Genomic DNA, 128,541 nt, shown 5'->3' with positions numbered 1-128,541 from the left:
CAGGCAGACAGACAGACAGATCATTTTTAGCTTTATTCTGGATGAATATGGGATACAGTCTGATCTTTGTTTTAAAAAAACAAATTTAACTACAGATATGAGTCAGAAACTTTCACACATTAAATGTATTTCAGAAGATATTTCCTATACACTTTATATATTTAAAAATAAAATTCAACAAAATAAAACATTTAAAAATACACATAAGCACAGATACACAGAATATCTGAAAGTTAAGTTTAGATACACTTGCAGTTGAATTTTAAAAAATGACAAAAACTATATATATATATATATACACACACATCCTGTTTTTTAAATAGAGAACTAAAACTAATATATTTTTAAAGACAAATAAATTAAAATATATAATTATTAGCCAATTACATATACACCAAATCTGTATTTAAAAAAATATTTGTAAATTCTGTACTATGTAATACTATACTATACTATAGTATACTATATTTCCACTATACGTTATAAAGACATTATGAATATGCATTCTTTCTGTATGGGAGAGTTCTACGCTACACATTCAGGAATGAAGCTGTTAGAATTCAGATCTCCTGTCAGTGCGATGGGAAAGGGTTCACTCGTTTGACTCGCTGTGGTCAGAAATCTTAACTGAAGAAATGGTGCACAGCGTCGTAAACAGGGGTGTGGGATGATGGTTCACAGGAGTTACTGTAAGATACGCAGCTGTGTACACACGGGTATTTCAGTGCCTGCATCACGTGATTGTTGTTATGGGTGTTTGTGTTGATTCAACTTCATCTCTTTAAAAATGAACAGCGAATATCTTACATAGCAAAAATGGCAATGTGTGAAAATGGCCTGAAATGTACTTGTTTAAATATATTTATTAAACACAAATCCTAAATTAAAAGCTAAATAGCTGCTTTCTGCCCCTTATAGCTCTGTAATTCTAAGCATTAGCTTTCAGAAAGAAGACATTAAGTCAGCCTTTAGTCGATAAAGTGGTGCTACACTCATGTGAATAAATTAGAACACCCCAAGAAAACTTAAATTAGACTCAGGTGCAGAAGATCAGCTGCAGATGATCAGATCATGGTTGGAGAGGATGATTCTGGAGAAGTGTGGAGTCTGATTTAAACCTCAGACGTTTAGTCTGGTCTGATCTTGATGGTTGAAGTGAGGGGTGAAGATCACCATCATGACCAGATCCAGAGAGCTCTCTGAGGCCTTTAGAAAGAAGGGTGGAGATGCAGAGGAGCCTGTAGATGGAAGGGGTTTCAACAGATCTCAGAACAGTTAGAGACACTGTTCCACCGTCCACTAAATCATCTACAAGAGGAACAGCTGACCAGCATGACCAGATCAGACCATCCCAGCAAGATCAGCCCAACAGCAGAACCTCAAGATGAGTAAAGAAGACCCCAAAATCTCCTCACAGTAGCAGGTAGAGCTCATCACTGCTGATGTTACAGTCCAGCATCTACCATCAGAACGAGACCATGGGATATGAGCAAGGAGGAAACCCTTACAGTGAAAAACACATCAGGGCAAGACTACAGACTAAAGATCATTGTCATGTATCTCCTGATTCTCTTTTCTGGGTTTGAGTTGATGGTTCTGCTCCTCTACCGTAGCTCCCTCCTCTCACTCTGGACCTACAGCGTTTGATTTTACACCAAATGAGAAGATCCAAACCGAGATGAACTGAGACTAACTAAGTCTAACACACTGCAGCTCCTGTGCTGAGAGATGCTGGGTGAACTGGGAAACTCCACTGAAGCCTCTAGATGTTACTCAGACCTTAACGGAGCTGCTGCTTTAATTCTTCAACTGTTGAACCTTTGCTTTTATTGTGGTCTTTTTCACTGAAGTATGTGTGGCTTCACTGGAGGATGGCTTTACGCCACTCTAAACACCTCTGATTATGAGCAATGCAAGAGTCAGTGAAGGAGGAAAGTGGTGAAGGTGATGTTCCTGCTGAGTTGCTTTGATGGTTGTGACCTTCAAAGTGCATGACTTAATCAGAACACCTGAATGAGGATGCATTTCAAATATCAGCATGGTTTATTTTATCTATGGAGGCAAAAACTAAAAATACAGTGTACTTGTATGGTATATCACTGGTCCAGCTATTATGCATATTTTTATTGTTATCAGTATCAAATCAGTATGTTTATGTAAATATACTAGCAGATTTATCTACTTTCACATATTGTGCTTTCATCAAATGCTTTCATCACAATTATAATATATGTATATATATGTGAGCTACATTAATTTAAGTGAATTTAATACACTTATAGACTTATAACACTTTTGTACATTCTTGGAACAGTAACTCACTTAAAGCTCACCTGAAATGTCACCTAAGTATCTTTAGTGCTAATCTTAAGTCCTAAAGGCAGTTTTAACCCAAATAAATTGATAAAATGTGGATAAATCCCACATGTTACTCCAATGTTTTGATTTAGATGTATGTTTGTGATAATTTTGTAGATCTTTGAGTTGAATCAGCTTATAATAATTGAGTTTATTTGTTTGTCTTTAGCTAACAGACAGTGATTGTCCACTGCAAGCTTAAAAATGGCATAAAATCAGAAGCTGCTCTGATGCTGGATTCAATCATTTCACTCATGTTGATGTTTCTCACCAGTCCAGTAACTGAGTCCGCTGTCCACTGTGTTGGTCAGTGATATACAGTGTGTGTGTGGGCGGGGGGGTGTGTGTGGGGGGGGTTATGTGTGGAATAATACCTGTTTGAGTAAAAATCACAACTTTACCATTGGCCCCTCACACCATCTATTTGCAGACTGAGCGTGCCTTTCCCCCTGTACTCACTACCAGTGTGTAGTCATCCCCCCAGGCCACCTTCCCCTTTATGTTCACCTGTAATCTACACAGTGCTGCAGCTGCCCGGCCTCAGCATTGAAGGCTGTAAGAGCAAGTTACCACCTTTTCTGCTGCTGAGTGTGGATGCCCACTCTGCAGCAAGTCTGACTGAGGTCTTTAAATTTGGGCCTTGTAGTCCTTCGTAGGTGCTTCGTAGACGCCATGGGGCCAATCAGTTACATTAACTGATCCCTTAACCTCCAGCGAGAACAGAATCCAGAACTGGAAACTGGATTGAGTGTTTTAATGTAAATATATGTAATATCTATTTTATCATGTTTCTAATGCACTCAGTGGTTAATAGTGATACAGCTGTAATACTTATTAAATGTGTTTTAATTTCACTGTAAGTAAACAGGATGTAAATATGGATTTTAATACATAAACAGTAGTATGTTAACAGTAACAGTAGTAAATAGTAGTATGTAAGTCTATCTTAGCAGATATCTTAGTTTACTTAGCATAGCTCCATTTTAGTACAGTTTAAAACACTTAACACAGTCAAAGTTAGGCTTTTCCTCTATTTTGTACAATTAAAGTTTAATAAGTACAAAAATAGCTGTTTCACTTAAGCCTTTTTAAGTGCACTCTACAAGTACACTTCAATAAAGGTTAATGAAGGCCATAATAAAGGCTGGCATAGGTTTGTGTTACTATAGCACAGCATAACTATGGAAATGTAGGCTTCTAAAATTATTATGTCTAAAAACACCATATTTGTTTATTTGTTTGTTTGTTTGTGTATCCCTGTATTTTTCTCTCATCATTTCTTTTTACTCTTTCAGTTGAATTTCTGCTGTTTGTTGGCTTGTTGTTGTTTTTATTGGTGTGTGATTGTTGCCGACCTCCAGAAGAGTAGCTGCTGAGCTGACAGTGAATTATAAGCTGCAAACAAACTGACCACTAAACAGAACCACAGAGGCTGTCATGGTTACAGTAACTAACACATGGAAAGCACATCTAAACCAGGGTACTGTCACTGACGGTAACAGGACCTCGTATCTTACAGTAACTTTACAGGAGAAGCAAAAACACTCTTAGCCTATAACAGAAATCAGTGTTACCAGAATTATGGCCAAGACATTTTGGTTTGCCAGTTCATCTGAAAATTGGTTTATCTACACTATGTGTCCAAATGTTTGTGGACACCCCTTTTAATGAATGCATTCAGCTACTTTAAGTTGCACCCATTGCTGACACAGATGTGCAAATGCACACACAGCTTGTCTAGTCCCTGTAGAGAAGAAGTACTGCCAATAGAATAGGAGCAGATCTCTGGAGCAGATCAACATGATGACCCTATTGGCTCCATGCTGCCTAATCCCAGGCGTGGGCATATATATATATATATATATATATATATATATATATATATATATATATATATATATATATATATATATATATACAGTCATGCCCGAAAGTATTCATACCCCTGTCAAAGTTTGACTTAAATTTACTTTTATTCAACCAGAAATTATATTTTTGCCTGGAAATGACACAGGCATCTCCCAGGAGATAACACGATGATGTACAAGAGGCATCATTGTGGGAAAAAATATTTCTCAGCTTTTATACACATTTGAACAAAAAGTGGCATGTCCAAAATTATTCATACCCTTCTCAATAATTAATAGAAAAGCCTTTATTGGCTATTACAGCAATCAAACGCTTCCTGTAATTGCTGACCAGCTTTTTGCATGTCTCCACTGGTTTTTTTGCCCATTCATCTTTAGTGATGAGCTCCAACTCTTTGAGGTTCGAGGGTCTCCTTGCCATCACCCTGATCTTTAGCTCCCTCCACAGATTCTCAATTGGATTCAAGTCAGGACTCTGGCTGGGCCACTGCAAAACATTAATGTTTTTGTCTGCTAACCATTTCTTCACCACTTTGGCTGTGTGTTTTGGGTCGTTGTCGTGCTGAAATGTCCACTGGTTCCCAAGGCCAAGTTTCTCTGCAGACTGCCTGATGTTGTTGTTGAGAATCTTGATGTATTGCTCTTTTTTCATGGTGCCATTTACTGCGATCAAGTTCCCTGGTCCATTGGCTGAAAAACACCCCCAAAACATTAGGTTCCCACCACCATGTTTGACAGTGGGGATGGTGTTCTTAGGGTTGAAGGCTTCTCCTTTTTTACGCCAAATAGTGCACACATCATTGTGGCCAAACAATTCAATTTTTGTTTCATCTGACCATAAAACAGAACACCAGAAGTCTTCTTCTTTGTCCAGATGAGCATTTGCAAAGGTCAAGCGGGCTTTTGTGTGCCTTTTCTGGAGAAGTGGTGTCCTCCTTGGCCTGCGTCCGTGGAACCCAGCAGTGTGCAGTGTCCGTTGAACTGTCTGCCTTGAGATGTCGCCACCAGCAGAGTCCAGATTCACCAGGATGGCCTTGGTGGTGATCCTTGGATTTTTCTTCACCTCTCTCACTATTCTCCTGGCCAGCACAGGTGTCACTTTTGGCTTCCGACCACAGATTTTCCACAGTGCGGAACTTCTTGTATTTTTTAATAATACTTTGCACTGTAGCCACTGGAACTTGAAAACATTTTGATATGGCTTTATAGCCCTTTCCTGACTTGTGAGCGGCCACAATGCACAGCCGCAGGTCCTTAGTGAGCTCTTTTGTCTTAGCCATGACTGTCCACAAACCAACTGCAGAGAGCTGCTGTTTTTCTCCTGTTGAGTTGATTAAAACAGCTGTTCCCAATGAATCAGGGTAATTAGGATGCTTTAAAACAGCTTGGACTATTTGGAATGGTATAGAACTTTGGATTTTCCCATATACTGTGACAGTTTTCAAAGGGTATGAATAATTTTGGACATGCCACTTTTTGTTCAAATGTGTATAAAAGCTGAGAAATACTTTTTCCCACAATGATGCCTCTTGTACATCATCGTGTTATCTCCTGGGAGATGCCTGTGTCGTTTCAAAGCAAAAATATAACTTCTGGTTAAATAAAAGTAAATTTAAGTCAAACTTTGCCAGGGGTATGAATACTTTTGGGCATGACTGTATATATATATATATATATACAGTCATGGACATACATTCATTTGGATTGGATTCAAGGATTTGATTTGAAATCACATACACTCGAAATTTCAGCCACACCCTTAACAGATCCCTGTTACAGATGTACAGATAATTACAGATAAAAAGAACCAAGACAACTCAAAGAAAGCTTGCTGAGGCATAGAGCTATTTAGGCATCTGTTGTCCCGACTCTGTATAGATTAGAACCCTTGATGAGCTCTGTTTGCAGACTGAGCGTGCCTTTCCCCCTGTACTCACCACCAGTGTGTAGTCATCTCCCCCAGGCCACCCCCCTCTATGTATTCACCTGTAATCTACACAGTGCTGCAGCTGCCCGGCCTCAGCATTGAAGGCTGTAAGAGCAAGTTACCACCTTCTCTGCTGCTGAGTGTGGCTCCCTGTGGGCTGGATTTGATTTTGATTTTGATCTAGAACTCATAACCAAAGTGGAACCTTTTTTAAGGTAGTTCTTTAAAGAACCATTTGCAATAGGTTTTCCATGTTTATGAAGAACCCTTCAACCAGGTCAAGTCAAGTCAGATTTATTTGTATAGCTTTTTAGAACTGTTGTCATCACAAAGCAACTTTACATAATTATTACTTAATAAAGGACAGAGACAGAGAAGAAAGAAGAAATAACATGAAGGGTCAAAGACCCCCGTGAGCAAGCCAACGGCGACAGTGGCAAGGAAAAACTCCCTCAGAGCTGGAGGAAGAAACCTTGGGAGGAACCAAGGCTCACAAGGGGGACCCATCCTCCTCTGGCCAGACTGTTTTAAACATTAATGATAAAAATTACCAAACCAGGTACAACAGAAAGTTAATAGTGGTGATATTAATAGTGTCAGACAGCCACGAGTCCATCTAGGTTTCAGCACGGCCACCAAACAGGCAGCAGCGGCAGGCGGGAGAGCCATGGGTGGTGGTGGGTGGGGGGCCGGACTGGTAGGTGGCAGCTGGTTAGATGCAGGTAGAGGGGATCTCAGCGGGCAATCTTCCAGCAGGTCGGGCTGGGTGGCCATTTACTCGGAGAAGATAAAAAGAGAAAGAGAAAGTTAGTTCTGAGAGGAATTTTATGGAGGGCGGAGAATGTTGAGCATCAGCATCAGAGTGTGTCTGACGACTCCGGCAGGTCTGATTATCACAGCATAATTAAAAGGAGAGAGAGGTAAAGAGAACCACTTAAATATTAAAGTTTAACTTTAGGTTGCAGCCAATAGTCCTTTGAGTTGTTATGGGTCTATATAGAATCATTGCCCTTAATTTAAAGGACCCTTAAAGAACCCATTTTTTGGTTCTATTAACCACATTCCGTTTGTGATGTGTTTAATTGTTAGAGGTTCTGTCATTCTGCAGGTCTGCTGAATATCTAGTACATTGGAGACATTGTCAATATATAGAATCTGGAAACTATTAATATAGAAATATAAACAATAACATTGCTAATCAATCAATCAATTCATTAATTAATAAAAGTTGTATTTAGTTGTACCAATAACTAATGGTACTACTAAAAAGTTAACAGAACAATGCTCAGCAAAAAAGGTTCTGCATAGCACTAAATAGGGATTTGTTAACTCTTAATGATAGTGGAACCGGTTCTGGTGCTTTATAGAACCATTATAGAACCAATGTTAAATGTTAAATGTTTAGCCATTTAAGCCTTCTTCGGTTATCATGGTTCAATCTAGAACCATTGCTTATAGAGAAGAACCCTAGAACTTAGAGAAGAACCCTAGAACTAAGAACTTTCTTAAAGGTAATGTCAGAAGAGTTTCACTGAAACAGAATTAAAAACAGCTTAACGATTAAAGGCGGTTCTAATGAGCGATGTTTTCCATGTTTGTTTGGGAACGTGAAGCTAGCGCTGAAATTAGCATGCGAGCGAAACCTCGGCGGCCGCAGCGTAACTACAGAGCTGATCCAGCAAATCAGCTGATTCTGCAGACTCATCAATATGACGACACATCCCCTTTAGCTTTTGATCAATACATCAAAGGGAGCATCATCAGAGGAAGTACATCTCCACACAGGTATAAAACACAGAACAGCAGAGTACAACCAGCAAAGGAACTCCACACAGATACACAGATACACAGATACACAGACAGACAGACAGACAGACAGAAAGACAGCTGGGAACCATGAGGTCCGCTCTGAACATCGCTCTGCTGACGGTGAGAAACATCAAACACTTCTTAGGACTTTTTAGTTTCTCTCTCATCTAGATCAGTGTCTGATCTTTCCTTTGATGTTGTTTGTCTGTAGTTATGAGTAAATATGTGTTTTTTTGAAGACAGAGATGATCTGTGTTCCTGTTACTTTAGAACCCAAATTTACTCTTCAGTCTGAAAGTTCTACAAGTCTCATCTAAAATCAAGGAAATTCTTTAATAAGTTTAGAACCTTTAATTGATTCTAGATAGCTCCATCTGTAGTTGGCATACTACATAGGTTCTGTATACACGCTTGGGAATGTTCTAGGAAAACATTTAAACTGGTATAGAATATTTCAATCATTCTAAAAATGGCTGGAAAACATTAGTTTGGAAACTCTATATGGTTCTAGATATGTTCTAGGAAACAAAATTGTAACTGGTATAGAGCTTTGGAGGAGAGAACCCTGCTCTAGAAAAAATGGTATTTAAGCTTTACATTCTCAGGAACCTTTGCAGGAAAAGCTTTATTTGGTGGCATCTGATGGAACCCTTAGGAATGTTCTAGAATTGGTATAGAACATTCACATTGTTCTAGAAGTGTTTTGGAGAACATCCTTTACTTGTGTATAAACTTTACATTGTTCTAGAAATGTTCTAGAAAAAAAAGGTTTACTTGGCATAGAACTTTTACATTGTTCTAACTGTGTTCTAAGAAATAAATACTTAACATGTACGGAGATTGAACAGAGATTGTTCTAGGAATGTTCTAGGAAACGGTTTTACCTAGAACATTTACATTGTTCTAGAAATGTTCTTGAGGGTAAAACCTTAGAATCTTTATGTCATTTTAATTGTTCTAGTTTTTTTTAATTAGTAAAGAACCTTTACATTGTTCTAGAAGACGTTCTAGAAAAGAAACTTTACCTGGTATACAAACTTCACATGGGTCTATAAATGTTCCAGGAAAAACCTCAGAAACCTTTACCTTGTTCTAGACATGTTCTTGGATAAATCCTTTAACTTGTATAAAACCTTTACACCATTTTTTCTTTTCTTAAAAATGTTTTATTGCTATTATTTTATAGACGTTCTAGAAGAGAACCTTTAACTGGAATAGAGCCTGGACATGGTTCTAGAAGTATTCTTGGAAAAATCCGTTAACTTTATGTCATTCTAATTGTTCTAGATTTGTTTTCTCCTAAAAATGTTTAATGGTATAGAACCTTTACATTATTCTACAGACGTTCTAGAAAAGAACCTTTAACTGGTATAGAGCTTCTAGAAGTGTTCTTGGAGAAAGCTATAACAGTCGAAATCTTGGCATCATGTGGAGGTTCTTTCACCTACATAAAAAAGGTTCTTAAGTGTGTATGTGTGTGTGTTTATGCAGGTGGTGTGTGTGATCGGTCTGACCACACTGGGGGTCCAGGGGGCCCCTTCGAAAGTGAAAAACGGCGGTCACCATAAAGAACCTTCACACTGTCTGGTTCTAGATCCGCAGATTAAGGCCTCGTCCACCTCCATCCGACCAATCAACAACGACTCCATCTCTCCATGGGAGTACATGTAAGTGCCACCACCTTCACCACCACCATCATCATCATCATTGTCGTGGTCAGTGTTAAATCACTGCATAGACACGGTCAGAGATCAGTCAGTGTTGGGGAGATCCAGCAAAACCCTATGAAGTCCAGTAGAATGTAGAGTAGAACTCTTCTCATTGGTGGAGAGTGGTGTGCTTGTCCAGCCAGGGAATTGAACCCCAGTCTGCCAGGGAGAATGTGGTGTTGTTAGCCACTACACTGCACTAATAATAACTCATAAAAACACCTAAATAACTTAGTATGAAGCAAAATTCAGGTCTAGCAAGTCCAAATCAGAGCTGCCCATGCAGTAGGAACAAAATCCTGGAGCGGATTTAATCTTTCTAGCCCTGAATTCCATTTTCCACCATTGGACACTGGAAACACCACACAGAGAACACATAGTGACTAGTGGAGATGTGTGTAGAGACGTGTGTGTGTGTGTAGACTTGCAATTTTAACCGGATATCCTGACCAGTGACTGAAACTCCAGCTCTCAGCTGTCTGACCTCTAAAGATAAGGACTGTGAGTCTGTAAATCACAATCGTTCTGCAACCATTCAACAAAACGATGCAGTGAATGAACGACGTTTTAAACATCAACAACAATTTATTTGATGATTTTAGTGGTTTTTAGACTTAAATTTAGATTAAACTCACTTTAGAATGTAGAATTTTTCATTTTCATGTTTATAATTTACTGTTTTTTGGTGAATATGTCACTGAATATTATTAGAATTGATTATAATATTATATTATAATTGACTCACTGTAACAGCGATGTTAATAATTAAATAATAATAATTAAACATAAATACAACCTTAAAAACATGTGTTATGAATGTCATCTTATATAGAACCATGACAACCTCCACAGAAGCTTTTTTTCAGGGCTACATAAAAAATAGGAAACTAATAAATAAATAAATGTAAATCATTAATAAAACAAAAGTAGTACTTATTAGTAGCTAATTACTAATGGCATTTAATAGTATTGCAATTAATAAGTAATAGTACTACTAAAAACAAAGGTTCTAGGTAGTTTCACAAAGGGGTTCTTTGCTTGATAACAATAGTGGAACCATTTATATATATATATATATATATATATATATATATATATATATATATATATATATATATATATATAAATAAACGGCTATATATACGGCTACATGTTTTTTGTTTTTTTTTCATTTAATGAGATAAAGAACCATTTAAGCCATCATGGTTCTACAAAAGAACCCTTGGAGAACCAACTTTTTAATATGAAATTGTACTAAGATGCTGGTTTAAGGCTTTAAGTTTAAACACTTATGTTCAGTAATAATAATAAGAATAATAATAATAATACTAATGTTCATTATTTTTATGCTAATATTAGTAATACTCCCTCTCTCTGCAGACACACTGAGGATCCCGACCTCTACCCCCCCGTCATCACGAGCGCCAGGTGTCTGCTGACCGGCTGTCTGAACATGAACGGAGAGGAGATCCTGGATGTTGAATCCAAACCCATCCTGAAACAGATCCTGGTGCTCAGGAGGGTCAAAGTGGACGAGAAGAACTTCCACTTCAGACTGGAGTATAAGACCATCTCAGTGGGCTGCACTTGCGTCCGGCCGTACGTCCAGAGCGTCTGAGCAGCAGAAGCTGAAGGTCTGCTCAAATCCAGCTGCTTCTACATCTGTAGATCTTCACTAGTGACTCTTCTGTTATTTATTCATCATCATCCAGCGCCGTCTGTAGGAGAGTGTTATTTATTAAGAGTCTGGTTCAGCATGAGTCCGAGACGGGATCAAGGTTTTCTAGATTTCTTAAGATTTTTTTAAAGATGTTATTTATTAAGTTTGATTTTGATTATTTGTAAGTTAATTAATTTAATCTGATAAATTAAAGAACTGTTGGCATATTAAATACGGATCCCTCGTCTGTGTATGAAGCTGACTGATGTGAGTGAAGATGTGGCTCCATGTCACAGAAGAACCGTTTTTGGTTCCCTGATAAACCTTTGAAAGGATGGGTGGTTAAGTGGTTGGTGTGGCGCAACAGATAACACCACTACCTGCCACTGAGCTGCCACACCATGTGGGAGGCTGGGGTTCGATTCCCGGTCTGGGTGACTGTGCTGCGCTACACCAATAAGAGTCCTTGGGCAAGACTCCTAACACTCCATTGGCCCTCCTCTGTAATACCAGTAACCATGTAAGTCGCTCTGGATAAGAGCGTCAGCTAAATGCCATAAATGTAAACGTAATGGGTGTGTCTCCTTCCAAACTCTACAAAACTACCAGTGGTTCCTGACTTGTGGCAGAAAGGGTTCTATAGAGGACTGAAACTCAGGTCTTCTGACTTAGAGCAACAGTGGAACCAGTTTACAAGGTTCTTTAAAGAACCATAGACAAGAGGTTATCTAAGTCTATCAATAAGAAGAACACTTTAACCAGGCAGAGAACCATTTTAGCATTGAAATGGTTGTTTGAGCTCTTATGGTTCTATATAGAACCATTACTCTTGCCAAGGAATCTTCCAATAACTGCATATTAATGATGATGTAATCACAGAACAGGTGTGTGTGAAGAACCATTTAAATGTAAAGAACTCGTAAATGTTTGAGGTTTGAAGTTCTACACCAATGGAAGGTTCAGCCACAGCTGAATGACAAAAGGTTCTATATAATTCTGAAAAAAAGTGGAACCATTTTTAGTGCCATTTTGAAGTCAGTGGAACCATACACTAGGTGTTTCCCCTCTCAATGAAGAACCATTTGAGCATTCAGGTGCCTGTTTAAGTTGTAATCGTTCTTAAAACATTGCCTTAACTAAAGAACCCTTTCAGAACCTATTTTGTTTAAGGAAGAACCATTAACTTTAATAAGGAACACTTTACGAAGCTTTTTAAAGGATGTGGCAACCTTTAACAGAGAACCCTTGAAGAACCCCATTTATAAGGTTGTGTAACATTAGGATGGTGGCACACCTTTAAATACATCCCTTGGAGAACCCCATTTTAAAAGTTGTGTAACATAAGGACATTAGAACCCTTGGGTAACCTTATTTTTAAGGTTGTGTAACATTCGGATGGTGGCACACTTTTAAGTAGATCTAGGCCTCTGAGTGCCTTAGATGGCGTTTGTGATGTCACAGGAAGTGGTGAAAGGCTATCAGATGATGTAGAACAGAGGAAGTGAGGGTTCTGTTGTGTTGGGTTAATGATGGCGAGAACGCCGGTTCCTCTCAGCAGTTCTTTAATGCATCTAAAATAAATTACATTTCTGTCCAGAACTGAGCAGCCAGATCAGAACCCAGCTGATCCCGAAGGCGTCGGACTGGATTACAGCAACAGGAGAGTTCAGTACAATAAACCCGCAACAGCAGTGAGAGTAGCCTGCGCTTATGGGTGACACACACACACACACACACACACACCACGTGAAAAAGTACAAGCTTCACCAAAACACACACACACACACACACACACACACACACACACTCACACACGCTAAGACTGACTGAGAGATCTATAGGCAGATGATCGTACTGATATTGACGACACACGGTTTTATCAGTGCTGGCGAAAAACTGTGGTTACTTTTTGCGTCGGGATTTGAACCTGCAACCTCCCGACACCAGGGCGAGACCATACACAGTTGTCCCGCCTCTGTTTGACTAGGCTATATGACAGAACATACAACACCAACATGGTTAAAATATCATCAGGGTTGCCAACTGTCACTGTGTCGGGAGTGGAGGGGAAGTGAGGAGTAGCTGGAGCATCAGGGTCTCTCTCACTCCGATGCTGCTGACCTTCTGTTGGGCCTGTCCCTCTCTCTGTGACCCACTGGGACTGCATCCCATTCAGTGAGGAGGATGTTCTGGTTCAGGTGTGTTGGCTTAACTGCTTAGAGAACCGCGGGTCTACAGGCCAATCACTAATCCAGTCTCACTCCAGCTATCAGGAACATCTCACTCCAGTGTCACTCCAGCTATCAGGAACATCTCACTCCAGTGTCACTCCAGCTATCAGGAACATCTCACTCCAGTCTTACTCCAGCTATCAGGAACATCTCACTCCAGTCTCACTCCAGCTATCAGGAACATCTCACTCCAGTCTCACTCCAGCTATCAGGAACATCTCACTCCAGTCTCACTCCAGCTGTCAGGAACATCGCACTCCTGGACCAAATACAAGTTAGGTTAGGGTTAGGGTTAGGGTTCGCAGTCTCACTCCAGCTATCAGGAACATCTCACTCCAGTCTCACTCCAGCTATCAGGAACATCTCACTCCAGCCACCTTAAAATCTCACTCCAGCTATCTTAAAATCTCACTCCAGCTATCAGGAACATCTCACTCCAATCTCACTCCAGCTATCAGGAACATCTCACTCCAATCTCACTCCAGCTATCAGGAACATCTCACTCCAGCCACCTTAAAATCTCACTCCAGCCACCTTAAAATCTCACTCCCGTCTCACTCCAGACACCTTAAAATCTCAGTTGGCAACCCTGAAAGCATTACCATGAGAACAATGTTTGGACAAAAATAAGAAAAATAAGACAATATTTATATTATTGAAGTTTATAAACAATATTATTGGTAATCAGCAGATTTTTAGCCCCTAAAATCAGTCTCAGCCACTCTCCATATCGGTCATGACCCTAACACTCACTCACACTCCCTTATACACACTCATACACACTCATACACACTCTTACACACTCAAATACACTCAGATTTGGCACTGTTGGCTCCTCTGATTAAAAGTCAATGATGCTTCAGCAACAGGCTTTTCTGGCTGACCAGTCAGTCCCTTTTTCTCGTCTGGTAAAAATGGCCAGACAACAGCCATTCACAATGATAGCACAACATCACGACGTCGTTTCTGTATCGTAATCTCATGTGTTCGAAGCTAATTAGCTCTCAGCTCTTATAGTCAGTCCTTTGGATGAACGGTCTCCCAAAGGTTCAGCGTGTGTATGGAGAGCACCTCAAGGCACCTGGAACATAAAAAGGCCAGAGACACACGGAGATTAGGACCAGGGGCAGAAAACACACGTCCACACACAGCAAGGATTTCCACACAGTTTATCGATTATAGTTGATCATGCAGACGTTAAAACAAGCTTTTATAATAAACAGCACACTGAAGACCTAATAATAGTAAGAATATGTTAAAGGGACACTCTGTTGCTTTTCAACTCGGCCTCTGTTCGTTAAGCCTGTAGTGTACGATCGGTTACCACTGACTGTTATTTTAATGTACTTCTAATTTATGACAATATTTAGCAAAGAACAGTTGACTTATATAAGAAGTCATTGGGCAGTCGCTGAAATGGTTATGTAAGACATGCATTTTTGTAGAATATTTTAAAACTTGTTTAATCAAAGGTGTGTAAATGAAGTTAAACCTGGGTACATCCGTTCTTTTAGAACTGAGACCCAGAAAGTAACCACACCTGCTTTAATTTCATTAATTAATGTCATTCCAGTGCTGTAAACATCCTAACAGCACTGATGAACAATTATTTCGGATTTTAATTTCACCTCAAATTGTCACGTATTTCAAACATTGACTCGTGGAATTCAGCATCTGCCCATTGACTTCTATTATAAGCAACTTCAGTGCGAGAAAGTTTTCTGCTCTTTTATAAGTTCAGGGAAACGTGTTGAAATTATGTTCTGTGGTAACAAACTCTACACTATAGACATTAGGGATAGAGCCAAAGTTTAAAAAGACTGAAATGTTCCTTTAAGATCACGTCCAGTAAATGTTTTACATTGTCTGAAGCAGCAAAGCGGCGAAAACAAAACAGATACACAATAAAAGCACACAGCACCCATCAGATCAATACACAAACAGGTGTACACGAACATCTAGTCTTCACAAGTCACGAGTACACGCCACATCGAGTCCAGTCCAGCTTCGTTTGCCTCTCCGTCACAAAAACCCACAAAGCAAAAACATGCAAAGCGGCTCGCGGCGGAAAGCTACGAGTGGGGATTAATGAGAGTAACTAACGGCTAAACGGCTACGCTTCAGAAATGTGCTAAACGTAGCGAATAAAAAGGGACTTTTCCTTTTTCCATTAAATTAGTGTCTTTTGGAGCCGAAAAAATGTCAGAGTGAAGCCAAAGAGAGTTTACGTCCGAATCACAAGAGAAGTTCACTATGGAGGGCTGGCCGAAGCGAAGGCCGCAGGGCCGCACTTCCTCTTCCACAGGCACTGTTTGCCATTTTTACATCAGATCAGAGAACCCGGGGGTCTGATTTGGTGGCATGTTCTCCATGTAATTTAACGACAATACAAGCTCTGTCCTGTGCCTCTCTACTGCCAGTCCAGCTCCATCTGCTCCTTATTTTTCCTCACCTCCTCAGCATGCTTGTCCTGCAACACACAGACAGAGAGAAACACAAAATAGATCAGCCCACTTCCTTTATTACACAAACCGCTCCGCCAAATCAATACAAACCAATACATAATCAATACAATCAAATTCACATCACTATTTGACTATTTGAATATTGTTCATAATTAACAGTACGGGCCATTTGAGACTCCTGTCCTGCTAAACATAAACAGCGTGGACCACCAGAATACTCTCACATTATGTTAAAAAGTGAAAAACCTTGACATGTAGATATGATATAAGATATAACGCTGCATGCTAGGGTTCCCACCCGTCCCGTAAAACACAGAATGGTCCTTTATTTGACTCTTCAATGTTGCATACTTGGCTGGACGCAACATGTTGGCTCCTTAACTGGACAGCGTCAGTGGAGATGATTACAAGGCAGGTTGTAAAATGGACCAAGCTTATTTGTTTTAGTAGACTATTGAGGTTTGATTGATTTTTTAGAATGTTGAGTTTTAAAGTGGAATGAATGATCATTTGTTTAATATTCAGTAGTATTAGCCAATATAAATATTATATATGGCCATTTAAAGAACAAATCATACTAATGGAATAAGAGTTATATAATAGATAGAATAATATAAATGATATAATATAATAATAATATAATATATATACATTTCCTATATTCAAAATGTTTGTAGTCGGGCCTGTGGTGGTCATGGCCCAGAAGAGCCGTGGTGGGCATCTCTTATTTTCATTTCGGAAAGGTGGTGACCCCAACCTCACCCTGCTAATAAAGCAGCAGAGACCAGCATGAACTCCAAAGTCAATGTCAATATCAGCATCCACTCCCAGTAGGGTCAGCACCTTTCCGAAATGAAAATAAGAGACGGCTCTTCTGGGCCATGACCACCACAGGCCCGACTACAAACATTTTGAATCTAGAAAATGTATATATATTAAAGAATAAATGTTTTTTCTTAACAAATAAATGTATTTATTAACTATTATTCCATTAGTATGATTTGTTCTTTAAATGGCTATATATAATATTTATATTGGCTAATACTACTGAATATTAAACAAATGATCATTCATTCAACTCAACTAAAAAAATCAATCAAACCTCAATAATCTACTAAAATTTTACAATTTGCCTTGTAATCATCTCCACTGACGCTGTCCAGCCAAGGATGAGCCTCTTCCCTCTCACGTCTGTACTGGAAATATTTATGGAAATATGGAACAAAATTGGTTCAGTATGGGACGCAACACTGAAGAGCCAAATAAAAGACCATTCTGTTTTTTACGGGACGGCAACGGGGGTGGCAACCCTAGGTGAGGTCCTCCAAAACCACTAATGATGCTCAATCTGACTCTAACATCTAACACTGCAGTTTGTACACAGATGAATTTGCTGTTCTTTATGTTAATTGTGAAAAGAATTAGAGGAACTAGGACTCACCTTCTCCTGTAGACGTTCGAGCATGGCGGCGATGTGAGCTTCCCTGTTCTCCTTGTTGATCTCCATCCTCTGCTCCAGCTTCTCTTTGGCCATCTTGATGAAGTTGTTTTGCTCGTCTATGGCTTTCTGAGCCACCTCCCGCTCGTGCTCCCTCTTCTCAGCCAGATGCTTCAGCAGCTCTGCTTCCTGGCCCTGTTCACAGAGCAGAGCAATTAGCTACAGCACACAAACATCTCTGGGGTGTGAGGACTCTGGCTGACTCTTGTTAAGCACCTCCTCCATTCTACCCAGATCTTTCTAATGTGGTTTCTGGTTATATTTGAACATATAAACATGTCTGGCACTGCTGTGAGGATTTAGTGAGATCAGGATGTTGGATGATGATGATCACCACCCCACCTCATCATCCTCAACTACCCAACTCATCCCATCCCTAAAGTACTGGATGGAGCTCCTCCACCATCATTCCAGAGAACACAGTCCCTCCACTGCTCCACAGCTCCTCAATGCTGGGGGGCTTTATTATACCCCTCTAGCCCACGCCTGGCATTATTAGGCAGCATGGAGCCAATAGGGTCATGATGTTGATGATCTGCTCCAGAGAGTCCTATTCTATTGGCAGTACTTCTTCTTCTACAGGGACTAGACAAGCTGTGTGTGCATTTGCACATCTGTGTCAACAATGGGTGTAACCTAAAGTAGCTAAATGCTTTCATTAGCAGGGGTGTCCACAAACATTTGGACACATAAAGTATGTGTGTAATGAAAGACTTTACTGCTAGAGTCTCCTGTCTCACCTTTCTCCGTTCTTCAGCTGCGTCCAGCTTCTTCTGGATCTCCTCCAGCGAGGGGTCCCGGCGAGGGGGAATGGTAGGGTGGAACTCGCGCTGGCCATCAAAAGACGGAGGTCTAAGGATGACCTCGAAGGCCTGGCCGGATGTGCGCTTATTGAGCTCGATCACCTCCATATCTTTAATAATGCACAGGTTCAGGTCCACCACACCTGCACAGATGAGCAGAACACATAATTATAGGTTAATAAAGTTGCACATTTTACAGCATTGTAAGCAGTATAGACTACATGGCCACTTTATCAGAAACCCCTCTCTTTCAGCTCTACCTTGCTGGTGTAGTTAGAGACTGTAGGTCCAGGCAATTTTAATAAAATGGCCAGTGACTGGAAGCACAAGGTATGTGTTTCTAATAAAGTGGCCAGTGACTGGAAGCACAAGGTATGTGTTTCTAATAAAGTGGCCCAGTGGGAGTGGTGGAAATGAACGGTACCTTGTGGTGTGTGTTTGGTGGGTTTCTCTTTGGGCTCTGGTAGGATGCAGGAGCAGAAGAGGGACACCAGGGGGAGCTCTCTCATCTTCTCTCTGTAAGCTGCAGGAGGACAGAAAAAGGCCAGAGCTGTTTTTAGCCGAATGACGCCATGTGCTCTGTTTTCATTAGACATATCTACAAATGACCACACACACACACACACACACACGCATGCACACACATACATACACACACACATACTCACCTGCTAGAGTCATGTTGGTGTGTTGTGTGTTTTCTGGTCTGCAGGGTTAGGTGTGTCAGTCTTCACTGATCCTGAGGGATAAAAGAGAAGATGATGTCATCAGTAACCATGGTGCAGTGATGACCCGGTCAGTGATGTTTTTAACAGGTAAAATCCTTCTAACAGTTAACTTCAGCTTATACAGACACACACACACACACACACACACACACACACACCCACACACACACTGCAGGCCGCAGCAGGTTTACTGTAATACACATAAAGCATCAGTTACAGTATGCATTAACACACACTCATAGACACCTACAGTTACTGAGTGTGAGTCAGATACAGACACATACACACACACACACACACACGCACCAACCACCAAACCTCAGTAAAGTCATTATCAAAGCAAGAATTAAGAGAAATACAATAAATCTGCGCTCTTTGATGTGTAATCATCCACCACATTATCATTACATCACTGACTCACCCTCTCTCTCTCTGTCTCTCTCTCTCTCTCTCTCTCTCTCTCTCTCTCTCTCTGTGCCTCCACTCATTATACCCACATTCACGACTGATCTCACCACACACACAGCACCCCCCCCCCCCACACACACACAGTTAGCAGAAACATTGCAGGTAGGATTTGATTATTTATGCTGTGTGTATGTGTGTGTGTGTGTGTGTGTGTGTGTGTGTGTGTGCAACAGATAGAAATAAATACAGCAATAATAATAATAATAATAATAATAATAATAATATTTCAGCACATCAGTAACAAACACACACTGTTTATCTAAACACACGTTAATGTGCACACAGACACACACACACACACACACACACACACACAGCATATATAATAAACACTGTATTGTTGTTTTATTCTGTTTCCTGCACTTTTATCACCTCTATTACATCACACACTCTCATGCACATACACACATACACACACTAAACCACTCATTTCCCCTCAGACCTGCAGATCTGCTCTGGAAATGCACTGCTTCACTCCTCTCACTCTCAGCACACTAAACACTCCCTCAGTCTAAACTGGGTTTAACTGTTTTTTTCCTCTAAACTGGAAACTCCTGCATGCTCAGGCTGGGTGCACACGCACCTCAAACCCGAGGAGTTTAATGAAGCACAAACTCAGAACTGCAGCAGAAACTCAGCCTGCACCACTCTGTCCACTCTGAGAGGACAGGGGGACGGTTCTGCAGCTCTGTGCGCTGATTTAAGAGTAGAACCAAATCAAACAGAATCAAACAGAACCAGAATAAACAGCTACTTCATGCAGGCAAAAATACAAATATAAATAATAACAGTGCATGCAGGATATTAATGCAGATATCTGTATATAACAGTAATATTATGTATTAAAGTGTATGTTTCTTACCTCCAGCAGGCTGCTGCGGTGTGTGTGTGTGTAAGTGTGTGAGTGTTCCTCTGATGTGTCCTCTCCTCTGCGAGTGCTGCTGTTTGGTGGTGGAGAGCCGCGCAGCATCAGCACCAGCTCTGTTGCTCTACTGCATGACATCACCTTCCTGCGCTCTGATTGGTGGAGAGGGATGTGGGGCTGCTGATGGGTGGGGGCCCTTCAGGGTGCAGATGGGGGTGGAGGGGGAGGAGGGTTAACCCTCTGTTGGCCGAGTGTGCAGAGATCTGTCTGTAAAGCTGAGAGAGACGTATTTACAGAGCAGTGCAGGAACACCAGCTTCACTGGGTTCTTTATTGGGTTCTAATGGTGATTTTAGGGTGTTGGTCTGTGGTGCGATCAGTCAGATAAAGATAAAATAATCAAAGAAAGACCAATGTAAGCACATTTGGAGACAACTACAGACAGTTTGTATTGCAGGCCATAATATACAGTACACACGCACACACACACACACACACACACACACACACACACACACACACACACACTGCGTACACAAAGCTGCACTCTTAATAGACAGTAACTGTTTACTTTACATTTTATTTATGCATTTAACAGCTTTTTCATGTCCTCATGTTCTAAACCTAGAACTGGTCTAAAACCTGCAACTGGTTTAAAACTAGAACTGTTCTACAACCATTCTGAGACTGTTTTAGGGCTAGAACTGGTCTTAAACTAGAAATGTCTCTTAAGTCTAGAACTGCAGCCTGATTCTGAAACTGGAACTGATCTAAGACTAGAACAGTTCTAAAACGGTAACTGCTCTGAAGATTTATAATATAAAACTAATATAGAACTGTATCTGTTCTAAAACCAGAACAGTTAAAACCTGCAACTGGTTTAAAACTAGAGCTGTTCTCCAACTGCAATTATTATGAGGCTAGAACTGTTCCAGGACTAGATCTGGCCTAAAACTGGATATGTTCTAAGGCTAGAACTGTTCCAGGGCTAGAACTGGTCTAAAACTGGATACGTTCTAAGGCTAGAACTGTTCTAAAACAAGCCATGAAGATTTAAAACAAGTTATAACTGTGTAAGCACTAGCACTGTCCGCATGCTAGAACTGTTCTAAGCCTGGAACTGTTGTAAAACGGTGAGAACGGTTAGAACGGTTCTTATATTAGAGCTATTCAGAAGTGTAGAACACTGCTGTGTGCACGCCTCGATGTTTACACAGTAATTAGTACAACAGTAATATATTAGTATAATTGAATAATTTAATCAATAGTTACAATATTACATTACTGAGCTGCACTTCTGCAGCTCCTGTGTTATTAATTATACAGTATTTGGATTCTACAGTCTTTTCCCTTTTATTTCTTGCAAGACCATCTCTATAAATACCTGCAGTGTTGTTATGAGGCAGTAAATAATGCTGAATACAGATACTTTAACTCTTAATGTCAGCTGGTTTGCTCTGTAGTTACTGAATAATAAAAGGCCTGGGGATGTCCTAAGCTGTGGTAGTGCAGTAGTGTAATAGGCAGATCCGAGCAGCGAACCCTGCGCTCGTCTTGTAGTGTTTGAAGAAGACGCTGCACCGCCTCCTCCTCATAACTTCAGTTATCTGAAAAGTTCAGAGCTTTATTTAACGTGATTCATTCACAGAGCTCCGAGCCCAGTCCCCTGCAGAACCGGCTCAGTCCGGCTCAGGCAGCGTCTGAAATGTCAGATCTAAAAATGCTGAAGGAGACGGATGAGAGCGTATCGGCCCGATGAGTGTGTATCACTGCATTTCAACAGACTGTCTGCGGCCCATCTGTTCATGTGGTCACCTGCCAACTCCACGAACGGCCTTCTTCACATTTACATCCCAGAGTGAAAATTCATTTACTGCTCAGAATGCAGGTTCTACTCTGGGCCTCATCTCTGCACTCGCTGCCATGAATGAACAGTCCCAGGCTGCGGCCCAACTCCGGACTAATTACTAATACTAACCAGTGTGCAGCATGTAGCGCAGAGTAAAGAGGCAGAGTAGAGTGTACTCAAATATCCAGATGCAAACTTAGAACAGATCGTTTTGGTGTGTGGTAATAATGGACGCTATTAACCCACAATGCAGTGTGAATCAGAAAAGGAGGAGCTACTTATGTCTAGAAGAAAAATGGCAGATAACGATGAAAATGCAGCAACGACGGCAGCAGGAGAACTTAAAGTAATATATGTTGGCATAGCAACGCTTCATCACTTCCTCATCATACAAAACAAGTTAGTGTGTTAATATTTAGTGAAACCCGCCGTATTAATATTACTGTATAGTGCAAATATTTATTTATTTTTAATATGTATATATACTATATACAGTCTTAGTGCGTAGTACCCAATTGGGACAATAGCTAACGGTGTAATTTTTATGCCAACTGTATCTATGACTTTAACAAGCTACCACTATTCCTATGACACTGTATGGATAACTATATATGTGTGATACCAGCTAGCTTACTGTATATCTACCACAATAACTAGGTAAACAAATATGTCAGTAGTTATACTAATGTTAGTTAACTATACTTCAATGATATTAGCTAGTTAATTATATCTGTGAGTCCAGAAAGCTATCTACATTAAATATGCATGTATGATAATAGCCAGATAACCATTTATTTATGATATTTGGTGGCTAACTAGGTACCTATGGTGCTATCAAAATGACTATGTATTCATGATTTCAGCTAGTTATGTGAGTATGGTGTTAGCTAGCTATGTATATATGTATATCAATTGCAAACAAACTATATTTATATATATATATATATATATATATATATATATATATATATATATATATATAGTGATGAACTTGGTAAATATCTTCAAATCTATGATTGATCCATGATAAATGTCTATCAATAAAATAATATCAATAATCACAAACTATATACATATATATATACTACTGAACTATATTTTACAATAATGAAGCTCATCACTGTACACATGCACATGCAACACATTCTGAGTGCATCTTGTACAGAAAACGTACAGTAGCTTTCATCTGGTAATAATAAGATAAAAAATATTATGAAAGATTAACTAAACATGATTATGTATATGAATATATATTAACACTATGTATTTGTATCAGTGCACATTTTACAAACCCAACAGGTCAATTAAGGTTTATGGATCTAAAAGGGCATTCTAATAATGCTTTCTATGCAGCAAATCTGTCTTCACATATCAGCGGGCCTTTGTCAGTATTCACTGCAGACAGTGTGAGCTCAGCTCGGCCCAGCCCACGGATCTCCCAGGTACATTGGACGAGCTTCCCTGTGGTGCGCTGGGACCAGTGTGAGCTAATCAGGAGAACAGAACAGAGTGTACCTCGCTTCACCAGAGCAACATAACCCCGTCAGAACACACCTGCTGACCGCACATCAAACACAGAGCTGAATTAGCCGTCAGCCATCAGCCGCCACGGAAAAACCCTGTTTCAGATCCACACAGAGACCCAGGTCCAGCCTCTTTCCCAGCTCTTTATAAATAGAGCACTCAGGATGATCTGCATGTGAATAGACACTTCATTAGAGCATCTGCAGCGTGCTGAGCAGCACATCCACACAATGCAGAGCACAGCCGACGCATGGCGAGTTCTTTAAGGGCCTGAATATCTGAATATTTTAAAGGGTGCAGCACTGGATGTGTTTACCAGAGGAGGAGGAGGGAGCAGGGGAGAGCTACACACACACACACACACACTAGTTTTAATACAGTATCAGGACATGATGTCATACATATGCTGCACATGTTTTTGTATATATGTAAGTATGCATATTAAAGTATCTTTATGTAATATTATATTCCATATGTCTTATATACAGTATATACACAGTATACATATCTATATATATCTATATATATAAAATACTAATACATCTGTATTATATGTAACTATATATATGTAAGTACTTATTTTTAATGAGAGAATGCCCGATGTAATACATTTACCATGTCATCAGCATTGTGTCCCCACACAGTGCTAAATACACACAGAGATGTACACACACTGTGTCCTCATCTGCTATTCTCCTCACACTCTGCGGATGATGTCATCCAGCTGTCTGCTAGGTGCAGAGTCGTGCACACACACACTCACACCCACCCACTGAGGCCTCCCACACACACACACACACACACATGCACACTAACACACACACACACACACACACACACACACACACACACACACACACACACATACATGGTGAAGGAGGTGGCCTTGAGCAGCAGGACGAGTCACGACCAACAGATAAAGGGGGAGAGAAGCAGAGGGATGGAGGAGGTTCCAGAGCTGAGAGCGAGGCTGCAGAGAAACACACAGGGCCAGAGGTATGACCTAGTGCAGGAGAGGACGAGTGGGGGAGGAAGAGAGAGAGAGAGAGAGAGGGAAACAAAAGCGGCTGCAAGGAAAGCCTCATCATCACAAGCAACGAGAACCAGTGATGTCACTGCCAGCCAATCAGATGAGCCCGCTGTGATGCAGCGTCTGGAACACCACACCTATCACATCACATCACCCTGCACACATCACACACACCTCCTCCAGCACACCACCCGGCTCCCTGTTTAAAATGCACTTGGTAAAAGCAGTGCAGAGCTGTGGAGCATTACAGGCTACTCAGCCGAGAACAGGGCCTCACTCAGACACGCTAACATGGCTAACAGCGCAGCAGAGCTAGCAGGAACCAGCAGGGATTGTGCCTGCACTCATTATTACCAATATGGAAATCTGATATGTGGCCATATAGACAGAAATACAATGATCATCCATAATATTAGCACCACTGAGAGCTGAAGTGAAAAACAAACGTTGCTTATTTTCATCTACAGTGGCTCCTCTTAGGAGTGCGAGTGAACAGTCAGATCTTGAAGGTCTTGAAGGTGATGAAGGTGATGAAGCTGGAAAAATGGACAAGCGTAAGAATCTGAGACACTTTGACAAGAACCAGACTGTGATGTTCTAGATAATGACTGGGTCAGAACATCTCCAGAACATCAGGCAGGTCTTGTGGGGTGGTTCTGATATGTAGTGGTAGAGGCCCCGCCCACCTCACAACTTACAGGACTTGCAGGATCTGCTGCTAACGTTAGTCTTGGTGCTGGACACCACAGCAGGACACCTTCAGAGGTCTTGTAGAGTCAGTCCATGCCTCAACGCGTCAGCGCTGTTGTGGCAGCACAAGGGGGATCTTCTAATGCCCTGGCGGATCACTGTTTATTGTATACATTTATACAGGGATCAGATATGTGTGTAATATATGGAGCATTTATATTATTAACTGCTCTGTAGATACATGTAAACACATATGTAGTAAACATATACGCATAATTCATCTATTGTAGTACACCTCCATTTCTATTACAGTTTAAGAGAGACACATGTTAGATGTTCATGGCAGGTGTGTAAGACTAAAGTTCTCCCTGGAACACTTAGTGGAGACCAGGACTTCTGGAACAGTGATGAGTCTGTAGTCTTACTCTGGTGTTTTTTTGACAGTAAGGGTTCACCTCCCAAGACCTCCGGTCTCTTTCTGATGGTAGATGCTGTCATTTGACATCAACTGTGATGAGAGCTGTGCCCCATATGTATTGTATTCAATATAATATATAATATAGGTAATATGTAATATAATAATATTATATTACATATAATGACATGTAATATAATATATAATATATGTATTATGTAGTATATGTATAGCCCGGATGTGTGTGTGTGTGTCTCTGTGTAATAATAATATACCCCCATATGTATGATATATGTATTAACAGGATGGTCCATATGTCAAGAAAACCATATTTACCATTAGTGTTGGACACAGATGGAATTTGGTTTCCACCTTTAACCCATCAGTGAACACACATACACACCAGAGGCCGGGTATCAAACCCACAGCCCTGTCATCAATAGCCTGAAGCTCTAATCGCTGAGCCACCACTGTCCCCATTATGTTTTATATATTACAATTAGATACATATCTAATTGTAATAATATGCACCATATGTGTTATATATACAGTGAGTCCAAGAAGTATTTGATCCCTTGCTGATTTTCTTCGTTGGCCCACTAATAAAGACATGATCATTCTATACTTTTAATGGTAGATGTATTCTTACATGGAGAGACAGAATATTAAAAAGAAAATCCAGAAAATAAATCTAAGGAATATATATTAATTGATTTGTATTTCATGGAGTGAAATAAGTATTTGATCCCTTAGTATTCATTAGCAGTTCTGGCTTTTACAGACCAGTTAGACACTCCCAATCAACTTGTTACCTGACCTGAAGCCACCTGTTCTCACTAATCACTTGTGTGAAAAACACCTGTCCACAGAATCAGACAGATCACACAGATTTCAAGTCTCCAACATGGGTAAAACCAAAGAGCTGTCACAGGACCTCAGAGTCAGAATTGTTGACCTTCACAAAGCTGGAATGGGCTACAAAAAGATTAGTAAGGTGTTGGATGTGAAAGTAACAACTATTGGTGCAATTATCAGAAAGTTTAAAGAGTATAACATGACAATCAACAGACCTCGGCCCGGTGCTCCAAAGAAGATTTCGCCTCGTGGGGTGGCAATGATGCTGAGAACAGTCAGAAATCGTCCTGCAACCACTCGGCAGGAGTTAGCAAATGACCTGAAGGCAGCTGGGACCACAGTTTGCAAGGAAACAATTGGCAACACTTTGCGCAACAATGGATTCACATCCTGCAGTGCCCGAAAGGTACCCCTGCTGAAGAGAGCACATGTGGAGGCGCGCCTCAAGTATGCCAATGATCATTTGAAAGATGAACCAAGTTATTGGGAGAAGGTTTTGTGGTCAGACGAGACCAAAATTGAACTTTTTGGCCTCAACTCCACCCGCCATGTGTGGAGGAAGAAAAATGCTGCCTATGACCCCAAGAACACTGTGCCCACCGTCAAGCATGGAGGTGGAAGCATAATGTTTTGGGGGTGTTTCTCTGCCAAGGGTACAGGGCTACTTCACCGCATCACTGGGAAGATGGATGGAGCCATGTACCGCACAATCCTGAGGGACAACCTCCTCCCCTCTGCCAGGGATCTGAAAATGGGCCGTGGTTGGGTCTTCCAACATGATAACGACCCTAAACATACAGCAAAGGCAACAAAGGATTGGCTCAAGAAAAATCACATTAAGGTCATGGAGTGGCCCAGCCAGTCGCCAGACCTCAATCCGATCGAAAATCTATGGAGGGAGCTGAAGGTCAGAGTTGCCAAGCGACAGCCCACCAACCTTCATGATTTAGAGAGGATCTGCAAAGAAGAGTGGGCCAAAATTCCCCCTGGTGTGTGTGCTAAACTTGTGGTTAACTACAACAAACGTCTCACCGCTGTGCTTGCAAACAAAGGCTTTGCCACTAAGTATTGAGTGTGTTTGGCAAGAGGGATCAAATACTTATTTTCCTCATTGAAATACAAATTAATTAAAATATATTCTTTAAAATTATATTCTGGATTTTTGTCTTGATATTCTGTCTCTCCATGTTAGAATATATCTACCATTAAAAGTGCAGAAGGATAGTGTCTTTATTAGTGGGCAAACAAAGAAAATCAGCAAGGGATCAAATACTTCTTGGACTCACTGTATATATCTATATCTATCTATCTATATATATATATATATATATATATATATATCTACATGTAATAATAATATGCCCCATGTGAATATACATATTATACATATACATATATATATATATATATATATATATATATATATATATATACATATACATATATATATATATATATTTAATAATATGTGTGTAAGAATAATATGCATATGTATCTCTATATTACATATAGACAATTACACACTATATATATATATATAGTATGTCTTACAAACAATACATGCAAGAATAATATTATTATTACTAAGTTTAGACAATTACATATATATATGTTACATATATATAAGTTTTTCAGACAGTGAGGTCATGCAGCCAGCAGCACTACGCTGATGTGTTCGGCCAGAACTGGAGCATGAAAACACGAAAAGCATGACATCACTCTCAGCAGCGGCCTGCATGACTCACAGCTCTTAACGGCCCGACCGTCCTCCAACAGCAGATTCAATTACTGAGAACTCTGAGTGCGCTGAGATACACACACAGTTCCAACCAGGCAGCCGATTCTGAGGAGTGAAAGTCGGTGTGATCCGTCGGTCATGTGATACTTTGGGGAAATGACCTCATGAATTTCAGGCTTGTATCTTCATCAGATTCTGAGCTATCGTGGTATTAAAGGAACAGTCCTGCAGAATATCAAAGCATCATGATTGATCTCTCAGATATCCCAGATTCAGTCGATCAGCTCAGACATGTTCGATATCTGACGTGTGCTTCTGTAGTTAACAACAGGAGATGCTAGGCTAACATTGCTAACAAACACTAGAGTTAGACTGTCACCTAGTTCTCTCAGAACTGCAGATCTTAGCTTCGAAGGAGAACGCTAACTGCTAATTCTGCCCATGCCACCCACCCAGAGAGAGAGAGAAGACAGCTCTCTGCTACTACTGGGACACTGACGGATGGCTGTGGCATCACTAGGGATTGTACTCGTGACCTCCTGATGACGGAGTCAACACTTAGACAGCGGTACTGAGGTGTAGTGGTGGCTCATATTGATTACAAGTGTGTGGGTTCAATACCCAAGATGTGCTGTCTTTGTTTTATTTGCATCACAGCTTCAACTCTGGCTCATTAAGATCTACACTATATTGACAAAAGTATTGGGACACCTGCTCATTCATTGTTTCTTCTGAAATCAAGCTTATTAAAAGAGCTGATCCTGCTTCTGTTGGAGTAACTGTCTCTACTGTCCAGAGAAGAAGACTTTCTACTAGATTCTGGAGGAGGAGCATTGCTGTGAGGATGTTCAGGGTAATCTGCTCAAGAGAGTCCTATGCTATTGGCAGTACTTCTTCTCTACAGGGACCAGACAATCTGTGTCAGCAATGGGTGCAGCTTACAGTAGTCCAAACTCATAGTCCTGCACTGGGCTTAATCCTTGTCCAGGAAACTGACCCACAGTGAAGCAATGTGGAATAATTAAATATATAAATGCCAGGCGTGGGCTAGAGGGGTATAAAGCCCCCCGGCATTTAGGAGCTGTGGAGCAGTGGAAGAACTGTGTTCTCTGGAATGATGGTGGAGGAGCTCCATCCAGTACTTTTGAGATGAGGTGGGGTGATGAGGTGGGGTGTTGATCATCATTATCATCCAACATCCTGACCTCACTAACACTGTTGTCGCTGAATGCAATCAAATCCTCACAGCAATGCTCCTCCTCCAGAATCTAGTAGAAAGTCTTCTTCTCTGAACAGTAGAGACAGTTACTACAACAGAAGCAGGATCAGCTCTTTAATAGCCCTGATTTCAGAAGAGACAGTGAATGAGCAGGTGTCCCAATACTTTTGTCCTGACAGTGTGTACTGGATTATACTGGTGGTGTGAGGTGGGGTATCAGTGCAGTAACAGAACCCTGAGTATCCTGAATGAACAGGACTGTGGATCTCTCTGCAGACTCTGTTCTGCTCTCGTCCTCCAGACATGTTAGCAGTGGGCGTTCTGACATTTCCCACAGACTCAATTCAGCTCCAGATCCGCTCCCCGCTTCTGTTCTGATCCGGTGTGTGTGTGTGTGTGTGTGTGTGTGTTCAGAAGTGTACAGGTGGGTGTGTGAGAACAGGGTGCAGATAAATACCAACACTCAGTGATTCACACTCCACCGACAGCTGCCATTGTTAGCCTAGTCGCACGACCTACACACTTCAGAGGAGATGAGTCGCCTACACACACACACACACACACACACACACACACACACACAAAGAAAAGAGACAGAGTGTGAATGAGACTTCAGTTTAATAAAATCTGCTGCAGAGCGAGATGAAATGACTTGTGGTCTCCAATGAGGCGCCTCTGCAGCCACACACACACACACACACACACACACACACACAGTTTCACAAATCAGAAAGGCTTGCAGTCAAACATTACAGTTTACATTTCCCAGCTTAAACAGTAAAAAACACTGATATACTGGTCAACCAGTACACCAGTACAAACCAGTAGAAACCAGTGGTAATTATGTTTTGAACACTAGTTTGCTGGACCACCAGCACATCAACCCCAGACCAGTATAAACTGGCATATGCTGTGTTTTGCACACTGGTATGATGGTCAACCAGTACCACACCAGCACAAGACCAGTACCAAACCAGTACAAACCAGTGTTCAATACATTTTGAACACTGATATGATGGTCAACCAGTCCCACACCAGTACCAGACCAGTAGAAACCAGTGTTCATTATGTTTTGAACACTGAAATACTGGCCAACCAGTGCCACACCGGTACCACACCAGTACCAGACCAGGATCAGACCAGTATAAACCGGCATATGCTGCGTTTTGCACACTGGTATGATGGTCAACCAGTACCACACCAGCACCAGACCAGTACCACACCAGCACCACACCAGTACCAGACCAGTAGAAACCAGTGTTCATTATGTTTTGAACACTGAAATACTGGCCAACCAGTGCCACACCGGTACCACACCAGTACCAGACCAGTATAAACCGGCATATGCTGTGTTTTGCACACTGCTATGATGGCCAACCAGTGCCAACACCAGTACCAGACCAGTACAAACCAGTGTTCAATACGTTTTGAACACTGATATACTGGCCAACCAGTGCCACACCGGTACCACACCAGTACCAGACCAGGACCAGACCAGTATAAACCGGCATATGCTGCGTTTTGAACCCTGATATGCTGGCCAAGCAGTACCACACCAGCACCAGGCCAGTATAAACCAGCTCTGAATGATCTCTCACGAGTGTCAGGGTGCAGGAGAATTTTAAATGGTGTAACAGAAGGATGGAGGGCGGCAGCTCAGGAGTGTTCCCACACACACACATTCCTCCAGCGCTGTTCCATATGGCAGCAGAACGACTGTAGGCCAGTCACGACTCAATCCAGCCTGGAACACACGCACACACACACACACACACACGCACTGATCCATTCATTAACATGCCTCAGCTACATAGAGTGGCCACTTTAATAGAAACATCTACCTTGACACTCATTGGCCATTTTATCAGAAACACCCTGCACTCTGCAGGACTCGGATGATCCTAAATATTAGAGAGAGTGTTGAAGGCGATGCTCGCTTTACCTTTTTACAATGACCTTGGTGCTAAGAGGTCCTGATCAGTGGAAAGAGACCACCACGAGACCACCTCTGACCTGCTATTATGTGGGTGGTGGTCCATTCTTACACACACAGCACAGCTGTGACTGTGAGATGGTAGTGCTGGGCAACATCACAATATGTATTTCAGAGTATACTGAGAAAAGCGTCAGTGTGTAAGGAACGTTAAATAATTGCCCCTAATTACATAACTGGTGTTTTTTCTGTCCAGTCCGGCTTCAATCAAACCTCAGAAAGCCATAACATGATACATTACTGCTGGCGTTGAGTTAAACGCAGTGTGTGTTGGGTATCTCTAGACCAGGGGGTGGGTAAATCTGGTTCTGGAGGGCCGGATTCCTGAAGTTTTGGGCTTTTCCGGTTTCAGCACTCCTGATTCAGCTCACCTGTACATTGCCAGGTGTAGCAGGTCTGTTAGAGCCGGGAGACAGTGCTGGACTCCAGCCCCCAGCGCCCAGCACCGCTCTGGACCTTCATCAGGGGTCAGTTCCTAACCATAGAGCTGCTCTCATCCAGACATTTTTGGATGGTGGACCCACTCAGCCTGGCAGAGACATTGACGTGTAAAAGCCCCCGAAACTACCACTACCACAAACTAACCACACCATATGGACAAAAGTATTCGGACAGCTGCTCATTTACTGCTTCTTCTGTAATCAAGGGTATTAAACAGTTTCTCCTGCTTCTGTTGGAGTAACTGTCTCTACTGTCCAGAGAAGAAGACTCTCTACTAGATTTTGGAGAAGGAGCATTGCTGTGAGGATTTGATTGCATTCAGTGACAACAACATAGATAGGATGTTGGATGATGATGATCACCACCCCACTTCATCCCAAAAGTACTGGATGGAGCTCCTCCACCATCATTCCAGAGAACACAGTTCCTCCACTGCTCCACAGCTCCTCAATGCTGGGGGGCTTTATACCCCTCTAGCCCACGCCTGGTATTAGACAGCATGTTGATCTGCCAATAGAATAGGACTCTCTAGAGCAGTACTTCTCTTCTACAGGGACTAGACAAGCTGTGTGCATTTGCACATCTGTGTCAGCAACAGTGCAACTGAATGTAGCTGAATGCATTCATTAGCAAGAGTGTCCACAAACATTTGAATATTGCTGTGCTGAAAATGATGACCAGCCCAATAATATCTGGACAAGAGCGGCCGTCTGAGGCTTTCAGACAGAAGGCTGTAGATGCAGAGGAGTCTGGGAGTCTGCTCATGTATAAAAAAAATATTTATTTTTTTCACAGAAGAGTCAAAACTGCAATGTCCTCAGAGTCTGGATAAAATTGAAACTTGCAAGTGATGCAGTCAGAAGACAGATGCAAAACACAGAGAACACAAACTTGATAAATACAATAATCTACAGAAACAACATAAAGAATTATTATAAAGAAGGGTTTTCAGTTCTCCATGCCTCAAAGAGGAACTCCACCCAATCCTTCATTCCAAATTAATCAGTTAATATGTGAAGACTTTTTCAGAGTGGGGGGTTTGGTGTAAAGCACTCTGTTCTAGATAAGCTCCCCCAGTCAGAGCTGGTGTTCTACAGTGGAGGTTCTAGATAAGCTCCCCCAGTCAGAGCTGGTGTTCTACAGTGGAGGTTCTAGATAAGCTCCCCCAGTCAGAGCTGTGGTTCTACAGTGGAGGTGAAGGGAAGCAGCCGTCTGAAGCTCTAATAATAAAAGCTCCTCACAGAAAGTTCTTCACCTAATGGTGATGAAGACGCTGCCTGATGCCTGAGACACGGTTCTACCAGAGTTCTGAGAAGAGTTCGGCTCTAGAACCTGCTTTTAGAACCAGATCATTAAAATGGTGGAGGGATACATGCTGCAGGGTGTAGTGCAGCTACAGAAAGTAGTCCCTAAAGAGAACTGCATTAGTTGAGATAAGGTTTGGATAGGAGATAAATTATGGGCTGTATCTGTGTTGTTGTAGTCATGGCAATAGACGCCTGCTTCTATTCACCTCCACTGTAGAGAGATCAGAGTGGGTCAGTTTCTCTACAGTGAAGCTCAGATTCACACCGAACTCGACTCTGGATGAGGTCAGAATTTGGAAAATTGTGGAAAAGTGGAATACCTCTTTAAGCCAAGACAAAAGTAGGGATATTGCTTCTGTTTCTGCTGGAGAGTCTGCACTCAAAACTACCAGGATCACAAAACTAATAATAATAATAATAATAATAATAATAAAACAACAACAAAAAACTCAATGGTGATTCCCCGTTAGCCCAAATATAGCATCAGCCTGAGTCTGGAATACTGTATAAACATGTATATGAGGAAAAACTAAACTTAGGCAAAATAAATCCTGAAGAATCTCCTCATGTGCTGCTTCATAAAGCTCTGAGCATCATGCAGCGCCGGGACAGAGCCGGGAGCTTTTCTTATGCTTCCTTCTGCAACAAAACAGAAATCCTCAAATTCTCCAAAACCCCTGCTCTGATCAGCGGTCGTCATCCTGCGTCTGAAGCTGCGTCGGCTGGCTGGCTATTTGTTCTGACGGCGCTCCAGATCTGCCATCCAAAGCCAAACAGACTCCAGCAGACTAACACTGGAGCCCCTCAGCCCCAGAAAGCTCAGAGTTCAAAGCGAAGGTCAGAGGTGTAGCTTTCTGACCCACATGTCCCGCAGTCGTCACTGCGTCTTCCTGTTTCGCACCTGCACCACCTCTTTCCTCTCCTTCAGGAAGTTCCCAAACGCTGTGACCTCTTTACTCTCCTCCGTAACTGTGGGGGAGAAGAAACAGTGAGCGTTAAAAGGGGTCAAACAGGCTAACGTTGCTAAAGAATGGAAACTAGTAGTCACCAGTTTGACTGAGGTCATCTGAGTATCTGTTGCTCGGTGACCAGTTATTTTTCTTCAATTAACAGCATTAGCATCCCTAATAGATCTCTAACGCTGACCCATGTTATTGTGATCTACACTGAGGAGGCGGAGCTACAGTCTCTCATTAGGGTGAATATTAATAACGCTCTAAATGTAGGTATTGTGATATACACTGAGGAGGCGGAGCTAAAGTCTCTCATTAGGGTGAATAATAATTAATAATGCTCTAAATGTAGGTATTGTGATATACACTGAGGAGGCGGAGCTAAAGTCTCTCGTTAGGGTGAATATTAATAACGCTCTTAATGTAGGTATTGTGATCTACACTGAGGAGGAGGAGCTACAGTCTCATTAGGGTGAATATTAATAACGCTCTAAATGTAGGTATTGTGATATACACTGAGGAGGAGGAGCTACAGTCTCTCATTAGGGTGAATATTAATAAGGCTCTAAATGTAGGTATTGTGATATACACTGAGGAGGAGGAGCTACAGTCTCTCATTAGGGTGAATATTAATAACGCTCTAAATGTAGGTATTGTGATATACACTGAGGAGGCGGAGCTACAGTCTCTCATTAGGGTGAATATTAATAACGCTCTAAATGTAGGTATTGTGATATACACTGAGGAGGCGGAGCTACAGTCTCTCATTAGGGTGAATATTAATAATGCTCTAAATGTAGGTATTGTGATATACACTGAGGAGGCGGAGCTACAGCCTCTCATTAGCGTGAATATTAACGCTCTAAATGTAGGTACTGTGATATACACTGAGGAGGCGGAGCTACAGTCTCTCATTATAGAGATAGCGTTCTATGTGAACTCATTTGTGGAACATTGAAAGATTGAAAGATTTAATTGTCCATGAAATGCAGAAGGCTTGCAGAAATTGGCGTGGGATGTTAATAAATAAATAAATAAATAAATAAATAAATCCACCCACACGAAAACATTTTCATTCACGCGCAGTTCAGCTTTCAGTGCTTCAGAATGTGACTTGTCAGACTATTCGTTCTTTCAGCAGTGGGTTCCACCACCACCTCCAAGAGCCTGCGGCTGCACCAGCCTGCCTCATCCGCCTGCAGCTGGTGCCATATTGCCTCCCACCAACTCCGTGCCCAACAGGGCTGCAGTGATCACAGGAGTGGTAGCAGGCCGGCGTGAAGCCCAGTCTCACTTTTACGATATATAACTTTACTGGGTTTATTTCTCATGAACTTTGTGTATTGTTACAACTCATTTATTTAACGAATATTTTAAACAGGCCCAAAATGGCTGCTAATCAATACTGACTGCTACCTTTGTGATCAATGTCATCAGTATCACTGTCCATTTCCTCCTCGTCCTCTTCGGGGTTCCCTCGGGTGAAGATCAGATCACTGGGACCACTGATGCCTGATGCTTCTGAACAGAAAGACAACAAATAAAAACCCAGATGTTAAAAAGAACTGTTTTCATCAAAGTGATCAAGCTTGTTAGTATCTCGTCCTAGTCCTGTTCATTAACATTACTCATTCAGACGCTCTCAATTCATTATTTTCTCTTAAACTGAGAGTAATTCTCTGGACTGGCTTTAATTAAGGTACAGAGAGTTGAGGGAGTCTATTAACAGAGCAGGACTCTTCATGTTCAGATCATTTATGCTGCAGTAATGAGTCGAATTCGTCCGTCTCCCTGTATCACTGTACCTGGCTCCACAGCTGTTTCCATGGAAACTTCACCCATGTCTTTACGGAGACGCTCCAGCTGTTCCTGCTGTTTCTTAGTTTGCGCTTCAGCCTGGGAGCAGAACAGAACATTAAATCTAAGATAAGATAAACCTTTATTAGTCCCACAGTGATGAAATTCTCAATGGCAACCCATGTGAAATCTCTTCACATGCTCATTCTGACAGACTGTAATACACTACAGGAAGCGTAGGGGGCGCTCTATAATGCTCTATAATGATCATATGATCCACACGCTCATTCTGACAGACTGTAATACACTACAGGAAGCGTAGGGGGCGCTCTATAATGCTCTATAATGCTCATATGATCCACACGCTCATTCTGACAGACTGTAATACACTACAGGAAGCGTAGGGGGCGCTCTATAATGCTCTATAATGCTCATATGATCCACACGCTCACTCTGACAGACTGTAATACACTACAGGAAGCGTAGGGGGTGCTCTATAATGCTCTATAATGTTTATATGATCCACACGCTCACTCTGACAGACTGTAATACACTACAGGAAGCGTAGGGGGCGCTCTATAATGCTCATATGATCCACACGCTCATTCTGACAGACTGTAATACACTACAGGAAGCGTAGGGGGCGCTCTATAATGCTCTATAATGTTTATATGATCCACACGCTCACTCTGACAGACTGTAATACACTACAGGAAGCGTAGGGGGCGCTCTATAATGCTCTATAATGTTTATATGATCCACACGCTCACTCTGACAGACTGTAATACACTACAGGAAGCGTAGGGGGCGCTCTACAATGTTCATATGATCCACACGCTCATTCTGACAGACTGTAATACACTACAGGAAGCGTAGGGGGCGCTCTATAATGCTCTATATGATCCACACGCTCATTCTGACAGACTGTAATACACTACAGGAAGCGTAGGGGGCGCTCTATAACTGTGCTATGGAATCCTGCTCCAAAAATACATTTAGCAAATTTATTTCATGCAGGCGGACGTGGGTTGCCATTTTTGTTGCATATCATCAATAATAATAATAATAATAATAATAATAATAATAATTATTATCATCCACACAGTGTGGGGTTTAAGTGTTTGGTAAAGAAGAAAATAAAGCTAAAAAGGTAAAAATTTATAATCAGCTCTCGACCAGTATGGTTATAAAGCAGCTGTTCTCGAACCCTTAAAGTCCTTACAGACCCAGACACTGCAGATTTTTTTGATCCAAGCCAAATCCCAGCACTTTAGGATATAAGAAACATGTGGGCCAGCTCAGGATCCCGGAGAACCAGGTCGAAAACCACTGCCATCATGGGATATAAACTGGAACTGACTATAGAAATGAATGATGTGTGCACTCCTAACTGTGATTTACTACAGGAAGGACAGAGGTGACATGGCTTCTCTCGTTTAACTGCCTGATATAGGAACAGTTTGTTAGTTAGTGGACAGTCGGCTGGTCATCAGGTTAAACTACTATGATAAATAATCAGAATAAAAGCTGCAGGCCTATTAACAACCATTCATTACTGAAATCATTCATTACTGGCCTCCTCTGAGAGAGACAGGCCGTGATGGACGTTCTTGCCAGCAGCCCACCAGCGCATTACTCACCAGCTCTTTATGCAGCCGCTCATATTCAGGCCGATATTCTCTACAGATCAGAAAAAAGAAATAAGACGATCTTCAAACCCAGCCCACGCAAACCACACTTCACAATCTTCACTTCACTACACTTCATTCAGACGCTCTCCTGCTGCACATAAGAAGCTATATACAGGCTTATGCAGAGGTGTGTGCCGGGCCCTGGTCAAACGACATGTCGCCCTGGTCAAACAAACACTCTGCAGGAAACTTAAATAAGTACATTTTCTGCACATTTTCACACATCATTCCAATTTCTTTATTTAATTTAACCCATTATTTTCATAGCTCCATTCACTGGCCATTTTATAAGAAACACCTTCCTAGCATCACTGTCCAGGTGTGCAATTACAGACTGTTAAACTGAGTAAATGAACAGTGAGGGTGTATTAGACTACAGATGTGAGTTTCTATAGAGGATAGAGCTTAACCAGGGGTGCACAAACATTTGCACCAGCCTGAGTACAGCTATTTAGAAGTCTGCGGTGTGAAAAGGCCTCTGTACGTCTGAGTAAATGCAATACATACGTTTCGTATTCTTTAGCAGCTTCAGCCACCTTAACAAACAGCTCGTCCAGTCCAGAACCTGTTACAGCGGACACCCCGACGACCTACAAAAACACACACACACTTTTTTTATGAGCACAGAACTGCATTATCTATGCACACTTTTTGGACAAAAGTATAGGGACACTTATTATTACTATTAATAGTAAATAACGTTACTATTAAAATGTAAAAAGAAAGTACTTCTCTACAGGGACTAGACAAACTATGAGTGTGCATTTGCACATCTGTCTCAGAAATGTGGGACACTTAAAGTAGCATGCATTAGAAGAGGTGTCCTCAAACATTTGGACACACTGTGTAGCTTCAGCTGTGTTTGTGCATGTTGTTTGCATGTAATACATCAGAGAGTCCATACACTGCTTCCCACAGGCTAAAAGCACTCTCCAAACGATAGCCGAATAGCAGAGAACTCCAATTTCTGAATAGCAAAATTATAATATTTTAAACCACTATTATTAGAGAATTGGTATTTTTGCTCCTGAGCTCCCCCTACAGTTGGGCAATTCACTTTTACTACACTATAGTAAATACAAATTGCAGCTGTACACCTGCATTTCTGGACAGTGTGAGAGCTGCAGAAGCTTGATCTGAAGGTAGAGCAGCATGTGGACTGAGGTGGTAGAGTAACACTACAGGATTTTACACTAATATGACTCTATGGGTTCTGCAGCGTTACACAGCAGTTCTGGAGAGAGGTTCTCATCCTGCAGCTCCACCACCAAACCTCCATAGTGCAGTAGCAGCAGCAGCGGTCCGGCCCGGAGTGGGTATGACGGAGACGCTGATCCTGAAGCTGATCATTTGAGCTACAACAGAATGTTGCTTTAATACACTCCTATACAGCATGATATACCTGATACTACATGATGGTGCGACAAAGGGACCACCCCTTCCTTTCGAGAGATGGTTCCCACCCTTTGTGGAATGTAGAAGTGTGTGGGACAGTGTAAAGGTTGTGAATTTTACCCGCAGGTTTGTGTAGAACTCGTCCAGCACCAGGCTCATGGACCGCGTGAGGTTGCTGACGTACGACGTCTCCTGATTCAAAGCGTCCTGAAATGCCTCAAAGTCCTGCATCCACTCCACCGCAAAACTGTGGTCTATTATATCCGTCTGAGAGTTCAGAGACGGGGAGAGGAGAGAAGAGAAGGAGTATCAACACTGGAGGACTGTAGGACTCAACCTGATGCTGATGGTCAGTACTGTTATTGTGTGGATCTGCAGATGATAAATTGGGACTAAACCCACCTGGATCAGCTGGTTAGAGAAACAGGCCTATAATAGGTGCTCAGATTTCATGCTTCCTTAAACAAACACTGAATATTTATAATTACGTTCATAATCTACTCATGATGACTGATGATGCTTAACTACCTTGTTCATGACGACGATGAAGGGCAGCTTGGTTTTGTAAAGGATGCTGCAGTGAAAAAGAACAGATATCAGTGTTCAACACGTTACTACTGAAGCCCAAAAGCCCCACAAACTCACGTTACTTATTTTCTCTGTTTTTACATGATAAGTTACATGTAAAGTGAAGGTGAGGAAAATCAGGTAATATCACATAAATCAGACTGTAAAACAAGCTCTGCAAACTATTTATACACATGGCATTTTTCCTCCACTGTAAGCTGGCTGTACCCGTCATTTCAGTGATATTTCATATCATTCTGAAGCAGCGGCGGTGACGGGACACCACTGCACAATATATGTATCAGAAAGTCTGTATTTTTCATATCAGCCTGTTTTAAGTGATTATGAGAGGTCGGAAAATGATCAATGAAAAATTTATTCTGACCATTTTTGTAACCTAAAGCTGCACAAACACAGAAGGAGGAGATCAGGGGAAAGAGTAAAAGAATACAAATGCAGAACATGGGCCCAGAAATGTATACATAAATCAATTAATGCAAGCACTGCGTTACGTCACCATGTCAGTCACATGTAAACTTCAGCACCCCCTGACCGGTCTGTAAGCTGCTGGAATGAAGATGTAGGAGTAGACGACGCAGTGTAGTACAGACTGACCTGCAGGCGTAGAGCATGTTGGACATGAAGGTGACCGGATTCACACTGCGGGACGTGTCCATCACATACATCACCACACAGGGAAAAGAGGACGCCTGAAAAATACACACACACACACACACACACACACACACACACACACACACAGACACACATATTACTTAATTATATAATTATTACAAAATTTAATTATTCTACATATGATGTATGTATGCAGCATCTACACTACTCATCAAAAGTTTGGAAACATCTTGCACTCTTTCAAAATTGAGGATTTATTACCATCATAAATGTATTTTCACACACAATGATGTATACAAAAATTCAATTAATTCAAGAATGGAAAAGTTATTAATAAAAAAGGATTGATGAAAATGTCAAATTTAAATTTTCTACTTTTTTTGCCAATATCAAGAATTGCTATAGAAACACATTTGGTTAGCCCCACCCACTCAGCCCAGAGCAGTGGCAGATCAGCAAACTTGGGTATCAACCCCACAACCCTGTGATCAATAACCCAGCCCTCTAACCACCACTGATCCTAATATTCAGACAGTGCATGTGTGGATCAGACAGATACATACAAGTGCCTCTGTAATGATGGTTCCAGATGCTGACCAGGTGAACACTTCAATCTGACCAGGAGTGTCAATCAAAACGTACCTGCAAAGGTAAAATGGCGTGATAAAGTACTGAAGACATAATGTCACATCAGCAGGGAGGAAAGTTGCTGAATCTACACCTGTCGAACACTTACTGATGATTATGCTGCTTTTTCTCAATAAACTTCATGACCTGATGGAGCAAAGCAGGAGGAAACACTGTTACACACCGAGATACAACCCAAACAACCGGGAAACAGTGACACCCAGTGGACGGTTCAGGATTACCTGATCAAACCGAGTCGCAAACAAGTTCAGAGACGTGACGATTCCTCCATTCGGCCCTAATCCATATCTGTGTCAGAGTCAAAGAGCAAAACACTGAAATATAATGCTTCACTAAACCTTACTGGTTAGTAACGCTACTGGTGGGCGATTGGTTTTTATATCTGATATTAAATTCATAATTCTTGAATATAATGTATATATTGTTTCATTTGAAATGTTTCAGAAGGAATGTTAGGTCAAGGCTGAGCTCTGGACATAACTGGTCTTTAATAAAGATATTAAAACACCATTAATTAGAGAAGCACCAGAGCATTATAATTAGTTTTTCACGGACACAAATACAGTATCAGCGCTGATACAGGCACTTACACAGATTACACACAATTATGTTTGCAAACTTTAATAAAACCAAATGTTTTAAAAAACAGATAAAATCCAGTCATAAACAGTTAAGAATTATTATTTTTATTAGTAGTAGTAGCCCTTGAGCAAGGCCCTTTACCCTCTCTGCTCCCCAGGCGCTGGAGTTGGCTGCCCACCGCTCTGGGTGTGTGTGTGTACTCACTGCCCCTAACACATGTGTGTGTGTGAGTGTGTGTTCACTACCAGATGTATTAAATGCGGAGGACACATTTCACTGTACAGTGACAAATACGTGCACCTTTACCTTTAATAATCAGAACCTTTGTTTGGTTCTGAAACTAATAGTTGAGTTTCAGCAGCTTGTTTAAAGGAAGCACTGAATTCGTGAAGCTGAAAGTGAAATCACTGCATATTCTGTTTCTACACTGGTGTTTTTTCTCTGCTCTGAAATGTGAATTTAAACCCTGATTAGAAGCAGTTTAGTGAAGCTGAGGCAGATTCAGCTCTAATACCTGCCCGAGTTTCTGCTTTGTGACCATTTTTATTATTTCAGCTCAAATGTGCAGAACCTCAACCAGTAAACTCTGTTCTTTAAAGCTTATTAGATCTTATTTGGGATAAATTATAAAAAAGTACAACCCATAAAAAGTGGAACTCTATAAATATCAGGATTTACAGCCATCCATCCTGTATTCCAGTCAGAGCTGGAAAGGAATACGTGGTATCGGTGCAGCCCTAATACTAATCATTTAGATATGGGATCATCTCATTAATCTACTAGCTGAATCTTTTTGCTTTGCTGCAAACTGAAATAAGAGCCATAGTTTCTTTAACTGCTTGAACCGGCCGCTGAGGGGACGGGCCGCTGAGGGTGATGAACTGAGTGAAATGAACTGGTGGAATTATTAAGCTCATATTTTTGCCATATTTCTCAGCCTCCACCACAGCACCAGATCAGCTCCAGCACAGGCAGTCCATATCAGAGCAGATGTAAAGGATACTGTTTCATCACTTCTTTGTAGTTGACGGTGTCTCTGATGTCTGCAGATCAAACACAAACCAGTATTAATGTTTAAATCTTCTAAATAACTCAATTTACCTTCAGCCGACCCACTAAACCACAGCATAACCGAGCAGCTGGATTCCTCTACATTTACATTTACAGCATTTAGCTGACGCTCTTATTCAGAGCGACTTACAAGGTAACTCGTATTACAGAGGAGGTCAGTGTAGTGTTAGGAGTCTTGCCAAAGGACTCTTATTGGTGTAGAGCAGCACAGTCACCCACACCAGGAATCGAACCCCAGTCTCCCACATGGTGAGGTAGCTCAGTGGCAACTAGTGTTGTTATCTGTTGCGCCACACCAACCACCTCTACAGCTACGTTTTCATCAACTTTCTAATTAATTACAATTCATAACATTAACATGACTTTAAAAAAGTGTTTTAGTTACTGGTAATAAAATGTAGTGTTTGAGGTGATTCCTCTAATCAAAAATAATGCGTGGCTAAATTCTGCACTGCGAGCTTCACCGACATTCCCATAATCTACAGATCAGGACCTTGAGATCTGATCATCTGGAGGTCTCTCTGAGCTGTTTGAGAACTTTCCATTTAGAGCTCTGCTAAAGAGAGGCAAGCTGTCCTGCTGCACCGTGACGCTCGTGTGTTTGAGCTGCAGGAGCGTCACGACAGAGCTCCGATTAGTCCGCCTGCTGTTAACGCTTCTGCACAGCGCAGAAACCCAGCTCCAATTAAAACCCTTACGCAGTGTCTGAAACTGCTGAGTGGCGTCACTGTGTAGTGTACCTAACTGGAGCTACGCTGATCAATCAGATCAAGCAGATCAATCAGAGCTGCGTCATGTTTTTAACTGGAGCTGGAGATGATTTAATGTACGTGTGATCGTGCTCTTCCCAGCAGACTCTGTGTGAGTCCTGTTTGCCTAGATTTAGTGAAGCAAAGTGGAAAAAACACTATACTGAGAACTTTACTAGAGCGTTTGTCATATATATATATAGAATGTGATTTTTAAAGCTGCTGATCTGGACAGCAAGTGTTTATATACTAATATTAGAATAAACACTAATAATAATAACACTCCTACAGAAAGTGGTGGTGGTTCTCCATCACTGTGTTCATCATTAGAACATCTCCAAAGTTCTCCTCTCTCATGGAGTCTAGTGTTATTTAGAGTTCTCCTCAGATCAACACCTGGTTTGGTGGTAAATCAGGGCTTAATGATGGTAAATCAGGTGAGCTGCTGCTGCTGCTGCTGCTGCTGCTGATGGAGGTGAACACATCCTCCAGGCTGTGCTGGCTGGACTGGGGGGCGTCCAGGAGAACCCTGGAGGAACCGAGCTCTGTTCTTCAGACTAGCTCACCGACAAGATCTCACTACTTTCTTTCTTCAGAATGAGAAGCTCTTGTTTCTCCTTTTTACTGGATTCATGTTCAGCTGCTTTACCTGTTCTGAGGAGATCTGGAGCCTCTACTGTAGAACCCTCTCACTGCTGAGAGACGGGGGGTAGAGTAAAGCAGGTTAACATACCGATATTAGCTGGAAACGGGACTTCATGGACCGCAGGGTCGAGGTTAATAACGTATGGAGGAGAGGTCTTGGAGTGGAGAAAGGCAGTCAGACGCTGAAAGAGCAGAAATTGAAGAAGAGGGTTAATGAAGCAAAAAAACAACACTCATTTAGACTCATCTCTGCTGCTCTAGCATTTATTAAGCGTAATTTAATATCTGACTAAAGGGGCAGATATTATGGGGCTATTGATGACAGGGTTGTGGGTTCGACACCCAGATCGGCCACTGTTGGCCCTTGAGCAAGGATCCTGCTTGTTAATAATTATTAATCAATAATATAAATCAATAATTAATAATGAATTCCCCAATGAAATTAAGCCTATTAAATGTGTGTCTGATGAAAAGGCATTTTAATGAAGCTTTTAAGGCTTTTTCAGGTACAACAACCAGGTAAACAAAATTGATAAACAAGACAAAAAACACTTGTTCACTAGTTTGACTAAAACTGAGCATAGTGAAATTAATTTGCATGCTTAAAAATATATATTTATTATAAACACTAAACTAATACAGTTTAATTATAAGTTTATATAATTTACTAACGTGTTTATGTTTGTTTAACGCTGGATAGTAGGTATTTAGATACTTTTGGACGTGATTTATTATTATTTTATGATTTATTAGTAGTAAATGTATATCTTAAATGTATATTTTGAACTTAGTCAAGCTATACTGTCTATTTTTGCCGCTAAATTTGCCTTATTTTTCCTAACTGTCCGTTCCACCTTAAATGGTGCAGCAGTTACATTCGGGCGCCTGAGGCGCCCGAATGTAACTGCTGCACCATTTAAGGTGGAACGGAAGAATTCCACCTCGTGTATCTGCACCTGTACAAACGTGGTTTTCCCGGACCCAGCCATCCCCAGCACGATTAAACACACGGGCTTCTCCTCCATCTTCCTCTCCCTGGTCGTACTGAACACATTTTCTCCACCTTCGGGTCTATCCTCGCTGTTTTCTCCCGCCGCTCCTTCCCCAACTGCAGCCGCAGCAGCCATGCTGGATAGAAACACTACCGCAAACGCAGCGCCGCTGAGAACACGTGACAAGACCGTCCCCGAGTCGATGCTGCTTTTATCCGCCAGATGGCGACAAACCACCACTTCTGACTGCGGCCAGTCATATGTAAATGAGCTATGTTCTGATTGGCGATCCTGCTACACACCAAAAAGGCAGACATGTATAAGTGTATTCGTCCTGAAAACTCAATTTGTAGACTTTATGGACTCCCTAGTGGTCCATAATGGCCAAGAAAGGGAGTTAATGTTATATATTAACGTATATATGTATATATGACTGACATGTAAATGAGTTCTGTTCTGATTGGCTATCCTGCTGCACGCCAAAAAGGCAGTATATGTAAGTGTATATGTTGTAAGTACACAGTAAGGATTTCTAATGAAATGTAAACAAACATAAAAAAATGCACTAAACAAGAAATACATTATAGTTAATAATATTTTATTATTATTGATTTTTCCCCTCCCTGAGCTCCACCTTGTGTTACATTTATATCAATTTTACAATGTTTTTTCTTTTTTCTACTTTAATGTATTAAGACTGTTCTATACATTTAAATAAGCTCTGTTCTGACCAAAAAAAGCAGATATATGATATATGAGATATATAAGTGTAAGTACATATGTATACTTAATGTATGGACTGTTTGGATTCACTAGGAATTTCTAATAAAAATAAAATAAAATAAAAATAATAACAATTAAATAAAAAATATCTTTAAATAAAATTGCACCAACTTATTAGGCCTTTAAAACTGACACATGTAAATGAGCTATGTTCTGATTGGCTGCCCTGCTGCAGACCAAAAAAAGCAGATATATGTAAGTGTATATGTAAGTACATATGTATACTTAATGTATGGACTGTATGGATTCACTAGGAATTCCTAATAAAAATAAAATAAAATAAAAATAATAACAATTAAATTGTGCTTGAAATAAAATTGCACCAAATATTAGGCCTTTAAAACTGACATATGTAAATGACCTCTGTTCTGATTGGCTGCCCTGCTGTAGCCCAAAAAGGCCGATATTACTAAAACACCTCATCACAAAAACAATGAATTCCTAGAAAACACTTTGAACTCCATTTATGGATAGAATGGACTCACTAGGGGTTTCTAATAGTGTCCAGCAAGGGAGGAGATGGCACATGTAAATGAGTCCTGTTCTGATTTGCCACTGTAGCCCAATCAGCAGATTTATGTAAATGGGATATTTTTGTTTGTTTGTTTGTTTGTTTTTTGGACATCACAAAAACAAGGGATCTGTCTAATCTGGGGTTTCTAATAAAGTGGCCAGTGAGGCTGGGGAGTGAAAGGTATGTTTTTTCACCATTTGCATTGTGCCATTAAGATATATGCCATATGTAAATGAGCTCTTTTCTGACTGGCTGCCCTGCTTTGTGTCTCGTTGAAAAGGCCACTGAAACACTGGGGGACGGAGTGAGGTACAGGTCTGTGTAAGACACTGCTGCCGGGTAGCAGCGAGGAAGAGGCCCTGGACCTGCTCTCCAGCCCCGATCTGGAATATTTACAGATGAGTGAAGCGGTCAGTGCTGATCAGACCAGACTCAGACACAGGAATCAGACGTACCCTGAATAATCACTCAGATTCAACACTTTCACAGAAGCGGATGAGCTTTTACAGCAAGCCGTCAGCGCTATCAGAGAGGAAGTGAGGAGGAAGGGGGAGCCAGGGTAATTCCAGTGTTTAGAACAGTCCACATATTCTGGTAAATGAGCAGTGAGTGATGGACTTTCCTCAGCAGGTTCCAGCTGCTTCCGTAGCAGCTCCTCACCCTGACGGACGCCGAGAGATTCATGAGTGTTTTCCCTGAGCCACACCTCGCTCACATCTTCAGACCACAGGCCGGATTCAGCTCTGTCTCTTTCCTGCTGCAGTTCATCATGTTTGGCGTCAGACGCTTGCTTCTTTAGTGGACAAAAGTATTGGGACATCTGCTCATTCACTGTTTCTTCTGAAATCAATTAAAATTCTTAAAAGAGCTGATCCTGCTTCGGTTGGAGTAACTGTCTCTACTGTCCAGAGACGATCCTGGAGGAGGAGCATTGCTGTGAGGATTTGATTGCATTGGTTGACCAGCATAGGACACTTAAGTTTGATAGTTTAAACGATCTGATTCAGATGGTCAACCAGTATGATCAGCTAGACCAGACTAGACTAGTCAACCAGTACCAGCTTGCTCATGGTCCTGGAAGACCAGCTAATCCATCAAACTCAAATGACAACATCGGCTAAGGCTATACTGACCAGGGGTTACGCTGATTTAGCTGGTTTACCAGGTATGACCGTCTCATCAGCCACCCTGATCATCAGCTTAGACCATCTGAACCCAGCTACCAGCAGAAGCTCAGAGGTTTAGTAGAGTGGCTGCATCTTGAAACCTGATTTTTGTCCATATATTAGCCCATGTTAGCACCATGCTAATTAGCTAAAAGAATAGAAAAAGCAAACGTATCTAGTGCCAACAGTACGGCCTTTTACTATCTAGCACTCATTTGTATCTGTTTCCATGAATAGAACCTCTGCATCTGCAGGATCATTCGTCAGATTGATGTGTGTTGTGGAGGGAGGACATCTGGATAAGGGCCACCGTCCATGATCCGGCTAATGCAGATAAGAAGGAAAAGGATGAGCCCACAATGGAGAAAAAAAAAAGATTATTATTACACATTTTAAATTACCCCTGTTATCAGCTGCACACCCCCGGCCACTTTATCAGAAACCCCTCCCTTGCTGGTGTACAGTTCACAGAGCAGGCTTGATGCACAGTGTGTGTTAGCCTTCCCCAAGCCCTTCATCAGGGGCCGGTTTCTGACCATAGGACTGCTCTTGTCCAGATACTTTTGGATTGTCTCTCTCAAGTGTTTCTAATAAACTGGCCAGTGAGTGGACACACAAGAGAGGTGTTTCTAGTAAAGTGGCCAGTGGGTGGAAGCACAAGGTAGGTGTTTCTGATAAAGTGGCCAGTGAGTGTATTCTCAAATCTAAATACTGAGTAATGTTGCACTTTTGAGACCTACAGGCCTCAGAGCTTTTCGGAGGTTCTCCGCCTCTGAAACTGAGAAACATGCATTACCTCATGCATCGTTTACCACCGGCTGTGTGTTTCCAATCAGAAAGATGAGGAGCAGATCTGCTCTGAAAAGACGCTGGGGTTTCCTGTCGCTGTGTAAAGGCCCTGATATAAATCCTTGCAGGCTCCGGCGGGAGAGTGAAATCACAGCTGCTTTTGAAGGAATTATCACTTAAAAGAGTGAACGGGGGTCTGAACGGGGGTCTGTTTTACTGCTTCCTGTAGAAATGACTGAAAGTGCACCATAAGTAGCCACCCCACACTTAACTGAATTCTTTAGTATCCAGTATGAATTATTCAGTATCCGCAATTATTCAGTGTCTTCAATTAATTATTCAGTATCTACTATAAATTATTCAGTATCTACTATAAATGATTCATTATCCACTATGAATAATTCAGTATCCACTATGAATTATTCAGTATCTACTATGAATTATTCAGTATCCACTATGAATTATTCAGTATCCACTATGTATTATTTAGTATCTACTATAAATTGTTCAGCATGTCCTGTAAATGATTCAATAGTGAGTAATGTTGATACTAACAGGTGCAGTAGGGGGCGGAGGCTCTACATTAAGGCAGTAGAAGGAGAGGGAGGGTTCAGGTGGATTAACAGCAGGCTGGGATGAAGCAGAAACGAGCTGAAGACGAGTCCCGTATTTCCTCACAGTCGGGCTGTTGTTTCACCAGAACACACGACTGAGTTCTACAGCAGTTCTGACAATAAATAAAATAATGACCTGAGGGATGAACTCCATCCTCAGCTTATTCTCCAGCTCCATCCTCAGCACCTTCTCCAGCTCCTTCCTCAGCTCCATCCTCAACACCTTTTCCAGCTCCATCCTCAGCACCTTCTCCAGCACCTTCCCCAGCTCCATCCACAGCTCCATCCTCAGCACCTTCTCCAGCTCCATCCTCAGCTCATTCTCCAGCTCCATTCTCAGCACCTTCTCCAGCTCCTTCCTCAGCTCCATTCTCAGCACCTTCTCCAGCTCCTTCTCCAGCTCCTTCCTCAGCTCCATCCTCAGCACCTTCTCCAGCTCCATCCTCAGCTCATTCTCCAGCTCCATTCTCAGCACCTTCTCCAGCTCCTTCTCCAGCTCCTTCCTCAGCTCCATCCTCAGCACCTTCTCCAGCTCCTTCCTCAGCTCCATTCTCAGCACCTTCTCCAGCTCCTTCTCCAGCTCCTTCCTCAGCTCCATCCTCAGCACCTTCTCCAGCTCCTTCTCCAGCTCCTTCCTCAGCTCCATCCTCAGCACCTTCTCCAGCTCCTTTCCCTGCTCCTTCTCCTTCTCCTGCTCCATCCTCAGCACCTTCTCCAGCTCCTTCTCCAGCTCCTTCCTCAGCTCCATCCTCAGCACCTTCTCCAGCTCCTTTCCCTGCTCCTTCTCCAGCTCCTTCTCCTTCTCCTGCTCCATCCTCAGCACCTTCTCCAGCTCCTTTCCCTGCTCTTTCTCCAGCTCCTTCTCCTTCTCCTGCTCCATCCTCAGCACCTTCTCCAGCTCCTTTCCCTGCTCCTTCTCCAGCTCTTTCTCCTTCTCCTGCTCCATCCTCAGCTCATTCTGTCATGCTGTTCACAGTTCTTTTCATTCTCTGTTTGTTTGTTGTTGTTTCTTCTAGTCTTCATTCTTTTAGTTTAGTTTAGGACATTCTCGTTTTCTTCATCTCAGGACTTTACGTTACTTCATTATGGGCTGGATTTAATGAACAATCACCAGCGTCCAGCGGAGTCATACAGTGTATGTAATAACCTTGCGTGGACAGAACTAACTGTCGGATAATCTGATATGAAGGACAGGAGGTACAGATGCTGGTCTCCACTGACGCTCTCCACTGATCTGATTGAGAAGCTATTTCACTTTTAATCCAGCAGGTTCTAAAGGCTTAACCGGCATGGCGTCTGTCTTTCCAGGGTTAACAGTGATCATATGAAAACACACTGAGGTGTGAGAGAGAGAGGCTGCAGGGAAACTGTGAGGATCACTTTACTGAGTCAGTCTGAGGTCTCTGCTCCTCACTGACCATCACACTGTGCTGCATTGTTTCCTGCATGAACATGTGATGAAGCTGTATGGCATCATTTTTACCCCGTGAATCCAATTAACCACTTAAATCATTACCCAGAACATCCCAGAGGACAGGTACGGTAGGAAACCATATCTGGGTCATAATGTATTATTGCAGAACATGTGCAACACTTTACACACAATGGATACGACGATTTTCTGGAACTGGAAACCTCTGGGAAATCTCTCTTATAGTTAATGGACAAAATTATTGGGACAACTGCTTGTTAATTGTTTCGTCTGAATCAAGGGTACTAAAAGAGTCCTGCTTCTGTTGGAGTAACTGTCTCTACTGTCCAGAGAAGAAGACTTTCTACTAGATTCTGGAGGAGCATTGCTGTGAGGATTTGATTGCATTCAGCAACAAGAGTGTTAGTGAGGTCAGAATGTTGGATGATGATGATCACCACCCCACCTCATCATCCCCAACTCCACAACTCATCCTCTCCAAAAGTACTGGATGAAGCTCCTCCACCATCATTCCAGAGAACACAGCTCTTCCACTGCTCCACAGCTCCTCAATGCTGGGGGGCTTTATACCCCTCTAGCCCACGCCTGGCATTATTAGGCAGCATGGAGCCAATAGGGTCATGATGTTGATCTGCTCCTGCAGAGAGTCCTATTCTATTGGCAGTACTTCTTCTCTACAGGGACTAGACAAGCTGTGTGTTTGCACATCTGTGTCAGCAATGGGTGCAGCTTAAAGTAGCTGAATGCATTTATTAGAAGGGGTGTCCACAAACATTTGGACATGTAGTATCTCTTTAAGTATCTCCGACTCCCTGCAGTGAAATTTCAGAGGAAGAAAAGATAGGCAGATAGGCCTGAAATAAGCAAATACATCAGAGCAGTGACGGGTGTGCAACTGGTTCAGACAAGGTCACGGAGGGAAGAATGCACTCCAATTATCATGGCAGATGTGCAGTGTGTGTGTGTGTGTGTGTGTGTGTTTAGAGGTTTCTCAGTGCTAAGAGTGAGTTCAAATCAAGACTCAGCTCAGAAAAGATCAGAGTCACAACTAAGTCTAAATACACTGTATGGACAGAAGTATTGGGACACACCTCTTTATCACTGAATTCAGGTCTGATTCAGTCTCATTTCCACAGGTGTATAAACTCCAGCCTCTAGTACTGCAGTCTGCCTTTCTTCCACACATCAGTGAAAGAACGGGAGGTTCTGAAGAGCTCACTGAACTGCAGCGTGGTTCTGTATGTAATAGGAGACACCGCTGCACCAACTACAACAAGTCAGCTGGTGAAATCTCCTCCCTCCTAGATCTTCCTCCATCAGCTGTGAGTGGTGTTATTATTGAACAGTGGAAGAGTTTAGGAGGAACAGCTCACAGAGAGCAGCTCAGCCACCGAGTGTCTGTCAGACCACGTAAAGTTACAGAGCGGGGTCAGGGCCGAGTGCTGAGCTCAGAGCAGAGTGCAGAAAAGCCTCCAACTGACTCAGTAACTGCAGCAGAGCTCCAGACCTGCTGCTGCTGGTAGAGCTTAGAGCAAAGGGGGACCAGCTCCATATTAATACAGCCTATGGGTTTAGAGTGGGACGTCAGAAAAGCTCCTGTAGGTGTCCAAATACTTTTGTCCATATAGTGTAATTTGAAGACCCATTAAATATAGATTGTTAATGAAGGAGATGGAAAAAAAAACATGAACAATCCACCCTATCATTCCTTTATTTTCTCTCCTGAGGTGTTAAAAACTCAGTTTATCACATCTGAAACACATCATCATCAACATTACACACACACACACACACTCTCTCTCTCTCAGCATCATCACTGTGGTAAATGGCCCCTCTGTGTATTAGTCTGAGATTATGTCAGATGGGTGAGGCAACAACGCTGCTCACACTCCGCCCCGGCAGTGACCACTAAAACACGCTGTCTGACCACTGAACCCAACACACACACACACACAGTGTTAAAGGGAAGGGTCTTCAGGCTTTGCCAGCAATGATGAAAGTCAGAGTCACCGCAGGCGGACGTCCAGAACGACCCTGAGAGTAAAGCTTCCATCAGAAATATCACTTAGTACTAAAGACCGGACTGCACTGAGCGACTTCAGAGCCCAGTACTGCTGTTGATTCTGACCTGACCTGACCCGAAACAGATGCTCGCAGTGGGTGATGTGACAGTTTTTGGACAAAAGTATTGGGACAGCTGCTCATTCACTGTTTCTTCTGAAATTAAGGGTATTAAAGAGCTGATCCTGCTTCTGTTGGAGTAACTGTCTCTACTGTCCAGAGAAGAAGACCTTCTACTAGATTCTGTAGCAGCATTGCTGTGAGGATTTGATTGCATTCAGCAACAAGAGCGTTGCCAGGGTCATGTTAGATGATGATCACCACCGCACCTCATCACCCCCAAGGCCCAAACTCATCCCAAAAGTACTGGATGGAGCTCCTCCACCATCATTCCAGAGAACACAGTTCTTCCACTGCTCCACAGCTCCTCAATGCTGGGGGGCTTTATTATACCCCTCTAGCCCACGCCTGGCATTAGGCAGCATGGTAGCCAATAGGATCATGATGTTAATCTGCTTGGCAGTACTTCTCTACAGGGACTAGACAAGCTGTGAGTGTGCAGCAGTGGGTATGATGTAAAGTAGCTGAATGCATTCATTAGAAGCAGTTTCCACAGACTCCTGTAGAAACATTCAGAATCCTGTAGAAGAGCTAACATCATCACAGCAGTGGGGGCTGAAGGCCTGGTTCTGACAGTCACAGTTTAGCACTGGGTTCCTGTGCTGAGTTCTGCACTTCTGGCTGTTGTTTTGAAAACAGTGGCCTCTCCCTCTGTTTGACCTTGGGGGTTCTGAATGGGCACCAAGAGGCCCAGCCTAATTGCTTCCTTATGCTCTGCTAGCCGATGCTGAGTGTTGGGCTTGGGTGAACGTCCTGAAGAGTAAACACTGTCCTTCCTCTGGATGCACAGAGGCATTCATCCGTAAAGCGTGAGGTGTCGGATTTACGAGAAACCAGCTTCTCTGTGGGGTTCCCTGAAAACGTGAGGAGATTAGAAAGCTCTTTATTAAATAAAGTTTCTTAAATTCACTCCACTGATCAACGTTACATCATCCAACAGGAAGACTGTAAATAAACACAGCACTGATTAAACACGCGTAGGGGGGAGCACTGAAGTGTAGAGATGTGAAGTGATGCACTGGCAGATACAGCGGTGATATAGGGTGCTGAGGGGCTCCCAGTAGGCCTACGTTGATGAACCGTGGCTCTGTGGGTGTGTGTGAGTAAGAGGGTGGGAGTGAGTTAAATGCCTCTAAAAGTGAGCCCTTTTTATTATACGACAGAGCCCCATTTTTATATTATATATATATATTTTACATTTACTCGTTTATCAACACTAATAAAGAGTAAATATCTCCTTTCATTTGAACCCATGAGCTTTACAAGTTGTCATGGTTTGTAGAGGTTGAAAACGGAGGCAGATGTACACGCAGGATATCTTTTAATAAAAGAAATTAAAACAAAACAAACAGAAACCAAACAAGCACTAAGTTCATCAAATAAACAATACAAGAATCACACAAACCGGACATGGACACGGACACATGCACAAGACCAGACAAAGGAAGGCTGAAACAAAGGGGTACATATAGGAAGGATAGTGAGGAACACCTGTGAGTAACAAGGGGGCGTGGTTACTAAGGAGACACTGGTGGAAACACTAATGGACAGGCGAGGCTAGGAAAGACATGCTTGGGAGCACATAGCAACACAAAACAGGGGCAGGTATGACAGAAGTAAAATAATTCAAACCAAAGGTTTTACCTACTATCCCATAACATTGTGATCATTTCAGTGTAAAAATAATAATAAAAAATAACTTTTTACATTCACAGCGTTTAGCTGATGCTCTTATCCAGAGCAGCTTACAGGATTACCCGTATGAGGTAGAGAACGTAGTGTTAAGAGTTTAGCCCAAGGACCCTTACTGGTGTAGTGCAGCATAGTCACCCAGGCCAGGAGTCGAACCCCAGTCTCCCACATGGTGTGGCAGATCACTGGCATGGGAGCAGTGGTGTTTTCTGTTGCGCTGCACCGAGCACTAATAAAAAGAGAGTCACCATATAAAGCTGACTGCTTCACTGAGGTGTGTTTATTTACATTTGTGTTGAGGCATTTAGGCTGTGGATATTCGACTGTGGTGGGAAACAGTCTGACCAATGATTGATGCAGATTCAAGTACATGTAGACCAATTGTGGTGGAGAGGAGGCGGAGCTTAAATCACTGAAATCGTGGATATCTTACACAATTTAGAAACCTCTGAAATCCCCAGAGAGAGGACATGTCCCAGCCGAGCCAGGCCGCGCTGTAGGTCTCGGAGGCTTGCCCTGGCAGAGCAGCGTCATTTATTCTGGTCTCATCCTGCGTGTCTGAAACAGCTGACACATTTACTGCCGTACACTCAATCACCCTCCCAGCAGCGCAGTGTGTGTTCTCACAACAGTCCCTGTCCAGCGCAAACATTACCTCCATTCATTAGAGGAGCTCGCCTCCGCCCTGACCAGTCATTCAGATCTGTGATCAGACTGATGATCAATACGAACACTGACCTCCCTGAACTGCCCACCGTAACCATTACATGCCTCTACAGCTTACTTTCACACTGAAGCTCAAAAGTAATGACAGCTTACTCTCCACCAGTTTTAGAATTAGCACCCTCAGTGAACTCACCCTAAATCTGGTCTGAATATCTAATATCTCTGATGGTGAACTCGTTTTTGCTTGTTTTAAATCATTTAATGAAGAGGAAATGTTTAATGATATTTAAATAAGTAATGCTTAAAACAAACATAACAACTTAAAACAAGTAAAACATTCTTAATTAAACTATTTTATGTTAAACTATTTTGTCATATCAAACACATAATGACATTTTGGGTTCACAATTCCATTTGATGAACTATACTGGGTTCACAATTCATTTAAAATCAAGTCTGGGTTCACAATCCAAAACTGGATTCATGATTCAATTTGATTGAAGATATTGGCTTCATGATTCATTTAAATGAATGATTTTGGGTTAATTCATAAAACTCATGATTCCATTTCCTTCATGACACTTAGATTTTTGGGTGTAAGTTAATGATTTGGTTCAAACTGGGTTCATGATTCATGACACTGAGTTCCTGATTCCATTTGATTCACGACGCAGAGTTCCTGATTCCATTTGATTCACAATAGTGGGTTCATGAATCCATTTGATTTACAATAGTGGGTTCATGAATCCATTTGATTTACAATAGTGGGTATATAAGTCCATTTGATTCCTGACATTGAGGTTCTGATTCCATTTGATTCATGATGTGGAGTTCCTGATTCCATTTGGTTAACAATAAGGGGTTCATAATTCCATCTGAATTACAATACAGAGTTTTGGTTCCATTTGATTCACGACACTGAGGTTCTGATTCCATTTGATTCATGACACTGAGGTTCTGATTCCATTTGATTCATGACACTGAGGTTCTGATTCCATTTGATTCACAACGCTGATGTTCTGATTCCATTTGATTCATGACACTGAGGTTCTGATTCCATTTGATTCATGATGCTGAGGTTCTGATTCCATTTGATTCATGATGCTGAGGTTCTGATTCCATTTGATTCATGACACTGAGGTTCTGATTCCATTTGATTCATGATGCTGAGGTTCTGATTCCATTTGATTCATGACACTGAGGTTCTGATTCCATTTGATTCACGATTGTGGGTTTACAATAAGATTTGTCTCAGATTTGAAGGAAAGGTGACAGTGTTGTATAATCTTGGGTGTTCGAACCGTGCTGCTGCATTAAATATCACCTGGAACAGAAAACCACTCTCCATCAGAGCTCAGAAAGTCGTGTTCAGCAGAGCAGGGCTGAGTGAGCGGTTAAGGTGAAGCGTTGGGCTGGGGGGGCGGGGGGATCAGTGTGTTTCTCTGGGGGGTCTCAGATATCCCTGCTGTTGAGGATGGAGGATTTAAAAACACACAAATAACGTTTTTGGACGCTCTGCCACTGATTTTCTCACCGTGCTGCCAGACCACATTGCGTCAGGCCTTAGTCATGTGAAGCTGGAACACACCAGACACTCCGAGGAGGAGCTCAGCTCACTGTCCATCCACTAAGTACAGCACAATGCCTGTGTACTGATTACATACTTTATACTCTCTTCCATGTTAAAACTGATATACTGGTTATTATAAAAAATATGAAACATAAAATCGACTCAAATTTAAAAGACTTTTAATAAATGTTTGTAATCTCTCGTCATACTTTAAGGTCACCGGAGGTCATAAAAAAAATCTCCTCAATGTATTGCAGGGACACATGGAACTGAAGTTGGGATCAGGTCTCATCTCAGTACGTGTCTAAACTCTCGGTAGAGAACCTGAACTGCGGAGGTTATCCGGGAGAAGAACCTTCACTTGTTCTTAGGAGTAAAACGTCCATCTGCTGCCAGTGACCGGCTTCAATCATCATAATCAGAACGGTCACTTTCCTCCACGCAACTCACAGTCCACGTGTGCAGCGCTTCTGCACTGTGTGTGTGTGTGTATAGTAAGGAGGGAAGGATAGCAGGCTGAGAGGATTGCGCAGAACAATAGCTGCTGATATATAAGACTTCCTGCCCGGCCCAGCCCAGCGGTCAGCACTGTGGGAACAAACGGGTCAGTCTCAGCAGTTCTGCCTCATCACTCCAAACGTCCAGCATCCAGCGTGGCCTTGGTTTAAAAATACTAAACACGCAACAGAGTGCAGGAGGAAGTCCAGGAGGTGTAAACACAGTCAGGGAGGGGGGATATGGTTCCTCTCAGCTGAAGAAGAGAACCCTGTGAGTCCAGTTTAGTTCTAGAGAACATAAAGACAGACCCACCATACAAAACAGGACAATACACAAAATACCAGAAACAAAAACACAATCAAAAACCACACACACAGACAAATTCATCAAAAAATACAAGTCAAATGTAATAAAAATACTCTGGATAAAATTTAGAGTTAGAGCTAACTGGCCTGAAGTGTAACCCTGCTACTAAAATGCTGCATCATGATGAAACATAAGCTGCGTTTAACTTGCTATGCACCCGACCTTCACAAAGGTGGCTCCGAAAACTTCATGCCAAAAAGAGCAACAGTGCTGCATTATGGGAAATGTAGTTAACAAGCTCTAGCTACCGGAGTTGACATTAGCATGTTGCCCACGTACGACCACTTGACTGTACCGAACTTACCACACTTACGGCACCGAGCTGCATATTAGCTATCTAGCTGTCCAACTACAAAGTAAATGAAGGACAGGTGATCATTGGCTAATTTGAGAAAAGGGAAAAAAAAATAAAAAGGTTGTTGACTTGACAAACACTTTCCACTGTCATCAACAGTTTTACCCCTCCACCTAAAAATCCTGCAGTCGGTATCCAGGCAACACCTACCTGCACGTCCCTCTCCACTCTCTGGAGGTCGCTAGCTATTGATAAAAACCTCAGAGATGCACAGCAACAAAAACGTACAGGTTTTAGCCGAAGCGGCCTTTTAGTGGCCTAGTTGCGTTTCAGGTGTGACACCAGGTCGCTACAATCATAGAGCAAAGAAAAAAAGATACGAGAGACATTTAGGGTGATTTCACACCCTAGTTTTAGTCTGATTGAATCACTCTGGTTTGTTTTCAGCTCTTTTTTTAATCCCCTGGATTTTAGAAGAAGCGATGAATGAGCAGATGTCCCAATACTTTTGTCCACAAACTATATTAAAGAAAACCATGTTTACCTTGGCCTCATACACATTAATACACTCAGATGTGGCCCAAAACAACTGCTCTGAGACCCTTTTGTAGAAGTGATCTAGCCTCGATCCGACCCACCTATCAGGTGACCTCCTCCAGGTTGAGCTAAACGGCTCCTGTAGCCAGGTGCTAACCTGCTACACTGTCCAGATCATTAACCTGACTACAGCTCTGAGCAGATACAGCTCTGCCGCTGCTCCAGGTTGAACTGCACAGAAATCCGCACTAGTCCAAAACACAGGGCCTTCTTGCTGGATTTACAGTGTTGCTCCGCCCCAGACAGGTCTGACCAATCAATGTAGAGAACCTGGTTCTCATGTGGTTTGTTGTAATGCATTTTGGTGAGTTTGGATTTTTCCCTGTGTGAAAACAAACCAAACCAAACCGAACAGAAATGCTCCCTAAAGAAACGCACAGCCGTGCTTATGTTTAATGGAGACCGCGGGACAGCTGACAATAATTTACCAGGGGACTGAGGTCTGCTGCATGAGGTATATGGACTATCCATATTGCTGATATGCTAGGCCAGACCAGATCAGACTGTCGGGTAGTGTCTTGAAAACGAATAGTAAAATGTTAACACCTGACAGGGAGCCAATGCAGAGATGCTATAACTGGAGCATAACTGGAGAAAAGCTCTAAAGGCATTTTGGACGGGATAGAGAAGAATGACTGACGCCCATATAAGGGAACTGCAATAATTTAAAGGTGATGTAATAAAGAAACGTGTGGAATGAAGTCCAGATGCTTAAAGTGAGAGTAGGATTCAGTGCAGGGACACGGCTGAGCTGTAAAGCTGCTCTTTACAATGGAGTTTATTTGTTTCTTAAATGAAGAACATGGAATGACCCACAAATAACCAAAACCCAAACACACCACAGCTGGATACATTAGAGATGAAAGGCCTCAGATTATCCCCAATAGTCTGGATACTCCAGGACCAAAAAAAATAAATAAATAAATAAAAAAATCATATGAGGCCTGTTCTCATTTAGCCAGAGGACGTCCTCTGCTAGCCATGACCTGATCTCTTTCACAGTCAAAAATGACTGGTCATCCCTGGGGTTCAGAGGAAAGTACTACTGGGTATCATCTCACAGTGAGACAAGAGTCCATAGTTTGGTGTTTTTTCCAGTGAAGGTCGATATAAAGAGAACAAAACAGGTCCCAAAATAGAGCCTTGGGGTACACCACAGATAGTAGAACCTGAGCGTAGATGTCATTATGCTACAGTATTTGCAGCCACACTAATGGTCAGTGCACTGAAAGAAATTTTTATTGTAATTGTTTCAGTTAAAATTGTCTAACTTTAACAGGGTTTAACCCTTTCCGCACCCTCATCACACACTGAGGTGTATTACTCAGTAACTACAGGGACGTCTGTACAGACTGCTGGGGCTGTTCTCTGTTAATAGAAGTTTGTAACACTTTCAGCCCGTCGATAAAACAGAGCCATGCCAAGTACACTAAACTTAATATTTATAATACTGTGTTTTATATATATACACAGCTTCTTAATACTTCTAGGTATACTTTGTAATGCATAACAAATACAAATAGTTTTCATTTCACATGAACTACTGTAGTAGTAGTTGTTTTAATACACTTTACAAAAATGTACAAAAATGTATCTGAAAACAAGTATAGAGAAGTATATTGTCAGACACTCGGTATCGCGCCCTCCCCTGGGGCGATCCCGAGCCGCCGCCCACAGACCCAAACAAGGACTTCCTGTTTGTTTCTGTTGATTCATTCCTGTTCATTTGTGTCGATTCATGTTCAGTTGTGTTCATTGCCTTGTTCATGTGTTGCACCTGGGACTGGTAGTACTTAAGAAGCTTCAACCCCTTGGTTCTCTGCTGAGAACTGACTCTTGGAGTTGGAATCTCTACGACGTCCTGAGGTTCCTCGCGCGTTACCGGCGTGTTCAGGTCAGCCCTAGTTCTCGACTCAAGTTCAGTAGTAGGTCTCCCGTCTCCTGTCCAGGTTTCCAGGCGATCCACGTTCAAGCGAGGCGACCCTCGTTCACGGCAGCACGTTGCTTATTCAGGTTAGGTCGGCCTTGCTGTTTGGTCTAGCGGCTGGTTCCCCAGCTCCCCTCTTTAGTTAATAGAGCGCGACGCTAGCCTCTGTTTACGTTAATGCCCCTGTAGCCCAGGCTCTGCCTGTAGGGTTTCTTTCAGGTTCCCTCTTTGTTTTCCCCCTTTTTATTCCTTTATCTCTAGCTCAGCTCCCAGCTCCTCCCAGTCCCAGGTTTGTTGTGTTCGCCATTTTGTTAGTCATGTGCTTTGGATCCATCTCTGCGAGTGTTCATCCCTCTTGGTCTGGCCATACACACCATGATAAATTAAATTAAATTAAACATTTGTTAATTAAAAAATACACTTCATAATGTATTTATAAAATACTACATTTTTCATGTTTGTCAAACGTTTGATGAAAATCATATGAATGCATTCTTAATATATTTTAAAGTACATAAATATTTACTAATATATTTATAACAGTACAAAAGAGTACAAAAGCCAAAGTTGTGTTGAGTTCTTAACTGTACTAAAATAGAACTCTTTGAAGTAAACATCCAACTGCATTTGTATGTAAATCCATAATTTACATAAACTTACAATATAATTAAGACTTTTAATAAGTGTTACAGCTGCATCAATATTAAACTCTGCGCGCAGCACTAATCTACAAAGTAGACATTAAATATGTGTAAGTAATAATAAGTACAATAATAAGTACAGTTTAGCCTCTTTCAGCAGCATAATGAAGTTCAGCACACGTGAGTCCACTCTCAGCTAGGGTAAGAAAATGCAACTGCAGCCTTTTCCTCGTTTCGTTTTCAGGACACTGTCTTTCTTGTCTCTGGTGGATACAGTAACATCCCGCTGTCACACTTCATCAACAGCTCCGCTTCACGAGGGCCTGCTGTTAATCAGGAGCTGGTATTACAGCAGAGAGCTCCATAATGATCAACACTGAGCCTCATTACGTGATCATCAGCAGTCTGTGTGTGAGCAGCTGGACAGGCACTTCATGCTCATATCGCGGAGCTGATTCTTGACCCTCCAGCTGAGTTCTGCTGCTTAATGCATCCTGTATGAATCTCTATGAAAACAGCCACATCCTCAGACGCTGTAGTGTTTATGTCAGAGTGCTCTGACCGCTCACACTGCCAGCACTGCCGGCCTTTAGCTCTATACCCAGCGCTTCCTGCACACTTCCTGCACACTAACCTCCTCTTTCCTTTATGGAGGGTGGAAATCAGATGCTGTCCATTGGCAGAGGTCAAACTAGGAAGGCTTTCTGTGTATTTTCTCTCAGTTGCTGCGTAAAGCTTTCATAGAAGAGCTTGTTTTATTTAACACAATAAAAATACATTAAAAACAGGAGCAAGTTTTGGAAACAAATCAACCCTGACCTGACATGCACAATGAGGACAAAAGTATTGGGACGCCTGCTCATTCATTTGTAGTATATTCATTCAAGGGTATCAAAAAGAGCTGATCCTGCTTTTGTTGGAGTAACTGTCCAGAGAAGAAGACTTTCTACTAGATTCTGGAGCAGCATTGCAGTGATGATTTGATTGCATTCAGCAACAAGAGCTTCACCAACTCCCCAACTCCTCCCAAAAGTGCTGGATGGAGCTCCTCCACCATCATTCCAGAGAACACAGCTCTTCCACTGCTCCACAGCTCCTCAATGCTGGGGGGCTTTATACCCCTCTAGTCCACGCCTGGCATTAGGCAGCATGGAGCCAATAGGGTCATGATGTTGATCTGCTCCAGAGAGTCCTATTCTATTGACAGTACTTCTTCTCTACAGGGACTAGACAAGCTGTGTGTGTCAGCAATGGGTGCAGCTTAAAGTAGCTGAATGCATTCATTAGAAGGGGTGTCTACAAACTTTAGGACATAGTGTGTATAGTAATGCTAGAGGGAGTGTGGTGAGGTTGATTACAGCACATCTCTGATTGGTTTGTAGATGTTCATGCTAGCAGTGATGTTATTCCCCTGAACACACACCCTCACTCGAGTGTGAAAATTAAAGCAAAGAATTTACAGTTTACACCAATGAGGCAAAACATTATAACCACTCGACTCATACTCCACCAAAACAGCTCCAACCCACTGAGGCATGGACCCTACAGACTACTAAACATTACAGGAGATCCTTCAAGTCCTGTAAATTGTGAGGTGGAGCCATTGCGGATCGGATTTGTTGTTTGAGCGCCTTCTTCCACCACTTCAAGGCTCAGGGTGGAGCTTTTCAAAAAACCCTCTCTAGGCTAGATGCTTCTGAAAACACACACCAGGGTGGAGGCTTCTGAGAAGACTCTCCAGAGTGATGGTTTTAATGATACTGTCTGGGGTAGAGGTTCTTGAGAATGCTCTTGAGGGTGGAGGTTTTAAGAATGACCGCTCTTACAATGACGGTTGTATATCCTCCTTGACCAATCAGCTCCCAGCTCCTCTACAACACTGCAGTCAGGTCACTTCCTGTGTGTGTGTCTGGACTGGTATCTGTGGTTGTTGGTCTACTGGTGTGTAATAACTGGTTTATAGTGGGTGAGTGTGCTGTGTCTGGGGTTTCTCTTGCATGTGTGTGTGTTAGCATTAGCATTAGCCTCCACTCGTTTTTAAATGGGTTCTTCAGTGCTGGTTTTATAAAGGGTCAGATATTATGGTCTGTTTTCAGGTTCCACTGTAAAGTAGCTCCACACTGCAGAACCTCAACTCCTTTATTTACCTTCTGAGAGCGTCCGCCCCGCTGCTGCAGCCAGCTGGGGGTAATGACCGTTAATTGCGCTCTGAGCACCGTGGTTTAGACAAAGACTCTAAACTGGATTGGGATTAAAATAGTCAGTTCCCGATCCATTAAAACATGCCTGGATCAGCCTCGTTCTCGATTTCACACTGTCTGGAGTCCAGCCATTCAGTCTCTGGAGTTGAGAAGTCAGACAGCTTGTGGGAAAAAGCTGTGGCAGAGCTAACAGTAGTATAATGTATGTATGTCAACCCTTACAATGCCTGTGTCTGAACGGTTCTCCTCAGAGTGGTTCCTTTATCAGAAGGCTAATGCTGGCCGTTCGGCTTTTTTTCATCAGTTACCATTTCACCCCAAAACAAGCCGGAAACCACAGTGGAGCCGTACGTGTGTAATCAACATGTTCTAGTGTGTGTGTGTGTGTGTGTGTGTGTGTTTGTGTTCGCAGTGTGTCAGGCTCATTGCTGTTGTCAGGATGATGACAAATGGGATGTTTACATCGCTCTGAAATCACCCTCTGGACCTTTGCTAATCAAAAGCAGCTTCTCTGACCAGCCATAACATTAACACCACCTGCCTAATACTGAGAAGGTCTCTCTTGTGCGATCCCAACAGATCTGACCATTCAAGGCCTGGACTCCACAGGACCTCTCAAGGTATCTGGCACCAAGAATCAACACATCTATGTAGAGTTACTGCAGTTCTGACAGCCTTCAGAGTAGGTTTCACAGTCCTGCTCAAATGTGCACAAAATGGCTCTTCCTCTTATCTAGGATTGCCTACGTCTGCTGTAAGCGCACAAAAACAGTAAAGCTAAGCTGTCTGCACCTTCTTCTCCCATAAATAGAGTCTATGAACTGTAGATTTTTTACTTTAGAAAATGGCAAAAAAATGGTAGTTAAATGGTTAAGTCTATGCAAAGCTCTGTGACGGGTCTGAGGTGAGAGGCTTTCATAGAAGATTGCTCAGACATCTGGAGAAGAGTTTTCTACAGCTCAGACTGCTGCTGCGTTCCTACTCTGCTCTGAATCCAATATTGAGTTAAGTGTGTATCTCAGACCCTGGCATGGATAAGAGGGAAAAAGTCCAAAACTGTGGGAGATTGGGCCAATAAGCAGCTTTCAGCACTGCCGACTCGGCCTACTAGAAAAACAACAGTCTAGAATATTGATCCACAAACAACCTCAATAAACACAAAACACAAGAACATACTAGAATATGAGATATTAGTCCATACACACCTCAATAAACACTCCTATACACTAGAATAGGAGATATTAGTCCATAAACACCTCAATAAACACTCCTATACACTAGAATAGAGATATTAGTCTATACACACCTCAATAAACACTCCTATACACTAGAATAGGAGATATTAGTCCATAAACACCTCAATAAACACTCCTATACACTAGAATAGGAGATATTAGTCCATACACACCTCAATAAACACTCCTATACACTGGAATAGGAGATATTAGTCCATAAACACCTCAATAAACACTCCTATACACTAGAATAGGAGATATTAGTCCATACACACCTCAATAAACACTCCTATACACTAGAATAGGAGATAATAGTCCATACACACCTCAATAAACACTCCTATACACTAGAATAGGAGATATTAGTCCATACACACCTCAATAAACACTCCTATACGCTAGAATAGGAGATATTAGTCCATACACACCTCAATAAACACTCCTATACACTAGAATAGGAGATATTAGTCCATACACACCTCAATAAACACTCCTATACACTAGAATAGGAGATATTCGTCCATAATCACCTCAATAAACACTCCTATACACTAGAATAGGAGATATTAGTCCATAAACACCTCAATAAACACTCCTATACACTAGAATAGGAGATATTAGTCCATAAACACCTCAATAAACACTCCTATACACTAGAATAGGAGATATTAGTCCATACACACCTCAATAAACACTCCTATACACTAGAATAGGAGATATTAGTCCATAAACGCCTCAATAAACACTCCTATACACTAGAATAGGAGATATTAGTCTATAAACACCTCAATAAACACTCCTATACACTAGAATAGGAGATATTAGTCCATACACACCTCAATAAACACTCCTATACACTAGAATAGGAGATATTAGTCCATACACACCTCAATAAACACTCCTATACACTAGAATAGGAGATATTAGTCTATAAACACCTCAATAAACACTCCTATACACTAGAATAGGAGATATCAGTCCATACACACCTCAATAAACACTCCTATACACTAGAATAGGAGATATTAGTCCATACACACCTTAATAAACACTCCTATACGCTAGAATAGGAGATATTAGTCCATACACACCTCAATAAACACTCCTATACACTAGAATAGGAGATATTAGTCCATACACACCTCAATAAACACTCCTATACACTAGAATAGGAGATATTCGTCCATAATCACCTCAATAAACACTCCTATACACTAGAATAGGAGATATTAGTCCATAAACACCTCAATAAACACTCCTATACACTAGAATAGGAGATATTAGTCCATAAACACCTCAATAAACACTCCTATACACTAGAATAGGAGATATTAGTCCATACACACCTCAATAAACACTCCTATACACTAGAATAGGAGATATTAGTCCATAAACGCCTCAATAAACACTCCTATACACTAGAATAGGAGATATTAGTCTATAAACACCTCAATAAACACTCCTATACACTAGAATAGGAGATATTAGTCCATACACACCTCAATAAACACTCCTATACACTAGAATAGGAGATATTAGTCCATACACACCTCAATAAACACTCCTATACACTAGAATAGGAGATATTAGTCCATACACACCTCAATAAACACTCCTATACACTAGAATAGGAGATATTAGTCTATAAACACCTTAATAAACACTCAACTAAATAATGGAGTATTTGCTCTGTGGTCTGTTATGATGTGTGGGTCGATGTGCCCCTTGTGTTAGGGGTGTATTTGGGTCAGTGCGGTAATTGTTTCCCAGTAGAGAAAAAAACAGGCAGTGTTTTCATGGCTCTGTGTGTGTAAATGGAGGAGAGTGTGGGGCCCTAGAGTGGCCCCTATTTAACCTTGGCCCCATGAGCTTCTGGTATGGGGGTTGGGGTGGGGGGAGGGGTTAAACAGAGGGGCAAAGGGGTTCATATAAAACACACTCCTGTCCAACAGGCTGAGATCATTCTAGAGACAGAGAGCTGGATGGAAAAGGTGCGGGAGCATGTGTGTGTGTGTGTGTGAGTGTGTGTGTGTGTGTGAGTGTGTGTGTGTGTGTGTGTGAGTGTGTGTGAGTGTGTGTGTGAGTGTGTGTGTGAGTGTGTGAGTGTGTGTGTGTGTGTGTGAGTGTGTGTGTGAGTGTGTGTGTGTGTGTGTGTGTGTGTGTGAGTGTGTGTGTGTGTGAGTGTGTGTGTGAGTGTGTGTGTGTGTGTGTGTGTGTGTGTGAGTGTGTGTGTAGGGGGGTTAAATTTCATCCCCCAGGAAAGTAGCCCTGGCTGGGGCCGCTGCAGGGCAGCACGGGCGAGTGAGAGCGAAGAAAAGAGAGAGAGCTCCACTTTTGGCTGAACTCGACTTTATTGTGCAGCAGATCCTATCGATTTTCTTCTTCCCAGAATGCATTTCCACATGGATAAGAGCAGCACAATGTGAGGATCTGAGCTCAGATCTGATTTGGCCACGCCCACTTCCTGTTTTGCTCATTTACATAGAGTGGCATTGTAAGTGGAGATCAGCTCTAAATCACTGAATGAACCCAGTCCACCCTCCACTGTTAACAGTACAACCTTTTTCTAGAAGGTTCCTCAAAGCACCTTAAGAGGTTCCTCCACAGAGATGTTCCACACCTGAAGAACCTCTAAACGTTCCTTATGGATCTTACACTTTGAGCAGTGTACGAGTCCATATGTGCCTCCACTCTTCACTTCTTATTCAGCCTAAAGCCGTTTATCCCCACCCATTCAGCCAGCTACAGCTCAGCTCCACCCATCAAACCCACAGCAGTTACGAGCAGCTGATTCAGCAGGAAGACCTCAGGCGGCCTAAAGGTTAGGGACTGTACTATCCAAACCCTACTCAAGCACTGCCCCACACTACACAATCACTACCTAAACACTACCCCACACTACCCAACACTACACAATCACTACCTAAACACTACCCCACACTACCCAACACTACACAATCACTACCTAAACACTACCCCACACTACCCAACACTACACAATCACTACCTAAACACTACCCCACACTGCCCCACACTACACAATCACTACCTAAACACTACCCCACACTACCCAACACTACACAATCACTACCTAAACACTACCCCACACTACCCAACACTACACAATCACTACCTAAACACTACCCCACACTACCCAACACTACACAATCACTACCCACACGAACCAAACACTACACAATCACTACCTAAACACTACCCCACACTACCCAACACTACACAATCACTATCCACAGGAACCAAACACTACACAATCACTACCCACAGGAACCAAACACTACACAATCACTACCTAAACACTACCCCACACTACACAATCACTACCCACACGAACCAAACACTACACAATCACTACCTAAACACTACCCCACACAAACCAAACACTACACAATCACTACCTAAACACTACCCCACACTAACCAAACACTACACAATCACTACCTAAACACTACCCCAACACTAACCAAACACTACACAATCACTACCCACAGGAACCAAACACTACACAATCACTACCTAAACACTACCCCACACTACACAATCACTACCCACACGAACCAAACACTACACAATCACTACCTAAACACTACCCCACACGAACCAAACACTACACAATCACTACCTAAACACTACCCCACACTAACCAAACACTACACAATCACTACCTAAACACTACCCCAACACTAACCAAACACTACACAATCAATACCTAAACACTACCCCAACACTAACCAAACACTACACAATCAATACCTAAACACTACCCCAACACTAACCAAACACAACACAATCAATACCTAAACACTACCCCACACTAACCAAACACTACACAATCACTACCTAAACACTACCCCACACTAACCAAACACTACACAATCACTACCTAAACACTACCCCAACACTAACCAAACACTACACAATCACTACCTAAACACTACACAAGACTAACCAAACACTACACAATCACTACCTAAACACTACCTCAACACTAACCAAACACTATACAATCACTACCTAAACACTACCCCACACTAACCAAACACTACACAATCACTACCTAAACACTACCCCAACACTAACCAAACACTATACAATCAATACCTAAGCACTACCCCAACACTAACCAAACACTACACAATCAATACCTAAACACTACCCCAACACTAACCAAACACTGCACAATCACTACCTAAACACTACACAAGACTAACCAAACACTACACAATCACTACCTAAACACTACCCCACACTAACCAAACACTACACAATCACTACCTAAACACTACCCCACACTAACCAAACACTACACAATCACTACCTAAACACTACCCCAACACTAACCAAACACTACACAATCACTACCTAAACACTACACAAGACTAACCAAACACTACACAATCACTACCTAAACACTACCTCAACACTAACCAAACACTATACAATCACTACCTAAACACTACCCCACACTAACCAAACACTACACAATCACTACCTAAACACTACCCCAACACTAACCAAACACTATACAATCAATACCTAAGCACTACCCCAACACTAACCAAACACTACACAATCAATACCTAAACACTACCCCAACACTAACCAAACACTGCACAATCACTACCTAAACACTACACAAGACTAACCAAACACTACACAATCACTACCTAAACACTACCCCACACTAACCAATCACTACACAATCAATACCTAAACACTACCCAACACTAACCAAACACTACACAATCACTATCTAAACACTACCCCACACTAACCAAACACTATACAATCAATACCTAAACACTACCGCAACACTAACCAAACACTACACAATCACTACCTAAACACTACCGCAACACTAACCAAACACTATACAATCACTACCTAAACACTACCCAACACTAACCAAACACTACACAATCACTACCTAAACACTACCCCACACTAACCAAACACTACACAATCACTACCTAAACACTACCCCAACACTAACCAAACACTACACAATCAATACCTAAACACTACCCCATCACTAACCAAACACTACACAATCACTACCTAAACACTACCCCACACTACCCAACACTACACAATCACTACCCACACGAACCAAACACTACACAATCACTACCTAAACACTACCCCACACTACCCAACACTACACAATCACTACCCACACGAACCAAACACTACACAATCACTACCTAAACACTACCCCACACTAACCAAACACTACACAATCACTACCTAAACACTACCCCACACTAACCAAACACTACACAATCACTACCTAAACACTACCCCAACACTAACCAAACACTACACAATCAATACCTAAACACTACCCCAACACTAACCAAACACTACACAATCAATACCTAAACACTACCCCAACACTAACCAAACACAACACAATCAATACCTAAACACTACCCCACACTAACCAAACACTACAAAATCACTACCTAAACACTACCCCAACACTAACCAAACACAACACAATCAATACCTAAACACTACCCCACACTAACCAAACACTACAAAATCACTACCTAAACACTACCCCACACTAACCAAACACTACACAATCACTACCTAAACACTACCCCAACACTAACCAAACACTACACAATCACTACCTAAACACTACACAAGACTAACCAAACACTACACAATCACTACCTAAACACTACCTCAACACTAACCAAACACTATACAATCACTACCTAAACACTACCCCACACTAACCAAACACAACACAATCAATACCTAAACACTACCCAACACTAACCAAACACTATACAATCAATACCTAAGCACTACCCCAACACTAACCAAACACTACACAATCAATACCTAAACACTACCCCAACACTAACCAAACACTACACAATCACTACCTAAACGCTACACAAGACTAACCAAACACTACACAATCACTACCTAAACACTACCCCACACTAACCAATCACTACACAATCAATACCTAAACACTACCGAACACTAACCAAACACTACACAATCACTATCTAAACACTACCCCACACTAACCAAACACTATACAATCAATACCTAAACACTACCGCAACACTAACCAAACACTACACAATCACTACCTAAACACTACCGCAACACTAACCAAACACTATACAATCACTACCTAAACACTACCCAACACTAACCAAACACTACACAATCACTACCCCAACACTAACCAAACACTACACAATCACTACCCCAACACTAACCAAACACTACACAATCAATACCTAAACACTACCTCAACACTAACCAAACACTATACAATCACTACCTAAACACTACCCAACACTAACCAAACACTACACAATCAATACCTAAACACTACCCCACACTAACCAAACACTACACAATCACTACCCCAACACTAACCAAACACTACACAATCACTACCCCAACACTAACCAAACACTATACAATCAATACCTAAGCACTACCCCAACACTATCCAAACACTACACAATCAATACCTAAACACTACCCCACACTAACCAAACACTACACAATCACTACCTAAACACTATCCCAACACTAACCAAACACTACACAATCACTACCTAAACACTACCTGAACACTAACCAAACACTACACAATCACTACCTAAACCCTACCTGAACACTAACCAAACACTACACAATCACTACCTAAACACTATCCCAACACTAACCAAACACTACACAATCACTACCTAAACACTACCTCAACACTAACCAAACACTACACAATCACTACCTAAACACTACCTAAACACTAACCAAACACTATACAATCAATACCTAAACACTATCCCAACACTAACCAAACACTACACAATCACTACCTAAACACTACCTCAACACTAACCAAACACTACACAATCACTACCTAAACACTACCTAAACACTAACCAAACACTATACAATCAATACCTAAACCCTACCTAAACACTAACCAAACACTATACAATCAATACCTAAACACTACCCCACACTATCCAAACACTATACAATCACTACCTAAGCACTGCCCCACACTAACCAAACACTATACAATCACTACCTAAACCCTACCTGAGCACTGTGAAACCCATCACAGTGACCGGCTCAATCCAGCAGAATAAAACCGCCCGGCAGAGAATCTGAATCACTGAATGAAATGAAGTTTAATATGATGCTGATTCATTGAAACAGACCGTTTGTAAGAATCAGTTTGGTAAATTGAATCAGATTTCCTGTGGCTGGTCCTGCCAGGTCACTGCGGCCCCACACAGGAAACGCTTCACAAAGCAAACCGAACTGAAGTAAAGCAGCTCTTCTGCTGCAGTAAAAGAGCCATTGTGTGTTTTTATCATCCCGAATCACTTTTCTCACTTTGTTTTCCATCTCTTTCCGTAATGTTACGTGTCCTCCTGCAGAACACGGCTCCTACACTCATGCAGGAGATCACAAACAGGAAGTGAAGAGGAAGGCCTGGTGTAAATCTGTGCACAGAGCTGCCTCTGTTCTGAAATACCGGCTTCATTACATATATTTTCTAGACAGATTAATAAACCGTATCACTGAGGCTGATCACTCTGAGCTCCCAGGAGCTTAACGCCCTCCACGTACGCTGACGTACCTCCAGGCACAGACGGCGGAGGTGAGATCAGGAGTCACAGATGTGTTTTCATTTCATTAAGCTGCTCTCTGTGAAGCTGCTCCAGGCTGAGTGTGTTATTTATGGGTGAGGACTGTAAAAGTGTCTCTGTGCTATGCGTGCTGTGTTTGTTTGTTATTTTAGTCTTCCTGTCTGAACTCATGCAGGCTGAGGGAAAGTGTCGACTCAGCGCTGGTTTAGAGAAACTCTTCCCTGTGTGACGCTCGGGCTGGGTGGGTTGCAGAAAACATCTGGTTGGGGATCTGCCCAGGAAAAAATGCATCTTTCATGTTTTACACACAGCCAGAGGTGGGCTTACTCCAGTATGTGGAGTGTGTGTGTGTGTGTGTGTGTGTGTGTGTGTGTGTGTGTACATGTTTTAGGACATTCTCAGGACATATCCACCGTTTAAGATAATGCAGAATAAGCAAACATATGGAGACTATTATTATTATTACATTTAGATACTTACACATATATATGTTATACATTTATAGAGTGCTATTATTACATATAGATACTTGCTTATACATACATAATGGCATATTACCATTATTATTATTATTATTATTAATATACACATACATTTATAATAAATTTAGGACATTTTAATTACTTGGATACTTTTACATAAATATCATTTATGATATATATGGTCCATATGATTACACATAGATCCTATATATATTATATATATAATACACATGGGACATTATTATTATTATTGTTGTTGTTGTTAAATATGTACACACACACACACACACACACACATATATGACAACCATATATATAATACATATGTAGCACATATACCCCACATCCTGACACTGTATAAAAACAAATGTGTGTGTGTGTGCGTGTGTGTGCGTGTGTGTGTGTGTTCTGCACGCCAAGCTGTGTTTCACTGTCTCTATGATGTCCAAAACATTTGGGTTCTCTTTTGCTAACATTTAATGTAGCTGCCAGAGACGGAACCCATCATTCAGTGGGATGCTTGTGTTGAGCGCTGAGGGAGGTCGGTGTGTTATAGAGTTTATCTGCCTGAAGAACCGCCGACAAACAACTGCTGTTAAAGCAACAGAACATCTAATGCTCCCGGCTCTACAGCCTCTCAGTAGGGTATTAATAACACACCTTATTAACAGTATATAACAGACAGTAAACCACACCGTCTGCTGAACTACACCCTACACCCGCTTGATTGGATACGTTTTTAGAGATGTGCATGTTTATGGAGAGATAGGTGACAGTCTAACTGCAGCTACAACATACATGAAAACATTTAAACATGGTTTTACTCACTAAATATCCAAATGTTTGCGGACACCCCTTCTAATGAATGCATTCAGCTACCTTAAGCTGCACCCACTGCTGACACAGATGTGCAAAATAGAAGTACTGCCAATAGAATAGGACTCTCTGGAGCAGATCAACATCATGACCCTATTGGCACCATGCTGCCTAATAATGCCAGGCGTGGGCTAGAGGGGTATAATAAAGCCCCCCAGCATTGAGGAGCTGTGGAGCAGTGGAGGAACTGTGTTCTCTGGAATGATGGTGGAGGAGCTCCATCCAGTACTTTTGGATGGGATGAGTTGTGGAGTTGGGGATGATGAGGTGGGATGGTGATCATTACTGACCTCACTAACACTCTTGTTGCTGAATGTAATCAAATCCTCACAGCAATGCTCCTCCAAAATCTAGTAGAAAGTCTTCTTCTCTGGACAGTAGAGACAGTTCCTCCAACAGAAGCAGGATCAGCTCTTTAATCTCCTTGATTTCAGAAGAAACAATGAATGAGCAGGTGTCCCAATACTTTTGTCCACAATGTCTCCAGCATCAGAAACCACATAATCAGGTCTATTAACACACAGTTTGAGGAGAGAGTATGATGATTTAGGTTAGCAACATGCTAATTGGTGTACATAAGCTCCTATTTTTGTTAGCTATATTAGCCTTGTAGCATTAGTGCTAAAACCATTATTTATTTCAAGACTCATAAGTTAAACTGATAGGAGATGATTTAGTAATATGGGTTATTAATGATATTAGTTTTGGTAAATGAGTAAATATTTATGTACTAATGTTTATTAATAAAGACTTTATTATACACACACACACACACACACACACACACACACACACACTGCCACTGCCCTACAATGAAGGGACCTACTTGAAGCCCCCCAGCCACAACATCCGAACCACAATGGACTCCTGTGTGTCCCCAGTGTTTTCTGTTTTAACCTAAATATGGTCTCCCTCACCAGACATGATGTCCTGACTGTCATGTTTTAGGAGAGAAAACTGGAGAAATTTAATAAGCTTGTTCTGGACCTTCAAAGACAGGCAGCTCTAATCTGACCCCATCAGACAGTCCTCAAGGAGGCGGAGTCTGATAAGGCTGTAGATCACAGATCATCTGTTCAGGGACAGAAAACAAACACGTTCCTTCAATTAGGTGCAGAATTACTCATAATCCTCCCCAACTAATCCTGCGCTTCCCTTCAGCCACTGAGCAATAATAAATGGGGTTTTCCCTGCTGGTGTGTGTGTGTGTGTGTGTGCGATTCTGCATACTTCCACACTTACTTGAATGGCGTGTTTGTGCGTCAGTGTCATGATCAGAACCACCGGGCATTTGAGCCAAACATGCTGTGGGAAAGAAAGAATCTGAAAATGACAAATACTGAGGGAGGGGTGACCCGAGGAGGGGTCACAACGGGGAACGGCCCACTGGGTTAAAACCTCACTAAACCACAGTGAGGCACACTGAACCGCAGTGAAGCACACACTCACAGCTATATCCCTTTGTCCTCGTTCACCCCCACACAGACGTTTTCATGGAATGGCTCGAGGCTGGATGGCCAGCATTTGCAGAAGTCACTGTCTGCCCAAATGCCACCATAATCTGCCCAGTCCAGCCTTATATAACTGACCTTCAGAAGAACCGTGCAGAACCAACTCACAGTGACTGTTTCCCTCGTTAACTCCAAATGCAGCCAATCAGCTCAGGCAGGCTTAGTGTGTGACGCTTGTGTCTTTATGAGGCTGGAGTAGTAAGTGTAAGTGACCTGAGAATACACCCATCAGCTACAACATTAAAACCACTGCAGCTGAAGTGAAGAACACTGATGATCTGGGTCCAGTGTCTCCTGTTAGGGGTGGATCTACATATCAGGCAGTGAACAGTCAGATCTTGAAGGTGATGAAGGAAAAATGGACAAGCGTAAGAATCTGAGACACTCTGACAAGAACCAAACTGTGATGTTCTAGATAATGACTGGGTCAGAACATCTCCATAACATTAGGCAGGTCTTGTGGGGTGTTCCTGGTATGCAGTGATTAGTACTGCTCCAAAGAAGGACAGCCAATGAACCAGTGACAGGGTCATGGGACGCAAGGCTCTAATTGATGCTCATGGAGGTCCAACGTCACAACTTCCAGAACTTCCAGAACTTCCAGAGGACTTGGACTTGTGGAGTTTATGCCTTGACAGGTCAGAGCTGTTTTTGACCTACACACATTAGACAGGTGGTTGTAATGTTTAATGCTGCATGCAAAGTTCAGGTTGTACTTTAGTCCGTGTTCTAGAAACAGTCCATACAGTCCCTACAGTCCATACAGTCCCTACAGTCCCTACAGTCCATACAGTCCTTACAGTCCTTACAGTCCATACAGTCCTTACAGTCCATACAGTGTCAGAATTACTGAGCACCACCACACAGTTTGAGGAGAGCGTGTGATGAAGCAAGCAGCTCTGAAGAGGAGGAAACACGGACAGTTATACAGTTCTAGTAGGATTCGGCTCCACTGCAGAGCTGGGTAATATACAATAAATAGAATATCACAATACTACACAACATGTCTGATTGGGAATGTAATCGGATGCTGAAGTTTCCATGGCTGTTATTCTTCTATTTAATGGATTATATTGAAGGTCTACCCAGGCTGTTAAATTCAGATTGGCCTCAGTTTGTTTACTCTACTCTGACTGAAGTGTTTGCAGGAACATTTAAGCTGTTAGTCTGATTATTATTGGATTATCAGGCTGCGTCTAAACATAGGCAGGGAGTTTCAGCCTTAGACACTCTGCCTACGGAGGCAAACAACTGTCTGATCTAAACCAGACCCTGAATCTAGTCTTTTACAGTGAGCTTAAACCAGCTCTGGATCTGGATCTGTGCACCACTTTTATCAGTCCGATGGGAAACAAGCTAAAAAAAGGTCATGCCCCTGAATTAATCATAAACCCACTGGGCCATGCATTCTCTAATAACAAACCTGCAAATGAAGCCAAAAAGGACACTTTGGAGAGATACCATGGACGAACCACCCGTGGGCCCCTAAAGTGCCTTTTGTAATTGTAATTGTAATTGTAATTGTAATTGCAAGAAAGGACACAACAGCACTATCTACATTTTATCAACTAACCAAAGACTTCCCAACAAAAACAAACATAATACACCAAATATGACTCCATATATACACACACAATATAATATATATAGAAAAACATCCTTCCAACCAAACATGTGGAAGTTGTCAGCCCCTCGGTTGGTTCTTCCTCCTCGTTTGGTTCATTGTGTCGGTTCAGTGTCTCGTTTCATGTTCATGTGTTTCACCTCAGGCTGGGGGTACTTAAGGAGCCTCTAAGCTGAGCTCCTTGCTGAGAATTGCAAGTTTGGAACCTTGAGGTAGCCCGAGAAGTTCAGGGTGCGTTTAGGCCAGCTTCGGCTCTTCGTCCACGTTCTCAAGCAGGCCACCTGGCCATCCACGAATTCAGCGAGGCGCTCGCTACCAAGATAGACCCACAACTCTCGCTTCAGCTAGGCGACCCATTTCCACGCAGCAGTTCCAGGTTGGGTCGGCCTAGCCGCTCTTGCCAAGTAGCTGGTCCCTCAGCTAAACCCCCGGTCTCAGGTCTGTTTGTTTTTGCCCTCTGGTTTGTCACGTTTGCTTTGTTTTCCCCCTTTGTATGTTTTTGAGTTGTGTTAATAAACTACTTGCATTGGACCCATCTCTGCGAGTGTTCGTCTCTCTGTGTCTGGCCTAACCAGCCATGACAGAAGTAAAGAACTGCAGCATCTAGGCCTCACAGGCTTGATAGACAGACTTCTAAAGTAAGCTGGAGCTCACATAAGAACTTCAACTTCAAGAACTTCATACCCCAGTAAAACCATTAACACCAAATAACCCACTCCCATCACACCCGTACTGTTCCTCTAATGAAGGAACTGCAGAGCAGCAGTGTGTAACCCTCTCTCTCGCCTCTTGCCTCCCATTGGTTGTACCCTGGCTATTTTAGGCCTCCCTCAATTGTGGCCCTCAGGGTCAAACCGCATGCAAGAACCAGTTCCACCGAAGTGACCTTGACAGTAAGTGTCCCAGTATGGAGCTGACCTGGGGTTAAACTATCTTCTCCAACACGTTTGGTCTCACGCCTGGTCTTGATGGACTCTTCTTGAAGTTCAGGGGTAAAATCCTGCAGCAGGAAAGAGAGTGGCGTGCCGAAAGCTACCCTAACTTGAATTCTGCTGCACATGTTGCATGGTGTATGGAGCTGCCTCAGAACTGTATTAATTGGACCCAGTATTTTCTACAATCTTGAACTAAAGTACAAAGCAGAACCAAACACTGCAGTAGCATCTTGAGGCCTCAATGCCTGGAAACCCTGTAGCCCTTTTATTCTATAGGCTGAAAAATGCAACAACCACAAAGACATAATAAATTTATTGCTGGAGAAAACAAAACTCCTCCATCATGCATCATTCCATCAACAGACGTCATTCCTTCTCTCTCAGCTCAACTCCCCAGTGAAGCTCTACTGGATCCAGATGTTTCATGACGGAGGGAATTGGGACTACACCCCCACAAAAACGGACACACGCTGGAGTCATGGGCATGTTAGTGGCTCCATCTGAGGTTCAGTACATGACCATAAAGCGCTGGCTTTGATAATAATGTCAGTGCTAATAAGTGGGTGGGGTGATGAAGTAGAGCAGTGCATATATAAATTAGAGCTCCTCCGACTAAAGCAAACACTGTTCTAACGTATGTGTTTACTTTCAGTCTTATCTTGTGAAGTGTATCTTCAGAGTGCTGCACTGCATCTGGTATTTGGCTCAGTATTATACTGAACACGTAACTCAACAAATAAGAAGCTTTTTCTGGGAGCCCTCTCCTGCAGATGCTTTAGTCATCAGAAGATATCGTTGCTTCTGCTTTTATACATTCTGTAATTAAGTGGTTAGTGTGGCACAACAGATAATACCACTGAGCTGCCACACCATGTGGGAGACTGGGGTTCGACTGGTGGAAGGTTCATTCTGAGGCCAGGACCAAACCTCTGCTTCCCAGCAGACAGCATTCCACCATCCATCAGCTGATCTCACACTGAGCCTGGCTGCTACGGCCAGATGGGTGAGCGGTCAGTAAAGAGCAGAGGTGGTGGTTGAGCTCCATTTCAAATGTAGTTAATCAGTCAAGACCAAAGATTGCTCAGTTTTAGCGCTAGAGCTGCAAGGCTAATGTAGCCCATAAATGATGTTAGCCAATATCCCACCAATTAGCATGGTGCTAACTGCATGTCCAGAGAGCGAGCAGCAGTTTACTGGTTCAGTATTGGCATCATCTTACTGACTGTATATCACCACTGGTCCATTTCCAGAACACCTAGATTATCGTCCTGCATGCAAGGCCATTTCATTTTTAATCTTGACAGTTTTTAAATGCACATATATTATATGGACAAAAGTATTGGGACATATGCTCACTCATTCATTCATTCATTTATCGTTCTGAAATCAAGGGTTGATCCTGCTTTTGTTGGAGTAACTGTCTCTGCTGTGCAGGAAAAAAGCCTTTCTACTAGATTTTAGAGCAGCATTGCTGTGAGGATTTGTTTGAATTCAGCAACAAGAGTATTCAGGACTTTGGATGATGATCACCACCCCACCTCATGATGAATGGAGGTCCACCATCATTCCAGAGAACACAGTTCCTCCACTGCTCCACAGCTCAATGCTCTCTAGCCCACACCTGGCATTATTAGGCAGCATGGAGCCAATAGGGTCATCATGTTGATCTGCTCCAGAGAGTCCTATTCTATTGGCAGTACTGCTCTACAGGGACTAGACAAGCTGTGTGTGCATTTGCATATATGTGTCAGCAATGGGTGCAGCTTAAAGTAGCTAAATAAATTCATTAGAAGAGGTGTCCACAAACATTTGGACATATTGTGTACTTATATGGACGACGTGATGGGCTACATTCGAGGGAAGAGGTGGGAGAATGTGTAAAATTGATTTTGGCTGAAGTTTCTCTTTAAAGATCTCCTGGATGAAAGTAGCTGGCATTCTGCTGCAGGTGGGGTTCTGCGGGTTCTCCATATGACAGACAGATGCTCCTACATGCCAAAGCTCTAACAGGGATCATCCTGTCCTACGTCTCTTCAGCAGGAATTACGCCTCGGACGGACGGACTGTTCGGGGGGGGGGTCTCTCTATCCAAAACTCACGACAGAAGGAGAGAGAGAGAGAAAACATGTTCTCCAGCTGAGAACACTTAGAATAGATAAACACACACGGTGCCTCAAAGCGTGGGTGCTACACATTAGCACTGGCCAACACTTCAAAGAGCTGATCAATGGCGGCATGTGAGCAGAGTTAGACTGTCCTGTTCTGCTCAGTTCTTCTGACCTTCATCTTACCGCCCGGCTGTCCTGTCAGGCATGTTTACTTTTGTACACGCTGGACCCCGCCTTCACTCAGACCACTCCCACAATAAGTGTATATTAATGGAAAAATCTCATTTAGCTACGTTTAGCGACGTGAACTCTAGTCACCAAAGAGTCATTCTCTTACCAGGAGTTCATACAATTTGTTCATAAATTCATATATTAACACGACTGTATTCCAACCTCTGTTTATCCTCTATACTACCCCCAATTATTTATTATTTATTATTTATTATCCTCTGTCTGTACTGTGTTGTGTTGTCTGTCCGCACTTGTTTGTGTTGCACTTGTGTTCTGTATGCACTGTGTCTATGTTGCACCATGGTCCTGGAGGAACGCTGTTTGGTTTCACTGTGTTCTTTGTATGTAGCTGAAATGACAATAAAACCCACTTGACTTGACTTGATAATTATTCATTTGTTGTGTTACTGTACCTTTAACCCTGACATATCAGAACCGGAACCAGAACCAGAATGATTTATTGGCCAAGTATGTTCACACACACAAGGCATTTGTTTTCAGCTGTAGGCGTCTCTCTAATATTAACAATATACAGCTACATATAATACATATAATATCATTTACAGACAGTACACAATACACAGAGAACAGTAGTACACACAGTACACACAGACTATACCAGCACATTTCTATACAGTGTGATTCACAGTGTTACTCACAGAATAGCAGTCTACAGCTCTATACAGATTACATATTGTGTTAAACAGCAGTGTAAACATGTCTGAAATGAATAATGGTAAATGACCTCTGTTCTGATTGGCTGCCATATAGTTTGCCTTATTCTAAAACAGTTCAGAATAGGAAAGAAGGCTGTATGGCAGAATGGGTCTAAACTGCTGTAGGCTGAATGGGTGGGGCTAAACAGTTGTAGGCTGAATGGGTGGGTCTAAACTGATGTAGGCTCAATGGGTGGGGCTAAACTGCTGTAGGCTGAATGGGTGGGAATAAACTGCTGCAGGCTCAATGGGTGGGGCTAAACAGTTGTAGGCTGAATGGGTGGGAATAAACTGCTGCAGGCTCAATGGGTGGGGCTAATCAGTTGTGGGATTAATGGGTGGGACTAAACGGTTGTAGGCTGAATGGGTGGGGCTAAACTGCTGTAGGCTAAATGGGTGGGGCTAAACTGCTGTAGGCTGAATGGGTGGGGCTAAACTGCTGTAGGCTAAATGGGTGGGGCTAAACTGATGTAGGCTCAATGGGTGGGTCTAAACTGATGTAGGCTCAATGGGTGGGGCTAAACTGCTGTAGGCTGAATGGGTGGGGCTAAACTGCTGTAGGCTAAATGGGTGGGAATAAACTGCTGCAGGCTCAATGGGTGGGGCTAATCAGTTGTGGGATTAATGGGTGGGACTAAACGGTTGTAGGCTGAATGGGTGGGGCTAAACTGCTGTAGGCTAAATGGGTGGGGCTACACTGCTGCAGGCTCAGTGGGTGGGGCTAAACAGTTGTGGGATTAATGAGTGGGGCTAAACGGATGTAGGCTGAAGGGTGGGGCTAAACTGCTGTAGGCTGAATGGGTGGGGCTAAACTGCTGTAGGCTGAATGGGTGGGGCTAAACTGCTGTAGGCTGAATGTGTGTGGCTAAACTCTTGTAGGCTGAATGGGTGGGGCTAAACTGCTGTAGGCTAAATGAGTGGGGCTAAACTGCTGCAGGCTCAATGGGTGGGGCTAAACTTCTGTAGGCTGAATGGGTGGTGCAAAAGAGCTATATGCTGAATGGGTGGGGCTAAATGGTTGTAGGCTAAATGGGTGGGACTAAAGTGCTGTAGGCCAAAAGGGTGGGGCTAAACTGTTGTAGGTCGAATGTGTGGGACTAAACTGCTGTAGGCTGAATGGGTGGGGCTAAACTGCTGTAGGCTGAATGGGTGGGGCTAAACTGCTGTAGGCTGAATGGGTGGGGCTAAACTGCTGTAGGCTGAATGGGTGGGGCTAAACTGCTGTGGGCTGAATGGGTGGGGCTATTTAAATGAGTGTATGGTTGCTACAGCACAACTATGATGAACTGTAAATGAGCTGTTTCTGCTGATTAGCTTCTAAAGGGACCTGATGTCTGAACTGTGGGTTTAGTATGTATGCAGGAGTGCAGGCAGGGATGTGGAGGGCACAGAGTGCACGCTGAATGGACGTAATTCCTGCATTTGAAATGAGATTTCTTTACTAATGTTCAGTAACTGTACATCTGTCAGTGTTTAGCGTGCCTCTCCGCTACTCTGCTGGGAAACATACCTTGAAACTGATCCCATCTTCATTTCTCTCGCTCCTCTACCTCCTGCATGTTAACTCTAATTGCTCTCGTGTTCCTGACAGGCCCAGGGTCACCGCTGCTGGGCTTCTGACAGGTGTGTGTTTCATTCCCCATCAGACACACACTGAAATTTACAGCTGCCAGAAATAGTTATATGGAGCAAAGCCATAGAAGAACCACTTTTGGCTGTCTATAGAATTTCCAATAAATATTCATTTAGAAATAGAGATTTATGATGGAGCTGTGTGGCTGTGATATTTAAACAACCTCCTCAAAAAAGTAGAGCTGAAAAGATTCAACTAATAGATTGAACTGTACAGCACCTGTTTTCCAACTTGTCCTGGATACACAAGACCGCTCCCAGGACCGATTCTGGGCTCGTTTGAACTCTCTCAGAACCAGCTGGACCCGGTCGGGAAAAAATGCTAGTGCCAAAATGCCCTGAGAGGTGACATTTGAGAACCATCTATTTGAGATATTTCAAAAGGCGTCTAGCAGAGTATAGTTTATTACGGCTTAAGGATTCATTGGATATTTAAAGCATGCAGTTGTATGCAAATGTTTGGGCACCCCTGGCAAAATAATATATGTTTCAACTAGTAAACTAAAATACACTAAGGTAAATTCAGGATCATTATCCTGTGGTAGAAGCCCTCCTCTTCTCACCTTCTGCCTTTTCTTTCTTGAAATTTGCATCCAGGATTTGCTGGATTTGTGGAATCTATTCTTCCCTCCACCTGTACAATACTGACAATGTCACTGGCAGCAACACAACCCCACAGCATGACACATACTGTAAGCAGGCAGCGTGTACTGTTAGCCACCAGCAGGGGGCCCGGCCAGCACAGTAGGAAAGCTGGTGGGGCTGGAGCAAAGAACTCCAAGCCCCAGAATCCCCAGCGGTAATCAACGCTGACCAGACCCACCTGTGTGGCACGGTATAAATACACCTAGCCAAACACACTTCCCCGTCGCCCCTTTGTAGCGCGGCGAACGGTAACAGTGGGGTTAAGCTGTGAACAGTCAGAAAAAAAAGAAAATAAATAAAAAATAATAATTAAAAAATATTAATAATGCAAGAGCTGAAAAAGAAAACAGTTCGTGCTGCAAAGAGTGAAGAAAAGCTGGAGTTAAAAAGAAGTTGTGAACAGTGGCGAAAAGGAAAACTAGAAAAAGAAAATAGTTTGAGTTAAAAGGGTTTAGATTGTCCTTTGTTTGAGGACACGTCACTCCTGCTGTTTCCTTTGTTTGTTTTCCCGCCCTTTTTTTCTATTTTTTTCTAATCTTTTTTAAACAGTGTTTATACTGCCACCTCCCACAGCTGTGGTGGTTCAGTGGAAATGCACTGGGCTCTTATTACCAGGGTTGGGAGTTTGAGCCCTGCCACAGTCTCACCAAGCACCAATCTTGTATTGGCTTAAGACATTCACCATCTGTTATACGCACCACAAAATAACACCCCCCAAAAAAGGGTAGTTTCATTAAATAAGTAAATTAATAAATAAATGAACTGCACACAGCCGCCTCCATGCTTCACAGTTGGCTAGGTGTTTTTTCATGAGCTGCTGATTGTGTGCTCCTCAGCAGTCCACAGCACTGGTCTTTAAAACTGTGGATAGTCCAGCAGTTCTGTAGCATGTTCCAGAAGTTAGGCGCTATGTCGAGGTTACAGGTGAGGCTGCCTTCTTATCACACCATAAAAATCATGTTTGCATAAAGTTGAACGCCGCAGTCAGATGAGGGTTCTGATTTGCTCTTACCAGAATATGAGCATTTCCAGAGCTTTCTTGGTCTTCAAGATCTCATCTTAAACTCCACATCCCCCTGAAATGATATTTCTACAGTCCACAGAAGAGTGCAAGCGGAAAGGGCTCTTCTAGCCTTCTCCTACCATGTGGGCATCGCTTTTCTCTTTTTCAGATCTTTAGATGTGAAGCCCTTCCAGCTTCAAGTACGGCTCGGCTCAATCCGCCACCCTTTAAGATCCACAGAAGACGAGCGTCCAGACTTTTTACTGTCCTGCACCGAAGTGGAGGAATGAACTTCCCCTGGGTGTCCGAACAGCAGAGTCCAACGCTCGCTGTCCTCAAACCCAGACTGAAGACCCTCCTCTTCTGAGAGGACTTGGGTGAAGAGTAGAGTATTATGGTCTCCATATTGACTTGTGTTCAGTAGAGTCTAAGATTAGAGGATCTGAATTTTAGCTGAGGTTCTTCTTCAGTAAACAGTGAAGCTCTTCCGTAAGTCGCTCTGGAGAAGAGGAGCCCATGGTGAAGAGTTTTAGACCTGAAGTGATAAAGCTGGACATTTAGATTCAGCTGACCGTTCCTGCTACAAATGCTGGCATGTCTGAGGCCAGACTTGAAGGTCAGAGACTTGGTGAGCGTTTGTACACTGATGATTTTTATTTGATTGCCTAGAAGTTGGAGTTTTGCTTCCTGACTGACTGAATGAATGACTTCAACCCTGTTGAAAGGCATATGCACAAGAACGGCCTCCTGTTTGTCTAGGCGAGCAGTTTCTGGTTCTGACGATCTGAAGAGGACATTTAGCCACAGAGCTAAGAAGTCAAGCCAAGTCAAGAGGCTTTTATTGTCATTTCAGCTCTGTACAAAGACAGTGAAATAAAATGAAATGTTTTTTCCAGAAAAAGGAGAAACAAAATGAGAACAAAAACAATACAGTACAGGACAGACTGTAGAAAGTGCAGCGTGCAAGACAGTACAGTAAATACAGTAAATATGACTCTATGAATTCTGAGTAGAGGTGATGAGTGTAAGACGCATAGATATTTACCAGGTAGGTATTGATAATAAGGTGTAAAGAAATGTAACATGCTGTAACGTTATATATGCAGGCAGCTTATACTGCACATGAAACTCAGCACTGAGGTAGTAAAGTGTGGAATATATAAATAAGTTAAACAGGATGCTATGGGTTGTAGGGGGTGTGGGTGGGGTTTAGTTCAGTCTCTTGTTTAAAAGTCTGACTGCTTGTGGGACGAAGCTATTGCAGAACCGTGCAGTGATAGGACGGAGGCTCCTGTACCTTCTGCCAGACGGCAGCAGTGAAAAAAGGAGTATCAGGGCTGCTGAGAGGAGCTGTAATCCCAGGTGAGCTGAGGTTGGCTCCCATTGCTTGATATGATTGTAAAGGGAAGTGGTGTGAGGACACACCGAGGAGTTAATGTGTCAAAGTCCTTAGTGATAGCATATCGACTCAACATCACTGCTGCCGGCCTCGTCTAGCATCACTCCCACAGCATTAGCTGCGCTGTCGTGTGTTCATCACAAGCCATGTTAGTGAGGTCCTGGGCTCTTCACGTCTAAACACTGGTACATATGGGGTCTATATCTTAAGGCTCTGAGGAGTCCTAAAGGAGTGCTTTACCAGGCAAGGTCACAAGAAATGTCCCATTGTTAATTCCATTGACCAGCTGTCCGGCAAAACTAGGCTGGTCTGTTTGTTCTTGTTTATTTGTTTGTGTTTATTTGTTTGTGTTATGAAAGGCAGAGCTACTGAGTAAGGGTTTGCTGAAAGTGTGTCTATGTTGGATTAGATGCTTCTCAGTTAAAGTAAATGTGTAATTTGGTGAATGAGGCACTGCGATGCTTTCCTTTACTCAACTCCACGCCTGGTGAGCCGCATCTGCCTACCAGTGTTTAGCAGCAGAGTGTGTGTGAAATTGGTCCACTTACAGTCGCTGTAGGCTTGGCTCTTACACAAAGCCAGCTCTGTTCTCACACTGCGCCTCCCGGACGGTTATTTTTAGTATAGAAAACCTCACTCAAGAGCATTACTCTTTAGCTCCTGCTCTTCAGCCGAACTGGACCAACCGCTCCCATGATGTCATGAAAGAGTGCACGTGGAAGCGGCAGTGTTTTATCAGAGATGGAAGCAAAGCGGCTAAAGAAACAGAGCTGTAGAGATGAGGGGCAGTGGTGCTCGGTGGTTAGAGGACTGGGTTATTGATGACAGGGTTGTGGGTTTGGTACCAGGCTTGATGAGCCAGGCCCTTAATCCTCCTTGCTGACCAGGTGGTGCCGCGATGGCTGCCCACTGCTTCGGGCATGTGTGTTCACTGTCGTGTGTGTGTGTGTGTGTGTGGGTGTGTGTTCACTGCACAGATGGGTTAAAGGTGTGTGTCCATCACTAATGATGAATATGGATGTCTTTGGCTGTGTTTATTACTGTTTATCTTTTTGTTATTAATTATTATATTAGACATATTCTGCCAAATCGGTGCCATTTCCATCCCCAGGAAATTACATGTATAAATGTGCACACAAAAATAATAGTAAAATACATAATTAAGCACAGTGTCTTGTACATTCACCTAATTGCAAATGTAAGCTATATAATTAAAAACATTAATAAAAACTACCTAAAACACTGAAAATATTGCATTAGTTACCTGTCCCTGCTCTTTACCTATACACTTCACCATTAAATATAATTATTAAAATCTTTTTTTATTTGCATTGTTTTGTGACTCAAAATCCCATCTATACTTTAAAAATATGTTTTATTAAAAATCCATAATATTTAAGTTAAAGTACACATTTTAGTTTTGTCCCTTGGTTTTCACTCAGTCCTGACCAGAAGACCTATTACAAATGGCGGCATGTCTCAGTCCAGATTTACTAATGAAGGTCTTGGTAAGCGTTTTGCACGTTGCTGAAATTTATTTGATTGCCTAGAAGAGGTAGTTTCACTTCCTGACTGACCGACTGACTGACTGACTGACGAACCCTGTTGAAAGGCACATGCGCAAGAACTGCCTCCTGTTTGCCTACATGAGGCAGTGTCTGGTTCTGACGATCTGAGGAGGACATTTAGCCACAGAGCTAAGGAGTATCAGGGCTGCTGAGAGGAGCTGTAATCCCAGGTGAGCTGAGGTTGGCTCCCCTTGCTTGAAATATGATTGTAAAGGGAAGTGATGTGAGGACACACCGAGGAGTTAATGTGTCAAAGTCCTTAGCAAAAGCATATCGACTCAAAGTTTTGGCGTGGCAGCTGCCGGCCTTGTCCAGCATCACTACCACAAGCCATGTTTGTGAGGTCCTGGACTCTTCATCATTTCGCTCATTCTATGCTACACACTCATACACATACTCTTTATACGAGTTCCAGTAACAGGAGTGCGTAGAGTCTTCTGGATTATTGATTTATTAGTGTGAATATTAGTCAATTTAATACCATTCACCTTTTTTACAGTTTCTAAACCAAACTGGACTGGATGTAGTGTGTGGGCTCTATTTAAATACAATATACTGAATGCATTTAAGTTATTACTAAAACTAATAATTTCCTTTAGCTAAACTCTCTTTATGCTATGTACATGTTTAAATGCGTGGCACTTGGTTCCTTTGAAGGAGGTTGTATTTTTGCCCGGTTGGGCTCCTGGTGCACCGGGGACTGGGCGAGATGAAACACCATCACATGAATCTCTGCCCTGTATTTTTGACTGGGGGACTCTGTGTCTAAACTGGGACTGTGTGTTTGAGAAGATTATAAGTTCCTTCTAAATCTAAACCTTCCAGGGTTTGGTTTTCCCTAACACTGCAATAATCTCAGAAGATGAGCTGGTCTGTGTGCTGGGCAGTGTGAGCTGTCCAGCGAATTTGTTGTACATTAACCCCTGAAAGCATCTCGGAGGTCCTCTCTTCAGTTCCTCTCTTTTGTGAATACAGAATTCTAGTCCGTTTAATTGTAGATACTAAATCATGTGTAATAGTTATTCAATTAATAAAGTTCCAATAATTATTAGTTGTTAGTAATAATTACTAATAATTCATAGATACTGAATAATTCATAGTAAATAATGAATAATTCATAGTGGATACTGAACAATTCATAGCGGATACTGAACAATTCAAAATAGATACTGAATAATAATTAATAGCGGATACTGAACAATTCAAAATAGATACTGAATAATAATTAATAGCGGATACTGAACAATTCAAAATAGATACTGAATAATAATTAATAGCGGATACTGAACAATTCGTAGTGGATACTGAACAATTCATAGCGGATACTGAACAATTCATAGCGGATACTGAACAATTCATAGTGGATACTGGCTCATTCATTTTGGTTTCTCTCTCTCTCTCTTTCCCAAAGAGGTTTCCTCTTTGTGTCTTGGTTCCTCTCAAGGTTTCTTCCTCTTGACCTAAAGGGAGTTTTTCCTGCCACTGTCGCCACTAGCTGCTCAAAAGAGGCTCGGACCCGGATCTCTGTGAAGCTGCTTTGTGACAACACTTGATAAAAGCCTTTATAAATGAATGTGATTTAAGCTGAATAGCAGTTAATAATGCACAGTAGACGCAGAAGAATTCACAGTAGTCATGAGTGTTTGAGAAGTGCAGTTTACAGCCTGGCGTATCATTCTCAACTCTCCTAGTGGGATCAAAGTAGGACTTCTTCTTCTGCTTCACACTGTAGAAATGATGAGAAAGGCATGGTAGAGGAAAATGGCTCAACTCATTTCCCACTATGAGTCAGTCTGTGTGGAGAAAAGAGAAAAGAGGAGATCTGGGATCATTTCACAATGTTCTTTACTGCTGGATAAGATCAAAGGCTGAAGTAAAAAAAACTAATTTGCACAATTATCCCCTTAAATAATACAGCTGATTTGCCAAGCCACCAAGGTTTGGTCTGAAGTTTGCTTCTTTACTCTATTTGGCTCTCAATTTTCTTCCCAAATATTTAGACGCTTCCTGCCTAGAACCCTTAGTACGGATCGACTCGACCCACCGTCTGTCTGTCTGGAGCCGAACTGGTGGGACCAGTTCCCCCTGAGTGTCCTGAAGACCCACCTCCTACCTGGGCACTTAATCGAGTGTTAATATCACATCTAATAAAGCTGTTGTTGCTTTTACACCACTGTTACACCACTGTTACACCACTGTTTCACACAGTCTGGAACATGCTCTGAGGGCCTCCTCTGCTAAGGCCAGGCCAGGCCAGGTAGGTTTGTAGCTGCTGTCCTTTTTTAAGAGCGGTTGCTGTAAATGTGAGTAACTGTGTGGGTCTGTATGATGTGATGTTGGTAATATTGCTAAATATAAATATATATATATATTTCATGACCGTGACGCAGGTGAGCAGAGTGAGTTTGGAGGAAGAACAGAGGTTTGTACGAGTGCAGGGTGATTTAAGGAAGCTGAAAGATGACCTGCAGCCTGGCGGGGTGTTTGGACTGGCCTGCTTCAGTGTGAGCAGCGCCGGCCACCCAGGGGTGTGACAGATTTAGTTTTGGCCTCTGCAGGAACTCCACAGTGAGAAAGCCACACAGGCCCTATGAGCGGGGGTCCACAGACCATCCAGTACATTTACTAACCACCAACCCATCTGACAGCAGCAGGGAGGGGAGCAAAGCATCAGCAGAGTAAAGTATTACATATTATTTTGGGCCAACAATGTCCTTTTGTTTTGTTTTTTGCTGTAGGCTAAATGGGTGGAGCTAAACTGATGTAGACTGAATAGGTGGGGTTAAACTGCTGTAGACTAAAAGGATGGAGCTATACTGCTGCAGGCTGAATGGGTGGGGCTATACTGCTGTAGGCTGAATGGGTGGGGCTATACTGCTGTAGGCTGGTTAAGCAGGGCTAAACTGCTGTAGAGTGAAAGGGTGGGGCTAAAAAGCTGTAGGCTGTGTGGGTGGAGCTAAAACGCTGTAGGCTGAATGGGCAGGGCTAAACTTGATGGCAATGGTCAAAAGCCGGTCTGCACCAAGAGCACTTCGAGCTTCAAGTACAGCTCGGCTCGACCCGCCATCCCTCAAAATCCACGGAAGACGAGCGTCCAGGCTTTTTACTGTCCTGCACCAAAGTGGTGGAACGAGCTTCCCCTGGGTGTCCGAACGGCCGAGTCGCTCACTGTCTTCAAACGCAGACTGAAGACCCACCTCTTCAGAGAGGACTTGGCGATTAGAGTACTATGGTCACCTTATTGACTTGTGTTTAGTAATGTCTAAAGCTTAGAGGTATCTTTGAATTATTAGTCTATTCGAACTAACTAAGGCTTTTCTTGGGTAAATAGCAAAGCACTTTGTAAGTCGCTCTGGAGAAGAGCGTCTGCTAAATGCCATAAATGTAAATGTAAACTACTGTAGACTAAAAGGGTGAAGCTAAACTGCTGTAGGCTAAATGGGTGGGGCAAAACTGCTGTAGACTGAGTGGGTGGGGCTAAACTTGTATGCAGTTTGGTTCACAAACCAAAAGTGGTTTCTCTATCGCACTTCAGAATCAGAATCTTTTTATGTCTCTTTATTTTTCAGAATGAACTGAATTAAAATTCCCAGTAATGAAAATATAAATCCCAGGTCTGAGCTGTTCTCAGCTGTGTGTTGGTTATTGTTTGGTTTGGGAACTCTCTGTTTATCGTCTTCACATCATCATGTCCTAATCATCAGTACACAGTGTGTACCAGAGCACCAGCCAAGGCTCTGAATGGTTTCCTGGAAGAGAACACTGGGAGAACCGAATTTAAAAGGCAATCTCCTCTAAATCCTCGCTCATATTTAAGATTTCAGCATCGTGTCCTAATGCCCTCTGCAAGGTTCCCACACTGAGGCCTGACAGCTCTGAAAACTGGATTATATTTCATTTCTATTAAAAGGTTTATAAATAGGATGCTCAAAATAGTGCCCTAATAGCTGCTAACCCCATTAACCCAACAGAGCAGCACTTAGCAATAGACATAAACGGCCTGACATAAACTTCTCCACTTCTGTATTTAGACATTTTCCAGCCCTTTAGGGAAGCTGCTGCAGGACTGAGTGGATGGTGTAGCAGAACTACAGTAAGTCCATGAGAAACTACTTTTAAGAATTTCAATCTTAAACAGGGCTGACAATTTCTGTTAATCTGACCCTCACACACCACAACCCCACCCATAAGCACCACAGCCCAAACACATTACATCTGCCTATAAATACCACAGACACGCCCACAAACTCCACAGTGCCGCTTATAATCACCGCAGCCCTGCCCACAATCACTGCAGCCCTGCCCACACACATTACAGCCCTGCCCTTAATCACCACAGTCATGTCCACAATTACCATAGCCCTGCCCACAAACACCAAAGCCCTGCCCACATGCATCACCACAGCCCTGCCCACATACATTACAGCCCTGCCCACAATCACCACAGTCATGTCCACAATCACCATAGCCCTGCCCACAAACACCATGGTCCTGCCCACAATCACCGCAGCCCTGCCCTTAATCACTGTAGCCCTGCCCACAAACACCATGGCCCTGATTAACCTTGATTATTGATTAATATGGTATATAATATGTTAGAACTCCAGAAGTAGTAATAAACTCTCTGACCTTTTCTTTTCACTGTTTTCCTCCCTCAGTGGACGAGCTAGAAATATGATGGTTTCCAGGATGTTTGACTTTAATTGAATTCTGCTCTGCTCTCTGAAAGAGGAACCAGCAACCAGAGGGTGGAGGGATGTGTGTGTGTGTGTGTGTGTGTATGTTGGAGGGGGGTATAGAGGTTTGGCCTGAGCTATAATGTCCTCCATGTGGTTGTATTTTTCATATTTATCAGGGGGATAATGTAGTGGAATAGCTTTTAACCCACAACAGTTCGAGCTCCAGTCTCTGCTGGCAGTGTTCAGCAGCGCCTCGTTCTGAACTCAGTGTAATAAAATGCCTGACTGTGTCCCAGCAGAGGGTCCCACTATACTGCAAATATGTGTATATATCAGCAGGTACTGTACATACTGTTAGACTAGATGCCAACTGCTATAGGCATGTAGGTAAACACTAATACTATGAGTTGGTTCCCTAGATATGGATTAAGCCTAGTCTTGGACTAACTTGCGGTAGGCTTAGCCTAGGTCTGCAAAACTGGCCTGCCAGCTATATACAGTGCACTACTCGAACTAATTGGCAGGTTAGTACACAAAATATTGACATGTTGCTATGGAAACTGAAGTATTGCTCACAGGTTTGTCATAATTCATATTTTCCCAACCATTTTCCAACCTATCTCTATCCCTTAAAATGAAACATACGGTTACTGTTTCTTTAAGGCTGATATATGTAAATAAACTCTGTTCTGATTGGCTGCCCTGTAATGCCTACCTAGTATACCTTATTCAAAATGCAGTCTGGACTGAAACAGTTCTTATAATGTCAGTATCAATGGGTGGGGCTAATCTGCTGTAGGCTGAATGGGTGGGGCTAAACTGCTGTAGGCTGAATGGGTGGGGCTAAACTGCTGCAGGCTACATGGGTGAGGCTAAACTGCTGTAGGCTGAATGGGTGGGGCTAAACTGCTGTAGGCTGAATGGGTGGGACTAAACTGCTGTAGGCTGAATGGGTGGGGCTAAACTGCTGTAGGCTGAATGGGTGGGGCTAAAGTGCTGTAGGCTGAATGGGTGAGGCTAAACTGCTGTAGGCTGAATGGGTGGGGCTAAACTGCCATAGGCTGAATGGGTGGGGCTAAACTGCTGTAGGCTGAATGGGTGGGGCTAAAGTGCTGTAGGCTGAATGGGTGAGGCTAAACTGCTGTAGGCTGAATGGGTGGGGCTAAACTGCTGTAGGCTGAATGGGTGGGGCTAAACCGCTGTGTGGGGCTGCTAATCTGCCTCTATTCACACTTTATTAGAGTACAGTGTGAGGTATGTGTATGAGGCAGCACACGCAGGCTGTGTTTTTGGGCTGTATTTCTGACGCAGGCCTCGGCTCAGGGTTGTGAAACTGTTCCAGGCCGAGTGCCCGTATCTGGGTTTTCGGGGGGTGGTGCGGTTTTCAGTCTGGACCAGCTTGTTGATGAGTCACTGAGGGGGAATAAAGACAAAGATGAAATATAAGCAGAATCAAAGTCAGTCCCTGTGGGGGCGTCAGAGAGTGGATCAAAGCTCTGAGTCGCGCATTTCCTCTCTGGATGACTTTACACTTCTCCATTCTCGGGGGATGAATGAGTGCTGAGTATTACTTCCAGTGAATAAGCTGTTTCCTGTCTCTCTGACCCCTTACAGCCTCAAACAGCGTACATCACAACACAAACCTCCTTTATTGAAAATGGGCTTTTTGTAAGAGACAAATCGCTTTAATGGAGTAACAGCGCTGTTAACCCAGAGGAGTGTAGATTACTATACATTGCATTCACATCACAAACACTACAGTACATTAAATAAAACTACTATAAGAGGTTTAATATGTTTAATATGTGCATTTACATTTCCAGCATTTAGCAGACACTGTTATGCAGAGAGACCTACAGCAGCACTTCACTGTTACTCAGAATCCAAAATATCCCTCTAAGCTTAACCTCTAACCATGTTTGATTCCACAATGTTTGATTTTTTTTTTTTTTTTTACCATTTTAAAGGTTCTTCACACTCTCACATCTCCTCTATTACAAACCTGTTTCTGAAAAGAACCAACAGCACAGTTGAAACAGTAGAAAAGTGCATGTCCTGAATTGGCAATAGTGCATATTGATAAGCACAGTATAAGCCAGTCGTAGGTGGTTGCTATGGTGGTGCAAAGCGGTTGCTCAGCTACGTTAGGTGTCTCTATTTCTGACCCAAGTGTTCACAGTGTAATCTCCATAGAAAATCTCTAAGCTTAGATACTACTAAAGTATCAGTATTAGTGTCAGTGTGGAGACCTAGATACACAATACTCAGTGTACTAAACCTGCCTGAATGTCAGTGTAAGACATGAGTACAATCACAAGCTTTAATAAGTGCAGGGTCAGTGCTGATTAAGTACTGTAAGTGGTCTTCAGTCTGGGTTTGAGGACAGTGAGCGTTGGACTCTGCTGTTCGGACACCCAGGGGAAGTTCGTTCCACCACTTCGGTGCAGGACAGTAAAAAGTCTGGACGCTCGTCTTCCGTGGATCTTAAAGGATGGCGGGTCGAGCCGAGCCGAGACTTGAAGCTGAAAGGGCTCTTGTGGCATTTTGGCTTTTGACCGTCGCCATCAAGTACGGAGGGGCTGGCTGCTCCAGTCTTGGCTTTGTAGACCAGCGCCAGCAGCTACAGGAAGCCAGTGAAGAGAGAACGCAGCAGAGGAGTTGACCATGGCTGATCTTAAGAACACTGAAGACGACCCGTGCCCCTGTGTTCTGGATCAGCTACACAATAAAAGACCAGAAGGGAGCTGCAGTGGTCAAGTCTTAAAATGACTGAACAAGCACCTGGGCGACTCTCTAGAGAGGAAAGGTGGAATTCTCTGGATGTTGGAAAGGAGAAATCTGCATGACTGAGTCAGATTAGCAGGCTTTGTGTTCTATAGGTTTTAGTTTTTTTAAATTAGTATTAAATTAAATGTGTAGATAATTGGTCAGAAGGACTAATAAGTAATTCAGTTTTAAAGAATTAAAATGTTCTTTCTTATTTGATGATTTGGGCTTTAAAAGGTTAAGGTTGCAGACTTGGCTGACCAAGGATTCACACGCTACTTGCATAATCTTCTTAGAAAAGAACTGACCAATAGAAAACTCTAATTCTAATAGAAAACTCTAATTCTGCAGCAAGTCTGAAGTGGGATTTATCTGGAAGTAGCTCCACAAGATGACTCGCTGGACTGCTGTTGGCAAAGTTTACCATAAATGACAGAGAAGTGGGCTGAGGAGGCAAGTAAAATACCACGGTCCGCGCTGCCTAAAGGCTTCAGCAGCTTTCAGAGTCAAGGGCTGAGTTATTCAGTGTCGGCAGATTTGAGATAAAAGTACATTAGAAATAAACAAAACTTAGAAATAAAAGTGCTGCAAAGGGTTCCCTGAGGGATGTCACTGAAGAACCATGTTTTATTCCGTTATTCTGTTTGTATTTTAAAGGTTCTTCACACTCTCACATCTCATCTATTACAAACTTGGTTCTTAAAAGAACCAACAGCACAGTTGAAACAGTAGAAAAGTGCATGTCCTGAATTGGCAATAGTGCATATTGATAAGCACAGTATAAGCCAGTCTTAGGTGGTTGCTATGGTGGTGCAAAGCGGTTGCTCAGCTACATTAGGTGTCTCTATTTCTGACCCAGGTGTTCACACACAACTGTGTAATCTCAATTGAAAATCACTGGACAATAGAACAAGACACCCTAGAGCATGCCTTGAGCATGAGGTCACTTCAGGTCACCGTGCCCAATGCCAAGCATGGGCTAGAGGGGTATACATATCACCCCGGCATTGGGCTCTGGGGTTCTCTGGGGTGATGAAACTTCATTCGTTGGTTTTGGGGTTTGGGATTGGGAGTTGGAGCAGCAGAACTAATCATCCAACATCAGGACCTAACCTCACTGATGTTCTCACTCTCTGTGTGTTGAATGCAATCAAATCCATCCACCCTATAGCAATGTTCCAACACCCAGTGGAAAGGCTTTCCACAATAGTAGAGGCTGTAAAGAGGAACAAACTCACAGATAATCCCCCTGATGTCAAGGGAAACGCTGGTGTCTACATACTTTTGGACATGTTGAGTATGTATTGATGATGTTACTGCAGCTTTTAGGCAGTGGTTGCTATGTTGACGCTTAATGTTTGCTGTGCATTTCCATTGTGGTTTCTATGACACAGCTTGAGCAAAAAGTGGTTGCTAGGGTGTTGCTACATAGATGCTGAATGAGTGGGTGAAATGGTAAATAGACATAAATAGGCTGCACACATTTTTACCCTCAGTTTTGCCATGCATTCATTAATTCCATGTGATGGCTACCGTGCTGCTAAGCAGCTGGTGTTTATTGGTACTTACTAGGTGATTGTCACGCTGTTCCATGTGATTGAAAGGTGGTTGCTTTGGTATCAAACATGGTTGTAATGGTGTTATTGGATTACTAGCATCATGAAGACATCATCCATCCTCTTCGAGTTTCATCCAACATCTTCGGGATGAGCTGGAGCAGCAGAACTAATTATACAGCTTTAGTACCTGACCTCACTGATGCTCTCACCCTCGATCTCAGGGCTGGATACAATCAAATCCTCCTCGCAATGATGTTCCAAGCCCTTCCAGAAGAGTAGATGCTGTAACTGCAGCAGAGGAGGACAATACCCTTGATTTCAGGAGAAACGTCTACATGCAGTGTGTGACTCAAAGGAAAACATGCAATCATAGTTTGACCATTTATGTCAACTTCAAACAAACAGCGATGACACAAAGTGCTAAAAATACCCTGCCTCGCCTCGCTGCGATCCACTGACCGCTCACATGTAAACTTTGGAGCTGGATTAGGAATGCAGTGTTTGCTTAGTCCAAATACTTTCTTCTCACAGTTCAGAACATGAGCCTGATTCTCTTCAGCCTCGGCTCATTACTGAACAGAGCAGTCCAAATAAAAACAGGGCCTATTAATCATCCTCCCCGACGCTCTTCTTCCATCTGAAGATATTAAAAGCATCCACAGTTACTCATTTGAGGTACTACAAAAACATTCCAGGCAATTCTTGGCAACAAAGACACTTCATCGGGAGTGTTTCCACAGCCGAGCTGAACTCATTCAGTCAGTACTGATACTGCCTCGTCCAGCAGGAGAGGGTTTACTGACAGTAGCCCTGCAGTGGGGTGGTGACACTGATGCAGCTCTGAGGCTCTGAGTATATTTATCTTCTACACTCATCAAAGTGTCTTCCTCAGGATGGAGAACCTACATATTGATTTAACACCAATTAAACTATTGATAAATACCCCACCACGGCTCCTCTGGGCCATTACCACCACGGGCCTGACTACATTTTTAATCTAGGAAATGTATATAAATTATATTATTGTTATATTATTATATAACTTTTATTCCAACAGTATAATTTATAGATAGATAAATGGGCATATATAATATTTATATTGGCTAATACTACTGACTATTAAATAAATTATCATTCATTCCACTTTAAAACTCAACTAAAAAATAAATTAAACCACTATAGTCTACTAAAATAAATAAGCTTGGTCCATTTTACAACCTGCCTTGTAATAATCTCCACTGACGCTGTCCAGCCAAGGATGGGCCTCTTCCCTCTCACGTCTGTACTGGACATTTATGGAAATACGGAATAAAACAGGTTCAGTACGGGACGCAACACTGAAGAGCCAAAAAAAGGACCATTCTGTATTTTACGGGACGGGTGGCAACCCTATCCTCTCCCCTTCTCTGGTCCTCCCTGAGCAGCAATGTACATGGCTGGCTAGCTCGCTCTTCCCAGTCAGACCAACCAGCTAGCTTCATTTGCTTCCCCGCAACCTATGACTTGCCTCCCAGCAGTGCTTCACCTGGCTAGGCATTTAGCATTTATCCCTTTTACGCTCTCTTCCATATTTTCCCAATGTAGTTTTTGCATTTAGCCTCTAGCTAGCTTGTGGGTGGAGTTTATGTAAATGTTGTGGGTGTAAATATAATGTGTCAAGTCTGTGATGTAACAGTTTGGGGTTGTTTGAGGTTCTTGGTTTCTTACGTCCATTAAATGAACGTTCCTTATTGAACTATGTAAGGATAAACACAGTTCTCCTTTAGAACGTCTTTAAAACTCTCTGAGCCCCAAGGTGGTTTGAGGGAAAATGAGGAGCATACCTACCAGATGTTCCCAGGGAGCAGGGGTGGGGAACCAAAGGCCTGAGTCTAGAACAGTTTGTAAATATCCCTGCTCCAACACAGCGACTAAACCTGGCAATTAACGGGCGAGTTGAATCCGGTGTGTTTGAACTGGAAACCGACGAAACTGAGCAGGAATCCGACCTCCAGGAATTCCCCACCCCTGCAGGATCTTTATCAGAATACATCAGAAAGAGATCGGTAAAGAGGTTCCTTAAGGGTTCTTTAGTAAAGGTAATGGTTCTATATAGAAACACAAAAACTCAAAGAGAATTTGATACACTGATACCAAATAAATACTGGATACCACAGAAACACTGGATACCACAGAAACCCTGGATACCACAGAAACCCTGGATACCACAGAAACACTGATACCAAATAAATACTGATACTACAAAAACACTGGATACCACAGAAACCCTGGTTACCACAGAAACACTGATACCAAATAAATACTGGATACCACAGAAACACTGGATACAACAGAAACACTGATACCAAATAAATACTGATACTACAAAAACACTGGATACCACAGAAACCCTGGTTACCACAGAAACACTGGATACCAAATAAATACTGATACCACAAAAACCCTGGTTACCACAGAAACCCTGGTTACCACAGAAACACTGATACCACAGAAACACTGGATTCCACAGAAACACTGATACCACAGAAACCCTGATACCACAGAAACCCTGGATACCACAGAAACCCTGATACCACAGAAACCCTGGATACAAAGAAACACTGAATACCACAGAAACCCTGGATACCACAGAAACACTGGATACTACAGAAACACTGGATACCACAGAAACCCTGGATACCACAGAAACACTGGATACCACAGAAACCCTGGATACCACAGAAACACTGATACCACAGAAACCCTGGATACCACAGAAACACTGAATACCACAGAAACACTGGATACCAAAGAAACCATGGATACCACAGACATACTGGATTCCACAGAAACACTGGATACCACAGAAACCCTGGATACCACAGAAACACTGGATACCACAGAAACACTGATACCACAGAAACACTCATTACCTAAAAAAAACCCTGGATACCACAGAAACACTGATACCACAGAAACACTCATTACCTAAAAAAAACCCTGGATACCACAGAAAACATGGATACTACAGAAACCCTGTATACAAAGAAACACTGAATACCACAGAAACACTGGATACCAAAGAAACCATGGATACCACAGATTCAGCAAGAATTCATGCAACACATGTTTGGGTGTCCTGCTTTAGCTTATCATGCTGTTTAGCTCTAGCTAAATGCTACATCCTGTAACTAACCCAGCCCCCTTTAAAATGTCCTTAAAAGGCTTTGAAGCTGCCAGATTTGGAGAATTCTTCAAACACAAACCACTGACAGAATCAGCGTCTCTGAGCAGAATAAACCCCTACTCTCTCTGCTAGCACTGTCGCTAACAGCTCCTGCACTCCGAGGCCTATTATAGCGGCTAATTGTGATCCAGACTGCTGTTATCCGTCATCCTCAGCAGACGCCAGGGTGAGAGCCCTTAAATGTGAGAGCTTTGAGAGAGGGCCTTGGCGCTCGGTACAGACAGGCATGTTTTATGTGGAGAGCATTCAGTCTTCCCTTTGAGGAATGCTAGCATGTCTGGCATGCTAATGCTGTTAGCTCTGACTGATGACAGCTGGGAATGTGACAGGGCTGCAGGTTAGCACCGGGGCCACCACTGTCTCCGGGATGAGACCCAAAGTGTCACTGAAGAAGGGGGTTGGGGGACGGGAACCGACAGTGAGTTAAAGAGTGTGAATAAATAGTCAGCTTTTAAACGTTTGTTTAAATGGTGCAACATTTGTACAAAAGCCTAATTTGTAAATAACTACTTAAACGTCAACTGCTAATTACCACACAAAGCCAAATGTATGGACATGTATGTACATTCATGACATGATCAGTACTCAGAACACAGAAATGCTAACCAATCACCATCAAGTGCTTAATAGCAGTAATGTCAAACAACCATAATTCAGTATCAGTGTTGCCAACCAATCAGCACTCCATAGTAGTAATGACAGCCAGTCAGCACTCAGTAGTAGTAAGGGCAGTCAGTACTCCGTAGTAGTAATGCCAGCCAGTCAGCACTTAGTAGTAGTAATGCCAACCAGTCAGCACTCAGTATTAGTAATGCCAGCCAGTCAGCACTCAGTAGTAGTAATGACAGCCAGTCAGCACTTAGTAGTAGTAATGCCAACCAGTCAGCACTCAGTAGTAGAAATGCCACCCAGTTAGTACTCTGCAGTAGTAATGCATGCCAGTCAGCACTCAGTAGTAGTAAGGGCAGTCAGCACTCAGTAGTAGTAATGCCAGCCAGTCAGTACTCAGTAGTAGTAATGCCAGTCAGTTAATACTCTGCAGTAGTAATGCCAGCCAGTCAGCACTCAGTATTAGTAATGCTAGTCAGTCAGCACTCAGTAGTAGTAATGACAGCCAGTCAGCACTTAGTAGTAGTAATGCCAACCAGTCAGCACTCAGTATTAGTAATGCCAGCCAGTCAGCACTCAGTAGTAGTAATGACAGCCAGTCAGCACTTAGTAGTAGTAATGCCAACCAGTCAGCACTCAGTAGTAGTAAGGACAGTCAGCACTCAGTAGTAGTAATGACAGCCAGTCAGCACTCAGTAGTAGTAATGCCACCCAGTTAGTACTTAGTAGTAGTAATGCCAGCCAGTCAGTACTTAGTAGTAGTAATGCCAGCCAGTCAGCACTCAGTAGTAGTAATGCCAGCCAGTCAGCACTCAGTAGTAGTAATGCCAGCCAGTCAGCACTCAGTAGTTGTATTGCCAGCCAGTCAGCACTCAGTAGTAGTAATGTGAGCCAGTCAGTCAGCACTCAGTAGTTGTAATGCCAGCCAGTCAGCACTCAGTAGTAGTAATGTGAGCCAGTCAGTCAGTACTTAGTAGTAGTAATGTGAGCCAGTCAATCAGTACTTAGTAGTAGTAATGTGAGCCAGTCAGTCAGTACTCAGTAGTAGTAATGTGAGCCAGTCAGTCAGCACTCAGTAGTAGTAATGTGAGCCAGTCAGTCAGCACTCAGTAGTAGTAATGTGAGCCAGTCAGTCAGCACTCAGTAGTAGTCATGTGAGCTAGTCAGTCAGTACTCAGTAGTAGTAATGTGAGCTAGTCAGTCAGTACTCAGTAGTAGTAATGTGAGCCAGTCAGTCAGCACGCAGTAGTAGTAATGCTAGTCAGTCAGCACTCAGTAGTTGTAATGCCAGCCAGTCAGCACTCAGTAGTAGTAATGTGAGCCAGCCAGTCAGCACTCAGTAGTAGTAATGTGAGCCAGTCAGTCAGCACTCAGTAGTAGTAATGTGAGCTAGTCAGTCAGTACTCAGTAGTAGTAATGTGAGCCAGTCAGTCAGCACTCAGTAGTAGTAATGTGAGCCAGTCAGTCAGCACTCAGTAGTAGTAATGCCAGTCAGTCAGCACTCAGTAGTAGTAATCTGAGCCAGTCAGTCAGTACTCAGTAGTAGTAATGTGAGCCAGTCAGTCAGCACTCAGTAGTAGCAATGTGAGCCAGTCAGTCAGCACTCAGTAGTAGTAATGTGAGCCAGTCAGTCAGCACTTAGTAGTAGTAATGTGAGCCAGTCAGTCAGCACTTAGTAGTAGTAATGTGAGCCAGTCAGTCAGCACTCAGTAGTAGTAATGTGAGCCAGTCAGTCAGCACTTAGTAGTAGTAATGTGAGCCAGTCAGTCAGCACTCAGTAGTAGTAATGTGAGCTAGTCAGTCAGCACTCAGTAGTAGTAATGTGAGCCAGTCAGTCAGCACTTAGTAGTAGTAATGTGAGCCAGTCAGTCAGCACTCAGTAGTAGTAATGTGAGCCAGTCAGTCAGCACTCAGTAGTAGTAATGCCAGTCAGTCAGCACTCAGTAGTAGTAATGTGAGCCAGTCAGTCAGCACTCAGTAGTAGCAATGTGAGCCAGTCAATCAGCACTTAGTAGTAGTAATGTGAGCCAGTCAGTCAGTACTCAGTAGTAGTAATGTGAGCCAGTCAGTCAGCACTTAGTAGTAGTAATGTGAGCCAGTCAGTCAGCACTTAGTAGTAGTAATGTGAGCCAGTCAGTCAGCACTCAGTAGTAGTAATGTGAGCCAGTCAGTCAGCACTTAGTAGTAATGTGAGCCAGTCAGTCAGCACTTAGTAGTAGTAATGTGAGCCAGTCAGTCAGTACTCAGTAGTAGTAATGTGAGCCAGTCAGTCAGCACTCAGTAGTAGTAATGTGAGCCAGTCAGTCAGTACTCAGTAGTAGTAATGTGAGCCAGTCAGTCAGTACTCAGTAGTAGTCATGTGAGCCAGTCAGTCAGCACTCAGTAGTAGTAATGTGAGCCAGTCAGTCAGCACTTAGTAGTAGTAATGTGAGCCAGTCAGTCAGCACTCAGTAGTAGTAATGTGAGCCAGTCAGTCAGTAGTAGTAATGTGAGCCAGTCAGTCAGCACTCAGTAGTAGTAATGTGAGCCAGTCAGTCAGCACTCAGTAGTAGTAATGTGAGCCAGTCAGTCAGTAGTAGTAATGTGAGCCAGTCAGTCAGTACTCAGTAGTAGTAATGTGAGCTAGTCAGTCAGTACTCAGTAGTAGTAATGTGAGCCAGTCAGTCAGCACTTAGTAGTAGTAATGTGAGCCAGTCAGTCAGCACTCAGTAGTAGTAATGTGAGCCAGTCAGTCAGTAGTAGTAATGTGAGCCAGTCAGTCAGTACTCAGTAGTAGTAATGTGAGCTAGTCAGTCAGTACTCAGTAGTAGTAATGTGAGCCAGTCAGTCAGCACTCAGTAGTAGTAATGTGAGCCAGTCAGTCAGTACTCAGTAGTAGTAATGTGAGCCAGTCAGTCAGCACTCAGTAGTAGTAATGTGAGCCAGTCAGTCAGCACTCAGTAGTAGTAATGCCAGTCAGTCAGCACTCAGTAGTAGTAATCTGAGCCAGTCAGTCAGTACTCAGTAGTAGTAATGTGAGCCAGTCAGTCAGCACTCAGTAGTAGCAATGTGAGCCAGTCAGTCAGCACTCAGTAGTAGTAATGTGAGCCAGTCAGTCAGCACTTAGTAGTAGTAATGTGAGCCAGTCAGTCAGCACTTAGTAGTAGTAATGTGAGCCAGTCAGTCAGCACTCAGTAGTAGTAATGTGAGCCAGTCAGTCAGCACTTAGTAGTAGTAATGTGAGCCAGTCAGTCAGCACTCAGTAGTAGTAATGTGAGCTAGTCAGTCAGCACTCAGTAGTAGTAATGTGAGCCAGTCAGTCAGCACTTAGTAGTAGTAATGTGAGCCAGTCAGTCAGCACTCAGTAGTAGTAATGTGAGCCAGTCAGTCAGCACTCAGTAGTAGTAATGCCAGTCAGTCAGCACTCAGTAGTAGTAATGTGAGCCAGTCAGTCAGCACTCAGTAGTAGCAATGTGAGCCAGTCAATCAGCACTTAGTAGTAGTAATGTGAGCCAGTCAGTCAGTACTCAGTAGTAGTAATGTGAGCCAGTCAGTCAGCACTTAGTAGTAGTAATGTGAGCCAGTCAGTCAGCACTTAGTAGTAGTAATGTGAGCCAGTCAGTCAGCACTCAGTAGTAGTAATGTGAGCCAGTCAGTCAGCACTTAGTAGTAATGTGAGCCAGTCAGTCAGCACTTAGTAGTAGTAATGTGAGCCAGTCAGTCAGTACTCAGTAGTAGTAATGTGAGCCAGTCAGTCAGCACTCAGTAGTAGTAATGTGAGCCAGTCAGTCAGTACTCAGTAGTAGTAATGTGAGCCAGTCAGTCAGTACTCAGTAGTAGTCATGTGAGCCAGTCAGTCAGCACTCAGTAGTAGTAATGTGAGCCAGTCAGTCAGCACTTAGTAGTAGTAATGTGAGCCAGTCAGTCAGCACTCAGTAGTAGTAATGTGAGCCAGTCAGTCAGTAGTAGTAATGTGAGCCAGTCAGTCAGCACTCAGTAGTAGTAATGTGAGCCAGTCAGTCAGCACTCAGTAGTAGTAATGTGAGCCAGTCAGTCAGTAGTAGTAATGTGAGCCAGTCAGTCAGTACTCAGTAGTAGTAATGTGAGCTAGTCAGTCAGTACTCAGTAGTAGTAATGTGAGCCAGTCAGTCAGCACTTAGTAGTAGTAATGTGAGCCAGTCAGTCAGCACTCAGTAGTAGTAATGTGAGCCAGTCAGTCAGTAGTAGTAATGTGAGCCAGTCAGTCAGTACTCAGTAGTAGTAATGTGAGCTAGTCAGTCAGTACTCAGTAGTAGTAATGTGAGCCAGTCAGTCAGTACTCAGCAGTAGTAATGTGAGCCAGTCAGTCAGTACTCAGTAGTAGTAATGTGAGCCAGTCAGTCAGCACTCAGTAGTAGTAATGTGAGCCAGTCAGTCAGCACTCAGTAGTAGTAATGTGAGCTAGTCAGTCAGCACTCAGTAGTAGTAATGTTCTTCAAGATGGCGCCGCTGACGACGGCCGCCGTAACGACTGCTCTGACCACATCTAGCTTTTTTTTAGTTAAATTTAGTGTTTTTAGCTATTTTATTCAACCCTTTTCATCATGGCTCGTATTGTATACGGCCGTGAGACTCTTCTTTCTGTTAATTTACAATTCACTCACCTTAAATCGCTGCTAACTCCGGATCCAAGCTGGCCGAGAGAAATCCTGAAGGAGGACAAAGGACGGGACGCCGAACTCCACAAGAAGCGACACCGAGGAAAGCGAGCCGGCGTCAGAGACAGACTGAGAGCCAGGGCACACAGGGCACCTCTGCCTAGTATTCTCCTAGCCAACGTCCAGTCTCTAGACAACAAACTCGACGACCTCTGGGCCAGAATCAAGTTCCAGAGAGACATTCGGGACTGCAACCTCCTCTGTTTCACCGAGACATGGCTGAACCCAGCGATACCGGACCACGCCAGCCAGCCGGCCGAGTTCTTCTCGGTACATCGCATGGACAGAACCGTGGAGTCGGGGAAGTCAAGAGGTGGTGGAGTATGTATCATGGTGAACAACAAGTGGTGCGACAGTGCTAATGTTGTGACCCTCGTACGCTCCTGCACACCAAACCTGGAGCTGCTCGCCCTAAAGTTTCGTCCCTTCTATCTTCCTCGGGAATTCACCTCGGTCATCGTCTGTACAGTGTACATTCCACCCGATGTACAGAAGGACACCGCGCTGTGTGAGCTTCACGATACACTCACACAGATCCAAACCCACCATAAGGACGCTGCACTCACTGTTGTTGGGGATTTTAACAACGCCAACCTCAAAAGTGTGGCAGCGAACTTTCACCAACACATCACCTGCCCCACCCGGGGCCACCGGACTTTAGATCACTGCTACACCACACACAAAGACAGCTACAAAGCGCAGTCAGTACCACCGTTTGGAAAGTCAGACCACGCCGCCATCTTTCTCCTACCAAAATATAAACAAAGGCTGAAGCAAGAGCTTCCGGTGGTGAGAGAGGTCGAGCGCTGGACGGACCAATCAGTGGCCACGCTGCAGAATGTTCCGGCGCAGCTCCGATGACGTCAACATGTTTACGGAAGCGGTCGTGGGTTTTATCGGGAAAGTAGCGGACGACACCGTCCAGAAATCTACAATCAAAACATTTCCCAATCAGAAGTCCTGGGTGGATAAAAGCATCCGGGAGGCTCTGAATGCCCGCACTGCTGCCTACAACACGGGACTGATCAGCGGAGATATGCAGGAATACAAGTCTGCGTCATATGGAGTAAGGAAGGCGGTAAAGGAGGCGAAGCAGCGCTACGGGAGGAAACTAGAGTCCCAGTTCCAGCAAAACGACTCTAGGAGCCTGTGGCAGGGACTGAGAACAATAACGGTCTATAGGAGCCCACCCTGCGGACTGGGAAGTGCAGACTTATCTCTGGCGAACGAGCTAAACACCTTTTATGCTCGCTTTGATGCTGCAGCCGGCAACGTTAACTACAGTGACACTGGCACAGCTGATATAGAGGAGCACGTCAGAGAACAAAGAGCCTTCACCATCACAGAGAGAGATGTACGGCGGGTGTTCAGAAGAGTGAATACCAGGAAGGCTGCGGGACCCGATGGCATCTGTGGTCGAGTCCTAAAAGCCTGTGCAGATCAGCTAGCCCCGGTATTCACGGACATCTTCAATCTCTCACTGACGCAGGGGATTGTTCCATCGTGCTTCAAACAGTCCATCATCGTTCCTGTCCCGAAGAAACCACAGCCAGCCTGCCTCAACGACTACCGCCCAGTCGCCCTCACATCAGTCGTGATGAAGTGCTTCGAGAAGCTGGTGAGAGACTTCATCACATCCACGCTGCCCGACACCCTGGACCCGTTTCAGTTTGCATACCGTCCAAACCGTTCCACAGAGGATGCCATCGCTCACCTTCTCCACACATCGATGACACCTGTCCACATCAGTGGAACGGCGGTGGATAGGGTAGGAAGCTTCAAATACCTTGGAGTGACCATCTCTCAGGACCTGTCATGGAGTTGCCACATCAACACCATAACGAAGAAGGCTCGTCAGCGCCTATACCACCTGAGACGACTGAGGGACTTCAGACTGCCCTCCAAGGTACTACGATCCTTCTACTCCTGCACCATCGAGAGCATCCTCACGGGGAACATCACAGTCTGGTTTGGGAACAGCACCAAGCAGGACAGGCAAGCGCTACGACGAGTGAGACGTTCAGCAGAGCGAATCACTAGGATGGAGTTTCCTGACCTGCAGTCCATCTACAAGAAGCGGTGTTGGACCAAGGCCAAGAAGATTGTGAAGGACCCCAGTCATCCCAACAATGGACTGTTCTCTCTGTTGCCCTCGGGGAAACGCTTAAGAACCCTGAAGGCTAACACAGAGAGAATGAGGAGGAGCTTCTTTCCACAAGCCATCCGTGCCTTGAATGGGGACAGGGACTTAGGACACTAAATCAAAGTACCTACATACACAAACTGGACCCTCACTCACTACAATACACAACCATGGCTCACGGAAAACACACTACGGACAACAATGGAAATATTTCTTTTAACTCACACATACACTCACATACAGATAAATATGTACATATGTATATGTATGTATATATACACACACACACAGACACGCACTATTTCATCTCTGTATATATATTTGTATATTTGTATTCTGTACTTTTTTTGCTTATATTTCTATATTTTAATATTTTTATTCTATTCTTTAACTTAAATGTAACTTATTCTATTTTTATGTTCTTCATTTTTATTTTATTTTTCTTTTGCACTTTTGCACTTTACTTCATTAAGTTAAGGTTTAGTTAAGTTTAAATGTAGATTTTTATTGTATAGCTTGATGTGAGCAGACTGTCAAAAAAGCATTTCACTGCAAGTTATACTGTGTATGACTATGTATGTGACAAATAAAATTTGATTTGATTTGATTTTTAATGTGAGCCAGTCAGTCAGCACTCAGTAGTAGTAATGTGAGCCAGTCAGTCAGCACTCAGTAGTAGTAATGTGAGCCAGTCAGTCAGCACTCAGTAGTAGTAATGTGAGCCAGTCAGTCAGTAGTAGTAATGTGAGCCAGTCAGTCAGCACTCAGTAGTAGTAATGTGAGCCAGTCAGTCAGTACTCAGTAGTAGTAATGTGAGCCAGTCAGTCAGTACTCAGTAGTAGTAATGTGAGCCAGTCAGTCAGCACTCAGTAGTAGTAATGTGAGCCAGTCAGTCAGTACTCAGTAGTAGTAATGTGAGCCAGTCAGTCAGTACTCAGTAGTAGTAATGTGAGCCAGTCAGTCAGTACTCAGTAGTAGTAATGTGAGCCAGTGAGTCAGCACTCAGTAGTAGTAATGTGAGCCAGTCAGTCAGCACTCAGTAGTAGTAATGTGAGCCAGTCAGTCAGTACTCAGTAGTAGTAATGTGAGCCAGTCAGTCAGCACTCAGTAGTAGTAATGTGAGCCAGTCAGTCAGCACTTAGTAGTAGTAATGTGAGCTAGTCAGTCAGTACTCAGTAGTAGTAATGTGAGCCAGTCAGTCAGCACTCAGTAGTAGCAATGTGAGCCAGTCAGTCAGCACTCAGTAGTAGTAATGTGAGCCAGTCAGTCAGCACTTAGTAGTAGTAATGTGAGCTAGTCAGTCAGCACTCAGTAGTAGTAATGTGAGCCAGTCAGTCAGCACTCAGTAGTAGTAATGTGAGCCAGTCAGTCAGCACTTAGTAGTAGTAATGTGAGCTAGTCAGTCAGTACTCAGTAGTAGTAATGCCAGTCAGTCAGCACTCAGTAGTAGCAATGTGAGCCAGTCAGTCAGTAGTAGTAATGTGAGCCAGTCAGTCAGCACTCAGTAGTAGTAATGTGAGCCAGTCAGTCAGTAGTAGTAATGTGAGCCAGTCAGTCAGCACTCAGTAGTAGTAATGTGAGCCAGTCAGTCAGTAGTAGTAATGTGAGCCAGTCAGTCAGCACTCAGTAGTAGTAATGTGAGCCAGTCAGTCAGTAGTAGTAATGTGAGCCAGTCATTCACTTCCATTCAGTATGAACTCGTTCACCTGCGCCCTCCGTTCAGAGTAACCGTCAAGCGGCAATAGCTGTGATCATGTTAGTGTACAGTAAAGATCCAAAGCTCTGTGTGGCTCTGTGGGCGGAGCTTCTGACGGTGAGGCTGTGGAATGCAGGTCTCTGTTTGCAGACAGACAGTTGGCTGAGCCGTGTTTCTGGCTCGTCTCTGTCGGCTGCCATCTTTCTGCTGCTGGTAGGAAAGCACAGATGGCAGGAGGCCTGATATGCTAAGTGTGGCAGATTCTTGGAGCAGTGGAGGGTAATGACTGAGCACTGCAGGCCTCCTAAACCCCAGTGTTAACAGATGCAGTGATAACAGCGCTAACTGCGCTAAGAGACAGATATCCACTGCCTACTGTCACACCGTAATCCCTAACTGAGGGGTGTGAGAACACACTCCAAATGGATTCTCTGTCTCGATGTCTCTGAATGGGCTTTCAGGCCGGTTCAAGGATAGAACCTGCAGCCGCATGATCAACGCATCCTCTACATGTCCAAAAGTATGTAGACACCAGTGTTTCCTCTGGCATCAAGGGTATTAGGCGGGCGTTGTCCTCCTTTGTTGCAGTAACAGTCTCTACTTTTCTGGGATGGCTTTCCACTAGATATTGGTACATTGCTGTGAGGAAGATTTGATAAGATAAGATAATCCTTTATTAGTCCCACCGTGGGGAAATTGCATTTAGCCACATGAGAGCACGTCTCAAAGGTTTAGGATGGAGCTCCATCACTCCAGAGAACTCCAGCACACCCCTCTTTTGTCTTTAGGATGGTAGTATACCACCAACAACTTTGCAACCACGGAGAATACCAAAGCAACCACATAGCAACCACCTAGCAACATTCATGCAACCACTTTTTGCTTAAGCTGCACAGTTATAGCAACCACTTGAAAATACATAACTGTACAGCATAGCAACAACCGGGGATACCATAACAACTGCTTAGCAGTACTGCATCCATCACATGGAACCTCATAGCAACCACCTTGCAATCTCAAAGAAAGCAGCTGGGATTCCATGGCAACACTTGAAACAACATAACAATTATCTAGTAAGCACCAAGCAACAACTAGACACTAGACACCTAACACTACAGCATGCACCTAGGATACCATGACAACACCAATACAATCACATGGAATTACATTGCAATCATCTAGCAACCTTAAAGGGATGCCATATCAACCAGCTAGAAACACCTTAGCAACCACTTTTTGCTTGAGCAATGCAATCATAGAAGCCACAATGCAACAACTTTGAAAAGCATAGCAGCCGTGTAGCATCAACAAAGCAATTAACTGGGACACCATAGCAACCATTTAATAACTCCATAGCAGCCGCTTAGCAACACCCTAACAAACACCAAGCAACACTCCAACAACCACATTGGAGTTTCTTAAGCTGCACAATCACTGCATTTACTTCAGACAATGAGCTTCTTCAGTTATACACATTTTACACACTGTTCATTAAGAACAGTGATTGATCATTTATTGATTACACAATTTTGACAAACTACCAAAAAAGAACACAGATAATCAAAGAGAAGAAAATTTTCAGCATTTTCTCTCAGCCTCATTTTTACCATGGTTTTGGCCACAGTAAGCAGCAGGGTGACTGTAGAGACTGGATGCAGCAGTAGAGGTAAAAATCCGCCCCAGGATTTAGGTCTGACTGCCTGAGCAGCTGGGCTGCAGCTCAGCTGTTGGAACTAAATTGTGGGCTGGATTTCTACTTTCTGGACCTGAAGTTTCCACCTCTACTCTCTCTGCTTTAATAATAAGAAAATATAAACACCAGCTGAACCTGCGCTCCACCAGGACAACCCGGCCAGAGACACGTCCAGATATCTGCTGATACTCCAGACTGTCTGTAAGGAACACACCTGACTCTAATGTTTTTAGTATTTAAATAAACAGGTTTACGGCCAGGTTTACTGAAATGTCACATTCATAACGTAGCACTAGCGCTCACAGTCACGGACAACACAATCTTAACTTCAGAACCTAAATAATGTCCGTCAGAGTGAAGCAGTGGAATACGTCCAGTCTAAACATCGCGCTCGGTGCGGGTGATAAATTCAGGACAGCCCAACTGGCTCGGTTTTTTTCCCCACACAAACCAGTCAGAGCAAGGTGACCATCAGGGAAAGATCGCAGCGGCCTGGAATGGGTCCATAAATTACAGTCTATTAGCAGAGCTACTCCTTAAACACCAAGCTAATCCCAACTGCAGTTTGGACCACTTTCCGGACCTTGTCTCAGCGCCTGAACTCAGTCCTAAGTGCTGTTTCACTCAAGGAGATGATGGAAGTAATGTAAACAACCAGTGAGTGGAAGCACAAGGAGGGTGTTTCTGATAAAGTGGCCAGTGAGTGGAAACACAAGGGAGGTGTTTCTAATAAAGTGGCCAGTGAGTGGAAACACAAGGGAGGTGTTTCTGATAAAGTGGCCAGTGAGTAGAAGCACAAAAGAGGTGTTTCTAATAAAGTGGCCAGTGAGTGGAAGCACATTATACAAAACGTAACTGGACCCACACATTACTGTAATCATACCCTAGATTTAGTCCTGACCCTGGGTGTTAGCATTGATCAGCTAAATATTCTACCTCAAAGCTCAGTAATATCAGACCATTATCTAATCTCCTTGGAGCTACATCTTAGGCAAAATGTAAATTCTTCTCCCCAACACTGCCTAAAGCGCACAATAACACCAATGACAACTGTACAGTTTACTAAAAATCTCCCACCCCTATCGACCTTAGCTTACACTCCGTCAGACCAAACGGAGCTAGTTAAATTAACAAACGATCTAGAGAATACCCTTCGATCAACCTTAGACAAAGTAGCACCGTTCAAAAATAAAATGATGAGGCAAAAAAGGCTTGCACCGTGGTACAGTGATCAAACTCCTACCTTAAAACAAACAGTGTGGAAACTAGAGCGTAAATGGCGGACGACCAAACTAGAGGAGTTCCACTCTGCGTGGAAGGACGGCCTTAGTCAATATAGAAAGGCACTCATTAAAGCTCGCTCAGCGTATCTGGCCTCGCTGATCGAGAAAAACTAAAACAATCCCAGAATAATTTTTAATGAGATCTCTAAACTTACTAAAAGCCAGGCAGATTCTCAACCCCAGATTCCAACATCTTTAACCAGTCATGTTTTTATGGACTATTTTAATAATAAAATAGAAAAGATTAGACAACAAATCCAACCCTGCTTATTAAATCAAACATGGCGTATTATCTAATTATAGACCCATCTCCAACTTAACATTCGTATCCAAGATATTAGAAAAAGCTGTGGCCCAACAACTCTGCTTATACCTGAGTAAGAATGACAAGTATGAGAAATTCCAGTCTGGATTTAGACCCAATCACAGCACAGAGACAGCCCTTCAGACCCAATCACAGCACAGAGACAGTCCTTCAGACCCAATCACAGCACAGAGACAGTCCTTCAGACCCAATCACGACACAGAGACAGTCCTTCAGACCCAATCACAGCACAGAGACAGTCCTTCAGACCCAATCACGACACAGAGACAGTCCTTCAGACCCAATCACAGCACAGAGACAGCCCTTCAGACCCAATCACAGCACAGAGACAGCCCTTCAGACCCAATCACAGCACAGAGACAGCCCTTCAGACCCAATCACAGCCCAGAGACAGCCCTTCAGACCCAATCACAGCACAGAGACAGTCCTTCAGACCCAATCACAGCACAGAGACAGCCCTTCAGACCCAATCACAGCACAGAGACAGCCCTTCAGACCCAATCACAGCCCAGAGACAGCCCTTCAGACCCAATCACAGCACAGAGACAGCCCTTCAGACCCAATCACAGCACAGAGACAGTCCTTCAGACCCAATCACAGCACAGAGACAGTCCTTCAGACCCAATCACAGCACAGAGACAGCCCTTCAGACTCAGTCACAGCACAGAGACAGCCCTAGTGAAGATTACGAATGATCTCCTTCTTGCCTCTGATCAAGGCTATGTATCTTTATTAGTCCTACTAGACCTTAGTGCAGCCTTTGATACAATAGATCATAGTATATTACTAGAAAGATTAGAGAAAATGGTTGGAATCACAGGGACAGCCCTATCATGGTTCCAATCTTATCTAACGGGACGCTTTCAATTCGTAAAAAATTTATCTTCAAACTACGCAGAAGTAAGATATGGAGTTCCGCAAGGCTCAATTTTAGGACCGCTATTATTTACATTATACATGTTACCACTGGGCTCAGTTATAAACAGACATGGCGTTAATTTCCATTTCTATGCAGATGACACGCAGCTCTATATATCAGCCAAACCTGATGATAAATTTAGACTACAGAAAATGGAGGACTGTGTAAAGGATATAAAACTCTGGATGTCACATAACTTCCTTCTCCTCAACAGTGACAAAACCCAGCTTCTCCTTTTAGGTCCAAAAGACTCTAGAAATAAACTAGCAGACTTAATGTTAGACTTGGCTGATTCTTCCATCATTCCTGGTTTAGCAGCTAAAAATCTTGGCATAATATTCGACTCAGATTTATCATTTGAGCAACATATAGCTAATATTAGTAGAACAGCCTTTATGCAGCTTAGGAACATCTCCAAACTAAGAAACTCCTTATCACTACAGGACGCAGAAAAGCTAGTACATGCTTTTATTACCTCAAGGCTAGATTACTGTAATGCACTACTGTCAGGTTGTTCCAGCAGGAACCTCAATAAACTTCAGCTGGTGCAAAATGCTGCAGCCAGGGTCCTTACTAAAACTAGAACATCTGACCATATCAGTCCAGTTCTATCAGCACTTCATTGGCTCCCAGTTAAATTCCGTATAGAATACAAAATTCTTTTATTAACATATAAAGCCCTACATGGCCTCGCTCCTGAGTACCTGCAGGATCTTATAGTATATTACGAACCATCAAGACTACTTAGATCTCAGGGTGCTGGCCTCTTACTCGTGCCCAAAATTCAGAAAACCTCAGCAGGGGGAAGAGCCTTTTCTTATAAAGCCCCCCAGCTCTGGAATAACCTTCCAGATAATGTTGGGGACTCAGATACAGTCTCAATCTTTAAATCTAGGCTGAAACTCATCTGTTTAGTTTAGCTTTTGGTAATTAATGTTTCTTAGATAAGGGCTGCAGGTCCAGGGGTTCGAGGACACAGGGAATTGTAGTACACTGAGATGCTGGAGCTGTCGTCTCGCTGCTTACACGCGATCACTCAGGTTTGTGGACGGTGGAGCAGATAGATGCTGGTGTTTTTTTCAGGGTGCTCCCGTGTCCGTGTTACCTTCTGGCTCTCTCCTTTTAATTATGCTGTGATAATCAGACCTGCCGGAGTCATCAGACATACCCAGATGCTGATTCTCAACATTCTCCGCCCTCCATAAAATTTCTCTTAGAACTAACTTCTCTCTCCTTACCTTCCCCGAGTAAATGGCCACCCAGCCCGACCTGCTGGAAGATTGCCCGCTGAGGTCCCCTCTACCTGCATCTAACCAGCTGCCACCTACCAGTCCGGCCAGCGGGTCCCCCCCAACCCGTCACCACCCATGGCTCATCCGCCTGCTGCTGCTGCCTGTTTGGTGGCCGTGCTGAAACCTAGATGGACTCGTGTCTGTCTGACACTATTATTATCATCACTATTAACTTTCTGTTGTATCTGGTTTAGTAATTTTTATCATTAATGTTTAAATAGTTCTGATCAGAGGAGGACGGGTCGGGTCCCCCTTGTGAGTCTTGGTTCCTCCCAAGGTTTCTTCCTCCAGCTCTGAGGGAGTTTTTCCTTGCCACTGTCGTCGTTGGCTTGCTCACGGGGGTCTTTGATCCTTCATGTTATTCCTTCTTTCTTATCTGTCTCTGTCCTTTATTAAGTACTAATTATGTAAAGCTGCTTTGTGACGACAACAGTTCTAAAAAGCTATACAAATAAATTTGACTTGACAAGTTGGGTGTTTCTAATAAAGTGGCCAGTGAGTGGAAGCACAAGGTGGGTGTTTCTAAAAAAGTGGCCAGTTAGTGAAAGCACAAGGTAGGGTTTCCAATAAAGTGGCCAGTGAGTGGAAGCACAAGGTGGGTGTTTCTAAAAAAGTGGCCAGTTAGTGGAAGCACAAGGTAGGGTTTCCAATAAAGTGGCCAGTGAGTGGAAGCACAAGGTGGGTGTTTCTAATAAAGTAGCCAGTGAGTGGAAGCACAAGGTAGGGTTTCCAATAAAGTGGCCAGTGAGTGGAAGCACAAGGTGGGTGTTTCTAATAAAGTAGCCAGTGAGTGGAAGCACAAGGTAGGGTTTCCAATAAAGTGGCCAGTGAGTGGAAGCACAAGGTAGGGGTTTCTGATAAAGTGGCCAGTGAGTGGAAGCACAAGGTAGGGTTTCCAATAAAGTGGCCAGTGAGTGGAAGCACAAGGTGGGTGTTTCTAATAAAGTGGCCAGTGAGTGGAAACACAAGGTGGGTGTTTCTAATAAAGTGGCCAGTTAAAGAAGTTAATCTGTAGTTGTGTTTTTGCAGTTTGCTGCTTCTTCTCTCCGGCCTTCACCACAGAAATGCTCCAGTGTTGAAGCTGCTGCTGGCCGTCCTGCAGGTGAAATCTGAACATGTGGTGTGGTTTAGGCTCAGCTGGAGGAGCCGAGGCTGACGCTCTGCAGTTCTGGATGATTTGAGGGTTTTAGAAGAGTGTTTTGGAGGGGATTTATTCCAGATTGGGGGCCAGAAATGGAAAAAGGGCCAGAAAAGACAGAATGTGCTGGACTGTAAACAGACTGGGACGTTAATCATCGCAATAAAATAATATCGCGGGAGACTGAAACTTGCTGAAAATGCTAATGACACAGCGTCAGTTATATTTCACATAGCTCACCGACACCTGAGCCATGGATGCCTGCACATGTCATTTCTGCCATTATTTTCCTTTTTTAAAAAAGTAATCCTTTATTTTATTCTATTCGGTTTACAGAGTTGGTCGGTTGGTTGTGTTATTTTACTTCATAATTATTTCATTGCTGTTATTTTTATTCTTTTTAATAATATATTTAATGCACACACAAACACCCAGTAATAAGCCATAACAGCTGAAGTGAAGAGCACTGGTGATCTGGGTCCAGTGTCTCCTGTTAGGGGTAGATCTACATATCACTCAGTGAGTGAACAGTCAGGTCTTGAAGGTGATGAAGGTGATGAAGCAGGAGAAATGGACAAGCGTAAGAATCTGAGACACTTTGACAAGAACCAGACTGTGATGTTCTGACTGTTTCTCAAATAAAAAATCAAATAAAACTTAAAATAAAACTAAAAAAGAATAATAAAAAATGTATGGTATATAATAATATATAACAATATGGCATATAATAATGGTGTTATTATTCATATCTGGATGATGGAAGGTCTGGAAGCTCCCCAGACTGCAGCTCCATTGGCGCATGATGTTGCCAGTAAACCCCTCCCCAACCTTTTATTTTATTTTATTTAGTTTTTATATTGGTGGTTGGTGTGGCGTAACAGATAACACCACTACCTGCCAGTGAGCTAAAACACTACGTGGCAGACTGGGGTTCGATTCCTGGTCTGGGTGACTATGCTGTGCTACACCATTAAGAGTCCTTGGGCCAGACTCCTAACACTACATTGGCTTACCTGTGTAATACAAGTAACCTTGTAAGTCAGGTGAGAGCATCAGATAAATGTAAATATTGTATTAATTCTGCAATTTTCAATAAGTCTAAATATTAGCAGTAATAATAAAAGTTCATTCACCATTCATACTTTTTGTCATATCCTCTCGGCAGAGCTGTTCTGCAGTGTTCACATCATGGAGACAGTAGCGTAAAGAAAACACACTAAATCTGCCACGCCTCTTTAACCAGTAGGGGTGCTTGTTCCTTACTTAGCACCTCATGTCGGGATGGGAATCGAGTTACACTGTAAAAACCAATAAATCTCCTCTCATGTGGTGGAAATCTGCTATTAGAGCAGAAAAAAGAGAGAATATAGAAAACCATAAATACCAGAATATCAAACACCAGCGAACAGAAATTCATTACCTGAGTGTAATGAGGTTTTAATTACCAGGGACATGCCCATGTTTCTTCCTTTTCGCCCGTTTGGCCATACAGATGGAGCTAAAGCTGCAGGACCTGCAGACATCCTGAGTGAATTAGCAGGGACTCGGTTGGAGGACTGACAGGAGATTAAATTAAGGCCCTGAAACCCGACTCCAGAGCCGAGTGTTTGTGCAGCAGATTCTGAGGAGGATTCCCAAAAACACTGAGCCCAAACTCCCGGCCAGCCGGGATGGCTCTTTTCCATTTTATAGGCCTCTCCGTTCCAGTGTAGGATGAAATTGCTGGCATGCATACTTTCGCCTATATTTTACAGTCTGATGCTGTTTATGGGACGGAAGAGATGGATTTTTAACAGACGAGCTCAGTCCTTTACAGGAAGGTCTCTTCAGCTCAATATTTACTGCACTCTGCCAGGATTTAAAGAACTCCAGTGTTTTATCTCTGTCTGCTGTGTCTGTGGCGTACAGTCGATTACCACAGACCATCATTTTAACAGGACTCTCTAAACTTGACCTCAATTCTAAGTGAGTCTTGAGTCGGGTTTTTCTCCGGGTAACTGATCTTACACTGCATGAAGCATAGAGATGGGAAGCTCGGCTGCAGCAAAGCATTTACATTCACAGCATTTATCAGACGCTCTTCTCCAGAGTTCTTACAGAAGAGCTTCAATGTTTACTGAAGAAGAACCTCAGCTGGTTTAAATAGACTAAAATTCTAAAAATCTTAGACTCTACTAAACACAAGTCAATATAAGGACCATAATACTCTACTCTTCACCCAAGTCCTCTCAGAAGAGGAGGGTCTTCAGTCTGGGTTTGAAGACAGCGAGGGGAAGTTTATGCTGCTTCGCCATCAGCAGCTGGAGCCTGAGAGATGTTGTGGATGTTGAGGTGTGTTTAGGATCATTATCTGCTGTAGAAGCTTCTCCTTCTTTCATCTTCAGCTTTTTTTTTACAGATGAGATGTTTTGATTCCGGTATTTGCTGGTGTTTTAGTGTTTGACTGAATCCATTCTTCCCTGCAGCACAAGCCCAAAGCATGATACATCCACCCCCATGTTTAACAGTTGGAGAGGGGTTCTTTACATTAAAATTATAAACCCAGTTTTCTCCAAACATACTTTTCAAGTTTTCCAGTTAAACAGGGGTTCTAAATGTGCCTTTCTAGCAGCAATCTTACAAGCAGTTTTCTTTGAATGTTTTCTTGGTCTTCTTGGTTTTCCTGGACCTCAGCTTGACCTCTATTGCTCCTGTTATCTGCTATTTCTTAATACCATTAGGAACTGAGGAAACAGGTCCTCACAACACTCTCCTCCTGCTCTGTGGGCATCAGTTATGGTAATGTTAAGAGGTAATGGTAATGTTAAGAGTGTTCGGCAGCTGCTGATTGTTGGGACGAGGTTTGAGGAGTTTGTATAAAGCTGAAATGTACATCACCTGGTCTTTCTTAATGATGACTGTAAATAAGCCACAGCCCTAACAAGCTAATTAAGCTCCGAGATCTGGGTAAATCTACCTGAGAGCTCGAATCTGTTGAGTCCTCAAACTTTTATTGTATTTCTAAAATTGTACATAAATGATGCACTAATCTTAACCTAATCCTAGTAAGTAATCTGAACTTTTTCTCTTTTGGTGATCAGTTCATCTTCTACTCACACATTTTGATCATGATGTCCAAGCTTTTGTCACATAGTCAGTTTGAGAAGAGTGTGTAATGATGTCATCACACAGCTAGTGCTAGCACAATAATTAATGTACATAAGTTTCTATTTCTAAGTTTCCAGGTTTCTATTACCTGGTAGCTTTTGCTAAGATACAGAAACCTTAGACATCTGCAGTCTCCTGGGTGATCAACAGTCTAAAGAAAACCACTTTTCCATTAAACTATCACTTTAAAGTGACTCCAGCCTCTGCAGCAGACCCTCTTGCAGACAGTTCTTACTAAAGCTGGAGCTGAGAGATGAAGGCCTTAGTGTAGAGCAGTTCAGAAACTCCATCTGGAAGTTATCAGCTCCCCCAGGGCCTCGGGCTGTGTGTACACGGCCGGGCCTGCAGCCCAAACTAGCTGATAAAACCAGATAAGCCCGTGTTCACGATTAGGAGAAGGGAGCTTATTTTAGTCAGGCTGGAAAACAGCTCAGGGAGGAACAGGGTCGTGTTTAATTCTGAGGGGGGGGGGGATAGGGAAGTTTAGAGGTGTGTATTAGCACTGATGTATAGGAAAGATGGTGCTTCATTCATAAACTCAACAAAGCAGTGACACACTTGATTTCTTGTTTAAAACTGTTGAATAGTCCCGCACTACTTTACAACTCTGGAATTTGTAGTATTCTTTATTGCTACACAGCTGCGCTGGTGGTACTGGTTATACAGTGCGGTCCACATCCAATAATAAGGTGTAGCAATAATTGCCAGAGGGGTTGAATATCCCAAATGCAGCAAAAATAATAAATACAGAAGTTCCAGAAGAGCTGAATTACCCTTATTTAACTTCTCAGTCCTCCCCTCGATCTATAACTATGCATAATCTGATTGGCCGAGCAGCAGAACCATCTCTGCTCAGTTTACATTAGATCATTAAATCCATCTTAGCTTCTTACTGGGGTGATTATGATCATCATCCACATTGAGTGTTTTTGCAGGAGTAGTGAAGTGAAGCAGCTCCAGAGTAAGAGGAGTGATCCACAGTAAAATATCTCCAAAGTGAGAGGAGTGATCTACAGTGAAGTATCTCTAGAGTGAGAGGAGAGATATACAGTAAAATAGCTTCAGAGTGAGAGGATTGTTTTACATAAGAGCAGCTCCAGAGTGAGAGGAGTGATCTACAGTAAAGCAGCTCCAGAGTGAGAAGAGTGATCTACAGTAGAGCAGCTCCAGAGTGAGAGGAGTGATCAACAGTAAAGCAGCTCCAGAGTGAGAAGAGTGATCTACAGTAGAGCAGCTCCAGAGTGAGAGGAGTGATCAACAGTAAAGTAGCTCCAGAGTGAGAGGAGTGATCTACAGTAGAGCAGCTCCAGAGTGAGAGGAGTGATCTACAATAGAGCAGCTCCAGAGTGAGAGGAGTGATCTACAGTAAAGCAGCTCCAGAGTGAGAGGAGTGATCTACAGTAAAGCAGCTCTAGAGTGAGAGGATTGTTTTACATAAGAGCAGCTCCAGAGTGAGAGGAGTGATCTACAGTAGAGCAGCTCCAGAGTGAGAGGAGTGATCTACAGTAGAGCAGCTCTAGAGTGAGAGGAGTGATCTACAGTAAAGCAGCTCCAGAGTGAGAGGAGTGATCAACAGTAAAGCAGCTCCAGAGTGAGAGGAGTGATCTACAGTAAAGCAGCTCCAGAGTGAGAGGAGTGATCTACAGTAAAGCAGCTCCAGAGTGAGAGGAGTGATCTACAGTAAAGCAGCTCCAGAGTGAGAGGAGTGATCTACAGTAAAGCAGAGCAAAAGGGAAATGATCAACTTTCTCTTCCAGCAAATCCGTCCAGTGGAAAGAAGGAGTGTGAGCTGAGGTTGTGAGTGTGTGAGGTGTGAGTTGCTCTCTAAAAGCCGGATACTGACCCTCCCACTCCTAACTGCAGATTAAAGAGCTGCCATTTCTTTAATATTGAGAATAAATGTTTTACTGTCACTCTTGCTTCCAGTATCACCTGTCTGAAGCGCTCCTATTGGACTGATGGGTCGTACCTCTGAACCCTTCTGCCTTTAATTACAGTGCAGCTGTAGATCCCTGTGAACAAAGCTTTTTGTCAGCCTTTAACCCATGCCTGGATCAAACAGATGACGGTGTTATAAAGAGGGGGTCCAGCTGTGGTCCGGAAGCTCTGCACGCCTGGTTTCGAGGATAAATGGAAGCGTTCAGTGTGTTTCCTGCTGGGTTTACGGGGGCTTCTTTTAAACTTCTGTGAGTCTGAACTAATGAGAGAGGTTAAATCTGCCATTAAAACCAGTGCTTCATTTATTATTGATCTTCTAGACGCATTTTGTAGAACAGCAGTATATTTCTTAGCCTCGCATCGACAGAAGTCCTGTTTTGTGTAGTCTTAAATTATATTGTAAAAGTCTTTGATTTTATGAGTGTGTGTGTAAGTCATAGGAAATCAGACCCTTAAAGTAAACAATGGGAAACCTCTGATATACATTCACAACAAATGATGTTTGAACACAGCCTACTACTACTAGTACTAATAATACCCTACTGCTGTACCCCTAATACTAGCTTACTACTAATAATACTACTAGTAGTAGTAGATGAGTAAGTAGACAACAAGTAATGGAAGTGTATACTTATTATACCAATAAGCAGCGTGAATTCACTACTATATTATCTGAATCTCCTCTTGGTGATGTAATAGAGCATTGTTTGGAAGCAGATCTGCTACAACTCACAGTGAGAGCTAGCCAGGCTAAAGTACAGATTCCAAACATGGTGGAGGTAGTTTCACACACTCTTACAAATAATTCCTCAATCAGAGAAAAGAAGTCAACGTAGGATATATTTGCTAAATACCCAACTTGACAAGTTTACCTTTTTGTCCTCTCCATCTCTTCATTAGCTCTGTTGCTTTCTATGGCAATGATGGCAGCAGTTAGCAGTTATGTGATATGACTACAATGATATAATAGGGAAAATATTAAAGTTTCCTTGTAGTCAACTCTGGACATTTAGAACACTGCTGTGATAGGATGACCAGACATCTTCTTCTTCCCGGACATGTCCCTTTTATAGAATCTAAAAATGTGTCAAAGCCAGGAGTTCTGAATTGAGACTGTTATTAAGAAAGCTCAGATCTGGAAGGCCTAGAAAACTCTTGAAGAGAGCTGCTGGTATGCTGGTGTGAGGGGCAATTCAACCCCATATAACTGCCAAGGGTAGGGTGCACTGTTTTACTGTGCTGCATTGATTGTACAAATATAATCTTCATGGAAGAAGGAAACCTTACATTATTTCATCATAACTACATGTCAAAGAAGAAACAGCATTCTGTGAAAAGAACACCCTCCCAACTGTGAAGCATGGGGTAGATGCATCATGCTGTGGGGTTGTGTTGCTGCCAGTGACATTGTACAATATTGTACAGGGAAGAATGGATTCCACAAATCCAGCAAATCCTGGATGCAAATTTCAAACCAGCTGTTATAAAAGGCTGAAGGTGAACACAGGGTGGCTTCTACCACAGGATAATGATCCAAAACACTCCATGGAGTACCTGAAGAGTCCTCGCAGATCCCTGACCTAAGCACTATCAGAAATATGTGAACAGACCTTGAAAAAGTTCTGCAGGAAGGTGGCCTAAGAACATCTCAGAACTAGAAGCCAAGAGTTGACAGATTTTTAGCTGTAAGCAGTGTTTATGAGCTGGACTTGGATTTGCCTGAAAAGTTGTCTGAAAAGACTGTAATTATGGGTCACTCCTGCCTCAGTGAATTAGTCATCTGTAAAGAGAGATCCTGGCATGATTATGAAGTCACTGTGGCTGTTAAATTCAGTCGGGGTGGGGGGGGGTGCTGTAGGTCCACTCATTTGACCCTGACTCAGCCACAGTATTTGCTCTGCTGAAGTGCTGAAGGTCCTCCTCTTCTGCACTATATGAACACGCTCAAGACACTGAGGTGAACATGTATATTTGTTCTGGCAGTGTTTAGTCTTGTGTTGGGCGACGGTAGGTCTTCTTTTAGAGCCCCGCTCTTCTCAAGGTGAGCAGCTTTAACTGCTAACAGATGAGCTGGTGGATTTAACTCTCAGTTTGCAGAAAGTAAAAAATCTCATCTCTGACTGTTCATTTATCTTTCTATTAACCTCCTGCTAACTTTGCACCTCCCAGTCTACTAACACGTTGGAAACCACTCTGTGGTGTTCACATTTGGCTTCCAAATCCTCCAATTTCCTGAACCATTACTAAAGCATTCTTGAAACACAAGGTCAAATTTGGCTGGACTGTTATGTGGATTATTACATTTAAATATATAAATAATAACAATAATATAATAAAAATAATCAATAACAAACAATATAATCAGCTACATATTGTCTGCTCCCTTGTGGATTATATGTGCACTGCATGCACTAGAAAAATACATATAGATTTCTAGAGTCTAAGAATATATATAAGCAAATCTTTATTATTATTTTTTTAAGTAATGGGTTGTAAGATCAAACACTCCAGTTATAAAGAATTTAAATTCACTGTCAATAATTTGATGGTTCAGGCTTTAAATGGTTACTGAGAACATGTAAGTGACTAACTTTAAGCTTTGCAGCTTTCTTGCGAACCCAAATGAAACCCTTTAGGGGTGAGAATGACTCTCACAACCGCCCAGACAGAGCCCTGAGGCCGAGCAGCAGCCTGGAGCTTTGAGGTAAATGAGATACTCATGTGTACGCTGAGATATAAATGGGTCATTCTGCCTCCTGCTCAGTGTCACCAGGCCTAATGGAAGGATATCAGCAGCTCTGTGCTGTTTCTGATCTCCAGCGCCGCTCCAGTGTTTACATTCAGCTCAGAGCTCATAGTGATGACCTCAGCTCCACTCACATAAACTAAACCCAGCTTTCTGCTTCTCCTTTAACCCCATCCTCTCCTCAGCTCAGAGTAGGCCTCCGATTTACAGGTCAGATTAAAGCCTGTGTTTTTAAACACACTGCTCATTTTAAAGCCCTTGTAAATCTATGGTCTCGGCCGGAACGTGTTGATGGCTCTGATGTTTAAGTGAAGTTCTGGTCACACCTTCTCATAAAGAAGTCATTGATACTGGGGTCAGTTTTCCAGACCCAGATTAAGCCTAAAACCTAGACTGACAGTGAAACGCCACTGGCATTGCAGTCCAGTTCAGTCCAGGAATCCAGCCCTTATATATAGTGGCCAAACAAATGACTATGGTGGACTATGTTGAGGGGTTATTTAAAGAGGACAAATGTCATTGTTTATATATCAGTCTTAAAACCAAATATCAGATCTTCAGGCAGAACCCTGCTGAAATCAGGAAGAACCTCTTATTTTATCCTGCTGATATTAACCACAATCCATCAGATTATATCATTTACAATTTTCCTTTCATCTAAATATGCTATATGTCCAAATTTATGTCCAGGTTTATGGACACCCCTTCTAATAAATACATTCAGCTACTTTCAGTTGCACCCATAGCTGCACAGATGTCTAAATGCACACACACAGCTTGTCTAGTCCCTGTAGAGAAGAAGTACTGCCAATAGAATAGGACTCTCTGGAGCAGATCAACATCATGACCCTATTGGCTCCATGCTGCCTAATGCCAGGCGTGGGCTAGAGGGGTATAAAGCCCCCCAGCATTGAGGAGCTGTGGAGCAGTGGAAGAACTGTGTTCTCTGGAATGATGGATGTCAACATGTCCAGGTCCAACATCCTGACCTCACTAATGCTCTTGTGGCTGAATGCAATCAAACCCTCACAGCAATGCTCTTCTCCAAAATCTAGTAGAAAGTCTTCTTCTCTGGACAGTAGAGACCGTTACTCCAACAACAGCAGGACCAGCTCTTTTAATGGTCTTGATTTCAGAAGAAACGGGGAATGAGCAGGTGTCCCAATACTTTTGTCCCACTTTTTTTTGATGATGTCACTCTGCATTTCTGGGTCACATTAAGCAATGTTTAATCTCCACTCCAATCACTCCCAACCACCTTGGACAAAGAAAATGCTTAGCTGGCTCAGAGACTCTCCTTGATTCACTCGAAGACACGCCACCATACAGGAGTTTAACTTCATCAGAGCAATAAAAACAGATCCAGGTTAAGGAGAGATCATTCTGCAGTGGCGGAAACTGCATAACCAGTCTATTGGAGATTACGCAGCACCTCCACATGCTTTGCGAAGAGAGTGTGTGGCTTCAAGCTAATTGTTGGAGTATAACCCAGAAAGCAAATGAGTCATGGCCAAGTTCTGACCCCCGTCTTTTAATCTTGCCCTCATACCTCTGCGGGATGACGCTGATGACTTTATCCAAACTTGTGTGATGGACCACAGCCACCACCGGCCTCAGCTGGGCCGTAAACTCCAACAGACTAATGTTCACCCTGTTAGTGATTAAAAAGTAGAGTCATGACTCTGCCTGTTCTATCAGGCAGGGGCTCGGCCTGTATATCTGGGTGCTTTTACTTTCACTTTTTATACACTTAGCTTTTGACAGGATTTTTGGAAGCCACATTGACATGCTCTGCAGTTTTTGTGGATTACCTTATTAACATGTATTTTACCCAAAGTTATCTATCTAAAACCCTCATCATACAACTATCAGTGCTGGGAGGGTGAAGGCCAGCAGAGTCTTCCTCTGAGACACGTGAAGAAGCTCCACCACATCTTCCCAAACTGCCGCTAACACACCACCACTGGAGCTCAACACGCTTAAAGGAGGATGATCACTGCTAAAGCAAACTCCACATAACAGCAGCGTTTTAAGCCATTCCAAAAGATCCTCTTTCATTCCATCACTCTCTGAATGCTAGTAAACATCACTCAGCCCGTTTACTCGGGTTCCTCTTTCGCGCTCTGTTGACAGTCCGCTAGCTCAGCCGTGAACTCTCCCGGCCTGATGTTTGCTGGTCTGGATTACAGCGCTGATTCTGTTTACTCTCCCCAGGTCAGCTTTCTCTCTGTTTGCTCAGAAGTGAAGGATGACCTTCAGTAGAGAGTGAGGTAGATGAAGGACTCCTGTGTCTGATCGATCGCCCACTTATGATCTCACTGCTGGGTTTTTGAGAGCATGGCCTTCACGTTTGTCACTGAAGAAGCTGAGCTGGTCTGTTGTGGGTGATGTGGGTTCTGATGCTGTACGACTCACTGTAATTTACAGACATGAGATGACGTGCAGGAGTCTGTATCAATACTTCTATGTCAATGTGTTCTACTGCATGTTCTAGATAACACACAGTCACACAGTCATACTGTGCCAGAAACCACACAGAAATCAGGTCTTTCACAGCGTATGGTTTGAGGAGAGTGTGTGATGATGCAGTTTTAATTGCACCTGAAATCCTCTGAAAGAGAACCTTTAATCCTGACTTTACTATTAGCTCATAATGTGGAGCAGCGAACGCAGCTGCAGATAAACAGCCTCCTTTAAGAGAGAACTCTGGCGCCAAAACATAAACCCCTCATGCTCCCTACGTCCATTAGGGGTGGTTTAATTAAACCCCCTTTCAACCATGATGAGCCAACGCGAGCGCTGAATGATGTCACCATTGCAGATGAGGGCTAGTCGGAGTGTGTTTAGTATTACAGCGGATCACCCGAGACCAGGCTGAATACTTTTCTTGGCAGAGGAATCCAGCCCTGTTTTAAAGCCCTCCGAATGAAGGGGTTTAGTAACAGCACTGAGGAAGTAACTCCACTGTCAGCCCAACAGAACAAAAGGAGCTGCTGAAGCACAGTGTAGCAGAAAGCCACCTCCAGATGATGCAGACAGACAGATAGACAGACAGACAAACAGATAGACAGACAGAGAGACAGATAAATACAAAAACAGACAGATACACAAATAGACAGACAGATAAAAAGACAGACCGACAGACAGATAAATACACAGACAGACAGATAGATAAAAAAGACGGACAGATAAAAAGACAGACAGATAAAAAGACAGACAGATAAAAAGACAGACAGACAAACAGACAGACAAACAGACAGATAGATACAAAGACAGACAGACAGATAAAAAACAGACCGACAGACAGATAAATACACAGACCGACAGACAGATAGATAGATAAAAAAGACAGTCAGATAAAAAGACAGACAGACAGACAGACAGACAGATAAAAAGACAGACCGACAGACAGATAAATACACAGACAGACAGACAGACAGATAGATAGATAAAAAAGACAGTCAGATAAAAAGACAGACAGACAGACAGATAGATAGATAGACAGATAGACAGATAGATAGATAGACAGATAGATAGATAGACAGATAGATAGATAGATAGATAGATAGATAGATAGACAGATAGACAGATAGATAGATAGATAGACAGATAGACAGATGTATAGATAGATGTACAGACAGAGAGACAGATAAAAAGACAGACCGACAGACAGATAAATACACAGACAGACAGACAGATAGATAGATAAAAAAGACAGTCAGATAAAAAGACAGACAGACAGATAGATAGATAGATAGATAGATAGATAGATAGATAGATAGATAGACAGATAGACAGATAGATAGATAGACAGATAGACAGATAGACAGATGTATAGATAGATAGATAGACAGATAGACAGATGTATAGATAGATGTACAGACAGAGAGACAGATAAGTAAGTAGGTCGATTTGTGAGGTTGGTCAGGGTTACAGGACAGGTTGGGTCTGACCGTGGTAAAGTGGCTCCACCTCCCAATAATGAAGAACGGATGATCTTGAAAGATGCCGTTGTTTAGAAATGGCTGTAAGAGATGTTCCTGACTTTGTAAATCTGCGATCATCCTTCCCAGATCCGCACTGAGCTCCTGGGATTTCACCATTGTACTGTGTGTTAGTCACACACAGCACACTGAGTGCTGTCAATCAAACCCTTTTCATTTGGGCACTGATAAGCTACCCTGTTTTGGATCTTTCAGCACCACTGAATGAATAATCTAAGTGTGTGTATGGATTTGACTGTGTAAAAATGAAAAACAAATGTTTACAAATGTATGAAAATGTAAATTTCACAGTAAATGTGGCAGTGGAGTAGTCTATCAGAGTATATCAGAGTATATCTGTGTTTGTTTATTTGTGCTACCTGAAATAAAATTCCCTTTCTTCTAAAAGGTATAAATATATATGTTCCTTTCATGGAAAATCTCCATTAAAAGGCTGTAGTGCAGAACTGGGCATAATCCCTGTCTGGAGAACTGGTTACAACACAGATTATTATATTAGACATATTGGAATTTAAGCAGCATAATGTAATTAATAAACTACAATAATCTGCTAAAGGTGTGTGTATGAACATTAGACACAGGCAGTTCCACAGAATCAGAGCTGAGGTTGTGGACTGGCTGCAGCTGGCTGAAGCTGCTCAGCTGCTCTGTAAACAAACTGTAATTAACTGTAATTAAGTTTGATATTGCAGATTAAATTCCACTAATTAATATGCATGCAAAGAAACAAGCATCACATTTCTTTTGGCCTTGTTTTGGTGTGTGTGTGTGTGTGTGTGTGTGTGTGTGTGTGTGTGTTGGCTAGCTGTGTATTTTTGCTCAGGCTTTCATGCCAAAAACATGCCAGTTGAGGAAGCGCTCAGCTGCAAACGCTCACCACTGCACTGGTACATAGCGTATGCATCCACTTAGTATTAATCACTGCGTGCACACACCTCACACACACATCACACACACACACACATCACACACACACACACACACACACCATCTCACACTGTCACACACACTGCCAAAAAGAGCATCACTGCACCTCATTGTCATCCTGGTGTTTCCTGTCCAGCATTTTAAACTCCTTCAGGGTCAGTTATTGAATAAATCTGCTAAATCTTGCAGATGACTCTAACCGGCTGCTACAGTATGCACTAGTTTCAGTGTGCTGTAAACTCAGCATTAACATTTTAGCTTTAACATTTAACATGAGTTTAGCTTTCAGCCTGAAACCATTTAGTATTACTGCTTTTTTAATATTAGGGACTTTTATTTTGCATAGTCTGTTTGTTCATTTGTATAAGTGGCTTATTTGGATACAGTTTGTTTGCTAATTTGTTTTAATGACTTTTATGTTGTTATTATCTATTTGCTGGCTTATTTTAGTGATTTTAGTGACTTTAAAAATGTTTGTTTGTTAGTGTAATTTTTTGCACAGTCTATTTGTTCGTTTGTATTAGTGATCTTTATTTTGACACATCTGTTTGCTTAGTTGGCATTAATGACTTTTATTTTGATACAGTTGGTTTGTTCATTTGTTTTAATGACATGATTTTGGCATGATCTATTTGTTTATTTGTATTACTGACTTTTGTTTTGACATGGTTTGTTCATTTGTATCAGTTTTAATATTAAAGAAATCATTCTTCTTCAAAGAGAAACTAGAAGCATCAGCATCACTATGACGATGGTGTGCTCATACCAGGTAACATGGCAGGGGGACACGTCTGCTCCTTGTAGTCTCTCCACTGGCGTTCCACAAGGCTCTGTGCTCGGTCCTCTTCTCTTCTCGCTCTACACCGGCTCTCCTGGTGAAGTAATATCTTCTCATGGGATCTCTTACCACTCCTACGCTGATGACACTCAACTCATCCCTTCTTTCCCACCGTCTGACACCAAACGTAGACTCATCTCTTCCAGGAGTCCTTCATCAGAGTGTAGAGTGTGTTGAGTATTGTGGTATCCATACTGACAT

General features: G+C 42.7%; 3 protein-coding genes across 5 annotated transcripts; 1 reads left to right on the top strand and 2 right to left on the bottom strand.

Annotated features, from left to right (window-relative positions):
* Positions 1 to 8,049: 8,049 nt before the first annotated feature.
* Positions 8,050 to 11,289, top strand: il17a/f1 (interleukin 17a/f1). Its single transcript, XM_072690191.1, has 3 exons — positions 8,050 to 8,082; positions 9,454 to 9,629; positions 11,052 to 11,289. Exons 1-3 carry the CDS (start codon positions 8,050 to 8,052, stop codon positions 11,287 to 11,289), a joined length of 447 nt encoding a protein of 148 aa, XP_072546292.1.
* A 1,587-nt stretch (positions 11,290 to 12,876) lies between these two features.
* stmn4l (stathmin-like 4, like) lies at positions 12,877 to 124,245 on the bottom strand. 3 transcript variants are annotated; one of them, XM_072688943.1, is made up of 7 exons: positions 20,387 to 20,516; positions 18,997 to 19,067; positions 18,753 to 18,851; positions 18,266 to 18,471; positions 17,469 to 17,660; positions 16,015 to 16,032; positions 12,877 to 14,643 (listed from the first exon to the last, which is right to left on the bottom strand). In XM_072688943.1, exons 2-7 carry the CDS (start codon positions 19,007 to 19,009, stop codon positions 14,635 to 14,637), a joined length of 537 nt encoding a protein of 178 aa, XP_072545044.1. In that variant the 5' UTR covers positions 19,010 to 19,067; positions 20,387 to 20,516; the 3' UTR covers positions 12,877 to 14,634. The 3 variants fall into 3 exon arrangements, with proteins under 3 accessions (XP_072545044.1, XP_072545041.1, XP_072545043.1); XM_072688940.1 differs by lacking the exon at positions 12,877 to 14,643 and having other exon boundaries at positions 14,715 to 16,032; positions 20,387 to 20,515; XM_072688942.1 differs by lacking the exons at positions 12,877 to 14,643; positions 18,997 to 19,067; positions 20,387 to 20,516 and adding an exon at positions 124,241 to 124,245 and having other exon boundaries at positions 14,715 to 16,032; positions 18,753 to 18,855.
* On the bottom strand, positions 32,904 to 45,333 carry gpn1 (GPN-loop GTPase 1). Its single transcript, XM_072688939.1, has 14 exons — positions 45,140 to 45,333; positions 44,272 to 44,365; positions 42,722 to 42,761; positions 41,358 to 41,424; positions 41,225 to 41,262; positions 41,052 to 41,130; positions 40,468 to 40,562; positions 39,814 to 39,859; positions 39,406 to 39,552; positions 38,398 to 38,480; positions 37,840 to 37,879; positions 36,208 to 36,298; positions 35,819 to 35,923; positions 32,904 to 34,418 (listed from the first exon to the last, which is right to left on the bottom strand). The coding sequence occupies exons 1-14, from the start codon at positions 45,308 to 45,310 to the stop codon at positions 34,327 to 34,329; spliced, it is 1,188 nt and encodes a 395-aa protein (XP_072545040.1). The 5' UTR covers positions 45,311 to 45,333; the 3' UTR covers positions 32,904 to 34,326.
* Positions 124,246 to 128,541: the final 4,296 nt, after the last annotated feature.

This window comes from Salminus brasiliensis, chromosome 10 (assembly GCF_030463535.1).
Source record: "Salminus brasiliensis chromosome 10, fSalBra1.hap2, whole genome shotgun sequence".
Taxonomy (NCBI): Eukaryota; Metazoa; Chordata; class Actinopteri; order Characiformes; family Bryconidae; genus Salminus; species Salminus brasiliensis.
This window is presented reverse-complemented; position numbering and strand designations above follow the sequence as displayed.

Coding starts and splice junctions, on each gene's coding strand:
- il17a/f1 (XM_072690191.1), top strand. CDS start 8,050: ATGAGGTCCGCTCTGAACATCGCTCTGCTGACG. Junction 8,083..9,453: donor TGAACATCGCTCTGCTGACG/GTGAGAAACATC, acceptor GTGTTTATGCAG/GTGGTGTGTGTGATCGGTCT. Junction 9,630..11,051: donor ATCTCTCCATGGGAGTACAT/GTAAGTGCCACC, acceptor CTCTCTCTGCAG/ACACACTGAGGATCCCGACC.
- stmn4l (XM_072688940.1), bottom strand. Junction 18,472..18,752: donor CACCAAACACACACCACAAG/GTACCGTTCATT, acceptor TCATCTGTGCAG/GTGTGGTGGACCTGAACCTG. Junction 16,033..17,468: donor TCGAACGTCTACAGGAGAAG/GTGAGTCCTAGT, acceptor TGTGTGTTGCAG/GACAAGCATGCTGAGGAGGT.
- gpn1 (XM_072688939.1), bottom strand. CDS start 45,310: ATGGCTGCTGCGGCTGCAGTTGGGGAAGGAGCGGCGGGAGAAAACAGC. Junction 41,131..41,224: donor AAAAAGCAGCATAATCATCA/GTAAGTGTTCGA, acceptor TTACCTTTGCAG/GTACGTTTTGATTGACACTC. Junction 35,924..36,207: donor GGAAACAGCTGTGGAGCCAG/GTACAGTGATAC, acceptor CTTTCTGTTCAG/AAGCATCAGGCATCAGTGGT.